This window comes from Phaenicophaeus curvirostris, chromosome 5, assembly GCF_032191515.1.
Source record: "Phaenicophaeus curvirostris isolate KB17595 chromosome 5, BPBGC_Pcur_1.0, whole genome shotgun sequence".
In the NCBI taxonomy this organism is placed as follows: domain Eukaryota; kingdom Metazoa; phylum Chordata; class Aves; order Cuculiformes; family Cuculidae; genus Phaenicophaeus; species Phaenicophaeus curvirostris.
In genome coordinates this window covers 10,159,486-10,281,381 of record NC_091396.1, presented here as the reverse complement: position 1 = coordinate 10,281,381, position 121,896 = coordinate 10,159,486, and the positions used below count along the sequence as shown (strand labels likewise).

Sequence of the window (121,896 nt, the reverse complement as noted above, 5' to 3'; positions counted from 1 at the left end):
TAGATGCTTTACTTTCTGATTCATTATTTGAAATTAAATTTTACTTTGTATGATGAAGAATCACAGGCATAATTTACATGATCTTTGCTTTCTTCAAATGCAGACATTTATACCAAATTGTGGGCAGAAGCCTCTGAGTAATGCCATTTAAGACTATCTGTTGAATCCCTGGAGTTTCAACAGAACATTCACTACTACTCTGATAATACTGTTCAAAGTTAAAAAGACTGTCAGTAATGCAGAAAAGAAGAGATAAGCGGAAAGACCTTTCTCAATAGGATGTAAGGAGAAAGCACACTGTAACAAAATAAAATCCCTTAATAGCAAAGTCTTGTAAAAATAAAAAAAAAAGCTTAAAGCTGGAGGGTGTATTTATAATGGCATGTGTTGCACAAGCTCAACAGTTAGATATTTTTACTTATGATCTCTTGAATGACTGGGAAATGAATACTGTTTATGTATAATATAGACAGAGAGATAGATAGATTTAAAATATCTTGAGCAGCAAGAGCTATTTCAGATCATGCCCCTGAATTTGTTGCACTTAGACAAGATTTTCAGGAGTGAGGAGTAACCTTCAGTGCCTACATCCTTGTGTCGCGAAAAGACTTACGCTAAGACCTTGCTGCAAATCGTATTTATCTCTTCCCCTAATGATATTTCCAGCTGGGCACACTGAAAATGGAAGCACACTGAATCAGCAAAAAACTAATAATTTTGATTTAAAAGGAATTCTGATAGAGAAAATTCTCGGCCTCCTCACCTGGAAGCTTTTGATGCAGGAGGGTCAAGAAGATAAGGGGTTTTATAATAAGAGAACAAGACTAGTAAGAAAAATCATTAGCAGTGTTAATTAATACTCCTTCAGTGGTGTCCATGGACTGGCTTAGCAGTATATGGGCAAAATGTTTGCATTGAATAGTAAGTTAGCAATGGATAAATGGACAAGAGGTTCTACGGTGTAGTCTTCATATGATTGCAGTGTAACTTGTCTGAAAATGCAAGTGAATTAATTGTTGAATGACTGCCTAATGATCACAGAGTTGCTTTCATTAGATTGCATTGTAAGTCACATTTGCTAACTCATCATTTATAAGCCCTTGGGAAAGTTATTAATTTGTTGTTGAACACTGTCATTCCTCTCTCTGATGGGCTGAGGCAACAGAATATAGATGTTGAATAGTTACAAATGTGAGGTGGCAGGGATTGCCTGTGATTCATGATAGATCTGACAGAGACTATTAGAACTTTCCTTTGCTACCATCCAGTCATTCTACTTCTATTCTGACATCCATGACTGAAACATATCCATCCAAAAAGGATGGCTTGCAAACTACCAAATTAATTATTGTCAAGTTAATAATTTCCTCAAACAAGGATTTAATGCTTTAAATACTTGTTCTGTTTTGAGCTAAAGCAGAATTAATTCTCTAAATTCTGAGCTAAGTCTTGTCTAAGTAACTTCATTTTCTGAAAGTTAACTAATTGTTTTTCAGACAGTGTCTGTCTCTAGAAGTGATAACACTTAAAAAATTATGATTATAACCCAAGTAAGGGGACACCGGCATGCAGAAAAGCCAGTATTTAGATTTTTTTCTATGGAAGCCAAGGACATACTGAGTTGATGAAATGCCATAAATGAAAGGGTTGAGAAAGGTTCACACCTGCAGGGAGGAATGGACAGGACAGGTGACCAACAGAGTATTCCATCCCACATACATCATACTCAGTATAAAACAAGGGATCAAGGGGGTCAAGCTCTCTTCTTTGGTGGCTGGCATCTAATATGTACCTCATCTTTCCTTTTGCCCTTGATCCTGGGTCCATATGTTCCTGAACCTAGTCCCTGAGCCAGGTTCCCATCTGCCAGTGATTCCAGCCTGTAACCTTGCCTCAACCCTGCTCTGTAGCGTCAGTGGTGACATAGTCATCGAGGGCTGTTAAATTTCATTTATTTGTGCATATTTTATTATTTTTGTATTAATAGTATTTTCATTATTATCACATTATTGTTCCATTAAAACTGTTGGAGTTTTTGGTTTGAGCCCACAATTCTCTTTCTTTCATTTCCTTTTCCTCTTTCCCTGGTGTGAGGCGGGGATTTGGATCCACAGCTGCTCACGTTTAGCTGCAAATCAAGATAGGAAGAGAGGCTGAACTGTGACAATACTAAACAAAAAGAAGCACTGTAGATTTTTATTAATGTCCTAGCTCTGTCTACCTTATGTGTTCAGGTTTTTGTATTTTATGTATAAAACAAATGAACAGCTATGCACCATGTTATGCAACTTGTTGATTTAGTATTTTATAAACTGAAGCATATATTAAAGTAGATATTCTTTTTCCCCACTGTAGTCAACGGCAACATTCCTGGTAGTGTTAGCGAATGCAAGAATAGGACAGAAAGCTGGTTTTGCTTGAATTATATGAGGGTACAATAGATTATTCTTTCCAGAAGTTGGAACCTCTTTAAAACATTTGTGGTTTGTTTGGTTTATGGGTTTTTGTGTTTTTTTTTTTTTGTTTTATTTTGGTTTAGTTTGTTGGGGTTTTTTTAGATAAGAGAGCAATGTGCAGTCATTGTTTGCATGAAAAATGCACTAAAACTTTAAAATTTGACTAAAATGTTTTAATGAATCACTGAGGGACTGTACTAATGCCTTCATCTGTTAGGTTATATGCAAAACGAAGGACTGTATCATTCAAGCAAATGCTCTGAAACAGAACATAAATCTCTAGGAGGGACTGTTCACTGCAATTAGGAAGCAGCAACAGCGTCTTGAAAGACAGAGACTCCATGTTAGTCTAGACTAAAGGCTTTCAAGAAAGATAATGGAAGCTAAAAGTAGCACTTTGTGGTTTTTCATTTTCTCAACAGATGGCCAGAAGGTCTCCAAAAGCTAAGCATGACAGAAGAGTTCTAATTCTGCCATTTTAAAGATTTCACTTTCCATTTTAAAGTTTTGACTGTGACAAGGTTACAGCACAGCTTGCGAGCACCACAGAATCCACTATGAGAGCTCCACAGCCAACAGATAATTAAAACTATGCAAACAGAAAAGCCAGAGTTTATTAAAGAGTCAGAAATTAGAAAATCAGAGATCACGTGAAGATCACATGAAAGTCACTTGAAGTCTAGAAGTAACTAATAGGGATGTGTTAATATACTCTCTGATTCCTGAACACTCAGATTTCTTTAAATACCCCAGAAATTAAGTGAAAGCTGAGATACTTACCTAGTGTCTTGGCTCTACCTGTGATTTTAAGGAAAAATGATGAACATGTAACACTGAAGAAAAAATTGTGATGTTTTGTGTCACTGATGATCAAAATGGATTTAAAGGAATGAAAAAGGCATTTTGATGGATTTTAGTACCTAAATTGGAAGCTTTGGTTTTGAATATTTTTGTTCTATTGCAATATTCATGTGAGGTTTGCAGAAGCATTACATCTGTGAGATACCAAGGTTTTAAGTGACTTGCCGAAATTATATGTGGAGAATAAATGGCTAAAGAAGACATGGCTATCCAGTTGTGTTTTGTATGAAGAAAATAATCAAACCACAGAAACAGCATTGGATCAGAATATGCGTTTGAGTCTCCCATTTCTTCCCTGAAAACTTCAGAAAAATGGGGAGTATCACCACACTCTCCTCACACAACCTGTTGCCACATTTTTGTTTAACCTATTACAACATAAGTTAGTGACTTCAAAATCTTTTGGGAAGTGGCAGCTGGTAGGTTTGAAACCCTCTGCAAACAAAGGATTTGTAAATCCCATATGCATGTTTTATTTCTCTACAAGCTACTACAGTTAAAAAAGAGTATGGTCATTGATTCAGACCAGAAGTTGACATTTTCATCATAGCATCTGCCTGTAGCTAGTAATATCTACCATTATTACAAAACTTACTTTATGCCTGGCTGTTTTGACTCATCTCCAGTTAGCATCCCATTGTGAAGTGTGCATCATCCTAACTCCAAAGAGACTGCTTTCAATCAACATCAAAAGTGATCATTCGTTACAGCATCCTCCGTAACTGTGAAATGTTTTTTGCCATTTGATCCCAAATAATTGTATGATGCTGAAAAGAGGTAAATAGCTATACAATGATATCTTAAAAGGTCTGAAGCAGAAGAAATTGTTGTTACTTCAGAAAAATCATAAGCTATGGTATATTTTATTGTTTCATTTTAACTGTAACTTAGCATGAATATTTTCACATTAATTACTGGAGTCGTATTTAATTGACTGTACACTGGTAGACCTTGTTCAAATCTTAAAAACTAATTTAGGAAATGATATTAAATGACAGAAAATCTGTAGAAAAACATTTGCATTCGTTTTATAGTTTACAAGTGTTTTTATGATTTCTATTATTATTGTCCTTTGATAGTGCCAGTAATTTGGATGATCATGCTTGTAAAAATTTTGAAGTTTATAGTTTCTTAATTAATGTTTATTATGTTTTGTAAATCCTTCCTTTTCAAATGTCTTTTGAAATTTAATGATGGCTTATTTACATTTGGGAATACCTGGTGGTAAGTCATTGCTGATCTATGTCCTTTTTCTCTGAATTAATTTCAGGGATAATTTAGATTAATAAAGCAAAAATATCGTTTATTTGATTAATTATAGAATAAACTCTCACTTAAATACTGTAGACCTTACTATATGCACAGCTTGATATATTTTACAGGTGAAAATACTTATCCCTGATTTACAGAGAGCAAAATTCAGGCATGGGTTGATGACTCAGACGTGTGGAGACCAACACCAGAAATGAAGGAATAAAAGCCTGTGTTCTTGTTCCATTACTGCTACCCTATCTAATTCATCATCCTGACAGAAATGAAACCATCTAATGGGACTCCAGCTGAAGCTGTGGATGGCAGCTTATACCTGTGAGGCAGGACTGGGTCTGACCTCAGTATAAATACCTAAGAACTTTTATGGTTAGGCTTGGATATGGAGCTAGACTTAGAGGCTTATGTCTAACATCCAGTTTCAGTGATAGGAAATAGTAGAAACAGACTCATGGCTGTGCTCTCTTGATCTCTTGATCTCTTCTTGATTTTCATTTTCATGGTTATCTTTAAGGCATAGAGCTTCAAACATATCACATGAATTTTTATGAATATTCACATTTGTATGAAAGCATCATGCAAAATTCATCCTATCTGGGTGTATTCTGGGGAACTTATTCTGATGCAGTAGGCAGCAACACAGGCAACATTACTTCTTGCTGAGAAGGTAAAGAAAAATAGCTGATCCTTTGAAACATATTTTGTTAGAGAAGACATGACTAGTGGGACAGATATTGAATAAATTCTGTGTGTCTAGGAGACACATAGAATACTCTTCTAGTGGAAAATGTATGCCGAGGAAGAACCTTCTAAGTATATACAACCAAAAGTGTTGCAGGGAAGCAGAGGAAGGAGGAAATTACTTATAAAAGGATGAATGAAGTATGATGATTTTTGAGATAAGAAATAGACCTACACAGCACTTTTCTTAGTATTTCCCAGGATATGTGACATGTTTTTCATTTTATTGTCTTAAAGGAAATGAATTTAGCTTTTATTTCCAGAATAGAAATTGTGGCACAGAAGAGGAATGACCAGAGTAGGTAGCACAAAAGAAAATATCAGGATCAAAGGCATAATACTCCTATCAGATCGCATTTATTTGTCTGATGTGATGCATTTATCCAGTTCAACAAAACTGCAGTCTGTGTCTTTCAGATCTGAAAGGTCAAAATTGTTACCACTATTATTGCTTTTGTCATTAACAGCTAATCCTAGAAAGATTCAACACTGTTTGGAAAAAAGATGAGTGGAGAGATCTGGTGATGTTGAGTACACAGCTTTGGACTCTCCACAATAGGTTCCTATTCAGTGACCTTTGTCTGAGCATACAGGAAATCCTGAAGTAAATAGAACAGTAACAATCTAAAACTTTCTATTTGTAGATCTAGAGGTAAAGTAAAAGAAAAAGAAAACAAAACACCCATGCACAGTACAATTGATGGATGTACCTATGAAAAATAAAAATCCATAACCCCCATCACATTATTGGCTTTTGGGTGAGTACCTCAGAGTGAGGACTAGGCATTTTGGATTTGTGTCATAAGCATTAATGGCCAATGATGGTGCAGGCTAATAAGCACATTCTTGTTCTCTGAAAAATGATCCACACTTGGATGGTTCTCAGGCATACTGTAAATATTAAAATGATAATCACATTTCAGTCAGTAGAATGACACTATGGGAAGCTGAATAACAGTTCCTGTTCTAGATATCTTCCTTTGATCACTTATAAAACAATGATGAATTATTTTTTATTGGAGAAAAAGAAGTCTGTGTCAGAGATGGCCTGTATTTAAGACATTGCAGCATAAGGGAAAAGTTGAAAAAAAAGGTCTCACACAGCCTTCCCAGCAGCTTTAAGGCACTGAGAGTGGTATGAAGTCTTTAAAGGCCCATCAGAGATGAATGAATGCTTCCTCAGCCTACTCTAGTCTGGTGGTTCTTTCCACAAGTTTCTCAAAAGAGAACACTGAGTTCTCTGCTGAGTCCCTGCAGAACATCCCTGGCATTATGCTGGTTTTGAACTGTCACAGTTGGCACAGAAATTATGTCAGTAGGTAGAGGAGGATCAAGAAGATACCAAGCATATTTTTTATGCTTTTCAGACATATACCAGTCCCTCGAGTTTTTCTGACACACAGCCCTGGGCAGCACAGAGGTGCTGCATGTTTATGCTACCTTTCCACTGTCCTGTTCCTTTACATCAGAATGAAGAATTGGGCTCAAAAGTTTTATAAAAATGTGAGATGTGTGTGACTAGTTGCAGTAAGTAAGTTTAATATCGTTGAAGGTAGGAACTGGAAAGTCTGGACAAAAGATCTGGTGTACAAAAGCTCTGCTGCCAGACTGAATTTGTGATGGCAGATGCAGCAGGGATTTGCATAGTACCCTACAAAAATGTAGCATTGCATACAGGTTCAGTTTGAACTGGTCTTTACCGCACCTACCTCAACTGGGTAAACAACACTTGATTTTACCCCTCAATTAACAACTTGGTAATTGTATGTCTTTTTATTGAGAAAAGAGGTAAATGGCTCTGCTTGCAGCCCTAATCTCCACAGAAAAGATAAGCTTTTCCTTAGTTATTCATTAAACATGGTCATTTTTCACTTGGAAACACATTTTTGTAGATTCAGGAATTTGAGAATCTGAAATTCCATTTATGAGCAGGATTAGATGGCAATGATTTAATTGATGTTTGAGCACGTGAGCAAACTATGCATATAAAATATTTTCATTAATTATATCTTTTAATGGAACAACATGTTTTTGTAACTTAAACAGTAATCAGAAACCAGATGCCATTTCAGGCACAGGCTGCAGCACATCTGTGGTGCTTACCTTGGAATTCAAAACAAACACAAAAACATCATTGGAGCACTTAGGGCAGAAAGATTAATTAAAATCACTTAAGGTGGCATCACACATAGATAGATGGATTGCTGTAAGGCATCCTCCATCACGAGGGCACTGACCTCATTCAGCAGCTGGGCAACATTTTCCCTAGTCTTCCTTTTGCTGCTGATGTACTTGAAATCCTTTCTCTTAAGGACAGTAACAGTAGAAGTCTGCTGGGCCTTTAGTTTAAATAAAACTTCCAGAAGGTATTCCTTAATTAATTGTAGTTATTTGGGCAATTGAGTACTGAAGTTTTATGTCAGTTCACCTGAATCCTTTTGTAACACCTTGTCTAAGCAGAGCTCTCGTCCCTGTCCATTTGCTCTGTGTTCCCAAACGTTACTCTAGACAAGTGTCAGAATGCTCTGACATTTCAGACTATGTTATTGCCTGAAACATTATATTAATGTACTTTTTTAAACTTCACATGTTTGATGTTTTGTATTTTGCAACATTCATCAAAAGTGATTCAGGACTGGGTCTTACTATTAACTCCTTTAATTTCAATCTGGCAATTTATTCTATCATGTTCTGACATTCTCTATCAGCCCTTATGTCCCTACACTTTTGGTCTGTTATGTGAATACAAAATACTCACCTTTCTAATGAGAATGTTATTGCTGCGAGGTAGCAGCAGATGAAATGTGAGTAAAGGCTGTAACGGCTCATTACCAGTCTTGTCTGATGGACCCGGTCTCACAGGAAAATTGCAGGAGAAATCAATGTGTTTGGGAAAGTTTTCTTATATATGAAAAATGAGAATGAATGAAGCTATTTGTCTAGTAAAAATCACTGAAGGAACGATCATGAGGGAATGGTTTTGAGGAAAGCATATGAAGAGAAGAAAAGGCAGATGTTAGAAGTGGAAAAAAAAAGTAAAACCAGTAGACATTAAAAATTAAAATCTATTAGGCAGATATCTAGAAGCAACTTCGATATTATTTCTACTTGCAATGGAATTTCCAAGATAAAGCATCCTGGATCTTTTCTGAAAAGCTGCAGATATTTTGAAGGTTTTGCTGAAGTGTGCTATTCTGCCTGAGGAGGGTGAAACTAGAAAGAGTAGTGGGGGAGATCAGCACCCCAGTTCTCAGCTTGGAGGAGATATAAAAGCAGTTCAGCAAAGCCCCACACTGAAACCTAAAGATGCTCATGATGAAAAGAAAGCAAGCTCAACATATTATTTGGCAGAGTTTGGAACAATTAATTTTAATTTAAAGTGGAATTAAATTAAGAATAGAAAGAAATTGCTTCCTGCCTTTTCTCACAGAGTAGAGATTCGGTTTCAGTGTCATTCTGAGAATTCCTCCCTTCATTTTGATACGTGTTAATTTTTTAAGTAGTTCAAGTGGTATGGAAAGGGAAGACATCTTAGGACATTTACAAACAAGTGGATAAAGATGGAAGAAATTAATTTATCTGGGAAAATAAGCATCACAGTTTAGCCCTGGCCTGGCTAATTTCAGCAGCTAAAACTGCAGTGGAACTCCAAAATCCCTCCCCCTGTAGCTCCCAGGGAAAGGCAAATGGGAAGAAAGGGACTTGTGGGCTAAAACTACAGCTTTAATGAAATGATAATGATAATAATGATGAAAACAATAAGAAAGAAATGAAACAGGTACAAATATATGAGATCGCGCCTCCACCCCACCCCTTGATGAGTGTATGTGACCACAAATCCTGTAGAGTAGACATGAGGGAATGGGTCCATGGCTAGGAGGGAGCTGGGCTCAGGAACCGGATTTTGGAATGCATGGATCTGGGATCAGGAGCAACCAGACAGATGAGGTCCTCACTGGACATCAGACATTGCAGAAGAAGGGATGAGACCCCTCATGCTCTCTCTTTTTCAAAATGAAACAGCATATCTTTTAAAAGTTATTTGAACTTTTCAGTTATGTATGTTGTTGGCCTGCCCAAGCTAGAAGCTAGTGAGATTCCTTGAGGGTAACTGAGAAGAGCGGACCAGGGCTAGATGTAATAAAGACTTTTTGAGTACTTAATGTTCTTTTCCTGAAACACGTATATATTAGAAAACTTTGAACTAAAAGTAAAAAGCCATTGTGTTTGGAGACCAGAGGTTTTGAGGTGAGGAAATATCAGTACTACAATCAAAAGACTGTTTTCTGGAAGAAGGAAGAAGTATTTCTACTAGAATAGTAAATATTTGGAATTGAATGTCACTAAGATACAAGAAGTGATTGATCATTTTGTCATTTTTTTTTAAGCTAAGTGATGAGATTATTCATCAAATATTTTTTTAGTAATTTATTTTTTGATTTTATGTAGTGTCCTATCACCTTTATTTTTTTAAAAAAAAAGATTCGAAACTCTTGTATTTTTGGTAGATTTTTAAAAAAATTATATTTAATTTCATCGCATCCTAATGTGGTTGACATCTATTAATCTATTCTTTAAGGAATGTTTTTGTATCAGCTACCAGAATTTAATTATATAGTTACAGTAACATTCTAGAAACAGGATTCTGCCTCCTCAACTGAAAATGACAAAACTCTTAGGCTCTTTAACTCCGACTGTCTGTTCAGGCACATCTTAAGTTATGGAGCATTTACAAGTTTTCCAGCTTGTGGTTGTATTGGAACATAAATTAATTGAATATTATTTGCAAGTTATTAAGTGGTTTAAGGTCATGACCTTTTGGATGGTGTGGTGGGCCAAAATTACATGTGTGGTTAATTAATTTGGAAATGATAAATGCATAAGTACAGACAGCCACTTACATGATGCTGTTTAAATGACAATACTGGAATACCAGTCAAAATGATAAAAAGAGTGGTTTGAAAAAGACGTTGTTCTTGTCACAAAGAACAGTACTGGGATCTTGACAATTTTGGTTCTCAGTTCTGAGTGTTGAAACTTCTGATTTGCACAAGCCATTCAGGGGAAGGATTCAGTCCCCACCAATCCACTGTTTTCTGTTTCAAGGCAGAGGTGTATTTTCATTCTGCTTAGAATTTGCATGTTGCTTATATTAGAAACCGCTGCTAGGGTCCACTGTGTCAAATTTCAGTGACAATAGTGTCAGATGTAAATGGAATTAGTTTGTGGTACAAAACAGTGCATGATTTCCTTCCCTGGAAATGTTGCTTTTGGAATCCCAAAGTGTTCCAACTTGATCGTGTCTCTAGGTGCAGAGGTTTGGTCCTGTTCTGCATGTCTGCTGCTTTCCGAGTTACTGATTTCTTACTGCAATGGCCAATACGTTCGGCTCTTCAGGGACATTGCTCTGCACTCGCAGTCCTGTTCTGTCACTTCAGGTGCTTTTTTATTATAGAATTTCTTGTATGTCCTCACTAGGCATTCCCCCTGCGGAAAGTCATAGTCAGTTGCTAGTAAACCTTATTAACAAGGTATCTCCCTTAATTTTCATTTCACTTGGTATTAGCTGTGCAGTATCACTAGGCTTCTCAGGTTCGACATTATGTGGGATGTCTTATTTGCTATTGATTAGGCTTTTTTCAGTGAAGATTCTCAACCTTTTCACTTTCAGTTTGTTAACAGGCTGTTGCAATCAGTCTTTCAGCTGTCCCAGTCTTAATGGAGTTGTGTTTTGAGTCTGTAGGCTACATATAAATGCTTAAAGGATGGTTCTGCTCAAAAAGTGTCTTGAAAAGAGAGATGTGTGGGCCTGTTTTGACAGAGGAAAAGGCTTATGCTTGTTTTTTAACAAAGAACTAGAAAGATGCAAAACAGTATTTTTGAAAGATGTTAAAAATAATCCTGAAGCTCCTACACCTCCTCTGCTGTAGTATAGTTTATAGTGGCTTATAGGATACAGAGGGGGATAATTAGCACTACATTCATTGCCAAGGACAAAATGCCTTTACATGTGTCCTTTATTAATCTTCCATCTCTGTTGTTATCCTAGCACACCAGCTGCTTGGAGCACCATTTCCTGTGAGCTGTAGGTGCCTGTATGTAATGCAGAAAAACAGAAGTCTATGTAGCAGAGGTGGTACCAGTATTAACGATAATATCAACTTCAAAGCCACAGGCATATTCTCATTTCTTTTCCATGAGCCTATGATACCAAGTAATTGTGAGAAGAGAATAGAACTATGTTGAATTCTTTTTTAGTTGCGTGAAATTATTGTTTTGTGCCACATTCTGTGTGTCAGTGGCCCTTTGTTGACGTGGTATATGCAACTAAGTTAGATCTTCCAAATAAGAAAAGTCTGAGGTTATCCCTAAAGAGAAAGAGAAATTCTTACTTAATTAGATGCCATGCACATGTAGAACCCTTTCTGATTGATATGTAATTTCAGTTGGTGTGAAAAAGACAAGGAAAAAGGCTTTTTAGGTGCAGCTTTTGTGGCAAGACCAGATATATCTGTGTTCTCTTGTCCATTTGTTTCTGGGCTCTACTGGGGACCCCTTGGAATCTCCCTGAGCTATGTTAGATGTTGACAGGAGGATTTCTAATTTTGCTAGCATGCCATGCGAAATACCAATTTTGGTAATTTAACACACTTTCACTTGATAGAATGCTTCTATAGTTCCTTATTTTCTTCTTAATATTAAGTATCTCATATACAAGATTCATGTTTGATGTCTCTAAAAATCTTTCTGTAATGATGGTTGTAGCCATGGGATGAAACGAGAGGAGCTTTAGGTATCCAAACCCCCAAATTGCGTTTGAATGCTGTAAAGTAACTGTCATGTTAATAGCTTTGTTTCTCTGACTTTATTTATTTTAACAAAACATATATGGCGAAGAATCGTGTTAAAACATTTCCAAAATGTTTGCTGTCTTTCTGAATGATGAATTGAAACTCAATATATTTAATACAAAATAGTAATAAATTACAATTGCACAATTTCTTACAGAGTTTTTATTAAGATCAAAACTTATTTATTCAGACTAGATTTATATAAATAAATCACAGTACATTTTTACTTGTGTTTAGAAGGTTGTAATACATATTATAAAATTAAGAAATCTTTTGTCCCTCAAACCATCACTGCAAAAGGAATCATGCATTACTTCTACTAAACGAACAAAATGCCCACCTAACTGAGAGAGCCTTGATACAGGTATGGCTCTACTCTCCAAAATTAGACATGAAACAGAGAGATACCAGGACTATTTATCGAACAAGAAATAATAAAGCATAGTACAATGTTTATGTGTCATTAAAAATAAAAGTATACCAAAACAACACACCTCTCTTCACGCACCTTTGCAATGGGTATTAAAGATGACAGCTGGCCAGCATGCAACCGAGTAAAACATTCCAGTTTTACAATGTCTACTTTTGAGCAAATAAGGAGGAACTAAAAACCCAGACAAAACAAACAAACAGACTGACAGCCCAGATGCTTACAAGTCCTCATGTCACCTTCCCCTCTGTGCCATGTGTGCTGTGTTCAGTCAGCAGTTGAGGTATGTCCTGATGATACCTTTCCTGAATAGTGTCCACCACTTCCATCTGGATTAGTGCACTTTACGGACCTTTAAGGAGTTGGAGGTCCTTTCAGATAACTGCAGGACCCTGGAGAACTTCCACCTGTAGTTCCTTCCCCAACCCACTGCATTAGAAATTAACTGGAAACACACATCTCAAAACTACTCAGCCCTGAATGTGCAGTGCCTTTACAAGATAATTCACACCTTGCACAACCTGTTTCACATGTAAGGCTCTCACTTCAGAACAGAACTGTGGTTGCAAGAAAGGCTTTGCACTAATCTTTTGCAAGATTCAAGGTGATGCTGTTATGAAACCTCTCCTGCTGCTATTTTTCCCAGCACAGAGGGCTTCTATAAAATTCTAGTGTTGTGGCTTACTTTCTCTACATGCTTTTTCCGTTATATATAGGAAAGACGTTGTTTTCTCACGATACTGAGATGGAACCATTTGACAATGCACTATACTAAAGGGAAGAAAGCATTTAGTTAATGTTACTTCAGATTGAGCTGCCTAGTTCTGTTATTTCACTTCTTTCTGTTCAAACAAAATGCACTAACAATAAAGTATTTTCAGATAGATTTCTAACTGAGTCAAACAGGATTTTCAACCAAATTTCCTGCCCTCTTTCTCTCTCCCTATTTGCTGTTTGTCACTTTTAATCTAAAAGAGAGTTTGCAGCTTCTTTTTCAATGGCAAATACATTCTCTCAGTGCTCTAATGTTGCCAAGTGATACACATGTAAATATGTCTCTTGTACCTCAGACTTTTGGTTTTTATATATATATATATACACACACGCAGCTACATATCATGTTTGATGTTTAAAAATGCACAAAGGAAACTAAACCAAACCAGAAAAACAATGAACAAAACCAACCAAAAAAGCCCCCAAACCCAACAACTATCCCCTCAAGCCAAGATGGGTAGACTAGAATAACCTCTTATTTTTCATTCTTTTGTGTGGCCCTTTGCTGTTATCTCACTTTGGATTGAACCAGCAGTTCCACTACTGGTAGTATAATTGGAACTCTATATAAAACATTTCTCATATCTACTGATTTGCTATTTCATGGATCTGTTGGCATAGAGAGCTGAAGTGGGCATTGACTGGTAGGAATGATTTGAGCATTGAGTCTTTTATACTATATATTTCCTTTCCATTTTGGTAATCTCTGCTTCCCCAGATTGAGATGCATGTGTGTTTGACCACTGCCAGAATCATTTACAGGGAAAAGTAAAACAGAAGAGAACAGAACACTTTTAATGTTATTTCGGTGGAAACAGATTAAAAGATTTTTCAAGACTTAACCACAGAAGGATTGTGCTGTGAGTATTTTGGCATGGGAATATCATACAATTGCCCATTATACTCTGTCTCAGTGTCAGTAGCTTGGAAATCTTTCCTATTGACACCCACTGGTTTTTCATAAAACAACATCTGAAATGGTGGCTTGTTACAGAAAATGAAAATAACAGTTTAATATCTGAATGACTGAAGCAGGATTAAATCTTGCTGAGATGCATTTCTAAGGGATTTCCTTTTCTACTTTAGAATCACGATACTTGTCATACAGCGTAATTTTGCATTCACAGGATGTAAGAAAACAAAAAAGGGTTTTGGGGTTGACTCTTGTGAGCCTTCTACTAATTTACCTCTGAGAATCATAGTTCTGAAAAAAAGTCTGAAGAGTAATGGAATCATAGTTTTCCCTGGTTTTCCAGGTGATCTTGCAGTACTAGATCTTCTGTTTCTTCCAATGTGCTGTTGTATTATTGTACTGCAGTTCAAAGACAGCAGGAGTGTACTGGCCCACCAGAACCATAACATGAAAATAATCAGGTCTATGGAATAGCGTTGTTTAAATGGAGTATAAAGGTGCAGTATCCAAATATAGAAAATAGCTATCATTCCACATATGTACTTCTATGATAAGGCAGATATTTGTAAAAAGCACATAGTAATGCCACAGCCTGAGTATGAGTTTGCAACTCATGAGTCAGCAGGAATTAAGAGAATTTAATAAAAAATTACATTTTATTCCTCACCCCCAAGCCATTGAAGTGTGCTAGATTCCACTTCAAGAGCTAACTGAACAGAGATTTTTCTTTTTTTTTTTTGTTTTATTTATTTAATAGAACTGTGTTAAAAAACATCCTCCATCCTCCTGGTGACAGTCTCTTAATCATTATATAAACTGAGCATGGTAATAAAATAAAATAAAAATACACTGGCAATTATAATGATACTACTTTTCAGTTGATGCCCCTTTATGTTCCTAGAAAGGCTTCTGCACTCTTCCACAGACACAAAATAAACCTGATTGCATAGGTGTTTTCCTTTTTACAGAAGTTACTGTTACAAATATTGCAGTGGGAAAGCATGCAGCTGCCTGCTCTGCTTTCCAGGCAGGGATGCATGTGAAATAACTGTGCTCAGGAAATCAAAGAACTCTAGTCCAAAGGAACAGATCCTCCTTCTTTGCTCATGCACATCTCCCCATGCTGACTCCTAGGAGATGGGCGTAGAGTAAAGGGCACAGGATTGTGCCTGAAGTGTGGATCATGCATGAACAGATACAAACATTGTGTTGTATTACTGGCCTGCTGATATAAATCTTCAGTAGAAAGTGCAGTGAAATAGTTTTGCCAGGGCAACTTCATATCTGTATTTTTCATTCTTCTGGAAATGCTCAGTTGCCCAACTGAAATTTTGCTTGGGCAGGTTTTGAAGAGTTGCTTAATTTGCCAAGGGTATCCTTGCATGTGGTAGATGTAGTTTACATAGCATTGCCTGAGATTTTTGAAAACCACTTCATTTACAGGACTTCTGCTTTATAGCTGTAGCACATATTTACAACAGATCCAACATTTCCAGCAAGTGCCAAGCTATGTTTTCCTCATTAGCAATCCCGATTTTCTGGAAGATCCTCAACTGATAGGTTATAAAACTAGTTTTTCAGATTTTGGATCAAAATTTCGAATATTTTCTTCAATATGTGCATACATATTTGCATCAGCAAAACTGCAACCCCAAAAATGCTTGGTGAGCATTTAACACATGCAAGATTATAGAGTCATAGAATCGCCATGTTGGAAAAGACCTCTTGGATCATTGAGTCCAGCCATTCCTATCTGCCACTAAACCATGTCCCTGAGCACTTCATCTACCCGTCCTTTAAACACCTCCAGGGATGGGGACTCAACTAACCCCCTGGTTAGCCTCTGCCAGTGCCCAATGACCCTTTCCATGAAAAATTTCTTTCTGATATCCACTCTGAATCTCCCCTGGTGCAACTTGAAGTCATTCCCCCTTGTCCTGTCCCCTGTCACTTGGGAGAAGAGGCCAGCTCCCTCCTCTCTACAACCTCCTTTCAGGTACTTGTAGAGAGCAATAAAGTAACCCCTCAGCCTCCTCTGCTCCAGGCTAAACAATCACAGTTTCCTCAGCTACTCCTCATAAGACTTGTTTTTCAGCCCTTTCACCATCTTCATTGCTCTTCAAGATAAGGAGTAACATGTGTGCACTTATCTGAACTATATATAAAGACAAGGGCTCCCTGTCTGTGGGCATGTAGCAGGCAACTAGATTATATGTAATACCCATAATTTGCATTTGGATTTTTGAAACAAAAATCCCTATATAAAAACTAGAGTCAAATTCTCCCTAGAAAAGCCTGAAGAAAGCGAGAACTTCATGTAGGTCTAAATAAGTGGCAAAAATTTATTACAGGAGCTCTTGTTCTGGGGCATAGATTTCATCAAGTGAGATTTCGGTGTTTTAATTACCTTTTTTAATGGTAAGAATTTGCCAGCATTTACAATATACCATCATGTAAGATAGCCCTGGTAATTCTGCTACAAATAATAAAGAAAGACTTCATAGGCACTAAATATTTGGAATAGCATTTTAAAATGACACTCTGTGTGTGTATGTGTGTGTGTGCACATGCCCACACCTGTGTGTGCTTGTGTGTATGACAGAGCACAGCTGCCTGTGATACGCTTCCAACTTTTTGCAGTCTTATGGACACAACTTTAGAAACTAGAAAGTCATCTACAAGGGTTGAGGACTAATAGCCTCCTTGTTATACAGATGGTTATCTTCTTTCTAAAAGAACATATTGTCATTATAAATACCATGTGTATCTTGTTCTCACTCAATAGAACCATTTTTCAGATTTGAATAATTTCTGCAAAGAACCATATTAATTTGGTTTTGTGCAAGGTGAAATGAGGCACGAATTGAGCTGAGGACACAACTTGTCATTGAAAAATAAATGTCTGATGACAATTATTCTTGAAGAAAAAAGATTTTAAAAGCCATCCATTCACAATACTGAACCTTTTTTTGCAAATACAAGAACCATACTTGCTGTTGCTTCCCATATCTGTTGGTTTTCATTGCTATCATGTTGCTTGTAAAACCTGGGTTATTCTAATGAACGGAAATTATGACTTGAATTTGGGTAATGCTTACAACTATACAAATAATCTATGAGTAGCAACAGTGTCAGCTGAAGAATTAATGCTACAAGAGGATAACATTGCGCTACTTGAAACCAATAGCTCTTCACACAGTAGAAGACTGAGGGTCCTATTCAGCAAATACTCAGGGTCCTACGGCTGTGGCCACAGAGGTTCCAGAAGCTTCGCTGAGTCTAATCCTGATTCAGGAACCAAAATGATATGCTGTGTATATATTTCTCTGCACAGCCTGGATGCGCTGGACACCCTCCCCCACTTGATTCCTGGGAAGGAAAAAAATACGTGTCTGTTTAGCTCAGTGACATGAAAAACAATCCACAATAATGAAATCTAAAGAAGTTAGCCAGGCATGTATGAAAAGAACAGGGTGCCTGTAAAGAGGGAAGAGCTGTCAAAACCTAATTGTGGGCTCTGGCTGCAATAAAATTTATCAAAGAGGGAAGACAGGTTCAACATACGGATGTAGACAACTTCTGCTAAGAGACACTTCTCATATTCTGGGAAATATAGCAATCATTATGCTACTTCTTACATGCTTTGTCAAGCTGTTCCTATCAATGCCTGGCTACAGCTGAGAGTTCGGTGATGTGTTATCTAAATCCAGTTCCCAAAGTCCCAGGCAGGCATCTCACATGTGGCACGTTAGCCAGTAGCTTGCCTGTCACTGAGGGCACAAACGTATAGGCAGAGCTCCCCTGCTTTGCTCGATCTTCTTTCACAGCGTACTTGCATGCTGGCAGCACCCATGCTCTGCAGAGGCACGGTGCATTCCTGCTGCAACAGAGCCTGTGGAGCACTCCAAGAGGTCTCCCTGCTGAAACTGTGCTGCTGTGGTCCCCAGGCACCAGGAAACCTAATTGCTCATGGAGACAGGGAATTTTTGCCATTTTGTAGCATCTTCCCACTGCCTGACAATTATGTATAAAACTGCCAAGCTTAGTGTTTACAACCAAGTAGGTAAAGTCTTCAGTTGCATTTTATTAACATGGCTGCACTCATGCATAAAATATAGGCAGAGAGGCAGCAAAATACTTGCCTCTGTACGTTAGGTGCTTATGGCATTGCTTGTGGCTTGATATGAATACAACAGTCTTTTATGTCTTTCAGCACTGGAGGTAACACTGTGGCTGTTCATAAACATAATGGTTTCTTTTGGCTGGATTTACTGCCTGACTTTAGCCAGTGATAGCAATGATAAAACTAAGTCATGGTAACTCTTAGGAAGCAATTTAGATCTCTGATGAATTTTTGTGTCTCATGAATCGGGATCAGCATTCCCTGTACTGGGGAGAGGATTAGACAGAGGGATTAAAAGGACATCTTTACCCCACTGGACTCTGTGGAATAGCCCCTGAGGATATGGCTAAGAAAGAGTTCAACAGGAATGCCAAATTTCTGCTGAATAGGTTAAAAGGGTGAGGAAGCCTCTTCGGCAGCCATCCAAGCGCAGAAGACCTGCATAACATTTCTGCTGAATAGGGCCCTAAAGACAAAAAACAAAACAAAACAAAACAAAAAAACATAGGAACCTTGAAAAGCTTTTCTGATTGTGTGGCTTCTTATCAACTCCTCAGATCTCCAGAGACACTTAAATAATTTTTTTCAGTGCAGATAGGCATCCCTTGAGATGTGCAAGTGGCATGGATGATATATTCTTACAAGAGAAGAAGTCAAATTAGGTTGTTATATATATTAAAAAAAATAGGTCTTGTTTTTTCTACAAACAAGGTCCATAACTTTATATCAATTATCAGTGAAAGTTACCCACGATCCTATTTGAAAAACACCCAAACCTTTAATCTAATGTATAATGTTCAGTGTTTTCACGTATATCAAAGACATGAATAACTTTCTATCCCCCTAAAATTGAAAGGAGCAGACTTAACTTCAGTGTTATATTTGACTTTTAATACTGGTTTTTCTGAGCCTTTTTCTATGATTTCTTGCATGCATGGGGATCTTGGTTTTGTTCATGAAATTTTATCTAAATTCTAATGCCATATGGAAGAATATTCACTATTATAGTAATGGGGAAACAAGAAACAAAAATCTTACCTCTGCAAGAGGATGCCAGTGAGCAATGGGTTTCCGAGGATATGAGAGCATTTCGTTCCAGTGGTCGCGACCTAGACTTTCTGCATCGTTGCCTACTTGACATACTCCAATGACCTCATTGTGACCTACACTGTGAAAATGTTCCATAATATTTTTTTTCTTAAAATTTTACCTCTAGAACCATAACATTTACATATTTCATTAAAAACAATAATCATGGATTTTAGAAAATACTTCTTCCTGAAAAATGTAATTTACTATAGTGTGGGTTTGCTCTTTGCATTTCCCACTATTCAGAATAATTTAATATTTTCTCCATTATAGCACATACTGTGTGTCTGTGTGCACTTGTTACTTTTGTTTGTACAACAAATGTAAAAGGTTCTTTGCCTGTGTTCCAAATACCCCACTGGACTTGCAAATACAAGTACAATAATTACTTGCAAATACAAGTACAATAATTACTTGCAAATACAAGTAAACCCTAAGCTGCAGTTTTAGAAATGGAGGCACGTGTCTAAGGCATTAGAGTAATTGTGCACAAACAAAACTTCAGTGTGTGGATTTTCTGATTATATGTTTGGTTATTTCAGTTCTGGTAAAAATATATGCAACTTAGTTATATCAGTTATGGATGCAAATCTACATTTCAAAATGTAGATAGGAAATTCTGCCTGGTAATACAACAAAGTTCAGTCTTCTACCAGAATCAACATGACATAGATTATGTTATTTACAGCTACGGGTATCTCACCGGTCATAATCCATAACAGCTATCGACAAGTTAATTTGGTCAATGTTTTCTGGAGGGACGTCAAAGACTATGGCTTCATTGTAAACAGGATTAAGGGTATTCCTCTTGGTGGAAGTTTTTCTTTTCTTTAGTCGCCTTCCTTCACACATTAAAGAAACCTTCACGTAGGGATCTGTGTGAATCATAAGAACAATGTTGGTTTTCTTTTGTTGTTTTTAAACAAACCTAAATGGAGAGTGAACGGAGCAGCCTTCTTGTATGCCCATAACCGCCTGCAGAGTTAGTCGCCTGGACCTGACTGGAATTTAAGCTTCTTTATTACCATGCCTGGGAGGCAGTGGAGCTTTGAAAATTCTACCTGGCTGACTGCTTACGATGAACAATATAGGTTCAAGAAGCTCCTTGTTGAGTACTGACTTCTCAAAGGGTATTGAAATATTCACTGAACCATGTTATACATGACTGTTTTATATAACAGATCATGTATCAGCCTATTTATAACAGCCTAATTACTTGTACGGATCTGTAGGACCGACAGAAGATGACAATATTTTACAGAGTGGGATTTACTGATGTATGGTTAAATAAAATACAATTGTAACAATTAGTGGCTTATATTTCTCAAGATATTTACAATTATTTTTAAACTCCTAAGAGTAATAAAAAAAAAGAGTGATTTCTTTGTCACTCCTCTCTGGGAGCTCTACAACCCTCTGCTAGTATTTTTAAATCATCTATGAACTCTTATTTAGAGTAATTTCCTGTCATCATCATCAGATTTTGAAAGGGTTGCTGAAAGGAGTCTGAGATCATCACTGTTTTGTCTATATACCAACAACAGCAAATTGGATCATTGGCTCTTGGAAACTGTCAGAGAGGGTCAGTCTGCCTCTGTTCCATAGCTATAAAAAAAAGTCTGCTGTACAAATGAATTCCCAGTGTTTTAAACACAGTTTGGCCAACTTGCGCTATTCTGAATCACAGTGATTTTAGAAATAATAATCTTGCAGATTTTTTAAGAACACATTATTTTAAACTGTTGGTTTCAACTTGAACAAACTAAGATATATTATTTAATTCTTGGAAATCTTGTACTCAGGTAACTTAAGAGTTTGTGGTATAATAATACACTTCTCAAAAACCATTCTGGGATTTGACAGTGATGAAAATTGTGTTTCAGGATGTAAATGGGACAGAAATCCACATTTAGCATTAAATTAATTCTTACCTGATGCTCCTGTGATATCCATTGCCTTTAAATTTCTTGCCTTTATTATTGTAATGGTTAGTCTACCAGCTGTAGGAAGGTAGCAGAGTGAAAACATCAGGTCACCAAGATCCACGTTATCCTGTTCCAAGGAAAGAGAGGTAATGTGAAGCAACAATAACACTTTTACCTGCCCATTAGAGGAGCTAAAGGAAAAAAAACCTTTAAGGTTCTAAAGGCATGCAAGCAAAAGCTGAATTCTTATTCTGAAACATATCTGAAAAAACAGACATCCATCTGCATACTAGGTTCAAGTTTGTTGTTAGACCATCATAGTTCTAAAGTTTAAATGTGGTTATAGCTCCTAGCACTCCATCCTTGGCCGTATAACAAGCTTGAGTTATGAGGTACAGTGTGAGGCATTGGAATATCTCTGTTCTATTTTATGTTTTGTAGTGATTGGCATGTATTGTTGACAAGTTGCAATAGATCTCTGTGCCTTTCCTTCTGGTCTGCAGAGGAGTCCCTTAAAGAAGTTCACAGAAACAATTCTGGTTGGGCTGGGCAAAGTTTTATGGAATTCTCAAGCTTGCACAAACTCAGGTGTGACAGAGGGGAAATCGCTATGGTAATAAGGCAGTCTCTACTGGAAGAAGAGTAAGCATGTTACTTCCTGTGTCTTGCACAGATGAACTCCCTCAGGTAAGTTTATGCACCTGCTTGTCTGAGGGAATGATTTGCATCCTTTCCTGTGTCAATGGCGTCAGGGTTTCAGAAAAGTAGTAGAAAATGAGCAAACCCTCTTTGCAGTTAAAAAGCATCTGTCTTTTTTTTTTTTAAAGGGAAATACAGCTCTTTTATTAAAAACACAGTGAATAAAGTATTGTATAAAATTATTTCTGGGATTTGATTTGCATTTTTTTGACTGAGTACTGAATTGGTACTTTCATAGACCTATCTCCTGTAACCTTATATTGCATTCCTGACTGAAACAGTTACTCTGACTGGCAAAGCTACGTTCTAGGTTTTATAGGGAAGGGAAACACAGCTGTTGTGGAATATCTGTCTTGCCCACTTAGCTCTGAGCAGTAGCTCTTCTCCCTTTCCAGTCACCTTCTGTATCAGTTTTTAAGAAATAAGGGGTGGTGGATGACATAGAAGTTGAGTGAAAATACCTGGAAACAGTGCCTAACAGTTTAATGTTTGTCTCTAAGCTAGCTGCTGTGTAGACCAATGCCTAGAGACTATGCAGTCACCCAATATAGCTTCCTGCATCAGAAGATGAGACGTGAAAAGGATTGCTGTCACAGAGTTGTAGAAAAAAAGTCATGTCAGAAGGTATTTCTGGAGGTCACTTGATCCAAACGCTTGCTCAAGAGAGGCATCTTTGCTTTAGCTCTTCTCAGCTCATGCAAGGAAAAAAAATCATGTACATTCACTCAGGTCCTTTCCTTGTGCTCTGGAGAGAGCTGCTGTTAAAGAAAAAAAAGCTGATATTATGAGCCCTTTGTTAGTAACAATAGCTTTTAACCCTGACTTGACTTCATCAACTATCATCTTTTTCATTCTAAAGATCAGTGTTTTGTGATAGCTGTAAAGTGAATAAAGGTTGTGACAATATCAGGATAGCTGATATGACTCACTCCGTTTAGTGTCTCTCAATGGCTTATACTTGGAAGCAGACCTGCTGCAACAAACCTTGTGTCACTGACTCACTTTAACTGTGGGAGGATCAAAGAGCTGTTTAGAAGGTGATTCTGTAAGAAGTCCTACAAGCTAAAGTGATGTCAGCACACCCATGAGAAATTTCTCTCGACTAACACCTGTACTTGACATTACAGAAGGAATAATTGATCTCTTAAATTTTGCCAGTGGTCAGCTGGAGCTTGATACCTATAACCTGGGGTATAGGAAGCAAAGATTTTAACTTATCCTGCCCCTTGTGAGGAAAAAAACTTCCAGAATTTAAATGCTTAACTTCCCCAGCTCTGAGGTGCTGAGATTTATGGTTGTAGAATTCTTGTCCTGCTAAACCTTTTATCAGTTCTTATCAAGACATTAATAGATAAATGCATTACTGTATACTTGGTTTAGATACAAATTCCAAGAAACATGTTATCCATCTGCACAAACAAACTCTTTAGGAAAGAAGTGATCGTGTTTTGAATGCAGTATTAGGAATTGTGCCATAATATATCTATCCACAAAATTTGCCTTGCATTTGAAAAGTAATCTTTACTTACACTGATACGTATTTTTATCAAATGCTACAATGACAAAAATACTTCGTTAAAGTTTTTCCAAAAATTGCACTGGGAATCAAATAGAAAAACACTGTTAAACTGGAAGAAGAGCCTGCAATTTCTTCAGTCTTTTCCAGTTCTAGAAGTTGTAGGTGTTGTAGCAATAGATCACAGATGATGGTGAGATTCAATCTGTCTATAAGCCAATGCAAGCAGTAATTGAAACACGGCAGTCTGAGAATGTAATTGAAGGAAAGCTTGCAGGCAGCAGCAGGAAAGAGGCATACTTTTTGGCATGCAAATCCTTCTTTTGCTTTCGTTTTAATTTGTAGGGAATTAACTACTACTCCATAATACTGGTTACTTGTAAATGCTTTCCTAATTTTGGCAAGATAGATTTTCTAACAGACCAAGCCTTTTCCAGTGCCCTGGCTATTCCACTCTGCTTAACCTTATTTTCTGTAATCACAGAGTATCATTTTTAACTGTTCCAAACAGTAAATTTTGCTGTTGGAGCTTCTAGGTTGAACTTAATGTTATTCAAAGAGTACCACAAACTGTGACTGCACCACAGAATTAGCATGTGTGTGTTCATCTGTCTGGGTAACTGCAGTAGAAGAGGCAGCATGCTCTGACTGGAGAAGAGTGGTGTCACAGGCATGATCATTACATCAAGCAAACACAGGTCCTTACTAAAATTCAGTTTATTAACAGAAACAGAGCACAGATGGGATTATTGCATATCTTCAGTAGTTTAAAATCACTGAGCCACATGGCTTAAGCTCTGCATTCTAAAGGTGTACTGTATTATTAAGAAATAGCTTTAAGGAGCAGAATTAACTAGCGTAGAGGGTAGGATCTTCTCCAAGGAGTATGCTTCTGTTTGAATGGAGTACTTATGTGTTACTACACACGCTTGACAAAATGTGGCAATATAAATATTACATTGGCAGAGACATTTTAAAATTCCTGCTTAGGAAAAGATTTCATAATATCGTAGGTCATCAAGTCATGCATTTTATATGTGCCAAATTTGTGTCTAAATTTATTTAGCACAGTAGTAATACCACAGTGGGCTATAGTGCAACCAGGACAGCCCTAATATACCCAGACCGAAATGCTGCATAGTAGTATTCATAACTTAAAAGAAAACATTCAGAAGATAATTGAACTACAATAATAATTTACTTATATAAATATGGCCTGTATAATTTTTCTTTTGGTGCTGATCAGCAGGAAGCATATTGTAAGAATAGAATAAAAATGCTGTGATGAACATATCTAATGTCCAAGTTCCTCTCCCATTTTCCTTAAAAACTCTCCACATTCGGAGGCAGAAAGCACTGCCTCCATTTGTAGCCTACAACCTGCCCATTCCTGTATTCTAGAAAAGGTAGGACAAGATTGGTGTCTGCTTTGCCTTTCCAGTGCCCCAGGTTTCAGCTTCAGGCTCGGGGTGATGGCTGAGCACCTTGATGTTGTTAGCTGTGCCTTACAGTGTGATGTTCAATCTGTCTGTTGCCGACAATCCTGCCTAGATTTGTCTCTGATCCCTTGTTCTGTTAACACAGCCCTTTATTCAACAAGGTAAAACCATGAAGTTCCTTCCATAAAAAATTACCAAGTGTTACCTAGGAGAGTTAGAAGTATTCAATACTGGGTAAGCAGTCAGCTGGAGAGTTCAAAACAGAGATGTAAATAACACAGTTTGCCTGAAAACTGTATCTTCATGAAGGTAACAAATCCCTTAGTGGAATCTCAAGAGAATTAAATCCCTCTCAGTGCTGTTAAGAGCATGGAGATATACTGTCCCTCACATTATGCTTCCTCTTTTTTTTTTCATTTCTGGTGGAAATACCTAATATATCATAAAAATCATATTATTTTTAGTGGCTTCTACCAAAAATTCCTACTTTTCCCAGAAAATATTTCTGTCCCTCTCTCTCCCCTAAAAATAAAAGGTAGCAATATATCTTTTAAAGGTCTGAATTCCAATGGTAACGTTAATAGCTTCTTAGTCTGTAGTCACACAGTATTTATAGATTTTAAAATTATTAATTTCATCAGAGATTAACCTGCAGGATAAATCACTCCCTAGCACTGTGTCCAACAGCCCCATGCTGGTGCTTAGGTGAGTATAACTCAGCACATTAAAAAGGGAGACAGGAAAAATTAGCCCTTCACCTTTGATTCTTTGGAGGCTGCATTAAGAAGCTCAGGATGATCTAGCCTTCTCAGTGAAACCTGGAAGTTACCTGGTAGAGAGATTCTGACAAATGGGGATTACATTTGGGATCAGATTTCTCTGGTGGATGGGTTATGCCTTCCCATAAATACATTTTGGTGCAGAGAATAGGTAAGTAAAACCATGAAAAACCGGCAGCAAGGGGTGGAAGGAAATTATAGGTTGTAGCTTCTTTTTTTGTTGGCTTTGATCTAGAAGAAAATATACTGCCCTTGACTTAGGTGCTCCTAAGTTCTGTGCCCATTTCTTTAGAAACTTGGGGTTTGTATTTCTGGAGCAGACAAACTGTGATAGGCTTGCTATCACACAGTGCCTGTGCCACTCTAATTAAAGCATATGTCTCAATTACACCAGGTTCCTCAGTTCCTCATCTACAAAAAGACAGGCACCACTTTTTTACTTATCTTGTGTGTTGCAAAAATAACACTCATTATGGATTGTGAGGTGTTCAGATGTATTTTTATGCATCTTGTCAACTTACTATTAATGGGAACACTTACAGGCAGCAAAGTCCTTGCTTACATCTTTTAAAGTTGCTAACTGATGAAAGAGGTTTTCAAGGTACTAGTGATTCTAGAGATTTTATAAATTCTTATTGCTATGTCAGAGCTTGACAGATCAGGCAATGATAACTTTGCATACTACTTCCTTTAGCATTTATACGTGTCTCTGCAAAAGTCACTGCAAAAGAGAAAAATAGGAGAGGTTTCATGAAATGAGATGATATCATCTGAGCTTCTGAAGCAGAGAAAGGATTGATTAACAGTATTTCATTAAATTATCTCTTTTTTTTTCCTAGCTGAGGAGCATTAGTTGTATTTTAAACAACAACAAAAAAAAATCTTATTGACTTCATAATCTTAGCTAGAATTAATGGAATTATACTTCTGTAATGCAAGATAAATTTTACTATATGTTATTCTAATTTTGATAATGTAGGGGGTTGAATTTTGCAGAGATGTATATTGAGGCTATATGTGTTAAGTCTAAATGAATCAAAAATACGTTTAGAAGTGCAATTTGCTTTTTGGGATATACATTTATTAAACTGCTCATCTGTGTTGAGAAGTTTGGATTCAAATTTGAGTAAGCTAAGATATAGATTCAGTTAAGGTACGTGTCCAGGAAACAAATATTATGCAAATATCATACTAAAAAAATTGAGATCCTAATCCGTTTGAGAAAGACTGTAAATCTAAAGTATCTAACATGATGAACTTGTGAAGTTAGCTTTGCATTTTTTCTTGTATTAGCACAGAATTATTTTGAGTTATATACATGAGAAATGTGTAACAAGAAAAACTGTTTAGAAATGTCTGATTTTAATTGAATTTTGCACGTGACTAGAAGAGTGCCAGCTGCCTTCTCATTACACATTTTAAGATGAATAAAGAAGATATGACTAGAAAATTCTATTTTCATGACATCTTAAATCAAAGAAATGAACTCCAGTAAAGTAGGCATTTATTAATGCCTCAATCAAACTATAGCTACAGAGATATGATTAAGTAAAGTTTGTGGAAAATGGGAATGGCCTACCTTTTTCAATTATTCTTTCAATACATCAATGTCAGGATATATTTCATGTTTTCAGTTAATTTACTGATTGTATTATTTTCTCAGCATGATTCCATTTTTTACATTTCATTGTCTTTATTTATTTTATTCATGGCTTTCTTAGAAAATGAAAGCAAACAAGTAAAGAAGCTTTTAAAGTTAGGTAAGTAAAAATGAGTGATTTCACTTACTAGGAAAGAAGATTAAAAAACAGTTCTGAAGCTTAGCTTCACTACTATGAAGGAATATAAGAAAGCTGAAGTGTTTCCTCATAAGTCACTCTGGATTTTATACTGCTTTGGGCACACAATATAATTTTCATGTCATGTCATAGCCTGACTATCAGCTTATATGCCTCTGCAACTGTAAGAAGTGTGTATATAGAAGCTAGCCTGATGGGATGGACAAAAAGGCAGGACAAGAAAGGGCACCTTTGAATCCCTGGTACTCGGTTCACGTGCTGGTCTGTGGCACAGCATTTGCTACTTAGCACACATTGATAAAAAATGCAGGACCAGAGAGATTCTTGCATGACTCGTAGAGTGAAAGGTATCACCAGCTGAAGAGTTTAAGCAAAAAAAGCCTTACAAGGTGGAAAGAAAGCACTTAGGCCACTCAGCCAAGAGGTGTTTCATGTTCTAATTTATTAAAAAAAAAAAAAAAAATCTCTGACATCTAAGTTCAACTTTGTTGTTTAACTAAGTGCATAGTTTGACTTTTCTCTGTTAGGATTTATATTAGTAATGCCAAGATTGTTACCACAACAGATTTTCCATCACCTTTTCTCTGACGTGTTCTGTAGCTCCTTATAGTCAGACAGACACCTTGTCCAACAGACCAATTCTGAATACCACAACTGTTCTGTACTTCGTAGGGACTGAAAACAGTAGGAATCATGTCTGCGGACTGTTTTGTAGAGAGCCACTACAATTATTGGCTCAGGGTGTGTATGTTCTTATTTTAACTTCGTTTTGCCTAAGATCTTGGCAACTTCTAAATAAAAACTGTATCAAAAGTAAAACATCCAGCAGACAGGATATCCTCCATCTCTGCTTCAGAGATTGGGGATTTTTTGATGTGGATTTTTGTTTTTCTTTTCCTCTCTTGTTTCCGTCATCCTAGCGTTACGACTACTATTCTTTAAGGCAGATCACTGCAGTCTATATAAAGAGCACCCTCCAGACATGACTTTGTATTGAGCCAGTCAGTCAAGGTATCTTATAATGCGGGTAGCTGGAATCAAAGGATAAGCCTTTCACCTTCATATATGTTTCAGAACAATTTCAGAACATAGCCAGTTAACATCTCTGAGAAAAACATACCTCGCCTTTGTCACACTGTTTTTAGTAAGTCAATGACAGAGGCCTTTCCCTGTAGGCCATCAAAATACTTATCTTTCTAAAGAGCCAACATCTCCATCATCATAATTTATATACCATAAATAGGATGGCAGTGATGAACTGAAACTACCTTTCCAACTGGTTAGCTGAATACTGTCCTCATACAGAATATATTTGTTCTTACTGAGTCATCTAAGACTTTATTGATAAATTATTTAGAAATAAGATCCTTATTTTAAACAAGTCTCCATTCAGTAAAGATAAACTTTATACACATACTTATTTTTTAACATATGCTCCAATCCTATACATTTTACTGCTTTGAATCCTTTACACAGATTTCCAGTTCCTAGCAACTGAATTGCCTTGCTGAATCCAGGCCTAACAGTGAATCTAATGAATTATCCTGTAGCTATTGAGACAGAGATAATGTCTTAATTTGTTCCAAACTAAATTGATGAACTGGGGAGATAGTCTGAATTGAGCTAATGATAATTAGTAGAGATGTGATTGGAAAAGCTGGAGTACATGTGCTGTTTATGTGTGTGTGGCTGCATCAGAAATTGATTTCACAGGAAAAAGAAAGAAATGAGGTATTCTGAAAATGAAACTTTTGTAGAAAGTTATTATAAATAATCTTTAACTTCCTCATAAGTTATTAAGAGGAGAAAAGGGCGAGTACACAGTTGTTTCTGAAGGCTTGCTAAATGGCATGGCTGGTCAGACAAAGAGCTTGTTAACCAAGTTTCTCCTTGCAAGTATAACTGTTCCTCTGAAAACTATTCTGTTTTCTTGAACTGTTACTGCTTTACATAATTCTTCTATGACTTGTTGTTTTCTGCAAAATACAAATTGCAGTTTAGATTTAATAATACAGTAACCTGTGCCCTGACTCTCCTTTTCCAGGCACTGCAGGCTGCCTTTTATCATTTTGATTGTTAGTGGGAGGCAGGGGTGGATGTGTATGTACGAGAAAGCTAGGGAAGGCATGAGAGCTGCAGAAGATAATGCCATCTTCCTGATCTAATATTTAAAAATGAAAATGTCGTTAACTCTAAGAGATGTGTTTGCAAGTGAGATTTGCTCCTCCCTTTCTTCCAGTATATCCTACTTCAGAGTATCCCACCTTGTCAGTGTTTACAGGTTGCTACGTTTGGCATTGTGTTTCAAAGTCTTCTGAAAGGGAAGCCCCTTGAAGATAGATTTGATTTCACAATGCAGAAGCTTTAAAGGACAGTACTCTAGCACGGTGTTGACTCAAATCTTTCTCTGCAGAGAAGGCAGCAGTGCTTTAGAAATGTTGACAATCTTGGGAACAGCAATGAAATGGAAATTGTTCTATATGGGAATAGATCTTTGAAGGGCAACTGTTTACTCAAAAGGAAATATAAGGGAGAGATTCATCTGGGAAACGTAAGAGTTTTGATGTTAGGTGAAAATGGTAAAAACGAAAGGAGAAGTAGATCAGACAGACAGGGGATGCCTCACAGAGGGCAGTTTCACAAAATGTTCTTAGCAGTGCAACCTGGAAAAATGCAGTTTCCTGAAGTTAGGACCAAAGGTTTAAATGAATGGCCATCAGTGTCTGTCACGTCAAACCCAATAATTTTTCAACAGGCTGTAATTAATTTGGATTAGACCTCAATTTTCTGTGAAACACTGAAATTGAAACAAAACCAAAGAAAAACAGAGGTTGATGACATTATAGTGTGCAATATCTTATAAGACAAGATAATCTGGGTCAGCCAACCTTGCTGACTTAAAATAAAACTCTTGATGAACATCATGCAGATGGAAAGAGATGAGAAAATAAACCCTCATGGTTTCAAGGCTAAATGTCGGCTTGTTGTTTGAAGCGGAGTCTAAATTACATGTTAAGTGTTCACTATATCTAGGTAAATGTGAGCCTAAAGAAAATGAAACAGCAAATCCATTGTAATGCATGACAGTATTTGTACCATAAATTATTTGCCTGTTATCTCTTGTTTCTGTTCTGACGTAAGTTGAAAGTAATTTTTAATTATCTCAATATCCTACTAATAATGAAAATCTCAAATACATCAAAGAAAAATTGCAAGGGAAGAAACTGGTTTTAAAAATAAATTAACTAATCAAAATATTTTAATCCAAAATGTCTTGCCTGTTAATATTTTTTTCCTAGTGTTAAAATGAAAATATAAATGTGTCTGCAAATTAGTGGACTGTCCTTTCACCCTACCTTGAGTTACAATGGATGCATATGAACTTACAGCTCCACTAATATCCTAGGATGCTCTCTCTACTAACCCTCATCCATTATCACTTCGTGAACAGGGACTGAAAGTGATCAGTAGGTCAGTGATCAGGGCCCGGAGGGCACTAATGCGCCTTACTGGCCCTGACCACTACTGGTCCCCCCACCCTGGCTATGGCCCAGGACCCCATTTCAGCCAGCTCTGCAGTAAACAACTCTCTGTAAATAATTGTCCGTGGGATAACTCACTGTGGGACAACCCTACAACGCCAACTTTCTGTGGTGGACAACTTTATGTGGGGAGGGTTAGAGTTAGTGTTAAGGTTACAGTTAGAGTTTGGGGCCCCCTGCATACAGCCATCCCCATGGAGGTTTGGCCACAAAGAATTTGTTATTTAAGTTTATCCTTGCAAGTATTACTGTTCCTCTGAAAACTATTTTGTTTTCTTGAACTGTTAATACTTTACACAATTCTTCTACGACTTGTTGTTTTCTGCCAAATACAAATTGCAGTTTAGATTTAATAATACAGTAACCTGTGCCCTGACTCTCCTTTTCCAGGCACTGCAGGCTGCCTTTTATCATTTTGATTGTTAGTGGGAGGCAGGGGTGGGTGTGTATGTACGAGAAAGCTAGGGAAGGCATGAGAGCTACAGAAGATAATGCCATCTTCCTGATCTAATATTTAAAAAGCATACAGCTATCCCCACGGAGGGTTGGCCACAGAGAGTTGGTTGTGTAGAGATGTACTGCAGAGAGTTAGCCACAGAGAAATGTCCTAGACCCTGCTCCTGGCATCCCAGCCCCAGGGAGCAGCCAACCCTTGTGCCTTGATGCAGTCTTAATTAAGGATAAAGTCTTGAGAGTGGTCATTCTGTGTAAAATAAAGCTAATATAGACATGCTGAAATGAGATTAAATTAAAGCTTTGAGCTCTACTAACAGTTCCTCACCTTTCCTTAGCACTGAATGTCATTCTCAGTGCTTTTTGTGTTGTGTAAAGCAGCTCTATTTTCTATTGTGAAATCTGAGCATACCATTCTGAAAAGGACAGAAACGAAGTATCTGGGTAGTGCTGAAATAAGATGGAGGGAGTCACAGAATCAGGAAAAGAAATTATGTTCTTTTCTATAGTGTTTGGTGGATGTAGTCATTATACTTACACCAGGTGTTCTCTACTGACTTACTTTGTACTCAAGCTTAGCAGAGATTGCAAGCAAAATGGGCAAAAAGGCCATTTTTATAACTCTGAATCTACTTCTAGTGAAAGAAAAAGTTTACTCCACAATTTGTTTTTTGAAGAAGTTGATATGAAAAAGAGAATGGTCCAAATAATATAGAGTGCTTCAGAACTAGAAAGCCAGACTTTGTTGCAGTAACATGTCTTTCCTGCCATTCCAGAGCTTTTCTCTGAGATATGTTTAATTTACTTATGTTTGGGTTGGTTTTTTTTTTAAATCAAATATCACTTGTTTTGTTTTAGCCACCTGCCATGTAATTCCAGCCCAGGTCTGATTTGATGGTCTTTCACACACATATCTGCGTACATGCCCTGGGAGGACCAGGAGGGTATCATTCCAGGCCCTAGTGTAATGAATGCAGTAGCTGGAGAAGCACATTGTCCATTGCAAACAGGCAGTGAAGAAGTACTTTGCCCCTAGATTTTGACCACTTGAATATAATAGGCTCCTTTCACAGTCCACTGAAATAACTGTTAGTAAAAGGTATTGTCATTATACCAAACTCTTTCTAATAATTTTAAATTCTTGTGATATTTGGAAACCAAATCCAAGCTCAATGAAATCTCTCGTGTGCCCTCTTTCTCTCCCTCTCTTTTTCTCTCTGATCCTTCTTGGCTTCTCATCCCACTAAAATGAATTATTACCTTCATTAATAATGTATACCTAAGGCAGATTTTTCAAAAGTCATAGTTTCTATGTGCATCCCCCCTTAAGTATGGTGCCCATTTCACAGGTGGGGAAGAAGCACAACTTTATGAATCTATTTCTCCTTTTTTTTTTTTTCTGTGAGATTTTCTGCATCATGATTTAAAGTAAAGTGATTTTTTTCTTTCAAATAGGTACCTTTCCTGGGTTACCTTATGATTTTAAAGCCAGGGATAAAGTATCTTTCTGATGAAGTATCTCCATGTGTTTTGATTCTCTACAGACAGTTCTGTGGTGTCATGTCATGCACTCACTCAGGTCGGGAGCTACTGAGAATAGCTCATGTTTCTTCCTTTCTAGAACTCTGCTGCTGAAACTCTGTTAGCTTTGAAATCAACTTGGTTACTACTATGTGGTGTAACTAAATAAGAAAAAATCACCTCATGATTGGTCCCCTGTATGAACAATAACACTGACTCAAATACACCATCCACAGAAAGTATATATTTAAGAGAAAGGGATCATTATGGCTTAAAAACATGTCTGAGTATTCCACATAACCTTCCATTAGGCTGAAAGCACAACTACATTTCACAACATGCCTTTTACCAGTAACAATTCTCTATACAATTACCCACTTTAACAACAGTAAAGCAATTTCCATTAAGTTTCATTTACTTCTTTGTAATTTAATTAATGGGTCAAATAGAAAAGAAAACCATTGAAAATTTCAAAGCAAAGTAGCCAAGGTAGATTACTTCACTGCTAGCAATATTCTATTAATGTATTGGGTAAAAAGGTGTGCAGTTGAACTGCTTTGATTGTCCTTGCATGGCAATTCTATTTTAATTGCAAGTTAAATGGAAGAAGAATATAATCATGGACACTAAGGTTAATCCTATAAAACATATTTATTAAATAAATCAAAATAGACAAACCCACTACCTCTTCAATACTGTAAAATTGTCTCATTTTTACTCTAGCATCTCGCTAATTTTCAGAAGGAATTAAATTAATAGAGGGAAGAAAGAAGAATGACAATAAAATTAGTGATAATGAAACAGTGTCATTCCAGAACTGTGAGAAAGGGGTTTGTTTTCATCTTTTATTTCTAAAACCATGCTACAAAACTACTTTCACATTTAAATAATGACAGAAGTTGGGGGTTTGGTGCTTCTTTTCTTGGGGAGGACAACATGGGAGAGAAGGAAGGCTTCTCTGTTTCTTCCCAGAGAAGCTACAGACAATTTCACAACAGATTGCTTTGCAAAATCTGCCAACTGCATAATATGCTAACATGCTGTTGGTGTATAACCCTTTTAGGGATATACACCTCCCTGACTGACCTTGTGAATCAGTGCTGTGGAATCTGTGATCTAGAACAAGAGGTTACTTTTACCATTTCTCTTAGGCAATGCCAGGAACTTTTCAGTGTTTCTCAGCATCTTAGCTACTGATGCTGCTCAAAAGCTCATGCAAATCTAGCTGTTGTCTTTTCTTCTGAGACAGTTCTGGACTATTGCCATTAAGACACTTAGGCTGCGAGGAAACAGGAAAGGAGATTTTATGCTGTTGCTGTGTATCATTCACCTACCTTGCAAAAAATTAGAATATTTTAATCTTGAAGCTGTTTGGCAGTTTACCAGTCCAGGCCTACATCTAATTTGGAGCTGTACAGAAAAAAAACCAGCTTTAAAATCAAACTGAAGACTATATGGAAGCTGAAGGAAGAGGAAGGAAGAAGACAGAAAACCGTTTTAGAAAGTGCAGAGTCTGAAATCAAGTGTATCATCCAGGTGTCTACATCATGAGAAGAGGAAAATGTGATTGTGTAGAGTGTGGTAACAGTTCTTTTTCTGTAATACTTGTTCTCCATCAGATATGATCAGGCCTCCATGTTATATTTAGACATGTACTGCAGGCAATTTTAGGACCATTTTATTGAGAATGTTTTCTCTCTCAAAGAATGCACAGAGGGTAATGTAAGATGTGAGATAAAGACGCACTAAAAATAGAAGTGCTTTAGTGCATTAAGTCCATAAAAGTGAGTCAACAGAACTTCCTCTTCTTAGAAGACTTTTCTTCTAACTTGTTTTGCATGTCCTATGTGATATTTTTCTGTGGATTGTTTTACTCTCTTCTTGATGTCATCATGTGCATTTGTGTGAGGTGCCTCCAGGTGAGCTGCACAGACTTTTACTCGATTATGTTTACATTCAGAATAACTAGTGTTATCTAGTGCATTCTATCCCAAGAGCATGAAAAAAGTTGCATGTTTAGAAAGCCTTTGAATGACTTAGGAAACAGTACTTCACAGTCACTTAGGTGCCTTCTCAAATTTTTAGTTTAGTTACTTATAATTTAAGTAATCTGATAGTTTTGAAATGAAAGAAAAGTTGTGAGCTGACTTGTCCTAACTGGTGAGTTCACTTTAGAACTCTTGGTTACTCTGAGAATCATCAATGATTAGGAGTACTCAGTTTGACACTTTAAAAGGCTCCGACTTCACATTTTTTTGTAAGGAAGTAAAATTTTGAAAGAATTTAAGGTACTTTTCTCTGATCATCTTGACTCATAACTTTTTGAGCAAGACTGTCTGAAAAGAATAATAGTATATTTTTTGTTTGTGTGTTTTGTTGCTGCTTTAACCCTGGAAGATTTTCTGAAATAAATGTTTTCTGAGAAGAGAGCGATGGGATGGGGGTGAAGAGAGTGAGCATCTACTGTTCTATGTACTTGTTTGTTTTTAAAAAGTATCTCTATTTTAGTAAAAAGAAGTGTTACAGTTATGGATAGCTTTAAAAGTTTCTATGTCTTGTTTTATAATAAAAGCTTTTGTTGGATGAAGTGTGTCTCATGGCTTTCTCAAGAATGCTGACAGTTTATACACCATATAAAGCGAAGAATTTGGAAAAGCAGGTTGTAAACGAGAAACTGCCAAGCTACTGAAAGGAATGGGTCATGGTTGCTCACTGAAGAAACCTTGAGGGAAAATAATCTATTCTGTTTTCATTCTACTAGGCCTGCTGCAGCCAGTCAGAACCTGAAAATGTGGATGTAAAACTCAGTAATTTCTGATGGAGAGATTTCTGTCTGTTTTTTTTCCAGGACCAAAACTGATAGCTCACTCATATTTTACCCCTCAAATTTTGGTGGAGGGAGAAGAGGAGAAGATTTAAATCTCTGTTGAGGAGGTGATCGTCATGTATTTTTTGTGCAGATAGGAATAAAAGGAGGGCAAATTAGCTTGTTCTGGTGTTCTAGCAAATTTTCTATGTACATCTCAGGTGATTTATTTACATTATTCCACGTGGCTTTTTGTACTGTTTCCAAGACACTATTCCCAAAATGTAGCAAGAGCATATGCATGAAATCTGAGTTGCAGTGGAAATTCTTTCCCCGACTTTACAGTAGAGTCAAGATTTCATCCTAAGTGCTACTCATTTGTACCTGCATAAAATGTTGTGGTCCCAACAGAGTGAAGTTTATTGTTAGATTAGCATTTGCTGTAAGATTCTGTGCCCAGTGGAGTACAGACATTGAAAGGTTTTCATTATTTGAAAGTGATTCTTTCCTTCCTGATGATCCTAAATAACTCTCTAGGGGGCTTGAAACCAAAGTCTAATGTTTTCTTCATGTCTTTTTTTGTATACACTTTTGTTTCCCATTACTGCATACATATTTATTTCATTGTTAGAGTTGTTCAGAAGAATTATCATAAAGTAGATCAGATGGTTGATTAAACAACAGTTGGCTTTTAAAAATATTTATAAAACCCCAGCATGCTTTTAAAAAGAAAGCACATAAAGAGTTCTATGAATTTTGAAAACAAATATATAAAATACAGTGTGGGAATTGTTCTTTTGCTCTTCTGTGTTAACTTTCATAGTGTTTGGGTAGCAGTTTCTACATGAAGAGAAAATTCTAGATATTGCATGATACTGTTGATCTCCAATTCATTGCTACTCTTAAAATAATTTTACTAGAGGAAACAGAGGAGGAAATGTTAGGTAGGAGGAGCAGTGGATTTCAGCCACTTGTACTGTGGCTGTTAGCAATTGGTTGCCTGACAAGCAAGGTTATGTTTTCTGATGTTGTGATAAACTGCTATGTTTAAGATGCCAGATTTGGCCCAAGAATCTGAGTGGGAAATTTTATCCCAATAGTTCATATCATCAACCATGAAACCTCCAGCTGTCAGTTGTTTTCTCCTTCCCTGCCCATCATAAGCAAGATGCCATCACTAGTCAGAAGTCATCTTCCAGATGGTGTGTGTAGCTTTAATTTTGAGTTTGTTTGATGAAAAGAGTAGCAAATGATTAAATACTCACTAAGGCTAGCTGTGACTTGTGACTACTGTTTTCTTGAGCAAACAGAGCAAGGGTTTAATTAAGCAACAAAGTCCCAGAAACATGTACCTATATAAATCTCAAATGTCATGATACCACAGATGTTGCCAATGCAGTCTTGTCATTTGAGCCTGTCACCTCACTAGGGTACATGGTGTAAAATACTCATTCTATTTTTCTGCTTGGGAGCCATAGGAGGGCTCAAACAGCAAATGACTGTACGTTTCATTTATCCGTGTCAATGCTTCCAGTAACTTCAGTTGAACAATCTACAGAAGCAGTTATAAACATAATTCTGTAATTTGAATGTGCGCTACAAATGACTTTTCAGTGTGTGCAAGGACCGGTGCAGAATTTGGAGGTTTGCATGTATTTGCCATTTAATCCTACCCAGGCAAGCACAAAGTGCTGTTCCAGAAGCCTGTTGCATTTTTTCAGGAGACACTATCAGTTATTCCTCATACACACATACCTTTCTGAATGTCTAGAGAAATGTATGTGCCTGAGAAGAAATTAAATAAAATACCGAGTTAAAATGAAGATCACTGCTGTAAAAAGGCAGTAAACTTGAGTCATAAATCTTGATAAAAGGGCTTTTAGTCAGGTTACAGGTCCCTCAGTTTTGCCATTGTTTCTTTAGGTCCGCTCTGAGAAAAACAGCTCAATTGCCATGAAAGAACGTCTTTTCTGTCTCTCTACCCCTGGAGAGTTTGGCTGTCCAGTACTCTGTTTTTACAAAGTAGAAGAATGGAAGAGTGTAGGTATGCATCTGTCTGCAATAATCCAAGCAAGGTTCTCTGCAGAGCCTCAGAAGTGGCCCTCATGCTCTGTAGGGCCAGGGATTGAAGAGAGAAAAGTTGTCATATACATCTCTGAGGCCTTCCAGGGACAATTAGGGCCTGTATAATATTTGGTATTATATTTGTTGACCCTATAAACAAATCTCAGCAAAATGTATTGTGCGTCTCATCTATGTCAGTTCAGTTGTTTTATTTTTTTCAAATTACATGATCAGCCGCTGAAAGGCTCCTAGACTTTTAGGAGAAAAGCTAGAAAAACTATAGATACATATATTGATCTTGTAATGTCATCTTCTCCAGCAGTCAGCTCAAACCTCAGCTGCAACTGCTAATCTTTTCTCACAAAGACAGTGGGGAGGTCTGAAGAGACCCCTTGCTTGGTTATGTAGGTATCATTGTATGATTAAAAGGTAACGCCTTTTCTTAATTTTGACAAACTCTATAATTTAGCCTGTAAGCATAAAATACATGCCTCTGAAGCACTACAGTTATGGTCTAGTAACTATTTCTTTCTGTACAGATGATGTTTTATCCTCTGTAACAGGACTCTGGAAAGATCCTGGAATCCTAAATGGTAAAACTTTGAGACAGGTTACATCCTCTAAAAAGTGTTGGAAAGTAAACAGGCAAATCTTTTGGTGAGAAGAGCCCACGAATGGTGGCACTTTCTTTTCTACCTGTTCACCTAGGACACAGGTGTACTAGAGAAGATGAAGTCAAGACTGTAGCTCAGCAAGCAAACGTGTTTTCAGCACAGGAAGGACATGGATCTGCTAGAGTGAGTCCAGAGGAAGGCCACGAAGATGATCAGAGGGCTGGAACTCCTCCCATATGAGGACAGGCTGAGAGAATTGGGCTTGCTAGCCTAGAAAAGAGAAGCCTCACAGGAGACTTCCAGTACTTAAAGAGGGTCTACCAGAAACCTGGGAAGTGGCTCTTTAACAGGGGCCACAGTGATACGATGAGGGGTAACAGTTTGAAGCTGAAGGAGGGTAGATTTAGATTAGATACTAGGAATAATTTTTTTACTGCAAGGGTGGTGAGGCACTGGAACAGGTTGTCCAGAGAAGTCATGAATGCCTCCTCCCCGGAGGCATTCAAGGTCAGGCTGGATGAGGCTTTGAGCAACCTGATCTAGTGGAAGGTGTCCCTGCCCATGGCAGAGGGGTTGGAACTGGTTGATCTTTAAGGTCCCTTCCAGCCCAAGCGATTCTATGATTAATTAGTGTTAGGATGCCAGCCTCTCAGGTATGGTGTGCAGGATGTGTTTCCCAAGTAGCTAGGCTATCTCTTGCACAAGTATCCAGTATGCCTTGGTAGGCATTTGAAGCACGGTTGTAGTTAATCCCCAAGTAAATAATACACATTAAGGAAACAGGCCACTTACTGCTTACATATGAGACTATGGGAAAATAACAGGAGAACTGGGTAAATGACTGTACATAGAGGAAAGCAGTAAAACTCTGAATTTTCCTGTTTGGTAGAGCAAGATGGCTGATGGCTGTGATATTTTCTGGGGATTAAAGACTAAAAGTGGCTTCAGGCTTTTCACATAAGCACGGTGTGTTCAGAGGGAAGAATACTTTCAAGTTTGGTTCCAAATATTGAAACTGCCTTTAAAGAGTAGGATTTTTCAGAAATTTTGATGAATCCATAAGATATTGAAATGTTTTCCGTGACCTCTACTAGAAAAAAAGACAAAGTAAGCATTCCCCAAACTGTTCAGTAATTAAGTGCAAGTTTGAAGTAATTTTTTCCCCTGCTTGACTAAATACATGTTTAAATTGAAAGTTACATAACCCTATAGGGAAAAAAAAGGCCTTAGCACAATCTAATCTCAAAGTATGTGCAGAATTGTTGAGGCCAAGATCACCTTTCTACAGGTATTTTAGCCTTAGTGCTTTGTGAGGGCACTTTGCTCATTCTGAAGAAGAGCTGCCCATGAACTGTAAAATACTAGAGCAATTTTTTTGTGTGTATGTTTGCAGCTCCCACTAACAATTTGGGATAGTACAATTGAAGGACAGGCTCAGCTGGCTGGGATGACATTTCACCTTTGCTTTACATGCATGTAAGTTACTGTGAGCTGTTTCACTGAAGACCATCTCTGAGAGTCTGGTTTAGAGAGAGAGGTTTCTGGAATAAAGAATTGGCAGAGGAGCTTGAGAGGAAAGGAGAAGGGGGATGCGTAGAACATGGGTAGTCACAGACTCTTCCACTATCCTATAAAAACAGGAACTTTGGCTTGGGTCTAATCTTTTTATGCATATGGGTAGTGTATGAAGGAAAATGTTCTTCATATAGTATTGCTGTTCTGGGGCTGTTGCACCAGAGAAACATGTATAATACAAAGACAAAAAAGAGAGCACAAGAATATGCAGCATTGATGGGCAGGAGAAGAAACAGTGTGGAAATGAGGATTTTAATTTTGTAAGGAATTTTTCTACTTTCAAAATATTTTAAATTATTGCAATAGAACAGCATTTCAAATGAGAAATGAAAACATCTTACTCTGAAATTTCAGTCTTCTCAAAGTACTGACTTTAAAAAAAATTACCCAACTTTAAAATTCTTTAACTGAAATTGTCCCATTTCTGCTCCATGGCTTTCTTTTTTGCCTGCTTTGATTTTAACTTTGCTTCTTTTATTTGTTTGTTTGTATGATGTATGGGGTTTTGTAGAGAAATATCCAGATTGAAAAAGCTCATTTGGCCATACTCGTTGGTTCTGTAAACCTGTTACATAGATATATACACAAATTTCTGAACTGTCATTTTCTTAAACTAGTCCCCAAACCCCAACAGAAGTTAGCTGACGCTTCAGTGATATTACAAGATTCATCCTTTTTCTGACCATGCCTGTGGAGCCTCAAGGCTGTTAGGTAATCACACGGACTCAATAGTCACTGTTATTTTTAGAGCCAAGCTTGGATGTCCTGTTCCACTGACCTGAGACCAGCCTCGCTGCTCCTCAAACAATTGCTCTTCAAGGCATCTCAATGTTTTCTTTAGTTCAGATTGTTCTTAAGTTTTACTGAATATTATTCTCACAGTTATCCAGTTGCTACAAACATAATAGGCATCTACTCCCCTTAGGTTTTCTGACAATGCATGTCAATATTTTATCTTTACCCCATACAATTTTATATAACTGTATCTGTCCTTCGTTTAGCCGTACTGATGAGTGCTGTCTCCAGATCATTTAAACATGGCATTTCTGATAAATCTTCTTCTACAAAGTATTTAACAAAATCATTAGATTAAAAAAGAAACACAAAAAGACAAAAGGAAGATCTCAGCTTTTAAAATTTACCCATTTAAATATGTGGTTATTAAAAAATGAAAAACCTTAGGAAAAACACTGCCTGCAGTCATTCTTCACTTGATGCACTGTATAACTACTATACCTATTGTGCTGATCCTGAAGGGTAGTTTATTTCTTTTTAATCTTTACTGTGGTGATTCTTAGGAATCTGAAGTATTAAAAATAGATGACTTTTCAGTGTTTATTTGCTATGAAATGATTCACTAGACACAGACTTCTTGATTTTTTCTATACATTTGATTAAGTAAGATAGTCAGAAAAAGTCCTGAAACCAAGAGTAACCTTTGTGACTTAAGAGAAGATAAATATCCACTGATATACTGATCGAAGGTAATTTTGTTGTCTGTATTCTTTTGAGTACCTCTGGATTTGCTTGGGTTTTTTAAAAAAATAAATATAAAATTTAAGTGAGATGAATCTTACCTCTTGTGTTTACTGCCTTAACTTGTCTAGCCATGAAATAATTGTTGTTGCTCCTTAAACTTTCAGCATACTAAAACGTGGTCATGATATAAGGGTATGCAAATCACTACTAGAGGGACTTGCCTTTGCAAGTCAATTAAATGGATACATGTCCACATAAACAACTGATTGCCTTCTGACACTAAAGCCTACCCCTTTTAAACAAATGGAATGTAGGATTAATACTAGATTTGTCTCTGTACTGCAAAAGAAGTTTACCATTTACAGCTATAGTCCTGAAAAGCAGGCACATCAGTGCTATTAGCATTGGTGGCTTGGATTTGTATTCATATGTAGAAACACAGATTTAGTTTGTTTTTGTTACTTCTCAAACTGTTGACTCAAAATTTTGTTATTAAGTGTAAACATTTTAAATGCTTTTCTGAGATCTTGTTCAATGCCATTGTTTTCCTAAACCCAGCAACGTGTCACGTTAGGAATTTTATATACTGGCTAAAACATCTTGACAAGCTAAACATTTTTCAAAAGTGGAGTAGGTGGACTTAGTTGACTTAGTGCCAGTTGCAGTTTCTGTACGCTGTCGAAGAAGATAAGCAGTGCTACATAGAATGGATTAAGGCTGGTGCCAGGAACCTGCAGATTCTGGACCTGGTCTCATTTCTGCTTTTAAGTAGTGTCACGTCTTGAGCTAGTCACATCTTTTTCATCTGAGTCTGTTCCACTATCCATGAAATAGGGACAGTATTTACCTACTTCTTTCAAAGAAGGAAGTTTATTCCTTCAAGTTTTGAGAGTGTAAGCCTTAAGTATTATGACTTGCACCTATGCATATGCATTTGACACACATTAAGTGGCTCACAGCCTCTTAGCAGGAGTAGTTCTGAGCAAGGCAACCTTTGGGGAAGTTTTTTTCAGTTTAAGGACAAAATAAAGTTTCGAACTGCAGAAAATCTGGTCGGTTTTGTCAGGTTTCAAAGTTTTAGACTTTTATTATGTATTCCATAAGCAATTGACTGAAATGATTTAGTTTGTCTCTCTTCTGCACATACTGTGGCTGGCCTTAGCAACTCTGAAACAGGGAACTTGAAACTTCCTTCAGGTGATGTTATGATTCCAGTTGCATTTCAGTTATATAACATAAAAACTCATGAAAACAGGTTAGTTTGGGATCTTCAGCCTTGTCATGAGATGAGAGAAAGGCACCAGCGGGATGTTATGAATACCATTTTTTTTTAAAGACATTCAGAAAAAGAAAAGTTGAAAAGTTTTCATTGTACCTTGCTTAGGTCTCAAGTATAACTATATTTGACAACTGAAAAAACAGCACCAATGTTAAAAGCAATACATACTATAAGACCAAAGTCACAAATTTATTTCCCACAATGAGTAGTCATCTTTGGAAAATGCTGGCCCAACTAGGAATGAAAATTTACATTGTTCTTTCTTACTCTGATTATCCTCCTATTCTAAGTGGAAGCTACTTTTAAATACTCTTCCTGTCTAGAAAGATCACCTGCTCAGCAAGTGAAAAAGGCTGAGCATTTTGAGAATCTAAATAGCTAGTATGAACCAGAGCTAGATTTCTAGTTCACAGAAATCCTTCCCCATACCCTATAGCTGCCTGATGATATTTAAAAAGAAATTCTTTAGAAAAGATTTTTCTTTCTGGGTTCACAGCAACTTATTCAACTGTATCCATAGCATCTTCTGAAAGACAACGTTCTCTACCGGAAATGGATTATCCAACAGCCTCCTGTCCTTCATAGTTGCTTATTTTATTTTGTGGCAAAGACATGTATTTTTGCCTGATCACATTTGAGTTTGAAGTTGGCATCCAAGCAGCTATTAAGAAGTCTTTTTCTCTTCAAAACATGCCATCAGTCTATGAACATTACAAAAAACTCCCATGCCCCATGCTACCCCTGAACCCTGAACACATTTCAGAGGCTACTAAACAAAATATATCAACTACAGAAATCTTGCCTAAAAATAGAGAGTATCCTTTTTTTCTTGATGAGCCAGAAACCACTGTAATCTGTCTGGTAGATATACAAAATGCTTATCTAGTTCATTTCATGTTCATCTAAAGTTGATCCACTTAATTATTTCTTCCATTAAACAGTTCACTGCTGCTTTTTTTCAGGATAGAAAAAGTGTCAGTGCTACAGGAAAGAGATTTTATGCTCAGAGGAGCTAGGATTAGAAGAACTATCATTCTGATATTGGAGATTTTGTGTTTGGAAGCAGATTGCTTTTGAGCACGTAGAAAATTTTATGCTGACACATGTCTGTGTTGAGAAATAAATTCAGACTCTGAGACAGCAGATGTTATACGCCAAAGAATCAAAACTGTTGGTTTTGGATAAAAAAAAAAAATCTTCCAGTGTTATTAGAAAACAGAAGAAAGCATATGGCATAATAGGTCAGTTTAATGGCATTGTTTGCAGTAAAGCTGACATTTTAGGCATAATCTGCAGTGCTCTCTTGAAGTAGGCCATTTTGCTAGGCAGAGAAAGATTTGATACATTTTTTTATACTACTGTGTCAAATTGGATTAGAACATAATAAAATGGAGAACCTAAAATAAAGGGCTTCAGGATAGCTGGTTATGCAGTGTAATAAGATGCACAAGGAATTAAAATGAATGTACTCCTCAGAAGTATGACAAACTTGTCATGTGTAGTTGTGTGGATGTTCCCTTTTTCTAGCACATTTCCTTGGTTTACCCCTCCTTTGCCACACTCTTTGTTCATCTGCAACCTGTGAATTTCCTTCAGTGTCTGCCCAGCATTTGTCTGGTTTGTAAGTAATATCTGAAAGCAACAATACGGTCAGAGATAAAATGATTGAAAACCTGCTACAGCTGACACAGTTTCTGTTCCTAACCATAAAGTGCCAGGTGGTGCTCAGAACTTTGCTAAGATTTATTTCACAGATTCGCTAATACTGCCTGCTGGCCTGGTTGGGAGGGCAGACACAGGAGTATTCCCTTCAGCAGCTTCACTAAGTAGCCTGTAGAATTCAGGTTCTGCTCAGTCTGTGAGATATCTAAGCTACACAGACAAGAAAAAGTGCTGCAGCTTGGTTTCTTAAATGATGCTTGGAGGGTTTCTCATAACTTTATGGAGTAAGTTCTAACCTTTGAAATTTTGGAAATGTTAATTAGTAAGCAGAGTACTCCACACTTTTATCTGATACTCTTATCTCAGAACTCTCATTAGCCAGAACTGGATTGTGTCTCCTATGTACTATGAGTCATTTGCTTTGAAAAGGTCTCTGTTAACTGAAAACCCAGTGACAAGTCTAGATGGTAGGTCATGTGTTCTGTTTGGGTAAACAGGACTACACTTCACGTAGGAATTAATATCAGTAGGAATTGATAAATGACTCATGTTTCAGACCTGAATTTAATTTCAGAGATTACAGAAAATCTGAATACAAACTATAAGCCGCATCACTTTTGAAATTTGGAAGGGGAAGTGATTAAAAGGAAAACACCAGAATCAAATTTTTGCATAAGTTAAAGCATGGGAAAAGGACTAGTACATATCAAAGTAACTCCAGTGTGCATGCGCATTCAACTTATAGTTGATTGCAAAACTGAAAAGTTGAGCTTAGGACATTTAATGCTGTATGAAGGGAAGCTTTCACTTGGAATGACTGTCATCTGCTTTGTCAGAGTCTTACTTTTGCCTTGCAGTTGAAGAGCAGTAACTTTTCATAGAAAAGCCAGGTGCATCCTTCTCTGACGCTGAGGGTCCATGCCTCTGCCTGAACCTTGAGTGAAGGAACGGCTAGTGCTGCTGCTGCAGTTCCATCCCAGTGTGGGAGAAGATTGTGCAGCAGATGCACAGCACATTCCATACACAAGTATGGAACACTGACTACGAAGACTAGGAAAACACCTTCGAAAAAGGACAGTATCAGTTTTCACAAAGACATTTCAAACAAAAATAAAAGGATTTAATCAATCTGGTCTGTATTATGGGCATGCTACCAGACCACACAGACGAAAGATGAAGGTATGAATTCAGGAAATGTATTTGTCTTGGAACATCCTATACTTTTCAATGGCTTCTTACACTCACTTAAGCATATGCTTAAATGCTTTCCTGAACTGAGGACTAACAAGCTTACACTTTGATCTTACTGTTAATGATGTTCAGCTCGAAAATGTCCAGTCCATTTGTGCATGATTTGACACAGCAAATGAAATATTTACTGTCTTTTTGCACTAGTACCGTCACCTCTGTGTATTTCTGTAATGTATCATTCTCATAGAAATTCTATTCGCCATAGGATGTGTGTGATTAGTTTCTAATACCATTACGAGGAGGTTGGCTCATGCTTTGAGAAGAAAGCTCTTTCTTTTCTAAAAGTAATTTTGGGGTTTTTTTGTACCTAATCACTAACTGTATTCCTACACAGAATTTGATACCAGAGACTTTGGGATAAGAGAAATATAGACTTATTTTGTAAGTTTCCCGTTTCCCTATGTAACAAAGTGATAAGAAACAAGGAGTTAAATCAGTGTGTTTCATTGTTTTCATGGAACAGCATTGTCTGAACTGTGTTTGCCTGGGTGATAGATGTGGTGTTATCTCACTTTATGCGAATACAGTCTTTTGAAGGGCCAAAGATCACTACATAAGAAATCTTGAATCTGCAGTTCTTGCTGAATAGTATGCCGCAATTTTTGCGGCAAATCATGCAAAACACAGTAAGACAGGTAAAATAAGAAAGGCAGTGATTTCCTTAAGTAAGTTTCAGATTAAGTAAGAATAAAAGAAAAACATTCTCCATCTTTTATACCTTATTAGCAGGGCAATGACTAAACCCACTGTATCCTACGTGGGACATCCTTTAATATATCCAAAGAAAGAGACATGAGGACAGAAAATGTACTGCAAATTTCCTTGGATTAAGATCAAAGTTTGAGAAAGAGAGAACAGCATATTTTCCTTTGTAAATTTAAGGAAATCTTTGACAATTTAGATTATAATCAGATAAAATCAGAAATAAAATAAAAAAATACTTACATTGGTGACATATTCAATATCCTTCCAGATATTACATTCCCTGGGAAAATCTGCCAAATCTAAAAAATTATCCACTACCACTTGGCCAATCAAGTCATGCCTGGAGAATCTGTCAAAGTCATACACAGAGAAATGGAGTTTCCTTGTGTTCAGATCATTGTATGGGACAGCAAATAAAAAAACTTCATCAAACACTGGATTCAGGGTCTTTCTGTGCACTTTAGTCTGGTGTTTTGTTTTCCTGTCAGGAAGCAGATATATCTTCACATATGGATCCGAAGTTCCAGAGAAGTCCTTTGCTGGCAGGTTGATGGCCTTGTGTATCTTCACTATCAGCTGCTCCAAATCACAATCATATTTCAGAATAAAGTTCAGTTTTCCACATGCCTTGCTATTACTCCTCCGACCATCATCTGTGTCCACTGATCTTTGTTTGTACAGCTCTGGCTTAATGCGGCCAATCCCCGTCAGTTGCTCCTGTTTCTGAACCTGCTGGATGTTGAAGTCAGGGTTGGAAAGGTTGAGCTGTCTTCGGATTGAATTATGCCTTAAGTGAAAATCAAAGAATTGAAACAGATTGTGTTGATGATGTTGAGATTCTGTGCACACACATTAAAGATCCTGTTCGCCTTTGACATATTTTTGTAATGTACGATAGGGACAGATTTTTACTTACTTCAAGCACGACAGCCAACAGTTGTGAGAGTTTACTTTCAGCATTAGACTGATAACATCACACAATTTTTTGTTCCTATGTCTCAAGCTAGTGGAATGCTCTCTCCAAACCTGTTTGAAGCAAGTGACTATTGCAAATTCATGGCCATTGGAAATCCGAAGTATATGAGTGACTGGCAAGTATAATGAGCTATGATAAGTTGCTGTTCTTATCATTTACCATTTTCAACTCAATACTTTGGATTAATGCCTATGAAATTAGTTACATTATGTAAATGGCAGCAGGATCCGCCCTATTATGCTGGCTGAGCTTGCTGATTTCTGGTTCTAAGATAAAGCTAGACAAAGGAGGATACTTCTTGACATCTCTGCATTTTAACTACTTGTTCATCACTATGACTACTTCATTTACAAGTCAGCTGTTTGGTCTGAAATGGTTTGCTGACCACGCTAACAATTGTTGTTTTTTTCCCTCTCATACCTCATGTCATAAACTCTGTGGTACTTTGGCTTAAAAGCTCCTTTAATTTCAATACTCTGAGGAGTGCAAGTTGCTTTTAGCTTCGGTCCAGTGAAATTTATTACCTGGAGTCAATCAGTTATTGTGATTGAAATTTCCACTTCATGAGATAGTAACAGAAATCAAATTTGCAAACCCTCTTGGGGTAGTGGGATGTGAAACTTGGATTAAGTAAATTCTAATCTTACATGAGTTGAATTCCACCTTTTTGTCCTATTCATATGCAGCAATCATTCAACGTATTGGAGTACTATGAGCTGTGGATGAATACAGAAGCAGCACATGGAAAAAGCTAGCACAGGATTAGTCCGAAGCTAGTTATGTTGAATGTAAGCAGCAATAGTTCCTCTGCTAGCATTGTTCATTCATTCCTTGCAAGTATGTGTTCACCTATGCTTAAAACAGGAGCAGTCTCCTATATACTATTTTTTTTTATCTTGTCTCATAATAACTTTATCACATAATTTTATGGCTATATATTAGTCATTTCCATGATAAAATATAATCATGTAACAAAGTACTTTTGTTGTTGAACCCTTAAGCTCTTCATTGCATTGGGAGGTGTAGAATACCCTGGGGAAGAATAAAAATGAGGGCACTGGAGAGACAGCTTATCAAGGTGGTCTCTGGCTACTGATTTATGCCAGTCAGCAGCAGAGACAAAGGTGAACTAATGAAGGATGCAGGATAAGGAAAATGAGCTCCTCCTGCTCAGTGAAAGAGTCTTTTGGAGAAGACCTGGCAAAAGTAAGGGGCAGTGAAAGAGAGGGGAAAAGAGAAAAGCCTATATAAGCATGTGGTATAAAGCAGGGGTCCAGGAGACCTGGACGAGTCTTGTCCTTGTGGACAGAGTGCCAGTGTAACATGTACTGCCGGGAGTGAGACTGGGAACTGTTGACAGAAGGAAGATCTGCAGAGATGCACAGGAGTGAAGACATTGTCCATGCACTCAGGATGCTGAGGCAAGTTCTTTTACAGACTGGGATTGCTGCTGCTTCTTGCGAGATGACTAGGCTGCGGTGATACTGCACATTTGTCGTTTGATTAAGTATCAAAATTGCTGCCATGTCGTAGCAGAGAAAGCTTGTATCTGACTCAATGCTTTCACAATATCAAAAGACACATGACACCTCTTTGTGTTAGATGTCAGATGTGAACCTTCTGCTGTTAATGCATCTCATTATATGCTTATTTCACAGCCGTCTGAAAACACAGCAGCACCAGCCCTGTACTGTACTTCTGGGCTATTAGTCCTTAGGTGGAATTCAACCTTAAGTGTGGCAGGGTGCAGGCTTCGATACCCATAATTACGGCTTTGACCTCCCCATAGATTCCTACAACACTATAAGCCAAACACATTCTTGGGCTAATTTAAGGAGAAAGGGCACCTGGATATTTTTCTGCATAGCATTAATAATGTTCTGGGGACGTCTCAAATCTGAAACATGTTTTGGACAACTAGCAATTACTGAACTGGCTACTAGCTGCTGTCACATTACCTATGATCAGGTGTGACCTGCAGGTAAGAGTCTTGGCTAAACTTCCTCTCCCAGATAGCCAGAAAGGAGGCTAGCAAAGAGCTCCAGAAGAAATGCATCTGCTTTGAATCAGAAATTTACTGGCTCTTCACATGATGATCCTTTTTCTTATCGTGTGAAATGTGATCCTTTTATCACCTGCCCGTGCACATGCTTTCACCCTCTCTCATTCCTCTTCCCTCCTGTACTGGTTCTCCAGTCCCCCTGCAGACTTTACTGACTCTTGCTCAGTCATTTTTTCCGCCATAGTCATGATTGTGGCTAAAATTTATCATTTTTAATCTTATTTCTAACTTCTGCAAGTGTTTCATTATCTTGCCCATTTTTCATTTCTGGCTTTTAAAAATCTTTGAGGAGAAATTACTGAGTGTTCAGTGTTAGTGCCAAGTGCAAGTGAATACGCTTTACAAGTTAAATCCAGGCTTTCTGGTGCTTCAAGGGGACACACAGTGCTTTGTTTTGTCCATCTTCTGAGGGAGAGGCACAAATGAGACAGTAGTTGATAGAAGAGTGGAATAGCATTGTGATCGTGTCCTTTTAACCAAAAAGGTTTGTGCACCTCAAAAAATAACTTTTGTGCAATTTTTTATAAACAAATGTAGTAAGTAAATTATGCATTTTTAATAGTGTAATGGATAATCACACTGTGCTCTTTTGACTGCATCTGTATTCATTAATATCAGAAAGAAATATGAGTTACTGACCGAGCAGAAGAGGTTGGTTCAGTGATTTGACGATGCATTCGCACATTATGCACACAGTTCTCCTTCGTTCCCGCCTGAGCATCTAATGGAATATCGGGGGAGGTATGGCTGATCTTCATGGAGGACTCTGGATAGGCTGTAGGCTGACCCAGATAATCCTCACTGTAGTCATGGTCGTTGGTCTCTGTATCTGTGTAGTTCAGTGATTCTTGTTTGTTGTCTTTGTTCCCAAATGGCAGACCACGCTCTCGCCAAGGGATCCAACAAAGCTTCCAGGACACGAACAGAGAGACACCAAACAGAGCAAGACCACAGGCCGTGACAACTAAGGATAGCAAGCTTATTGAAATATCTGCAAACAAGAAAAACACATGCCTGTCACATCTTTGTGCTCTTCAGAGCTCTAAATCTTCAAGGCATACAATATGGGAAGTAAAGATCTCTGGACTGCAGATCAACAAAAATTAAATTCTGGTCCCTGCAACAGTCATATAACAGAATTAAATTTTCTATTCTTCTCCCCCCTTCCCTCCCACACCGGCTCTCCCAAGAGAAATAATTAACTGCATTTGCAATTCAGTATAAGGCTTATCTTGACAGAACTTAATTTTGATTTTCCCTCCAAAAGCTGTATGGGATGGAGGGTCATTCTAAATATGAAAAAGGCTGTTCACTTGTTCACTCAGCTTTCTATCGATGAAAGAGTAGTGCCTGCAATACACTTTGTTCTTTCTTTATTTTCTTTTTAAGCAGTGCTGTCTCCTGCACCTTGTTTAACAGACTATCTTCTCTTCCAGAGACTATATTATACTCACACAATTGTGAACATATGCACACATGCACATATGTGGCATTAATATTTATAGGTAATCAACTGAAGTATGTTATTTCATTGTTTTAATTCCCTTCCTTGTAATCTTGGATTCATTCTTATGGTTGCAAATGTTTTTGACTACCAATATATGTCTTGCTGCTCATCATTTAGTTTCAGTACCAACATCTCTCCAAAACAGATACTTTTCTGTTTTTTAACACCAAAGGCTCTTTTTTGTGTTTCCAAACTTCTGGTATAAAAGGAATTTGGAGATGAGTTTGCTGTTGGTTTTCTCTGCATTCCTAGCATTATTCTACTCCATAATCATATCAACGCAAGTAAGTTAAAGCAGGAGAGGCTTTTTCTCTGTTGTGCTTTGTTTTAAGTTGCACATTGGGAAAATGACTCAGTGGAACAGCTGTTTTTATGGTTACACTGTTTTTTAAATGACTTTCTCTGCGGATTATGCAATACATCATGCCTTAAACAAAATTAGTAAGAACTCTATTTAACTGCCTCAAATGATAAACACAACCTGATCAAAGCAATTTTTCACACTGCATTTAGGTTCAGAATGTTAGGCTGCATCTCTCTACCTAACAGCTAGCCTAAATTTTCAAAGGATGGCGTGAGGTTGAAATGTACTGCTCCTACTAGGATGAGTGTTAAGGAATGAGAATTCAGAAGAAACAGCTTCGGTCAATTTGAAAAAAAAAAAAGAATAATATTTTTCAAGCAAGTGGAAAAGTCTGTCCCTTCTGCTCCTGCTATGAGTCTCATTCTCACTAGCCAGACAGATTAAATTTCTACAGAGAGGGGAGTGACACCACAATTCATTTCATGCAGGAGCTGTCCAGTTTATTTTGCACGTTGAAAACCAATTTTAAACAATTTTAGCCAGCATGGCCCTTTCTGTCCTTTCCTCTGTCATATAAAGACAAAGCTCATTAACAGTGGGCACAGCACTGCAGCTGTTTGGAATTATAGCAAAGAGTTTCAGAGCTGAAATTAATTAAAGAAGTTCCTCCTGTGCATAAAAGGCAATTTGGGAGAAAGTAGAATGGTGGTTCTTGATGTTTTTGGCATATTTACTGGTAAACAAGTCTGGCAGAGGAGGCAGAGCACAACCTCCCTGTTTGATTAAAAAGCAAAGGAACCGGGATGCATTAGAGAAAGGAGACCTTCAAAATAAAGCAATTTGTCTTGGATCCCCTGGAGGAGAAGGAAGAAATACATCAGAGGTCTGCAAAAAGGTCACTTTTTCAGATAACTGATTCAAGTAAATGTTCCACCATTGAAAGAAATGAGAAATTGGGAGTTGTCAGAACCAGGCAGTAGATTACAAGGTGAGAACTGGAGACTGCCCAATGCCAAGGATGTTTGAAGGTGAGGAACAATTTGAAAGGTAGACCAATAATCCCCTACCTTGAGGATGACTTTAGCAGAGGACATCTCATCATCTAGAGAACTGATATAATGAGAAAAAAATACATCAGAGCAATGTTAACTACTTTTCATTTGGAGAGTTTGAAGGGCTTTAATAATATACCTCTGCATTTAATAACATATCACTGAGAACCCTTATCTCACAGCTTATTTTCAGAAAGGCTGCGTAAAAAACAGCTCAGTTAACTTGGGGAGGCGAAGAATAAGAAGGGATTATTTTTCCATCATATCGGTTTTGTTTCTTTCTGACTCCTTAGGAACCATTTTTGTTTCCGTGGGTGGAAAAGGGACAATAATGTATCTGTCTTGCTTCTATAAAAGGTATTAGTGCTAAAGGGCAGTACTCTAAGCTGTTAACTTTTATTAGGCAGTAATCGTCATGTACTGTACAACTGGCAAGCAATTTTCAGCAACTGGGCATATCCAGTGTGAATAGCTGGGGTGAGTGAAATCTCAGGTGAAGAGAGTCTTGGCTGCATGCTGGAGCTCCTTTCACGTTAGCCATTTGTACTGTCACACACTGTATTTTCTGTAAAATTTTTACTCCATTTTTCCAGATGTCTCAGTTTTTCTAAGCCTGTTTATCTGTACTCCCATGTGGTAGCAAGTACTCATCTGATGCCAGTGATTTCCTCTGCTTTGTAATGAACGCAGGATCTTCACTTGTTTGTCCTTACAAAAATCAGAGATCTGCAGCACAGAAAGCGCTACTCAAAGATCCAGCTGCTTTTCAATTCACTCTGCTTTCACCAGAATTAGAGCAATGTGTTTTCCAGAGCACTAACTGACATAAGTCTAAACTTCAAATGTGTATTACAGTGCAGGCAACCGCTGTAGGCAAGGCTGAGCAGTTTACAGGTGGGCATGGAGCAGTGAGGAACAGTGCTGACTATTTCAGAAGGAAGAGTTTTTTTCAGCAGCAATACAACATATACATTCAGTGTGCACATTTTGCCATGTTTACGATGATCACCTGTGCTCACTTTTAACATTTGGCCAGTTCCATTAGTGGCTAACAAATATATCCACTCTCTGTACCTACTTGGCATTGATAATGAGCTCTTGATGCTCTGCAAAGGAGAACCTCAACACAAGGCAGGCCTCAGTGATGCAGGTACTTGCACTGATGTCTCTGATGCCTGACAAGTGTCCATAGGGGTTGATATGAATCCAAGTCAAAACTGTACAACTACAGGTTCCTGAGCACGGCTGTAGCATTACCTGAGCTCCCACATTGTAACATGTCAGAATAACTGGACAGCATTATACCGTGTTGATAATGGGTAATGTGTTCCAAAGAATATAAGTCCAAATTTTCTATTAAAAACATGTACTTTTAAAGCTGGTTAAAGCCACCAATCAATGCAATTTTATATACATACAGTTGCATTTTATAAGCATATCCTCTGCTATGTGCTTTCACACAACAGTAAAGGAGGCCTTTTGATAGACAGGAATCTGGTCGCCCCAGATTGGACATTCTCGACTAGGGCATGTCATCTATTTTTTTGTCTATTAAGACTTTAACTTCACTTGGAAGTCACTGCCATTACTGGTATGCAGTTATAACAACTCAGGTACTCAGCTGTGGTTTGCAGTAAGCCCATGGACACACAGGCTCTCTGAATATCTTGCTCGTGGCATGTACTAATCAGTTTTTGACTAGGTTTTCACGTCTGAATCCATTTTAATCTACTGACTTTCAATTTCTTATGAATCTCCTATGCTTATCTGTATAATTAGTGCATTTGTTTCCTTTGTGGTAGCAATTACAAGGTTAAAACTAACGCAGAAATAGCAAGTGAAACAGAATTTTCTACGTATGGATCACATCATCAGTTATTAGCACAGACTGGAGAGATAAGTATGGCCTTTCTCTCTGTGACACATTTTCTTACAACCAGTTCTTTGACAGCTTTATCAAAAATACTAGGTTTGGTTATGAAGTCATTGCTGGATCTTTTTAAACTTTCTTACTTGCATTTTAAAGTAGATGCTTTTCATGCAAATAGCACCTATGGAGGGTTGGCCATAATTTAGCTCAGTAACCCTACTGCAAGAGCAAGTTGTTTGTTTATTTTTTTAAACCTAGATGTCTCAGACGCTAACTTTTCCAGAGAGGAAGTGTTGTTAGGATGAAGTACCTGAAGTACTTACTGAAGTAGTTTTAACCTAATATTGCAGTGTCGTTTCATTTGTGCTTCACAAGTTTTTCTTAATTAACATAGCTGGCACTTGTTCAAGATGAAAGGTGTCTCTTTGCAAAGACTCCTGAGACAAAGAAATAATTCTCAGCTAGTATATTCTTCTCTGAAATACTCCTGAATAAAGTTAATTACCATTAATACTGTGTTTAGAAACTTTCTGGGAAATTCTTTAAAGTAAGGCAGCTGGAAACCAAGGGAGTGAATCTCAGATTATGTTAATTTTATTACAGATACATACTCCAACTCTTATCTAAAGCCGAAATTTATAAATGTGGACCAACAAAACAGGCTTAAGTGAGATCAGTGTCTGGTTTTCATATAGTAGTAATATGTTCCATGATCTAAAAATGTATTTATAACTGAGCCTCACTGGTATTTGAGGCTACTATTATCTTTTAGTGACTATTTTTTTTCATGTGTTCTACATCTTATTAGTAGGCCTAGGTAAAACTCCTGTGTTGGTTAAGACACTGTTATAATCCTCTGAGTGACTTGATTATGGTTTTATTCCTAAATAGTGTTACAAAATCCACTTTATCAGCATGCATCTTCTCTTCATCTGATTTGCTTGGATTACAAATTTGTGTAATTTTTTTTTCTAGGTATTGCTTAAAATTAATTAAGTTTCATAAATGAACTACAACATTGAAATGCAATCCAAAGTAATAATGAATTGGTTTAAATGCAGATAATATCCCAATTTCAATATAAATTCAGAATTACTAAATGGCCATACAAAATCCTCGCAACAAGTGCCTGAGGAACAGAGATTTGTCTGCTTAGAATATTTTTCCAGCAGCAGTTTCTGTGATATATTCAAAACTAACACAAGATTGACATAAAATTTTCTTGGCAAGATCACGAAATTAGAGATTTAAGCTAAAAAAAAATTAAAGCAAATTATTCATGGACATTCATAAACAGAAAAAAATGGACTCAAAACATAGCAAAATATTAGGTTTTTATTTTGTAGCAGCAGAAATTTTAGTTTTGCTTATTAAGAAGGAAAGTTCAGTAAACAGAAAGTTTTGTTTGTGATTCAGGTAAGGTGACATCATATTGAGATAGTTTATTACTTACAATCAAAAATGTATGTGAGCACAACACTTAAGCATAATTGCTGAAGAAAACTTATCAATCTTTATAATAAAGCGTAACATCTTTAATCAAATAAATTAAACTTGTTTTAAGAATTTCTCGCTTGCTTATCTATTTCCTCTTAATATATTTAGGCTGCATTAATGCAGATTTCATTGACAACTTAGCTGACATGATTCTGCTAGAGTTTGTAAGTGACAAAAAATGTCTTTACTAATCAGACAGCTGGCTGAATGAGCAGGGATTCTTACAGTTGAGAGGAGTCATATGTTCAAGGGCTTCCATTTTTCTTTCTGACATCTTGCAGCAGTATCTACTGACAAAGAATTATGGTATTCATCTCGTGAAAACTAAAGCTTCACAAGAAACATGAATACAAAGAAAGCATAGTAGAAAATAAAATTCATCACAACTGCATATAACAGCTATAATAAGTTTTATCCAGGTTCCTGTGTCTCAGACTTGGTTGTTCTTGGTTGTTACCATACTCTCTTTGAATACATAATTTCCAGAACTTATTAAATATGCAAAATTACTGTATACATTTGCTTTTCTACTCTCAAGCACAAAATGTTATATAATCTGGAAAAAAATGCATAAATAATAACAACAGAAGAGAGGATACTAGTCCAGATTGTCAGGTATGCTATCTGTAACATGACATGGCTTGAACAGCTCTACTGCATCCTATTAGGCAGAGTCAGTTAAGGTGCTGCATTTGTAGGACAGGCAATGTAGCTGGAGTGAACAAACATGACATTTTCTAAAAGCCATTTGGCATTTGAGGAACACTTATAACTTGTTAGCTAAAAGCAGAAGCTGGTGATATTCTGAGAAGGAAAGAAATTTTTGGGGTATTCATCTATACCAGAAATTCATATGACCACATTAGGTCCTTCACAGTGCAAAAACTGAACAGCTGTGCTTTGTAAGAGTTAGGGTTCCCATGACTGCAGCCAAGAGCTGTAGTGCGTATTTCCACCCACCCTCTTGCTCTGCTACTTCTTGGGATATGTTAAATACAATCAGGCTAATTATTTGCTTGGAATAAATAATGTGATATACTTAGAGTTTTTTTTTTTCTCGTAGGATCATTCATAAAGTGAACTGAGTTGCTAATTCTTAACTTGAAAATGTTAACCCTTTTTATTTTAGGGGATGGGCAATAGTAATTCATATGGTAATTGAAGAATTTAACTTCTCATCTAGTGATAGAAAGTGACTAGTCACTTTTGGCAAATACTGTTTATGCTCCCTTATTGGCAGAATAAAAGGTTTTAACAGAGAAATGAGTGATGAAGAATGAATAAAGAAAAAACAAAATTTCTAGTTGAAATTTTTGGACAAATTTTATGTGTCTTAAGAAGTATGAGATTTTCAAGTTTGTCAACATTTTCATGAATAAGCCATCAGAGCACACATTAATCTTGAATGTTATGATCCTGTGAATAATAATGAAGAGAATTTGCCATTTATTTCTGCAATATGTAGCCAGCAGCAAGAAGTCCCTAGGTCACAGAAGGACAGCAAACAGCTTATTTGAACCATGCCAATAAACTTTAAATTCAATTGCAGTCCTTGAAAGAACAACCCAAACTAGAGCTTAATCTGGCTACTGAAATAAAGGACAATAAAAAAAATGTGTCTCTGAATATAATAGCAGTATGAGGAGGGCTAAGGAGAATCTGCAGCCTTTATTCGATGCAGGCAGAAACACAGTGATAGAGGCTGAGGAAAAGGCCAAGGTACTTAATGTCTTCTTTGTCTCAGCCTTTAATGGTAAGACCAGTTGTTCTCTGCGTACCCAGCCCCTGGAGCTGGAAGGTGGGGACAGGGAGCAAAATGGAGCCCCTGTAATCCAAGAGGAAATGGTTAGTGACCTGCTATACCACCAAGACACACACAAGTCTATGGAGCTTAAAGAAGTTCAATGTACCCTCAGTAAGGCTGCAGATGACACTGAGCTGTGTCGGAGTGTTGATCTGCTTGAAAGAAGGAATAGTCTAAAGAGGGATCTGGAGAGGCTGGATCAATGGGCCAAGGCCAACTGTCTAAGTTTCAACAAGGCTGAGCGTTGGGTCCCATGCTTGGGCCACATCAACCCTGTGCAGTGCTACAGCCTTGGGGATGAGTGGCTGGAAAGCTGCCTGGCAGAAAAGGGACTGAGGGTGTTGGTCAACAGCTGGCTGAACATGGGCCAGCAGTGTGGCCGGGTGGACACAAAGGCTAACAACATCCTGGCTTGTATCAGAAATAGCGTGGCCAGCAGGACCAGGGAAGTGATCGTCCCTGGGTACTCAGCACTGGTGAGGCTGCATCTCAAACACTGTGCTCAGTTTTGCACCTCTCATGAGAAGAAGGACATTGCAGTGCTGGAGCGTGTCCAAAGAAAGGCAACAAAGCTAGTGGAGGGTCTGGAGCACAAGTCTTATGAAAAGCAGCTGAGGGAACTGGGGTTATTCACTCTAGAGAAAAGGAGGTTGAGGGGAGACCTTATCGCTCTGTGCAACTAACTATAAGGAGGTTGTAGTGAGGTGGGTGTTGAGTCTCTTCTCCCAAGCAAAAAGTAGAACGAGAGGAATTGGCCTCAAGTTGTGCCAGGGGAGATTTAAACTAGATATTAGAAAGAATTACTTCACAGAAAGGATTGTCAAGCTTTGGAACAGCCTGCCAAGGGACGTGGTTGAGTCACCATCCCTGGAGGTATTTAAAAGATGTGTAGATGTGGTGCTTAGGGACATGGTTTAGTGGTGGACCTTGCAGTGTTAGGTTCACAATTGGACTCAATGATCTTAAAGTTCTTTTCCAACCTGAACGATTCTATGATTTTGTGAGTTGCAATAAACAGTAAAGAAGCATTTGAGAGTACTAAAAGAAGTTACAGAGAAGCAATTCATTTCCCACTTCTATAAAATTGTACTGCAATATTGTACCAAATTGCTCAAAGCAATAGTTACAGATATCTGCTATAAAAAATAATAACGAATTAGCAATACTTTCTGCAATTTTTTAACAAATTCCTTTTAATTTTGATCCCCTTTAGGGCTCAATTCTTCCAGGAGAAAAAAAAAAGGCAAAAAGAAAAAAAGTACTTACTGAAATGTTTCATTTAATGACTTCCTTCTGGTGGGAAAATTTCTGCAATTAAATTACTTCAAAGGCCCATATGAGAAGTGGACAGACCACTAAAGGTTTTAAGAGGCTGTTGAACCTTTAGCAAAATTTAAGTTCACACACACATCTATAGAAAGGCATATGTAAATATATGTATACACACACACATCTATAATGTGATGAACATGATGTAAGATGATGCAAAAATATTTTCACAGGACTAGCCATAAAGATCAAGTACTTTTGTTGCTCATACAGCTCTAGAGTAAATCTATAGAACATGTTTTTCTTTCAAACTTCCATTTTCTTTTCTATTGGAAGCACTGAATTTCATCTACCAGTTGGCTACTCCCTTTAATTTTCTTAAGCCCAGTGGAAACAATTAGCTTTTCTAATATAGAACTATTTTTGAACCTTACTTCCTTAATTTTGGGTTTTTTGGAAGTAAATATGTAAGAAATAAGAAGATAGTAGTGTTCTTCTGGGCAACTTACATAGAATAAAAGTGCAAGTTTCTCTTTAAAGTCAGATTACTTCAAAAGGAAACGAGGTCAATTATTTCATTTGCTTCCTTTTCAGAATAAACCACTCTAAACCTGTATTATGGGAGTCTGGCATACTATACTGGTTCAATATTTACAATTGTTGCTTTACATTGAAGGAAGAGACAAAATTCTTTTGCCTTCTGTACACTGGCAGATCATAAAAAGGTTGCACAAGTGTTGAAACCTCACAAGGAACTTCAGGAAAGTTGCCTGCATAGAGTGATATGGATAAAGAGGAAATGTATTACTTATCTTGACCTTCAGGAATGTAATGAGATGTTTACATTTGTTTTCCAGTATGGCTGGTCTTTTTGTTTTTTCTTTCTCCTGAATGACTGCAGTCTCATCCCTACATAATATCTTGACTAGAAAAAGAGCTTACAAAACTACAAACTTCTCTTGTTAGTACATCTTCATGTTAACTGATTATCCTATCCTAGACTTGTTACACATTACTCTTCCTGAAAAGTACACTATCACAAACCACTAGCATATTAAACTGATTAAATAGCCTATTTTTTTGGTTGGATTTTTTTTTTCTTTTAGGACGGAGATATTGACATAAAGGGAAATAAAGAGAGCTTTGAAAGCATCTACCCTTCTCGGATGAAGAGGCAGATGCACTGTAATTCTCAAATCGACATTTTTCAGAAAAGTATTTCAGAAAATGAGCTATGGTGAATGTATTATGTATTTGTTGTTCTTTGTGAACTTAAGGTTCCCATTTTATAAAATGAAGCTTTTTGGCCTGATCCATATGTATTAGGGTATGATGGAAGTCTTACTGACAGGGATATTTACTTCTAGGAAAGATAATTAATTAGTAATTTATAATCAGATCAATTTTACTATGAATTTACTGTGAGAAAAAAAATACACTTTTTCCCCATTCACACTCCTCTGCATCTCCAGAGAACATAAGAAACAAGTTCAAGGTTTCTACAGACTCTTACTAGTGGGTAATTCTGTAAATCTTGTCTGTCTAAAATATTGTCTAAGAGAAAAGTGTAGAACAGATAGGAAAATAGGGGAAATAAGAGCGGAAAATAGCTTAAGAATGGAATTGAGAAACAGATTTGATAAAATATTATCATTCAGACTGTTCTGCTTTTTCATTCCTAGAAAGCGATTATTTTGAAGCTCAGATGCTCTTGAAAGCCTGCCTAATTTTGGCACATCCAAACGCAAAGGAGAACTTCAACTTGCTTATTTTTGCAAAGCATATACTAAATAATGTATGCTTTGTCTAAGAACTGATATCTGGATTTCTGCTTCCCTAAGTGTAGTTGTACAGTACAGTGCAAGACATTCCTTATATTAAAAGGAATCTGTAAAAAGAACTAGAAGCAACAACTCTTTGAAGTTTTCTTATGAACTACGCAATTTCGTGTTGTACTTCGTTGGGAATGTAATATTGAAACTGGACAGATTGAGGGTTTTTTCTTCTTGTATTTAACCAGTTCTATGGAGACAAAAGCTGATATACTGTAATTATGACCAACAAAGCACATGTTAAATGCCATGCAGTGGTAACAAATGCCCCACTGTCCCAGATTAATGGACCCATCCTGCTCAGTATTTGGTATGGAGAAGAAAGCAATAGAGTCTAATCCCATTGTTCCAGTGAGCACATCCAAACTGTGCACTGGGTTACAGGAATGAATGCCATGAAGTTGTGATGTTGAGAAGGATGTTAATAATCTTCGTGCCCAACAGTTACTTTCTGAGTCTTGTCAGTATTCTTACTCCATGTCATGCAAGAAGCATTCAAATATGTGGCTCTGTCACTAACTACTGCATCAGTACAGCCTGCCAGTTTACTATAGTCAACTGTAGGGCTAAAGCCAGGGCTTTACTCTCTACAGTTGCTGATCTAAGCACTTTATTGAACTATCATAGATTTAAAAAAAGGGAAAAAAATCAAGAAGATAATAAATTGGAACAGTGCATTTTAGCATCAGTAAAGTAACCATGGGATTGCTCCTTTCCAAAATCTAGATGTCAGAGTTTGCATATGTGATGAGAACTGTTGTCAGTGACTGGTGAACACTAGTATTTTAACATGCCCTTAAGCTCCTTGAGTAAAATCAGGCAGAGTTACATCTGCAGAAACCTGGCCCTACCACATGTTCAAAGGGGCACGCTCAATAAACCAGTTACTGGCAAAAGTCAGGAGTTTCTGAGAATCTGTTGAATTCACAGGGAAAATAAATCTTTAGGAGACAGATGAGGGACAAGGGACAAATAAAATGATTCATTTAACCCTATGGGCTGTTAACTTCTAAACTTGCCAATCCCTCCTGTCGACCTTCACGTCAACAGTAGCTGTGTGCTATAGAAACAATCAGAAAATAACATACAAATGCCAAAGAACAGTATTAATAACTAGTTCATTAAAGCTAGAAATTCTGGCAACTGTTGAGTTTAAATTTTTCAGCTTTTTTTTGAACATGGCTTATTTTTGCCCTTATACCTGAATGTGAAAACAGGGACATTTTCTAAGAAACACAATCCTTCAGAAAGGCCTGCTGAGTCACAAGTTAATTTGTTTTTCATTCATCTTGACATAAAGGTCAAGATACTAACGCTTCAGCATTTCGAGGTTTTAAGGCTGATAGTAACTTAACGGAATACATTAGCTTTGCATCTGTCTGGGGATTACCAAAGCTGCAAGGGGCCTCATGGTGCACTTTGCAGCTAAGAAAAGCAGGAAGTGCTTTTTTATTTTATATATTTAAGAAACACTGTGAGCCTTTTTGCACAAATAAGGAGACATCCACTTGTGAGCACCAGAGGTCAATGAAAGTATCAGAAGCTCTTCCATTTTATACAAGAAGTCATTTATAGCAATGACTGCCTGTTTAACCCTATTTACCAGTATCAGCTCCTGTGAAGTGTTACTTCAATATATCTAAAAATGCTCAGTAACTAAAAAAATTAACAATATTTTAAAAGTGTCCCAAAGATTTTGATCTGCTTCGTCAATGTTAATGAACATGTCAGTTCATACACTCCATTTTTCAAACACTGCAGACTTAGCAGATGGCTCCATACCAATTTACAATGGTTTGCATAGTCAGAGGTTTCTTTGTTTTCTGTTCTTCTCCTTCACTCCGTCCTTCCTCTCCAATACAAACACTCACACGTGTACATCCCAAGTCTAAGATATATCAACATGGGTGGAAAGCCAAGATTCTGAACTATATACTAAATTCATAGAAAGCAACCACCACACCATGAATACTGTGTTCACTTTTGGGCTCCTCACTACAAGAAGGTTATTGAGCTGCTGGAGCATGTCCAAAGAAGGGCAGTGAAACTGGTAAAGGGTCTGGAACACAAGTCTTATGAGGAATGGCTGAGGAAACTGGGATTGTTTCATCTGGAGAAAACGAGGTTGAAGGGAGATCTTACTGCTCTGCACAACTACCTGAAAGGAGGTTGTAGTGAGTAGGGTATCAGTCTCTTCTCCCAAATAACAAGTGTTACGCTGAGACGAAATGGCCCCAAGTTGTACCAGGGGATATTTAAACTAGATATTAGAAAGAATTACTTCACAGAAAGGATTGTCAAGCTTTGGAACAGCCTGCCCAGGGACATGGTTGAGTCACCATCCCTGGAGGTATTTAAAAGATGTGTAGATGTGGTGCTTAGGGACATGGTTTAGTGGTGGACTTGGCAGTGTTAGGTTCATAGCTGGACTTGATGATCTTGATGGTCTTTTCCATCCTAAATTATTTATTCTACAAAAAAGTCATTGGCTAATGACTCATCACAGTGACCTCACAAAAAGAAATCCTCTGTGCACCTAGGATACTCTGATTTTCACTAGCAGCTAGATGCAGGCTTAGTGTATGGCCACCAGGGTAACTATTTGGGAAAGATTAAGATAAGGGGTTGTCTGACACCTTTCTTGCCAATGTTGTCAGGTCACCTCTCCGATGCAGGATGCAGACATCATTTCTGTCCATCAGCTAACAGGAGGCCTCCCACCCTCTTGGCTGATGACAACAAGGCCCATTCAAAATAAATATTTTCCTTCAGTAGTTTCAAATATCTTATGAGTGGAAAATTAAATGTAAATCCAGATGTTTAAGAGAAACATGTCATTTAAAAGATTTTTAAAGAGAAAACTGCAAGCTATAATGTTTCAGATTTTGTCATTATTTAACAGCTTAATGACCTCTGCTATGTTAAACACCAGCCTTCTGTCCTTATTCAACTAATTAGTATGTTTCCATTGCTGATAGGGTGAGTTAATTACTTTTTTTAAAAATCAAGGATTATTCATTAAATTTTTGCATATATTCTCTCTGAGTGTCTGGACACACACAGTTAAAACAATTGGGAGTAAATCTGAATCTGACAAACGTTATTGGCATGTAAACAGTGCAACTTATGTTCTTAGAAACCCTAATGGATATTTAAAGAATCATTTGTAGTGTTTTTCTAAACACATTACCAAGCAGTTTGTAGCACTAAGCTGTTAAATTATCACAATGATGAAACTTTATCACTGAGTAGCTTTTTCCCTTCTTCTATATAAATGTCTTTTTAGTTATATAAATGTCTTTTTACAAATGGACAACAGATACCAAGATGAAGCACAGTTGCTCAAGGTGAAATAAGGTAAAACAGTTGAAAAGTAAGTGGAACCTAGCTCTTCTCCCTTCTAATTTTGAGTCTAGCAGCTTTTCAGTTGCTTCTAGTGAAACAGCATGCAACTAAACAGAAAGGGATGCAGAGTGTTTAATAATCACTGCTGAGCACACAAGCATAATTTTGACCACCCTGCAGATGGTATGACTTTTTCATATAATCTAGTTACAAATGAGTTAATTAAATAATTGAGATCTGAGGAAGCTCCCATCTCTCCAAATGCACCTGCCTGCAGTGAGACAGTAGGCATATTGCCACCCCACGTAAAGCACCAACTGACACAATGAACAGACTTCTATGGAAAGAAGGTGGTACAGAAAACTGAAAAGCTGTGTCACCATACACTGCAGCATAAATGGATTGCTACACATCAGTTCTTAGGTTGTAAAACAAAAGAATTTTTTTCAGGGTAGACCCCAGGAAGCCTGAAATACAACAAAAATCAATTCTGATCAACATCTCACAAATAAAAAAAACCAACAACCAGGTTTGTTAGCTGCAACGATGCTGGAAGATCTAAGCAGAAAATCCAAGCAATGGTATTTATGTACAGTTCTAAATGATTCCTACAGTAAAGAATTGTCATGGTCTTCCATCCCCCATGTACAACAGCCTATCTTCTTGTGGTATATACATGCACATGTAATTGCTGTCCAAGTTAATGGGCTTCTTTTAACTTGCAGTTCTTCAGATCTAAATCTTGTTATGCTTTCTTCTAAAGCAAACTCTGCAGTATTACTTTTATAATCCTTTATTGGCAAAACACCGTTTTACATATTGTATAAGAACTTAAATCTGATAATTAATTGAATGGAGAATAGAGAAATAATTAACTGGATTAACAGTAAGCTCTAAAATAGTTTGAATGTGCTGGAAATCATTCCATGACATTTAAACTTGTCTTCCCACTTGCAGTAGGTAAGACAAATACAACCCAAATGGTCTCTGTTTTCATTCTGTATTCTGATATATCTCTAATAATTTAGCTGTATAAGTATTGTCATCATTTGTCATACACAGACTCTTAAAGGAGATTTTGTGCTTGCAGCAAGTAGAATTTACCCTCTTATTCTACTGGATTTGCATTTTCTTTAATTAAGTAAATTTAGCTAGATCTGGATCTTATCTCCCGAAGTTATTTTCTCCAGAAAAATCAGAAGAGTTAGTTTCCTAATACAAGGAATTAAAGAGTATCCTCTGCTTTAAAAGGAACAGCAAGAAAAGTTACGCTTAGCTGTTCCGCTGTTCCTTGAACAATCCATTATGAAGTGAAAAGTACAGGTGATGTCAGTCTTAACTTCAAGAACAAATCTGTGCTCCTACATCCAAACCTTGGGCGATGTCAGGAGACAGTGTAGTTCTACATTCCCGTGAAGGAAAATTTTGCAGATTACTCTCCTTTATCTATTGAAATTGCTTAACTTTTTGCTGCCCTACAATGCTTCTTGGCAAATCTCTTTTACTGAGGTTTCTAAACAGTCCATGCTAATTTTGGAGCTTTGGCTGCTTAAACAGAGAACACTGCCAGGCTAAACTGGCAGATGAATTGATGTGAGCAATTCAGTGCTTTTTCCACCTTGTGACCTAGAATATCTGAAGGAAATACATTCCTTTCAAGAATAGGTGTAGAGAAATGCAGAAAGCAACTGCCCTATCTTACAGATAGCATAAGAATTTATTTCCGAATCTGTAGCCTGAGTCTTCCTTAGTAACACAGAATGCTTCCACATCAGGGTTATAGCGTCAGAGGAGGAGGGGAGGATTCTTTTTGCTGCAGGTTTGCCTTATATCTACACATGGAGCCTAGTGGTACTCAGGTAGAGTGAGGGACACTGGTGGGTGTGTTTGAAGTAGTTTTCCTCCTGATGAAACCAAGGCTGAAGCCAAACTCTAGAGTTCTGCAATGTGGACACAGGTCCTGCAGTTAGTGCCTTGCTGGCAGCAGCACAATGGGGACATTTGGTCCTAAAACCAGACTAGTGTGCATCAAATCATACTCCTCTTGTAGTGCCACACAAGCTGGTTATGTAGATTTACCCGCTGTGTCTTCCTGCACAAGTAGATCTCCTTGAAGTTAGCGAGATTTCAAGTACAGGAAGACTATGAGTTTGGAACATGAATTATTTTTAAATCTCATATTTTTGTACCCTGAAAAAAAAACCCCAAAAAACCTCACCGCAAAGGTCTTTTATTTTAAATTGTATTTTTGTCAGCAATTAACTCCCCATTTTAGAGATCCAAACAATAAAATAGTAACATATTGTGCATTTTAGAATAAATACAATACAGCAATTATAGTTAATTGCTATGAGAATCCAAGTGAGACCTAGGATGCAACAAGGGTGACAACCAATTTAACAGACTGCACTTTCATTGCCAAAATCAATTAGGGCATTCCAAATCCTGTAAACATTAATAGTAATTAGTAAGCTATGTGTCACTGTCTGTCTTTGACGGATGTCCAGCATGTACTGTCTTAATGTGTTTAGCTACAGGGAAGACTTACTAACAAATCTTTTAAGAGACAGCACGCATTTATAGAGAGAACAAAATATCCATGTGTATATATACAACTGCTGCCAGAGGCTTGCATGTGTTTAGGCCAGCCTCTGGATGTCACTGATAGCATAAATGTATAATAATAATTAATTACTAGGCAATGCTAACTAAAACAGAGTGAGGCTGAATATGAAGCTGTGTTCATAGCACTGAGCTTATTATTCAATTTAGCTCACTATTAGATGATGTTAGTACCAGGGGATTACAAATCCCTCAAGGGGTTATTCTGCAGTAAAATACCACCAGTTGCACAGTATCTTACTTCTTCTGAAACATAATTTCAAATGCATTAGTTTCACGCAAGCAATAACTAAGAAAAAGAGGATAAACAACCTTACCAGAGAGAGAAATTATAACCACAATATATGGCAAAGCTTTTTTTTTTTAAGACTAGTTCAATTATAATCACGGATTCACACTCTACATTATACAACTGGCCCTCCAGCTGAGTGTACATAAATGGGATGTGCAGAAAGGACCATAAACTTTGCAACGTTCTTCTCACAGACTCATGGCTGCTTTTCCTCAGGCCTGTTCCACAGGAAGAACAACTTCTCTCCTTACCAACCTCTCTGAATTACAGGGAGTATAAAGAGGAACATGTTGGCAGCAGACCCGCTTGTTCATAGAATCACAGAATGTCTTGGCAACATTGGAAGGAACCTTAAAGATCATCCAGCTCCAGTCCCCCTGCCATAGGCAGGAATGCCTCCCATTAGATCAGGTTGCTCAAAGTCTCATCCAACCTGGCCTTGAACACCTCCAGGGATTGGGCATCCATGACTTCTCTGGGAAACCTGTGCCAGTGCCTCAGCACCATCCCAGGAAAACACTTCTTCCCAATATCTAATCTAAATCTACCCTCCAGAAACTGTAATACTATAGCAGTGGGATACTTAAGAAAACAGTGTGGGAACACTGACCCACAGCTTTCATGTCTTCTCTCCTCCTTCAAGAATTGCCCAGCAGGGTCGCTCTCAGATATGGAGAATTTCTTGGGTTTTGAAGAACTCCAAGAATTCTGCTATTTCTAAGGGAAACACAAACATACACAACAGAATAAACTGAAGGTAAATTTCTAGCGACTGCTTGGCTGTCTTCTGGCCTCTACATTTTTCATTCTTGCTCGGAAAAAAAATAAACCTAAAAATAGTAATGTGGGTTTCTTCTCAGCTCCCTAGAGACCACTACAACCCACTTTCCTTGCTGACTGGAATGCACTGAAGGGATTTGCTGATTTTTCAGCTACTTCAGCTGAATGATTTTGGATAATTTTTTTGAACACTTGGTACTTTTTTGTCATCCAACATTGTTAGGTAAATAACGCACCCACCAATTTCCAACACCTATCTAGCCCCACATAGCTGCCCCCCCCAAAAAAAATAAAATGAGATATAAAAAAACCCAAAACAACAAACCACCACGCTTCTGAGAGTTTTGCTACATCACAAAAAATACACACAGAACTATATTACATGAACATTATTATAAATCTTCTCTTTCTAATCAGGTGCTTGTATACATCCTTGTCTCAAGAAGTTACTGTTATCCTATGTCCTTTAAATTAACACAATTCCCACCCTTGGGCTGATGGTTAACCACCTATTCTTGCCTCACTAAGGTAGCGAAGATTACTTTCCATACTGTAAATTCCTAACTTTTGCTGACAGTACATAGCCATGAGGGGAAAAAAACCAATCACATTATTAGATTTTTAAGGAAGAATTTGTTAATTTCTTGCTATAGCATGCATTTATTATTCAAGTAAGATAAAATTGAATAAATGAGACCATTCAAAATGGAATACTGTAACACTGGATAAGGATTTTGAACAGAAGCAGTAATTTCTTATTTTATGCAACCACAAACGATAAGGCTTGGATTTTCAAAAATACATGAAGGGCTTTGTCACAGTTTAGTCCCAGCCCAGCTTTACTGGCAGATAAACGTGAGCAGTTGTTGCAGTCCTGATTCTCTTTCCCCTCCAGGGAAAGGAAAATTAGAGGGGCTTGAGAGTTGGAAACTAAAAAAAGTTTGCATGAAACAAAAAAGGAAAATACTATTAATTGTAAAAAAATAAAAATATACAAATATACAAAATTGTCCTCCTTCAATGACCACATCACCACAGATGCTGCAGAGCAGGCATAGGGGAAAGGTCCTAGGGTGGACTCAGCAACTGGATTCAGGAATGCACAGATCTAAATCAGGGGCAAAAAAGACAGATGAGGTTCTTATTGGACACTGGCCATCAAAGAAGAGAGCTTCACGCTCATGATCCTTCAGTTTTATACTGAATATGATGTATATGGGACGTATACTCTGTTAAGTAAGTTTTGGGTCACCTGTCCTGTCCACTCCTCTCTGCTGGTGGGACAGCAGGATTAAGTTTTGTCCCAAAATTATATAAACTCAGTTGAATATAGGAAAAAGGAATAATTTTTTGAATGACTAAATTGTGAATGTTAAGAAAACAGAAAACAATTAACTTCTAAGGAGAGGATTACATTCACTTAAAAAAAAAACTGACAGAAAGGAAGGAAAAGGGAAGGGGGAAAGGAAGAAGAATAGAGAAGGACCATGTACTTCAAAGAGGAGTATGTTCCAAACTTCCAGACTTGTGAAGTCAGGCTGTTAGCAGCTTAAGTAGTTACCTCACAGTTAAACAAGCTCTCTAGGGGACTTTCATGTAAAGGGTGGGTGACTTGTTTTGTAAATTTCTTAAACATGAGTGAAACATGCATGTTGAGGTATACGACTGAAATTAATAAAGAAATATATATCCTTAATACCAAATAAATTCAGCCAGTAAAAATACACTGTTTAATCCCAAGCATGTGTGTGAGGAGAGCAAATGATGGGGGAAAATCAGGACACTGCAAAAAGCTTTCTTCCTCTGAGAAACATACTTTATATTGTGTGTTTCTGCTACAATAATGCAAACAGGATTACCTTTGTAGTAGTCCTTTCAGTTTCAGTCTCTAATGGTATCATGCCAAGATATGCATTTGCACTCCAACACAGGATATTAGAGTAATTGTTTGAAACTCTTATGCTGAAAGAGGGGCAGTAAATGGCAAAATGATGGGATATGCAAAAGATAACTAAAAGCTACCCTGTTAGTAGTGTTGCACAGTCAGAAACAGGCTAGAATGTGGGGTGGGATTTAGGTCTGAAAATATAAATCCAAGCTTGCTACAGATATCAGGAATAAATCCACAGCTAAATGTTCAGATCAAGCTCAGCACAGGAATAGAGGGTTTGAAATTCTCCTTATGCTTTTATTTCTTCCCATTTGAATGTGTATCCCATCAAATCTCTGCCTCTCAATTATGGCTTCCTTGCTGGTAACACAGGCGCATATCTATTTGCTAACCTTCACAGGAGGAAAACATATTCTCTTTATAATTTATAAGAGTAAAGTGCTGAGAGGCCCTGACAAAGCACAGGCTCTTGGAAAAAGAGGCACACATTCAGAAAGACTACTTTCCACATAAGTTCCTGGGCCTAATGCTTTCTCTTGGCTGCTTTTTAGGCAGCTTTCTGCTTGGTGCTTTACTGACATCACACTTGAGACATGCCCTGCTTTCTCTGTTGATTACAGACAAGGGATTAACTGGAATTTTATAATAACTGCATGTCAGTACTGAAAAGGCAACTGAAAAGGCAAGGGAAAAGCAGCACTGAGAAATACTCCAAGATCACACCCCAAGTGACGGGCACAGTAAAAGAAGAGCCTTACTTTGCACAGTCCCCAACTAGTAATCTATTCCAGTCAGCCGAACCACCCTACTGTCTCTAAACAACATTACTGAATCAAACAAGGCAAGGCTTGCCTTCTTCCTGTTCTTTTTCACAAAGACTAATAGGTAAAAGAATAACCAACACCTAAGGTTTTAAACTGCACAATATTAATATTTATTTCAGAAGTACTTAGGGACTTAGAATCTATTTACTGTCACTTATTGGGAACAGTACTGCTTGAAACATTGTAAAAGGGCCATTCCTTCTTAATCAAGGGCTAGCTATGCAAGATTTCTGTTATCAGTTTTCTACTCCTGTCCTAAGAAAACAACCTTATTTATTAGAAAAATTTCCAGATTTAATAACCCTGGGCACATGCTATACTATTTACAATGAATCCAAGATCTCATGTGAATACCCACTTTGAGGTGATATTTCTTTTAACATCAATGATGTTATGATTGCAATAAATACAGGGGAATGGCTGCCAACCATGTTTCAAACTGCTGGGATTGACACAGAAAAGCAAAAATTGCTCCTCTTCTAGAGCTTTGGACATTTTATACTGTTGGGTCTGAGGATTTGTGTATTTCCCAGATGCAGCTGGCTGTTCTTACTATCATGCATTCCACTACACTCCTTTACTGATTGCTTTATCACATCTAGTTTGCTCACACATCTTTGATATAGCATTTTAAGGCACTAATTTTACAGCTTTCTGATTTGCTCTGCTTACTGAGAACATAAAAGAGGATTTTTACATGGTAAACACATTAGGTCTTGATGCAGCAGTGATGACTCGAGAGAGGAAAATAGCAAAGGATGGAGAGATTGCATAGCTTCTTTGCTCCTCCATCTCCTGTACAGCATACGTCATACCAGATACTGTAAACAGGGCTGGGGAGAAGCAATGGCGAATAGAAAGTAAAAAGTGAAGGGAAGAGGGAGGGCTGAACTCCTCTTGGAACACTGTTAATTTTAACCTTGGCAAAAACATCTCACAAAGTCAGTAAGACGGTCCTGAGAGGAAATCCAGTGTGGGAGACAATTAGGGATGCTGCTCAAGAGAAAAGGACCTGGTGAAATAAAAGGCAGTACTGATTTGGGGTTTTGAATTCCCCAATTCCCCTCCCCTCCTCCCTGGCTCTCATGATTTTGAATGAAACATTAATACTGCTTCAGATGCTTCTTCCCTCCAAGGCCAATCAGCTGCTCGGCAGGGCGTGAAGCGGTTGTTCATTTGAACAGCTAACGACAGAGTGGAAGGACGGAACTAATTCTAAGGCTTTTCCAGCATTGCTGAAGCTCACATTTGCTTTGACATGCTGGGAATGACCTGAAGAGCCTCTCTCTACTTCGGAATAAGAGAAGAGGTGCTATATTAATTCTGTGTAAACAAGCCTGACTTGTCAGAAGAGATAATTTTTCAGTATACAGCCATAAACGTAGTTTTAAGATTGGAGTAGACACCTTGTCCTGCTTAGTACCATGGCAACAACTACCACTGGAAATCTTCCTCATAAAAAGGGGTACAGAAAAAAAGGAGGTAAACCAGCCAAACCACTGACACTGTCAAATCCCACAAACTCCATTTTAACAAAATTCCTGTTCTTTCTGCCTTTAGGATGAGCTGTGAATGCCAAGACTGACTTTTAGATGTTCCTGAAAGTGAAAAATTGCTTCTCCCCCTTCCCCAGTTTGGGAAAGAAAAAAAGTTGAGGTGGCTGAAGGTGTTGCTGGCTCTATTGCTATTGAGGTCTGTTCTGGTTACCAGCTCCCAAGAAAAAACAAAAGAAGGAAGAAAAATAACATCAAGGGAAGAAAGAGCAGGTTTTCTTCACAGTGCTGGGTCTTATTTGTAACACTACACCACAGGACAGCTACAGGAATTACTATCAAATCGTTCTGGCAAACCTATACCTGTGCACTGCTATTTTGGGCACTGCTTTTAGCTATTTTATCATCTCTGGCTCAGTATGAAAGAAATCATCTTGACTAGTCAAATCACTCTCTATAACATAATAACAACAGAACAAGAGACAGGTAGAGAATGAATAAGGTAGGCAGGAACAAGACATTAACTTAAGGATGAGAGAAGATATAAAAATGTTACACCTTCTGCAGTTAACAGAAGCTGGCAGGAACAGCGATGCCGCTGCATAGGAAAGAGCTGAGGTGACATGTTTTCCTTATTAGGTGAAGATACAATGCCCAAGCTTTCCCTTTCCTGCTTAGCCTCAGCCCTACTCTCAGTGTATAACTGTGCTTTCTCAGGCAGACTTACCAAACTATGAACCCTCAAACAAACAAACAAAACCAACGAGCCCCTGATGAGACCCCCCAAGAAAGCCAAAGCATTTGGATAGATCTGCTCTTATGTTTTTCTATAGTGAACTCCCCAAAGCAGCTCATGTGACTTTTAAATTCAGGTAAAGAAAAAGACACATTTTAGTGTAATATAAAACCGAAAAACAACTTCTTACAGCAGAGCTATAACAAAGTATATGCACAACTTTTCCTGTCTACTGTGTCTCTGTAGGGAGGTCCTCAAAATCCGAGGCTTCAACTCAGTATTTGCAAGTGACAACAAAACTTGCTTGATGCTCTTTGGTCCTTTAGGAACATGAATAATGTTTCCCTCTTTAGAGGTATGGTCACCTGTTCTGCTCCTCACATCCATCTCCTGGAGCAGCACAAGCAATAGACTTCATGCTTGTGCCTGCTTCACCACTCTTTCTTTGTGAAGCAGCTATAAATTTAGAACAAACTAAATAAACAAACAAAACACATGCCCTCTCACCTTTCTGTTTACCAGCTAAGCCTAATTTCTGATTTCTCTTTTTTTTTTGAGGGGGTGGTGGTGGTCACTAATCATCATTAATATCTGGTGATGGAAAGAAAACAGAGGGAAAGATAAAGTTAGACTTTTGTACCTCACATGCCTCAGTGGCATCTGCAGAAATAGGAGCCTTTTCTGATGGCATGATCTACTGCAGAAGAGAGGACAATCAAAGAATTAAACAAAATTGGAGCTACTAGTTTGGATTTGTGTCTTATATTGCCCCAAACAAACTGGTAAATCTTAAAATAAAATACTACTGATAAGAGAATTTTCTGTTCAGAGTTTTTCATATTTTTTTAAGCAATACAAGATCTGTTTTCACTTGTATTTGGTTGCAAATGGATCTAGAAGCTCTTTTCAGCAGGTAAGAATTGCCATAATGCTAGTACTACATATCCTACAAGAGTCTTACTACGGGGAATAGAATAGCACTCAGTGAGAACCAACTCAATATCTGCTTTATTTCCCTGTAGCCAGCCTGAGGAAACACTCCCTTCCTTTATGCTGTGCAGAGAGACCTTGGCACAATGAAGACTTAAGATCACCCTGTTTATGGCAGGTTTTATCCAAAACGACAGAACAGCTAGGCATTAATTTTATCCATTAAAATTATCTAGGAGGAAAAAAAAACCAAAAAACTTCTCTTGTAAATGGATAAAACATCTGCTACACATAGAAACAGAAGATCATAAGACTATTGATCTCATTGATCTTTTTCTAATTAGCATTGTACATGTCTTTCTGTATATTATAGCAGGATAATTCCTACTGAATAACAAGTTGTAATTATTTATATAATTTGATAGATTTGAGAAGCACCTTTTGTAATATCTTAATATTATTAGAGAATCTTAATATTATTAGAGAAACCATTAACTCCACAGGCATGAGACTCTTGAAAATTTCAAAATAAACAAAAAGTTTTAAAAGGAACTCTAAAGAGAGCTTTATATAGCTATGGCTAGATGCCCAATGAGATAACCTGTGTGCAAGATGGGTCAAACATTATATATTGATTGATTAAACTGCAATACAATTACATTCTGAAATTATACTAAACCATACTGTTGAGGTCAGAGAATTAAAACACAAATGAATTAAAAATATTAGAAATATGGGCAGTAAATTAAGTGACATGCTACTTGAGAAACGGAGTTGGGACATCCAGATGAAAAAATATCAGATCCACAGGCATATGCACTCACAATCTATGTGGGAGAATAGGAGAACCCAGACACAGAGTAACCTGTGGATTGGAACAATGAAGAATGGTTTACAAGCAAATTTAAAATATAAGTATTTAATGTTTTGTATATGCACAAAAAAGGTCCGTCATATGGGGAAAGGATATGTGTGGAGAGACTCATAGACAAGAAGACATAAATAAGAAATTTTGAACAAATTTCCTGATGAAAACATAGAAAACAAAGGTAATTTATATCCAAGGGAAGTCAGGAAGGCTTTCTTTTTGTGTACATGTAAAACTAACCTGGAAAAATAAAAGATGTGAGAAAGTACACTGAAGGAATTATACTATTTCAAATTCTAATTCTTATTATTTTACATGTCCTTTGAAAGTTTTAACTCTAAAATCATTAGTGCTTGACCTTTTTTGTTAGTAAGCTGAATTTACATCAATAATCTAAAAGTTTTTTTCTGATAAATTATGTACTCTTGGACTCTTCCAATATTTGTCACTGGTAGACACACAAATGTAAACTGGCTCAAGACACACAGGTGTACATATCAGTTTTGACTGCATCCACTGTATTTCTGAATTCCAACTAACCATAGGAAGTACACAAGATAAAGTTCTGCAGCATCCATGTGTGGCAAAGGAAGCCTAACTGATTTTACTTGGCTAATGAATGTCTAAAAGAAAAAAAAATGCAGCTGAACATATTGAGCAACTTAAACCCCACAAGATTCAGTGTGATTACAATAGCTAATGTAACAAATGTGCAAACCACCAGCTGCTAGAGATGACATCTTTTTTATGTGACAGAATTTTTTCTGTACTTTCCAAATAAATGGATCAAGTACTCATTACTTAACAGTACTACAGAACATGTAAGAAAAATTTATCTTGTAAGATGATGAACTTCAGGAATTAGAGATTTTGTAAGTTACAATCGACAGCATTTTAATGAAAAGTCCTTACACCTGCAATTAATTATTCTAAATTCTTATTCCTTAAACTAACATTTTGTTAGCAATATGAAAGAGACATAATGCTTAAGACCACAATGATCTCTCTTTATCTCTTTGGTCTAAATAAAGCCAGAGAAGAGCTTAAATGAATGACAAAATATAGCAAATGATGCACAATACAATGTTCTTAAGTACAGCTTTGCACTAAACCAACACTGATCATTATTTTCAGTGGAGGAAGAACTAAAACCTAGAAATTTGGTTTTAAATAAATACATAAAAGGCAGTTTATGTTCAACCTTTACTTATTGCACACTGAAGATGCTATTGTGCTGCACAGCCTCAAGACTGAATTTAACAGGTCCTGCTGGTATAATAATACAATAATTTTGGGCTTATATTCCTAGGTCTGTGAATTGTGAGTGTAATTAAGCTCTCACAAATTAGTTTGGAAAGGAAATTTCCAGAAAGCTATGGGGGAAACATGTGGCCAATCGTTTATACTTGAGTCAATAAACATATGGATCACACAAAACCATAACAATTCAGAATTCTACCAGTACCAAAAAATGGTGCATTGTAACACAGGTTCATGCTTTTTTAAGGAATTAATGACCCATAAATCCATTACACTAACACCTCTACTTAAGTGATCAGAGCTTTGTGTCTCCAAATGTAAACTGTTGCCTGTGAACACTTATGGATATTTCTTTGGAAACTGTAATTATCACACTCTTTTCCCCCTCCTCCCTATCTAGGAGGAATGTGCAAATCCCATTGAAATAAGAGTTATGACAAATGCAGTGATAAAGTTTTAGTGGCAAGTACAGTCGTACGTACAAGGGCTAAATTTACTGTTTTTCATCAGCAAAACTAGCACTTGAGAATCCAGGTCTAAGACAGGCTGTGTGCTCTTCAGCCCTCCTAATTTTTAAAAGGTTGATTTTTTTTTCATTACTCTTTAGCTTATTTTCAATTACATACATTTTTGTTACTCACAGTTCAAAATAACCATTTTTTTTTGTAACAATCCTGCACATTTGGCAGAGACTCGCATAAACTGTCGGATGACTAGAGATACCTGACTTCTGATTCAATTGGTATGTTATTCTAACTGTTAGGATTACTTCACAAATCTGCTTGCTATGACTTCAGTAAATAAATACTATTTATATATAACGAATATAGCATACAAGTAAATATACTTTTTTCACTAAATACAAAGGGGTGTAGTTGGCACCAGTCTGTTTATCACAAGCACAACACAATGTTTTGCTATCAATTCAGTGCATAAGTGCAGACTGTAAACAACAGACACTTGGTATAGTTCCCGTAGAAGTGAGAGGTAAAACTGAAATGGAAATGGAAGCCCCAGAAAGCTCTTGCTTTCCACACCTATGCTGGATATGGATGCAGAGGCCAAAAAGGGCTGCAAGCCACTTTCCTCTGGCCTTTTTCTTGTACAATTAAACTTGTTCCCCTCACCTCAATATCCAAGAGAAGTCACAGGACAGCAGTGGCACCAGTCTTGGTCACAGGGACTAGAGAAAAATCTACTCATGCTTGTCTTCTCAATTTAGAAGAAAGTACTGATACATTGAAACTGCTTTGCACCACTGAAAAATTTAAAGTAATTTCAGCAGTGCAGGGATCTTTCCTTTCATGTTTGAACAGTGTTTAATATGACTGTGCTCCAACCTGATCAAAGCTCAACATCAGTTTTATAGTAAGAATGATCTTTGCAGTCTTCCTCTTCTCTGGTTCTGAAGTGTAAATTATAACTTAAACATCTATACATCTTTAGGTTTCCTATCTATTCTGGGAAAAAAGCTGTACACAGTTACATTAAAGTAAAATATTTACTGTACTTTTATTTAAATTAATCTAATTACAGCTTCAAGCCATCATTAAGCACACGGGTAGTCCCTTTTCTTTCAACATAATTTGCACTTTTTCTATACTTTGCTTCAAAGTTTAGAATTATCTCTTTAAAATACTCTTCCCAGGAAAAAAAACAATACTAAAGTCTTTCAGGATGACAAGAAAATCTCTGAGAGTCTATTTGTTTACAGGGAGTTAAACTAGCAGAGCATCTTAGAATACAGGCAACACGAAATAATTCTTCTTACCTTCTGCAAACCTGTTCCTGACTTCTAAAAAGAGAAAAAGATTAGATATTTTTTGTCTAAAGTATGGAATAGCACTGTACTTGTAAAGACTCTTGAAACAGTTCTTTGGTTTGTGAAACCCCCAAAACTTGGGCCTCATACTTCTTAATTCATACTTGTCCTCTGTCTGGTTGAAAAGCTTTGCACTAACACACCACAGAATACTATTAATTGTCAGTGGCAGCATTTTACATCCATTTGGCAGGAGAAAAATAACATTAAGAATACAGAAAGGAATGGCTCATAGTAAGTAAAATAAAAATAAAAGATATGCTGAAAGTTATTTCACCCACTCTAATCTTCTTTATGTCTTTAAAACTCTGTAAATTCTTTTTGCATTTATCTAGATAAATATAGACATACTCTGCAGTTTGTTATGTTCCTGGAGGTTGGGGAGGGATAAATTAGTAAGTAATCTGAGTTACAAAAAATTGAAAAAAGCCCTCTTAATAAATTAAACTACATTCTGAATACAGGTTTTATTTTAAACTCAGTTCTGAATTAAAGGGAAGCTTGCTGGGATACTATTCAATTACAAGTATTAACCTCCTAGGGAGCGACCATTCTATTGGAATTATACTCTGCACAGAAAATCTTGGTCTCACACTCTGCTGGTTGGCTGGGAGGCCACATTGATGCCTGTTAGGCATTTTTGTTTCTTTGTGCTTATTACTGAGGTTGAAAGTACCCACTAAAAAATGAAGTACTGATTAATAATTTCTCAAATTCTACTGCAAGACCATAACTGCACCATCTCATACGTTATTCCTTCAATATCCATCACTTTCCACGCCCCCTTGCCCTCAGCCAGATCACAGATGACACTAAGCTGAGTGGTGAGGTTGATGCCTCTGAGGAAAGGGGAGCCATCCATGGGGACCTTGACAAGCTGGAGAAATGAGCTGGTCAAAACCTCATGAGGTTCAACCGTGCAAAGTGTAAGGTCCTGCACCTGGGTCAGGGCAACCCTCAGTTTTGATACAGGCTGGGAGATGAAGATACTGAGAGGAGCCCTGTCGGGGAGGACCTGGAGGTCCAGGTGGATGAGAAGCTAACCATGAGCTAGCAATGCGCATTTGCAACCCAAAAGGCCAATCGCATCCTGGGCTGCATCAAAAGCCAGCAGGTCAAGGGAGGTGATTCTGCCCCCCTACTCTGCTCTGGTAAGACCACACCTGAATATTGCATCCAGCTCTGGAGCACTCATCACAGGAAAGACATGGACCTGCTGGAGTGGGTCCAAAGGAGGCCCAATGAAACGATCAAAGGCCTGGAACACCTTCCCTAGGAAGAGAAGCTGAGAGAGTCGGGGTTGTTCAGCATGGAGAAGATTCCAAGAAAACCTTACGGCAGCCTTTCAGTACTTAAAGGGGACTTATAAGAAAGATGGGTAAAAAAGTTTAGCAGCGACAGGACAAGGGGTAATGGTTTTAAAGTAAAGGAGAAGTTTAGACTAGATATTAGGAAGAAATTTTTAATACTGAGGGTGGTGAAACACTGGAACAAGTAGCCTAAAGAGGTGGTAGATACCCCTCCCTGGAAACCTAACCCTTCCAGGTTACGTTGCATGGAGCTCCGAGTAACCTGATCTAGTTGAAGATCTCACTGAAGGGGGGTTGGATTAGATGGCCTTCATGGTCCCCTCCATTTTTTTTATTTTCTTGATTGTCAAATATCTGTACATCCATCAAATACTAAAATCTGTCTTTCTGTCACTGTACGATATTAATCTCTTACTTAAAACCTCTAGCATACCTTCTGCTTAGCGGCCATCACTATACTCAAAATATTCACTATGCATTCTTATTTAACATCCATTAGCCAATTTTAAAGCACATAATTAAGAATATTGTGAGACTTCAGTGGATTATCCTCAAGATGTGCAATCCACTACAAAAGAAAAAAATAGGAAACTTTACTTTTTGTTTCTATTCATTTTCCCACTATGACATTAATGAAAATTCATTATGATTAATGGCCCAGACTATTTTTATATCCCTTATTTTCGTAAGCATCTTTTTTATCGAGTCCTCATGTTCATAACAGCTTCCTCTGACATTTTTAGATTTTTTATTCCAAGTTTTCAAGGTTGCATACTTATTAACAAAAGGAAGAAAAAATCAGTCTGTAGAATGCGCTAAGGAGATGAAATTTTCTGTAAGGCAGTCTCGGTGTGCAACTCCTTTACACTTCTCCTTTATATAACTTAATTTTACTGATATTCAGCAAATGCCAGTGAACATAGCCTTGTGTTACACACTCTGTTGCTATACCTAGCAGTCACTGCAAGGTATGCAGACAGCACAAGTTGCTGAAAAGTTGGCAAAACACTACAACAAAAGGCAATGCAGAAATCTATCAAGTCTACAAAGAGCAATGGCAGCCTACTCTGTCCTCTCTGGGAGGCTGGGTTTTAAAAACAAAGGTTCACTACAGAACAAGAACAAAAATCCACAAAGACCCAGAATCACCTACACCCAAAAACTAGTAGAGGTGAAAGCTTTAAGGTTGGTTTCTGAAATGTAATTCTAAAGCAGTAAAATCAGCTACAATGGAAGTGTAATTCACGGTCACATACCAGGTAGACCAAGAACAGGGCACTAGCTCCAGCCACCAAAAAGACTTTCTTCCTCCATTCTATGCCAAAGGTTAAACTATTCTAAATAAAAATCATGTAACTCATCTTGGCAGCTCCCCCACCTCAAAGTGTCCATCTTCTAAAAGGTCCAAAGTCACATGGACAAAACATGTACACCTTTTCTGGCAGGCTTGGTTGATGCCACACAATTTTTTTCAGTTGAGAAGTTCCAAGGAAAATCTATTAGAGATGGTCCACAAAGAATTGCAACTTTTTTTGATCTCAATTCCTCTTTTAATGTTCTGTCTCTCTATAGAGGTTTTCTGCCTTCATGGCTTGCTTTGTTTGTTTGGGGTTGGTTTGTTGTTAGGTTTTTTGAGTCTGATTTGGTATGGGGTTTTTTGCACATTAGTATCCTACTTCTAATCAAGCAACTTCTCTCTGCATCAACCATATTTGCTTTATCTGGTGTCATGGGGCAATATTACATGATTCTGGGTGATTGTTTTCAAATGCCTGGATGACTAACACAGTTTTTACTTGAATATCTCTAGGAGGTCCCTATGACTCTCCCTTATGAATATTTTACATACTTGGTGTGATCACGCTTGGCAATTTACCTTCATAAAATCCTTCTATGATACAGAAATGTTATGAACGTTTTACAGATAGGGAGTGGGGGAACGGAGCAGAAAAAGATCCAGCTTATTAAGGTATTTAGATGCTTAAAGACGCCTACTGGGATTTTCAAGGGTCCTCTAACATGTAACTCTTTTTGAACTAACTGAAGATTTTCACTAAATGCCTAATTTGTATTTTTAGTTATCTGAAAACCTTTAAAATCTGACTCACCCATGTCAACCTTTAAATTCAGTGGACCAGCGCATTTAACCTGCAACTCATTAGCCCTTAAACTTATGCTCTAAGTACTGTGCAGTATTTCCCATAATAGGGCAAATTAAGTGAAAAATAAAGATGCAATGCATACCACGGGCATCCAGTCACCTCCTATCCCCCTCCTTCTTGCCCTCCCAGTCTGAGTCCCCTCTGACAGCAGGGAGCCTCACAGATAGCCACATCAGATGTCAGGCAAGAACAGGTGGATTCCCAGGGATCTGGCTACTCGGTGCTGGGACTGAGGGGGGCTAGGAGTTTGAGCTCGCAGGCAAACCCTGATATCAGGCTCAGCAAACCCTCAGCTCACTTGATCCCTCAACTAAGGTTTGATTTTTCCAATATTCCATAGATTTTATTAATTCCATTGCTTTTCCACTTATTTTTTTTCAGTAACTACTGCAGCTTTACAGCCCCCCTACCATTCACGTAACAGAGCCAACATATGTAAATAGCTCAAACCAACGTGTTGTAAAATCACCTGCCCATGGCAGAGAGGTTGGGACTGAATGATCTTTAAGGACCCTTCCGACTCAAACCATTCTATGATTCTATGGAGAAATACTCTAATTTTTGTACAAAAGCTAATCATGTATGTTTTCTAGCTACAACTTTTCTCAACACACACAAAGTTGTACCCATGCCTACGAGAAACTTACTCAGTCTGGCTAAGGCACATCACATTTCCACCACAAGGCAAGACGGGCAATTGGGAAGGGAGTTATGAGAGGACAGTTTCATCTTTTGCCTAATTCTGCCAAGAAGATGCTGGTTGTCAGTACAGAGTTTCTTCCCACCCCCACATTTAGACCACCAGTGGCCAGAAAGCGAGGGGATCAGTTGTCAGGGCTTTTTAATGCCATTTCCCCATGGTTAAGTCAATGAAACGCACTATGTAAATGAAGCTGGATTTGGTTAATGTACTGTCCTTTGATTGTGAATCATATTACTCAGTTTTTGAAGTCCTGTACATTGTCTTCCTAAAGCCTGTACCATCAAATCCAAGGACCACCTAAACAAAACACATGGGTAGCCCATTTACTGGGGCAATATACATATTTTAATCAAAGAAATATGACAAGGTAAATTAATAAATTCCTGACATTGCTACTCTACAGAGGTGTTTTCCATGACTGGGTTTATGGATAACATGTTGCCTACGAGACCCTCTGAGACTGACTGCAGCTGCAAAAAATAAAAATGTTAAAATCGAGGCCAATAGGAAGATGCTGCCTGCAGCATAATTGCTCACTGTTGCTGCACATTGACTGGCGGAGGTTAGGGACCGTTGCTCTGTGTAATTGAGCAGGTTTGCAACAATACCAGAAGGCTGTTGTATAATGATGGTTTAAGCAAAACAGGTAGAAATAAACAGAGATTTTATTTTTTTTTTATCTTTAGGTAGAGGTGATAAATTTTTACTGAGCACATCATGTTTTAAAAACGCTCCCAAACAGATGATGGGTAGTGCTTTTGCCTGAGGCTGGTGGGAAAAAAAAAAAAAAAAAAGCAGGTAGCTTCTGAAAGAAATCTAAAAAGCTGCTATCCAGGTAGCTGAGGTTAAAGTCTCCATATGCATTTCAAGTAATTTAGTATTCAAAGCACGCACTGATTTAAGTAGACATTTTTGCAATCATCACCTGATACAGAAATATGTGATTGATCCCTTGGTAAATGATAATTACAGAAAATCACAGGTGTCTGTCACAAAAATTACTGCTTATATGAACAAAGTAATTAAATCTGCCTATATGAACAAAACAATTAAATTGCGTAATTTTAAAGAATCCTTATGAAACCTTGCATGAATCTTTTTAATTTGAGTATTTTTCAGGGAGCGAAAAGCCAGAATGGCAGCAAGTAGCTTTGGACACAAGCAAATTGAATGTCAGAAAATTCCTTATAAATTTATTGTGATAGCACATTTTTTCCCCTATTTTTTTCCTCTTAGTTTTACTTATTTCCTCCAGGGCTTTTCACATATCCAGGTATTTGTCAGTAAATTGTAGTCCAAGTGTTACTTCAGACCCACCAAATTACAGAAAAGTATTTGAGAGTGTCATTAGACTGCTCTATGCTAAATTAAATAATTTTTTCAGAGAATATTAAAGAAGTTGGTACTGAGCTGTGATGATCAGCTGATCTAACAGCAAGGCTTTCCAGTACTGCAAATGTTCATCAACTCCTCTTTTAACTCACTAATGCTCTCCACATACTGAGCAAACTCATCTTAATGGTGTAAAAATAAATATAATAAACTACTTCAAATTGCAATTTGTCTTTCCCCTATGGCCAGAGATGTACAGAACATGATCAATCTTTCAGCATTTTTGCGCAGCTGGAGCTCAGCTGCCTTATTAAAAACCTTCCTGAAGTTAAAGTTTTTAAGTCAGAGTGTTACACCAACACATGAAAAGGAACCATAACGCAAAAACACACACACAAACCCACTCAGTGCACACCCTCTCAGACCTACAACCCCCACATCTTCTACAGAAATGCAAGAAATAGTCTTTCTAGCTTGTGAAACACAGAACTGAAAAGTTAGGTGAAATTGTGCCGCATTTAAACTGAGCTACAACCCCCCCACCCCAAAGACACACACACAGACCTCCCCTCCGCCTTTACAATTAAACCCAAAGCTTCGGGGAGGGCCACGGGAGCCCAGGAGAAGCCCCCTCGCCTTGTGACACTGCAGCAAAGCCACGGGGGCGGCAGCGCCGGGCAGGGATGCTCCGACCCGCTCCAGGGCCGGGATGAGCCCAGGCGAGCGGCTGGGGGGGTTGCAGGGAGAGGGGGGCACGATGGAGAAAGTTGCCTGACATCCCGAGCAGTTCACACCCGGCTCCAGCGGAGAGAGCCGCAGGACGAGGGGGATGCAGCTCCGCCGAGAGCTGGAGCCGGAGACCCGGCAGCACCGGCCGCGCATCCCAACCGGGACAAGCATCCTCCCGCGGGCGCGCATCCCAGTCTGGACAAGCATCCTCCCGCGGGCGCGCATCCCAGTCTGGACAAGCATCCTCCCGCGGGCGCGCATCCCAGTCTGGACAAGCATCCTCCCGCGGCCGCGCATCCCAGCCCGCACAAGCATCCTCGCAGAGGGCGGCTCGCCCCATCCCCGCGCTCGCCGTCCTCCCCACGTCCCCTGGAGCAGCCCCCGCTGTACCGGCAGGAGCCGGCAGCCGGAGACCCGGCATCACCGGGCGCGGCGACGCGCATCCCAGCCCGGACGAGCATCCTCCGGCGGGCGGCTCGCCCCAGCCCCGCGCTCCCCGGGGCAGCCCCCGCCGCACCCGCAGGCCTCGCCCCGCGGCGACCCGGCCTCCGAGGGACGGGGACGGCCGCCGGTCCCCGCGCCCATCCCGCATCCCCTCCGGCCGTACCCGAGTCGGTGAGGCGGGGCCGGGCTCTGTCCCGCAGGTAGTAGATGAAATCGCGGCAGTTCTCGTTCTCCACCGCCCCGACGGAGCACAGCTCGGCCAGCAGCTGCAGCGCTTTCTGGCAAATCTCGTCCTCCCTGTCGCCGGGCATCGCCCCCCGAGCATCCTCGGGAGCGCCGCGGAGCCCTGCGGTCAGCGCCCCCGCCCGCGCCGCCGCGCCGCCACCCGCATCCTCCAGCAGCGCCGCGCCCCCTCCCCGCCGCCGGCTCCCGCTGCCCAGGAGGAGGAGGAGGAGGAGGAAGAGGAGAAGAACGCGGGGGGGTCCCACCAGTTGAATGCGACCGCCCAGCCGCGCCGCCCTCCCCTCCGCGCCCCCGCGCTGGGATGCGGAGGGAAGTTCGGGAGGGTCTGGTGAAGGACGGTCCCGCGCGCAGGGCGGCTCCTCCTCCTCCTCCTCCTCCTCCCCGCCGCCGGCCAGGCCCAAACCTCCGCGGCTGCCGCTCCGCGTTTGATGTTAACGAGCGGTTTGTTAAGAACCGCCGGCTCTTTGGGGCTCGCTGCCTACTCCTGCTGGGAAATGATCCCGTTTATTCAGCTAATTGTCTTGAAACGACTCTGTAGATAACGCGTGTTCTCACCGTTGGGAACCTAGCGGAGGGGAAAATGTTAAGAAATTCATTCTGGACGGAAGGGCGTTCTGCAGCGGGTTCGTGTTTTGACCTTTGCGGTGGGTTAGAGAGGGTTAAAAGCACCGATGGGAAATCGCAGGCACCTGAGAAGGGGCTACAGCTCCCGGGAAGCAGAAGAGCCTCTGCTGGAGGAGGTGGAGGCTGAGAAGCCGTCTGCCATTAAGCATGTTTATCCTGACAAGTAGGAGATCTGTAAGGTGCTGCCTCGCTTCTCTGGGTTTGTAGGCAGGGAGGCTGGTGGGTGTCACAAGGGGAGAAGCTGAGAACTGGCTGCTCCATTTAACTTAATTTTTTTCTTTCTCTCTCTCTTTTATAATACTTAGAGCAAATATCAGAGGCCACGATGAGCTTGGAAAGTTCAGACTGGTGCGGATGTTCAGCCTACAGTTTAAAGACTCGTGGTGAGGTTCTAGAAATAGCGTACACAACATCTTCTAGTAGATTTTTTTCTTAAGGAAAAAAGAATATTGTTGAAATAAGTTAAAAAGTATTCTGTGAATGGAGTGGATGTTAACAACAAAAGTTGTTTACTAGTATGACTTGATGTCTCCGAATGCTGTGCCAGCATTGCTTATGTCTCCGACGCATGACTTTTTTTTTCCCTCTTTTCTAGTAAAAAAATCATGTCTGTAAAATAAAACCAGGTGTAATTCCATCAGGAACCAGGCAACTCTGACAGTAGCTTGTTCTTATTGGGAATTAATAATAGATAATAACATGGTATGTAGCTGTTATAGTCGTTGTTATAGATCTTTGAAACACAAAGATTTTTGTCACATGAGTATGTGTTTTCACATCTAAGCTTAGGGAAACTTCCTACCAGTTTCACTCAGGGTTGCCCAAATATTTATCTTGGTGCTGAAAACATGAACACGATTGGCTTGTTTCTCCAAGCACGCAGGAAGAGAGGGAAGAGAGACAATTCTGAACAGGTACTGACAATCACAGCTCTTCCTCTGAAACTAAGGGCCAGGCTTTCGCAGCAGTGCTACTCTTCCTACTTCAGTGAAGAAGGGGTAAAATTTCAAGAACTTAGTAGAATCAGAGGTACCAGAGACCCTTTTTGGGAAAAACAACTTCAAGAAGGCTAGTGAATTATTCATACGTATATAAGCTCTCTAGGAGTAGAAGCTTTATTATCTGTAGCACCAAGTCAAGTCCTGGCCAATGCTGGTGATATGTGATAAAGAGGAGTAAAGACAGAGAAGCTGTCCGGGGCCTCTGACAGAGACAGTGAAATACACTCCAAGTAGTCCAGTGATCATACGCGATCCAATTTTGAATTACTGTACAATTTGTGAATTGTGACTCATTTAGGCAGATTATTTGGCTGTGTTTTGGTAGTTTGGCTCCGACCTAGATGGCTGTGCTGTTGTATAGCTTGTACTCCGTCCAGGATAGTCAAATATATCAACTGCAAAGTGATATTAATTGCATTTACTAGAGTGTGGGTTTTACCCTGTAGGACCACAAGGCCATCGCTAGCCTAGGCTTGCTGCAGAGTGAACTCTGGACAGCCTGCTCATGAAGTGGTAATTTCTTTATCTTTCTCCTATTACTAAAATGTCTTGCTTCACTTTTTAAATAGCAGGAATTTGAAGGTGCCAAGATATTTATAATGCAGATGGTGAGGGTTGGAAATTTTTCAGTCTGGTGGAGGAAAGACCATGAAATTGTTTGGCCATCACTGCTAGTAAACAAAAGCATCTATTCTCAAAACCTCTGAGCAGGTACTTAGTGCACTGCGTAAACAAACACCTGTGTCACTTTCTGGAGATAACAGCAGTAAATGTAGTCTGCTGTGTCTAAAAACAAATGCAACTTTTCCTTCATTTTTGTGAAAGCTGGATTATATCTGCCATTTTGTTGCCACTGACTGCATGTTTCTGTTTTTGCAGGCACCCCTAGCTGGGATGCGTTTACTCTTGTGTTAGCTGCAGAATATGCCCATCCAGGGGATGGTGTTGTGTTTGAGATCTCTAGCGAATGCTCTACTAATTAACTTTGGTCCTAGAAGGATGTTGCATGATGCAGTGGGATGTTCCCGTTAGCCTTATCTCGAGAATTACAACTTGTACTGACCATAAGTCTATTTTTTTTCTGTTTAGCTCAGAGCTGCCCTCACACAAAACAGTTCATTCATAGGTTGAAAAAAAATCCCCCAAGCATGCTACACATGGAGTCAGAATAAATTTAACTGTTTGACCTACAACAGTTCTGTCATCATCAATTGACATGTTCTTCTTTCTTTCCTTGAAATAAAGCTTTTCCCTAGTGTTCTGGCAGTAACACAAGGGTTGCTTGGCAATGAAATAATCTTCAAAGCTAAGGCGTTCATGAAACAAATTCCTTTCTGGAAGAAAGTCAAGCAACTTGCATCAGAATTTTTATTATGGCTATGCTGCAAACAAAGCTTATCAAGTATTTAAATAAAGTATTTATAATTGTTTGAACAACATTTGGCCTCAAATAGGTGGGTGTATCTCATCATATTAATACTTGTTTTGTTTAACAAGGGGAAGAAATAGGCCAGATGTGTTTCAGGAGCTCAAGGAATCATGTAGAGTGGTAAACTTACTGAATAGAACATGACAAAAAAGGTTTTGTTGTTTTTATTTTTCTAAAAGTCAGAGTGATAAACTTTAAAGAGTAGGAAGGAAAGGCAGAGATTAAGGAGAACATTTCTGTGGTTAGATGATGCCATTGCATCAAAGGCAGTTACCCGAAGTCCAGACTAGAAAAAGGAAATTCCACTGTAGGATCAAAGATTGGATACATCTATCACATCTTTCTGTTACTGGCTGTGCCAGACTTTCCACCTCACTCTCCCTTATATATGTATGTGCTCTTTATCTTCTATTCTGTATGGATGTAACTTGTTATGCTACTGAAATGTAGAAAACACTTAAATGAACACGTGAGAGGTAGGAACATGGGTAACTGCTACTGAGTTTTTGTAAGGTGGTGCTTCTCTGTGCAGCTTGACGTGCATTAGCTATTCTTCACAGAGGGTTTTAGGAATGCTTTTAAGGGGTGGCAAGTTAGAAAACATACAACCTCATTTGAGCTTTTTACTCATTGTTGACTGCTAGAGGTCACGTGGAAATAGTTTAGTGTTAACTAAAGGAAAGGCGATATACTTTTGAGAATGTCTTATAAAACTTTGATCGCTGTTCTTGGGTGCAGATAATAATATAAGGACTTCTAAAGATTTTGAGATTGGCATTAAATACTGTGACAAAGGAACATGAGGAGGGTTGGTGCTCTATTTTCACTGTGGAATTTATAAAATCTTAAAGCTTTTTACGTGGAATCACAAGTGATTTATATACATCTGCTCAGATTTTTTAAGTGTTAAACACTAGGTAGTGCAAAGCTTTGTTTTTTCCTCTGCAGGAGACCTGTAAGCTGTTTGTACATCAGAATTATTAAAATGTCATTACAGAGTTTTTTGAATAATGGTAGATAGGTTGCTTTCTCACAGCAGGTCCTGAAGGCAGAGCAAAATGTCTATTCTGTATTGAATAGAAAAAAGCATGTCAAAATCTCTTAGATATCATCAAGCATCACTAGAAGCTGTGCTGTATTAGAGGATTAGGAATATACATTTGACAGCCAAAGTCCTGATACAACTGAGGCTCAGCTACATTTTATGAAGTGAGTTGAAGGGTTGTAGATAATGTATGAGTTGTTTGAAAAAGCAAGACAGCTACTTTAAGTTTACTACAGCTCATCAGTGGGAATTTTTGGGAGGTTTTGGTTGGTTGGTTTATTTCCCGTATTGCCCTTGGTCAAAACTCTACTGCCCAGGGAAGCAGAGATGTGTGCTCAAAGCAGAAGATACTGCCTAGAAGATCGTAAACAGTGTAACATGCATACAAACTATTTCAGATGATGGATCATTTTCATGACTTCTTTATAGCAGTTTTTCATACCCCTCACATTGTTAATGGAGAGTGCTCTGGATGCCACTGCTTATCATCTGCTATTTTCATCTGTCTTAAGAAAGCTTCCTCAAAAGTTGAGTAAGAAAGGAAAACGTCTTCTCTTCTGATTTTACTTTAATTCTATTTTGACAATCTCTTCCTTGACAGCTTTTGCAAACACTACTGGGAAAAAAAAAAATAATTTTTGCATAATTCAGTCTTTAGAGTGAGTTGAGCTTGAGGAAAATTGTTGAATTCCCCAGTCTGTGGTCTGTGGTTTTTGTTATTGACTGCTCACATGGATTTAAAGTCCTGTCTCTGCAGTCAGTGATTTTTATCTCCCCCTTGGATCCTGCAATTCTGTCTGGCTTTCCATCCCTTAATGCCAGCTCTCTGATCTTGCGAATAAACACATAAGGAACTGTCAAAGGACCTTCCTGCTACCAAAGCTAGTCATAACTGTCATGCTACACCAAGCTCCTTTTTAGCTGCTCTTCTACGTATATCTATGCAACTGTAAACCAGAGTTTGACCCTGGGCCTGGGTGTTGAAGAGACTCCAATGCAAGCTGATGGAGTCAGCACACTGAAGTCATCTTACCTGACTTCTAAGGTTTGGTGGGATTTTTTCCCCATTCTTTGGGATGCTACTTATGACACTTTGCCTTGATGATTACCTGCTGATGCTGCTTTTATAATGGGAATGTTAATCTTGCATAAAGAGCAAAAGTGGGACTTCACATTGTACTATTGTTTAGAAAAATGGAATATGCTGAAAAGGGTGTTCCTATGTTAACCTGGTCAACCACCACACTGTTATTTTCTGAGGCACTGTTCCTTATATCCTCCCCTCAACTGGATTTCATCCAAGTGAAAATTCGATGTCAGAAAAGAATCCCCTGAAAATTGAGTGATAACAAGATAGGAGTTGGTCCTGTACTTTATGTATCTACAGTCAGGAAGTAACAAAAAAAAAAAATTATATCATTTGTGTATTTGTAAATGCATAAAAAATAGCACTCATTTTCTGCAGGGTGGAATGTTAATGAGATAAATGTCACTGAAAATAGATTGTTCAGGAAAAAAACGTGATAGAAGTCTAGCTAATATTCAGGACTGTATATAAAACCTGAACTAGGCTTAGCAAACTTTAAAACCACTGAATAAAGTAAATGTTATTATCTCTAAAGCACTTTTTTTTCTAGTTCAAGAAGCAGAATCATCTGGAACAAAAATGAGTCCCAAAACTGGTATCATACTGTATAGTAGAACCTTTATATAATTAACTCTTATTGGTGTTTTCACTCAGTGGTACAGTTAAGATGAGTAAATATATATGAGTTCAATCATAATGTGGACTGCAGGAAATCTCTGCTAATGTATTTCCACTCAGTTGCTTACAGCTACATGTTACTATTACCCAACCAAAAGAAGGAATAAAATTGTTTTGTGGTTTTATGGGTTATAGCTTGATGAATTTGTAAGAGAATGCTAAGAAAGTAGCTTTCAGTGAAGTGGGTGTTGTCCATTGTCTTTGAACCTTAAAAGGTTACAGAACCTTCAGCTAAACAAGAAAAAAAAATTGCCCTAAAGAAAACCTTTTTTGATTTCTAGTACTTCAATGCTTTGCAAATTATAGTTGTCACTAGCGTTTCTGTAGTCATGGCCATTTTTGAAAGGTAGTTAAATTTAGAAGATTCTTTTAATTAAGTGATAGATCAGATGGGATTTGCTTGCAAGTAAGACAAATCCAGAAGTTCCTTTGTGGATTGATGAAAAGGTTTATTCCTTTTAGATCTACCTTTAGTTCTGGTTATGTGCTAATCAGATAAGCTAGAGTCCATCCAGAAGGCATTAGTGGTTAAAATAGTTGATTAGTTGCATCAAAAGTATGATTTCCACTAGGTATTCTTGAAGTAAGAAGTTTAGAAACAATAGCAGAATAAATGAATTAATATCGTAGAATCATAGAATAGTTTGAGTTGGAAGGGACATTAAAGATCATCCAGTTCCAACCCTCTGCTATAAGCAGGGACACCTCCCACCCGATTAGGCTGCTGAAGGTCTCATCCAACCTGGACTAGAACACCTGCAGGGATGGGGCAGCAACAACTTCTCCGGGCAACCTGTTCCAGTTCCTCACCACCCTCAATATTGGTGTGGTTCAGCTTTTGTATTTCAAGAATCTGAAAAGTCCAGGTGGCCTTATGGAGCACATTCTGTTTGAGATCCACAGTCTCTAGCTAATACGTTCATGAGCAGACATGGGCTGAGGTGATTTCTGGTAAAGAAAGTGTATGGATAGAGAGGGCAAGAGTTGATCCCTTCCTTTTCAGGTCTGTTGCAGACCAGTATTTTCTTGCTCAAAGTTGTTCCTTTATTTTAAACAGGAAAACTTTAAGATGATTTATTTTAGTCTCATTGGAGTTCTTAATTTTTTAAAACACATTTGCTCCTTTACTTCTATATTTTATTGGACATACCTAAAAGAAGAAAGATCTTGAAGAAGAAGGGGAGAGGAAGTTATCAGTTTGGATTGTAGCAGTAAATATCTGTACCTGTACCTATTATTTTTTCTATGCTAACTAGATTTTGGAGAAAATGTGATCATAGTAATGTTGTTTCAAGTATGGTGGCCCAACAGGTATATTGGACCTTTGGGATCAGGCCTCTGTGTTTGAAGTGAGAGATAATTAAAAGATATCTTGAAAGGTTTGCTCAATATTCTTCTTTCATAATAAAAGAACAGTAGCAGAACAGTAACAGGGCTTTAGGCCGCAATTTGTATAGTATTTAGTGCAAGCAGGTACCTTATCTCCTTGAGAACCACTCTTAACTATTCTAAGGGTAATGATGTTGGCCACAGCTCCGACAACGCTGAGAGCAGAAATTGGTTTTTATATGTGTTTCAGAAAGGGAGGAGGGAATGAGATGGTGCAGAGCTCTTTCTGGATCTCATTAGAAATGACTAACAACAAAAGGCTTAATAAGATAACCACTTTAATAAGAGAACAAGAAGAGGGATATAGACAGTAAGTCTTGCATCCCTTTGTTCTGCAGTGAGTAAGAGCCTGGATGGATTTTTGTGTGGTGCACTGTGTAGAGCAGGGCAGCTCCTATCCACAGAGAGAAGCTCTCCCTTGTCATCATCGAAGCTATTATAGACTTTCCTTACAAGGAAGCTGCTATTTTTCCTAAAGGACGCTCACATGAGAGTCTGTTGCTGTGTTTCTAGATACAAGCAGGGCCAGGTGGATGGAACGGCTGCTGGGAGCTGCCCACGGCTCCTCTGTGGTGACCTGTCCGAGCCTGTCCTGCAGCCGAGGATCTGCGAGCATCCCATAGCCCGACAAATACACTGTCTGTACCGCATTGTGCTGCACAGCACTGGCCTGGACATGCTCCTGTTAAATGTTAGGTGGATCGCTGAACTTGCAACAGTTGCTTGGTCTGGATTGGGAACATACTACTGCTGTCCCCGAGTGTATAACTTAATCACGTGGGTTATTAAATTGTGACCATCTCTAGTAAAGGAGAATATTTTGTTAAAATTTCCCTTTCTCTTGGCTATTCAGCTGATGTTTTCAAAGTAGTTTTGGCCTATGAGCTGACAGTGTGTGTGCAAATGTAGAGACTTAAAAAACTCTTTTTGCTTTTGATGTGACATGATACTGATTTTTAGGAAAAGTTTTGTCTTATTTGTCCAGTTTTCTTCTTTCTGGAAGCGTCCTTGTCTTGATTCTTTTTGTGATACTTTTGGAGCATGTCTCATGTCCATCACTTTTCTGGGCTCAAAGTAGAGTTCGGGTGTATAATCCCTTTTCCTTCAAGTGTGAATTCAAATCAGTATTTGATAAAAGCATGAGAATACTTCTGTTTTTAATTAAAGGGGACAATCCATGTCCCTCAAGTTAGATGCTTCCCAAATATCCCTCAGTCTATATTGCCTGCAGTTATGGTCCTGGACTGCTTGTTTCAGTAAAGATGGCAGGGTCCTTTTCTCAAATCTTTGGCTGGAGATGAAAAATTTTATCCTGAAACAGCTTTTGTAAGAGCTAAGTTGGTCAAAGCCTAGTTAGAAAGTAAACAAATGACAGAAATATTTTTGTTCCATTTCTTCATGCTCTTCTCGTTTGCTTAATTCATTGGAAGAAGAAGATTAAAGAATCCCAGCTGAACATGATATCTTGGCCGCAGTGTAAGTTATGGTACCTCAGTGCAATGGCTGCTGGCCTCCTGTTCCTGTGCAATCACAGGACCCAGTGCTTGGCATAAATCTGCATAAGACAGCAAGAATTTTATAGGTAGCTTGGATATCTCTCTTCCCAACAGACTAACAAACAACTACTTTTTCTATTGCAGTTGAAACATCGGGTGAATAAATGAGCTGTGCTGCTGAATGAGATACTTTTGAGGGGAAAACAGGTAAGCTATTTCTTTGGCATAGGCATAACTTAAACTTACTACTGAGGCCCCATGTGTAAATTATTTTCTTCAAGAGTTACTGGCAACATAGTGATACACACTTTGATGAGAAGAGCAGTGGGTTGTTTTTTTTTAATATATCTCTTTGTGATGCTGAGGCAATAGACTGCAGTTTGCTTTATTGTTTGTAATAGTCACAACCTGTATCTTAGAACTGTTTTTGTTCCATAGTCTGATCATCTCTCCAAACACTTCAGAGCTATTTTTTCTTCTCTGAGGATGTTCTGATGAAGTTGATGCTATGTGGTAGGTCCTGGCCACCTGCTTTACTTGCTCATGTGAATGCTTTCTTGAGTCATACTCCCAAAATATATTGTTGCCTAAATCCAGGGAAGACTGGCAATTGGTAGCAGTTGAACTTTCATATTATACCAGAGTTTATGTTAAAAATAAACTCCTACAAAAGACCAGTGTCTGGAAAACATATGTGGTATTTGCTAAGAAACAAAGAGTGGTACACACCTGGGTTTGCTGTGTGAAAAGGCTTTTCTCTTACTATTAATGACTCCAGGAAGAAAAATCCACAGTAGACCACTACACAGGGAATAATTTGAGATTCATTGCTTAGTACTTTTCTTATTAAATATTGAATTTGTCACAGAAACATTGCCCATCCTATATCACCTACTGTTAGCTTTGAGAGCCATGTTAATTCTTCTTTAGGCACTGTGAATTTTCAGTTCTTTTCAATGGAGTAATATACTTTTAGCCAAAATGGTTAAGGTTACTTTAGCAAGGTAGGGGGCACATGGTGTCTGTAGGCAGGCTGTTAAATTGTTTTATGACACAGAACCTCTGGCAAAAAATATTTTTCTGCAAATAATTGACTCCTGCTCTTGGCTCTGTGGAACGTGATCTAAGCAGGATTCTGTTATATTGAGGTCTTGTCATTTTGTCTACCATGTCTTTTGATTTTGATCTCCTGGAAGAGTGTCTGTCTTTAGGAGAGGATTCTAAATGGTATTGCAGGAGGATAAATGAGTCCACCTTTCAGTCTGGAGGAAATGGGGTAAATAAAATACTGTGCTGATCCCAGCACTCTCCTAGGCTGTCTCTGCAATGCTACTTGGAGTGGGCTGACTCTAGCAAACTCTTCAGTCAGTAACCCTATTTTGAATTATTTTGAGGTATGTGCCTGTCCCCATGGATTATGGGTGAAGGTGGATGGGCCTTTTCCCCCGTATGAGAAGGTGGAAGTTGAAGAATGTATTATCTACACTGTACTTGTGCTGTTTGGAATAACTGACTAGAGCAGGACTTGGAAAAACAACTTAGGGTCATAGGGAAAAACAAACTGAATAGACAATGTAATTCTTCTGCAAAAAGATATAAATGTGATTCTGCAGTTTAGGATCAGAAGTATTATGTAGAAAACAAGGGGCGTAATTATCCTGATTCGAAATTGCGGAGGCTTAATCTAATACTAGTTTTGATTACTGCAAATTCAGATATAGACCAGAAAGAGTCTCCAGAAAAGAGAAACAAAAAGAAGTCTTAGAAAACAATGTTTTGTAAGCATGACCTGTGAGCAAATGCTAAAAGAAATAGGATATTTTAAGCTTTTCTAAAGAAAGTGAATCATCTTTTCATTGTTGAAAAGTTTGTTTGATTTTCTGGCTATGTTAATTAGAAAATGAGCATGATTACACAGAAATGTGGAACGAAATATAATCAACTCAACAAATAGTAAAGAAAATGCAGTTTTCTATGCAACAGAAGGCTATAAAACTGGATAAGGAAGAAATTCAAGTGAGCAATGCATTTTTGTCTTTAATGCAAATGATACAAAAGCACTTTGTCTTGATGTCTTAGAAGCAGTTTAGTTTAGCAAAAATTTATTTTGATATAAAATATTTTTTTCTTGAGTAAATATGCATGCCGTGGCAGTTCCTGTTGAATACGTATTAAGCTTAGACAAAACATAAAGCTTGTCTTAATTGTTTCAAAACTAGCCCATCTCAGACCATTTAACATTCAGTGCAATTCCCAATGAATTCATTATGGTGACTATCTTTACCCTGCATAACAGCCTTTAGTCATAAATTTGGGTAGAAGCAAAGCAATCTGTTTAAGTACCTGTACTTGATATTACTTGGTGCAGTAAGAACATTTCAGTAGATTGCAGCAGTCAGTTCTGAAATTTGTCTATGTGTGGTTTGGGGATTTTAGTTCCAGATAGATCTCATCTAGTCCCCTGGACCATAGGTTTCTATTTGTAAATGCAGTTCGGACCAGACCAATGAACCACTCATGGCTACAAAGTCCCAGTGGGGTTGGAGAGCATTTCAGTAGATAGATGGAGCATAATTCACTTCCCTCAGAAACAAATTTATCTCATTCACATTAACTTTGAACTGCCTTAGTGTACTGTAAGCATGGATAATTACGGATTCACTTCAGTACTACACTGCTGGATTGAACCAAAGGATTAGGAGTTGAAACCTTTACAGTTCCTCCTTTTAATTCACACAGTGGACATTCTTAACTTATCACACTTTCTCTTTTGGTTAAAAAATGCATAATTATTAAACCAGACAAGTACACCTACTTTTCAGTATATACTTTATCACACTACAAATGTGAGCAAACTATGGAATATGTGATATGATTATTTTTTTTTATTATTATTGGTAGTTCTCGGTATTTGTAAAACAAGGAGAAATTCTGATAACATATAAGCACGTTTTTCCAAGTGCACGTCTTTCTGTCACAGGAGTTCTTTAACATTTGATGAATGTGTGTAAAATATATGGTAAAGACCTCAGTAATTAACAGGTCAAGATTCCCATTCAGTTATATCTCACAACATAGAACGGTATTTGTTTGAATGTAGAAACTGAGTCTTCTGACTTGACTTGCTGCTTCTCACGTTGGGAACTAGAATTGCTTAACAAATGTTAATTAACTTACTATAGCCTTACATAATCAGAGTGTAACTTCTTAAGCTGGCAGTTTCTGAACTTAATGTTGTATTCATAGTTTGTGTCTGAATCCAGATTTCCCCTCTGTTCATTATGGTACAACCAGAGTTGGATGAGAAATGTCTTTGCAATTTTCTGAAGTTTTGAGGAATTTAATGATAACTGCTGTTTGATTGTGGGCAGAAAACATGACTTTTTTCAGACTGTGTTGAGGGGTTTTGTTTTTGCTAACAAAAATGGGTCTGTCTTCATTTAGCCAAAGATGTTGGCAGTTGGAACATATCTTGGGAGGACAGAACCTTGAATCAAATGGCTTATACCTCCTTCTGAGTGAGTATCCTCACATATAGTTTTGCTATATGCAGCCAAAAGGAAAGAATAAAGACCTACTTTTTAATTTTTTTCTTTCCTGGTCTCCAGAAAGTTTATTTTTCTTACTAACATTACTAAACCAGACAACCAGACTGGCATTGCCTTACAGGAACTTGTTCAGTTAAAGCATTCCTGGCAATTCGCATTTCACTCTCTCAAAGGCTTTGGCAGAGCAGGAGGTGAGCAGGACTTTTCTATTCTAGCCCCAGCTGGTGAACTTGGGTTAGCTATCAAGATTCCTCTTCTTCCATTGAGACCCAGATGACCATTTCTCTGTCATTGTATTTTTGTGATGGTTTGTTTTTTTCTTTTTTTTTTTTTTAATCTTGTGCCGCTCATAAAATCTTTGCTTAAAGACATGAAGGGTTGATCATCTGCTTTCCCCAGGAGTCTGAACACTTCAGTCCTAGACTCCTTTATGCCATTAGGGCAGAAGGGCTGATATGGGTTTGCTTGCTGCAGATGGGCTTCACCCAGTGCATCCAGCTATTTTTCCCTCCAACCATGTAAAGTAGCAGAAATGATCCATAACCAGCTATAGTCTTTGGTTTTCCCCTGCTGTTATGTTTCTGTTCATATGCAGGCTTTTCAATTTCACAAAGCCAGCTTTACATGAAAGCTGAAATGTAATTGCATCCTCCAGAGGAAAATGGACAATTTCTGTGCCAAATACATTTTTAAAGGAAAAGATTACAGCATTCACTCTGCTGTCTGCTTTTTTACCGATGAATCTCTTTGCTGATGTAAAGGGATTAAATATTCTGAAACACTAGGCAGACCAATTCTTTATAATTCATAAGTGCACAGAATAACACCTTCATTATTTTTGTCAGGGAAAGAAGTAAAACATAATAGATAGGCTTCTACCAATGCACCTTGTTTTAGTTTAGCGAATACTAGTGAGGATTCAGTTAAATATACATCATGCTTACTTTTCCTCTCAGCTCTCCATGTTAACTTGAACTTCAATTGCCTTGTGGAGTTTGTGGCTTTTTGATATATCTTGCAGATCTGAGGCAACATGACAAATGTTGTATGGTTTGCAGTTTTTTTGTTTGTTTGTTTTAAACTGAAGACCTAAAGTGTGATGATATTAATTTATGTCATGGAAAAAAAAAATAAGGGTGCATGGTTGGCCATAAAGCAGTTTCAAGTAACTTTTTCCTCCCTTTTATATAGTTTCTAACATTCTTTTTATTGTTCATAATACATTTACACGGCCTCAGGGGAAGGGTGGCTTTTACAGAGTTGAATTTAGGTACAGTATTTTTCATTCATCACAGATTTCCAGGCTTAATAATGCATTTTATGCTTGCTTAAGGACAGTCATAAGGTAATTTACCAGTGGTTATGTTGTGAGCTTAACAAAGCCAATGTGTCTCACTTTCTTTGAATGGTGTGCAGACTTCTCTTCTCCCAGCCAGATAATGTTGCAGACTTACCTGAAAGAATACTTGATAGTAAGATTATGCAATGTAGTTCTTGTTCTCAAAAATGTACTTTTCCTTCTCCAGTCTATATAGTCCTTCCCCAATTATTGGAATTTATCCTTTGAAAATCATCTCTGATATCCCCCAGAGCAGTCCAAAACAGCTTAATGAATACAGGTTAGGAAAAATTGTACTCTAGTTGTTTTGAAAAAGGTTGTATTTGCAAAAGTGGAAGAGGTTCCTAAACTCTGGACAGCCTGAACTCGAGAGGCTGGGCTGCCTGTTGTAAACCAGTTCTTCTTTAGTCATATCTAAGATTGCTGGAAGTATAGTTAATCTGTAAGACTTGTCTCCTTCAGAAAGTGCTAAAGGGCTATATCCCATTTATGTCCAGTTCAGCAGATTGAGCAGATGTTTTGTATCACAGGATGAAGGGGGTGACAAGCTGCTTCTCCTTCAATTATTGTCACGGCTATATCCATCCTAGCATTGATTACAGCAATTGCAGTAGAGACTCAGTGGTGCCACATCATTGACTTTTTGAGCACTGTGTGTGCAGAACTGTGATGATAGCCATAATCAGACTGTGGCTATGAGACCTAATACTGAAGGAAGTACGTTCATCTCAACCAAGGAGTCCTCGGAGACAGAGCAATACCCAGACAGGCCCTAAGGAAGTATTCAAGTCTATGTCTATAAAATAAGATTGTGTTCTGAAAGACTCTGAGGATCAACTCTGAATAAAATCAGTAAGAAAAGAGAGTGTGCAGGGCAACAAAAAGCAAAGCAGAGGAAGTACTGTAAGTCTAAGAGCATTGGAAGTATGAAAAAAACTGCTACGAAATTTAAAACCGAGAAGCATATGAGGTCCAACACAAAATAACCCCACCTGAGACTTTGACTATAACTCTTTTTATTTAACAAATTAAGAAAATCGCTTATCATAGAATCACCATGTTGGAAAAGACCTCTTGGATCATCGAGTCCGACCTTTCCTATCTGCCACTAAATCATGTCCCTGAGCACCTCATCTGCCTGTCTTTTAAACACCTCCATGGATGGCGACTCAACTACCTCCCTGGGCAGCCTGTTCCAGTGCCCAATGACCCTTTCTGTGAAAAATTTCTTTCTGATATCCAGTCTGAACCTCCCCTGGTGCAGCTTGAGGCCATTCCCCCTTGTCCTGTCCCCTGTCACTTGGGAGAAGAGGCCAGCACCCACCTCTCTACAACATTCTTTCAGGTAGTTGTAGAGAGCAATAAGGTCTCCCCTCAGCCTCGTCTTCTCCAGGCTAAACAACCCCAGCTCCCTCAGCCGCTCCTCGTAATACTTGTTCTCCAGCCCCCTCACCAGCTTCACTGCTCTTCTCTGGACACACTCCAGAGCCTCAACATCCTTCTTGTGCTGAGGGGCCCAGAACTGAACACAGGATTCGAGGTGTGGTCTCACCAGTGCCGAGTACAGGGGCAGATTGGTCACCTTCAAAGTAGTTCCCTTCTGAATTGACATGTAGCTGCATGTGATGCTGCCAACATTTAAAGGAGATTGTTTTCTGAAAGGCTGTTGAGGATCTCATTTGTTTTTGCTTTCACATCTTCTACTGACAAAAAAAATGAGTTCCCTTGAGCACCAACTTGATCTGTGGGAAGAGGAAGCCGGGTCTGGTAAATAGGGTGGGTGCTCAAGCACAGTGATGTTGTTATTAGCTAAAAACTGCTTCACAAATAAAGTGATGTTGGTTGGCTGGTGCACACCAGCATTTTCCAGTCAAGGATAAGAAAACGTCTATATTTGAACAAGTGTCTGCTCATACTGAGTAAAGTGATCAGGCTAAGCCTTGTCTCATTGTGACAGGCTAGAATATATTCTATAACCATCTCTTTGTCTCTCCCTTCCCGCTCTTGCTTCCCAAGCTATAGGGTTAGTCTTTTTTTTCTGTGATGGGCCTTGTATAACTACACTATAGTAAACTGGATTAGAAAGCAATGCAAATGCTGGTTTTGGAGGCTTGAGGGAAGATAAGAGGGGTAGATCATCATCAGAACTGTAAATGATGAGTGGAAAGATTAAAATGTCATAATATGGTAACATCCTCATGTGGGGTCAGATAAACTAATGAAACTTCAGAATGGGAATTGTCATCTGTGTATCTGTTTCTGTCTGTGGAAATCTAATGGACTTCTTAATGTGCACTTTTTAAGGAGATTTTTTAACTCCTATTTTTTCCCACTAATAATAATATAAATTTTATTCCTGGGTGGTAAGGTGGTACTAATGCTGTGATTTTTACTTTTCTCATTAGGAAGCACAAAAAAAGTCTATAGTATGTTTTCAGGGAACAGCTAGGTCTTCATAGTATGTTCTCTTACTGTTAACTTGACTAAATCAGGAGGGATGTAAACATAACCACTAACCTGATTTCAGACAAATTAAAGCTATCTTACTTTTCAATCCCTACCTGACTAAAGGCATTCATCAGTCATCAGTTAACAGAATCCAAAGATTCCAGGCAATTCTCATGTATTGTATAACCATCTGCAGATCTTAATGCCAAACATCATTTGGCAGTGCCCTCTGCTTAAAAGGAAAAATGGTTCAAAGCTGTTGGAGAAGATGGAGTTCTTTCTTTCTTTCTTCTATGAAATACTTGCCCTTCTTCCTTCTTAGCACAAGTCTGTAACTATTTCAGCCTCAAAAAGTCTGCCTTTCAAGAGATGCTTACAAATTACAGGGAGTGCTTGAAATCTGAAGCCAATGCTTTTACTACCATCTATGCTACTTAAGATGTTTAAGATCACTTTACTGAAGACTATTAATGATTGCTTGCTTTTTGAAGCACTGGGGTTTTTTGGGTTTTTTTATGGTATTTGTGTACAGCATTACTTGAGTCTAAAGTTTCAGTCCTTTATAGCATATGTTTCTGCGAGGCTTGTAGACCTTTTCTAGTCCAGCTGATCTTTGAGAAGGCAGACCCTATGCTGTCGGACAAATACAAACTGAACCAGCCCTGTGCCTTCCTTAGCTCTGAAGGAGCAGTATCAGCTGCCTGTGGGCTCTTATTTCCCAAGATTTAATCCTACTCTAAATCCAGTTTTATCCCTAGCTGTTATCTGTCTTAAAAAGAGTGGCAGCTTCCTTCTGGTTCCTCCAGCCCTCATTTTATACCTGTGAGCTTTTAAAGAGTCACCATTAATTTCAGCTTTCTGGCTACCTATTCCCAACTTTAAACCAGCCTAACCTCTCCTCTGAATTATTGCCAGAGGCTCTGTACCTGGTATAGCAGTAGTAACTCCTTTATGGTTTCTTCCACATGTCTTTATTCTAAATCATTCACAATCTATGACTAGTTTCACTCTAGACTTTTTCTTATCCTGACTGGCCACAGACTAAGCTGTACCCGTGAGTCTCATACCTGTTTTAGAAGGAGTGGCATTACATTTCTTCCTGTTTCTTCAAGCTCTTATTTTAGCCACATAAGCATGTCAAAACCTATCACTCAGCTGCATATGCTCTCCTTTTTCAGGCTTTACCTGTAACCTAAATCCCATCTTTCAGCAACGTAGTGGGACTTCACGTACCTTACAGCCAGTGGCAGCACGTTTACACCTGTCCCACAGTCCTCACATCACCCTGAAGCATCTCAGCCTTCAGCGTACGTCTCACTCCTGCTTCTCTGCTTTCCTGAAAGCTAACTCTAAATGTAGCCATAGGATTAGTTAGTGCTTGCCTTAACTGGAGTGACAGCTTATTTGGCCCTGCTGCCTCCAACTCTCATTTTGGGAGCATCTGCAGAACCAAAGGTAGTGCTTAACCTTGAAGAGCTCCTACATTTAGAGTGAGTGCTATAAACAGGAGAGAATCACAATCTTAACTACAGTCTAAGCCACAACCATTGGGCTGTTATTTGTCTTCCCATGCTAGAAACTCTTTTGAAGATCTAGTGCTAAAGATTTTTTTTCCCCTCATTGCTGGATATATCCATATCCGTCTGACTTGTACTTCCCATTTAAATTATAAATAATTAACTTGTTCTTTCACCGTAAATATGTTGGATGGAAGAAAGCTGTATCTCTTACTCAGGGTGGAACTGGAAATACAGTTACATTTGGGCATGTTGTTCTCTGGAAGATGTCCAGCTGCAGCAATGAGTCTAGATTAAACATACTGCAAATTCCTATACAAAGACATCTTTTTTTGTCATTTATCATTGCTAGCATCAATCATCATCTTAGGTCTTTCACTCTTGCTTTCCTGATCTCTGTTTATGGTGTGGTCTAAGCCGTATCCCAAGTAATAAACCTAGCCCGGTGATACCAACCTAATTCTCTAGGTAGCCAGCCAAGTAATTTTTGTCCAAAATAGATGACATACAATAATAATTCTAGGTTTACAGGCCCTTCTATGCTGATCCATTACCTTAGTACTTATTAACCCAACCACTCTTGTCCTCTTCTTAATCTCGAGGCAGTAATGTATGGAGCACTGAGTTTAGTTCTTTATTATATTTTCTGGAACTCAAACCTTATCCCTGACTACCTAGCCTGATGTAATATATAACTGTTAATTTATACACTGTGTTTATTTTGGTAAGTAAGTAAATAAATAAATAGAGTTTATAAATAAGCAGTACAAATCATAACTAAAATTTTAATTTAAAGGCATGCAGAAATAATGTATTTACATAAACAACTCCATACACATACACACATTTTTATGCTTAGGGATTACTGTGTCTTTTACAGAAAGCTATCTTATATACTAATAGGACTAATAAAAATAAATATCTTTTTGTGTGTAGCCTATCCCTGTGCAATTACATTACATTTTCAGAGCATAAAGAAAGAGGCTCAAACCCTCCACTCCCTCCATTCCCTTAGGGCTAGATTTTTCCAAGAAGCCTCTCTCCTAAGGAGGAGCACAGGGAGTACTTTGTCTGCTGTGCTCTCTTGAAAAATATGTCAACCTGCTATGATCTCTACATGGCAGCTGATCTCTCTGAAAGTCTGGCTTTCATCCAAGTGAACCAGCGTATGTGCATGTAGTACAGCCTTCCTCAGTGGACACATGATGAGCTTGTTAAAAAAGCTGTATACACACCATGATTTTTCGTATAGATTGAACTCAGTCTAAGCACACTTTCACTGATGCATTCAAAAATACTTCTCAAGAAGGCATGTCTCTAGGCAGCTGCACAAATATGTTTCTTCAACCATTTGAACAGTAGTATTTTTAAAATAGTTAACCCTTTTGATGATTGAGTGTATTTATAAAATATACTCCATCTTGCAGAAAATAAGATTACCAGTGTTTCAAAGGACCCACTGTGAGTAAGTGCAATAAGCTATGTGTAAATAGTAAAATTTAGCTGGGAAGTTTAATGTTCTCAGAGTAGATTTGGAGCAGAAATAAACCCAGATTTGAATTATTCTATAAACACAGTTTGTTAATACAACTTCTATAATGGAAAAAGAGGTTTTCAGATTTTGGATTTGCAGACTGAACAAGATCTTAGCACACTTAGATGACCTGTCGTTAAAGAGATTTCAGTAAATGCTCTGATTCAAGTGGGCGTACCCTAGGCTAACTGAATAAATGTGGTCATTGAAAACTGTTAACTTTTTTCTAAAGGGCATGGTGAGAAGCATGAAAGAGGACTGGCAACATTTAACTTCCGTGGAGTGCTACAGATGTTCTGAGTGCTAAGTCTTTCTAGAAACCTGTTGCCTTAAAAGATTCCCAGGTTGGTGTCCGAAGACGATGTTCAGTGATGCTAAGCTAAGGAGTTGCATATAGATGCTGTGGATCCCTGGAAGACTTTCTGCAGCAGGGATTCTGTGCTATCCTCGGATGAATTAGAGATTACGTAACAAATTCCATAATACAGTTTACTGTTTAATACAGTAAATTCCATAATAGAGGTTACAGTAAAGAAGGTGTTTTACTTCCTTTGGATTGAGATTGATATGCAACCGCAAATCTCTCTCTCCTGTTTATTAGTAAATCATAAAGGGCACAGACCTAAAGAGCTTTGATTATAGTCAAGAAAAAACTCTCAGCCAAATTATACTGCAGCTTTTTGATTTGTAGCTTTATGGCATACTTGTGGTTTTAAATCTGTTACTGTTAGTTTGAGGACTTTTGAACACAGACAGACATTTTGTTTCTTGCCAGTAGGAAAGAAAAAGCCTTTTGTAAAAGTAGCAGCTTTAGTGTGTATTCCATGGCTAAGGTTCATACTAGTCTGGCCTTTCTTTAAAGTGTACACAGCAGTCTTTTTTCATTTTTCTTCTGAGATGAAAAGGATTGATAACTGTGCTTAGCCTTGGTCCTTGCTATGTGATTTACCTTAACAAAATACCTTTTTGCCTTGGGCTTTCTGCTGACTGTACTGTTAAACCCCAAAATGTGTTTGTCAGTATGTGTCACATCTCTTCTTATTCAGCTTGGTCTATCTGCCTGTTTATGTAACCTTCTGTATCATCAAATACTTATCAGCACAGCAATTCTGGAAAATGCCCTGTCACAGAGATACCAGTGCAAGTGTTCTGTGTTTCTCATCTTGTTTCTGTAATGGTGCTGCACACCTGTGTCACATTGCACCATACTGCTGTGAGTGCTAACGATCTTGTAATTAGGTGAGTCTGTGCTTCCAAGGGAAATTAGGAGTGAGCACAGGACTGCGATCAGTCAAGATATGGTTTCTGATTTGCTTCGTTTTCCTTTCTATCTGTGTAGTGAGAGAGTTTGCAGTAGCAGGGAGATGTTACGTGAATGGGCTACATAAATTCCTCTGAGAACCTTGAGGATAGGGAAACACGGAAATGGTAATTTCAGCACTTTTTCCTGTAAAAATAAATTTCTGTGAGTAGTGATTCTATTTATATGTCCCATACAAAGTGGAATACTATTCTTTATGCAAACGTTGGTAAAGGAGAGAATTACAATCCAAGTAAGAGTGTAAGGCATGCTCGAGTGGTCAAGAGGTAGAATAGGGTACAGAAGTACATAAATGACAACAAAAGGATGGAAAACCATGAGTTCTGTAGTGGAAAGAAGTCCGATTAGAGCTTGCTGTCCACAAAACTCGTCAGGAATAGTGGGGTTTATATACTCTCCAAGTAGATGGTAAGTAAAACAACCTGAGTGACAATTCTGCTGTTGAATTTGTAGTGGATCAGAGCCCTACTTGATGGTAAAGGTACTGTGTTTGCTAGGCCACTTCAATGTGGATTTGTTTCTGTTTCTTTCTCTTTTGTATGTTTTGTCAGCTGTGAGATCAAGGGGAACAGAATAATTAGATATCTTTTTCAGTAAGATATCTTTATGATTATATATGTTGGGGTTTTTTTGGTTTTTTGGTGGCGTTAGGTACTGGGGGAATTTTTAAAACTCTTGTCTTTATTCTGTTTTCTTGTAGTATCAGTTGTGCTTAATATCTGATCGCTCGGTCTTCATTGAAGATTACGCAAAAAAGATATTGAATGTGTTAGGGTTTTCTGCATTTGTTATTTGCCTTATTGCAGAAGTCCTGGACTTGGATTTTTCTAGGTCTTATTTTTCTCTTTGTTGCTGTTTGTCTTTTTGCTAATCCATTTTACTCTGCAACCCCAGATTCTGGCATAAAATGTTGATGTTTTTCTCCTGTGTTTGTCAGTGTTGCATTTAATTTAATGTGTCTGTGAGTTTGACCTATAGCTCTCTCATTGCTGTTCAGATTCTCTCACTTCTTATTTTCCTCAGGATCATGGGCTCTATCTCTCATAATCTCATTCAAAACACCTTCACACATTTATAGTCTCAGATGCTTTATTAGTCAGATCCAAAATAACTGTCTCTTCCAGGTTGTTTTTTTCTATCTGTCTCCTGAAACAGAACTTTTTCTTGGCACATTTCATGGTTTTTTTTCCTTAGCCTGTGCCCAGATAGATGCTTAGGATGCTGGGGCTCATCATCAACAGCTGTTAATCTCTGAAAGCCCCTTTCCCACTCCTGCCACGCAAGCAGCACAGGACTCTACAGCTAATCTTGGAAAAAACACAAAGAACCTGTTCATCTATTACACAGTTACAAATTAGCACTGGTATTTGGCCTTTCATATATTTTGATGATTTCTTAGTTTCCTTATAGTACTGTCAGCTGTGATAGATTAGGAAAGCTGAAATTAGTCTTAACTTACCCCAGGCTTGCTATTTGCATGCTATTTGCTCACAGCAGCACAGCAGAGTCTTGCAGCTCGCCATCTCCATCTCTATATTACTGCAGCATTTTACCTGTAATTGAATATGTGGAAGGAAGAAGAAAAAAGGAGGATAAGAGACAAAAGGAAGTCAAAATGTGTGCAGATGTCTGGGAATGGATGGTAAGCTTTAGCTGCAAGAAAAAGCTAGTTCAGTTTTTACCTAGTTTGTTGTAAATGTCTTATGCTTGAAGTGGGGGAAGACAGAGGATTGTTTTAACTGTAGGCTTTGCCAAAATAAATCTGCTTTTTGTAGATTAGGAGGGCACTGCAAACGTGATTATATGTCCTGTGGACTCCAGTAGGTTTTCTGAGATTGGCTGAGGAAGAAAGCAGAATCCTCCTGAGATTCTGAAAGACTAGGACAGAGAATTGCTGATACAACATAAACACTTGCTTTAAAAAGTTGCTGATGGACTGTGAAAGGATAGATTTCAGATCACAGGAAGTTTTGCCCCCATGCTTGCTAAAGTTAGATTGCTGCCCTGATTGTTTGCTAGTTGTAGTATACTATCTATGCTTTGGTATTGGAGCAGCCTTTCTTGCCCATATTTTCCCTCCTTTAAAATAAAGATTGGTTATATCTATTACAGGGAATGCTCTTTTAAAAGGAAGCTTGTGAACTGATGCCAGTATTGAAGCTATATTAGTAAACAAACTAACTTGTTATGCTTCAGACTAACTTTGGTTTTGAGGAGCTGCTTGTCTGTACAGCGTTGAGCTACTCTCTTATGATTTTTGTGGGTTTACTTGCTACAATGTGACTTTGATGCACTTGTTAGGAGAAGCATATACAGGTCGCTTGTCTCCTTGGAAACCAGAAGATAAAATTACTCTATTTTTTCTGTTGCCTGTATTTTGATATAAATAATTTTTTTGTTTTCCAAAGGATGCTACCTAGATGCTGAGGCGTTAACCATTTTGTAATGATTTTCTGTCTTCTGCTAAGGCAGGGGGGCCTTACAGTGGAAGAACAATAACAGCCCTCTTAATTGACCAGCTCAGATATACTATTTGCTTCAAGCGTCTTGCATTCTAATTAGAAATCAAAGCATTGCAAGGTGTTCCATTCCCCTCATACTCCTGATAGTTCAGGGAGTTTCTCTGCCTTTTGTCCAGTCTTCAGTGCAAGGTTGTTTCTATCCAAATATTTTAAATAAAACCTGTGTATAATGTGTTCTATCTATAAAACTTAGACCTCATTTTTAATGTATGTCATTGAGTTAGCTGTTATGCTCATGGTGATGCTGCACTGTAATGAGAATGAACATGGGAAGGTGCTGAAAGGACACTAACCATAGGTCAGAAACATTTAGCAGACTTTAAGAAAAGAGCTGTGTTCTCTTTAGAAGTCAGATATAGTGTGACAGTTCACTTTTATTAATAGTGTTGTGGTAGCAAATGGCAACTAAACAGATGTGGTCATGGGAGTTTTTTTGTCTCCAGGTGTCTTTATTTACTGGGATATTTCTTGTGTTTAACACAGGAAAAAATTGCCACCTACAGTAAACCAACTCAGCTTTGATCTGTATCAAAACTGTTGACCTTATGACTTGTTTTTAGGCATTAGAAAGCTGGTAGTGCAATAGGAACATTCTCCAGTATAATAACTATGCGTCTATACAGTGTAATGCAAGTACTTTTAAGGTAATACAATTATTCTTGCAATGCAGAAAAATTCATTATTTCATCCTCTGATCTGCCTTTGATTCCTCTCCAGGTGCTACCTATAATGTGTTAAATATGTAACAGCAAAGACATAAGCTGAATAACTTCTGATGTCCCTTATACCATTATTTGCTCATAGAGGGCAACCACAACATTTGCTTCAGTGGTAGACTTTTAAGAGAACAAATCCATTTACAAGGCTGAACAGATCACTCTGTTAGTATGGGTTTGTGAAAATTTCTGGTGAAAAAAATCTAATATCAGTTTACTTGAATCAGAGGAATGGCATGTTAAGACAGCCTGAAAATGCTCTGGTTGAACAAACTAGCACTGAATGTATATATCTCTGTTGAAGGGAATGTGTTTTGGTGGGTTTTTTGTTTGTTTGTGGGGATTTTTGTTTGGGTTTTTTTTGGTTTTTTTGTTTGTTTTGGTTTTGGGTGTTTTAGTGTTTTGTTTTTTTTCAAACAAATTGCTGAACGTTTTCTATAGAAATAGATAGTTTCATTGCCAGGGGTGTGTTACACCATTCTAGAACACCAGCTATGTTTATGCTGTCCTGTGTGCCTCCAGACCTGATTTATTTCACAAATTGTATTTTACTGTTGGCTAAGACTGTCCAAATGGTAGATCTTTCCTCTAGTACTATTAACAATCTTGTAATTAGTACAGCATGACAATCCACATTGTCTCCTGTGGAAAATTCAGTCTCCAAGGCTGCTATATTGTTAAGTTTCTGAGCTAGTAGAAATTCAGGAAGAATTGCCTTGCTGGTAGAATGTGCATTTCCTTTCCACTCCTTGTTGTGTCCTAGTTTTATTTGGCCCTTGGAAGCCATTGGCAATGATCAAGTTGAAGCACTCCATTTTCAGCAGTGTTCTGACTCCCATTTTTTTCCTGATCAGTAGACTTTCTCCTATCACCATGCCAACAGGATGCAGTTTGTCATCAAAGATCCTGTGACTGTGTCCACTGAATGATCATAGAATCATAGAATAACCAGGTTGGAAGAGACCCACCGGATCATCGAGTTCAAACATTCCTATCAAACACTAAACCATGCCCCTTAGCACCTCATCCACCCGTGCCTTAAACACCTCCAGGGAAGGTGAATCAACCACCTCCCTGGGCAGCCTGTTCCAGTGCCCAATGACCCTTTCTGTGAAAATTCTTTTCCTAATGTCCAGCCTAAATCTCCCCTGGTGGAGCTTGAGGCCATTCCCTCTTGTCCTGTCCCCCGTCACTTGGGAGAAAAGGCCAGCACCCTCCTCTCTACAACCTCCTTTCAGGTAGTTGTAGAAAGCTATGAGGTCTCCCCTCAGCCTCCTCTTCTCCAGGCTAAACAACCCCAGCTCTCTCAGCCACTCCTCATAAGGCCTGTTCTCCAGCCCCCTCACCAGCTTTGTTGCTCTTCTCTGGACTCGCTCCAGAGCCTCAACATCCTTCTTGTGGTGAGGGGCCCAGAACTGAACACAGGATTCGAGGAGCGGTCTCACCAGTGCTGAGTACAGAGGGAGAATAACCTCCCTGGACCTGCTGGTCACACCGTTTCTGATACAAGCCAAGATGCCATTGGCCTTCTTGGCCACCTGGGCACACTGCTGGCTCATATTCAGTCGCTGTCAACCAACACCCCCAGGTTCCTCTCCTCCAGGCAGCTTTCTAGACAGACTTCTCCTAGTCTGTAGCACTGCACAGGATTGTTGTGCCCCAAGTGCAGGACCCGGCATTTGGCCTTGTTAAACCTCATGCCATTGGACTCTGCCCAGCGGTCCAGCCTGTTCAGATCCCTTTGCAGAGCCTCCCTACCCTCCAGCAGATCGACACTTCCACCCAGCTTAGTGTCGTCTGCAAACTTGGAAGGTCAGATTTTTCATTGTTGGGTTCTGCTTTGAGCAGGTTGCTGGGTATTGTACTAGGCATTTTAAAGTCTTGCCTGGGTATCTTGGATTTATTTATTTATTTTTTTAAATTGAAACAAGGCTGCTGGAAACGCAAACACAGTGGGAACTTGGGTATAATGTAGCACTCCTGGTAATAATGTCAGTGTTTAGCTTAATATCTAGCTAAAATAAACCAAACCCTACAAATCTAAGGGAGTCTGGATGTACTGAGTGTTTGGGGTAATGCAGCAGATTTAACAGTTTTAGTATGATGGAGAACATTCTGCAGAAAGTAAAATGATTCTGCATTATGAATAATTGCAGAAGATGCCTACAAATAATACTCACTGTCCACATTGCACTTCCCATTCATTTAAAGTTTTTCTGACTTTATATCACGAGCTTGTTACACTCACCAAAGCAAGAATTACAGTTTAATATGAAAAGCAGTTAATCTCTGTTCAAGGGCAAACACAAGGGCTAACGTTTGTAATATAAATTGTAAACTTTATATTGTAACTCAGCTAGCAGTAAGTAAAAAATGCAAAACATAATTCACCATTTCATAGAATTATGTTCTGTTAAATGTAAGGTTGATACAGCTGTTGTGATACAAAGACAATCTCAAATACATCACCATTTAAATCTCAGTTTGAAACACGTGGGTAAGACTTGCAGTGAATTAATGACACGTATAGGAGTATATTAGAGAAGCAAAACTGAAATTATGTACAGAATTATCCAGATCAGAATTCTTTCATTGCAGGATAACTAATTATTTTGTCCATTTCTGATGAGGCTTTGATAAGCATTTTCCATTGGCTAATTTGTTTAACATAAAGCCTAATTATGTATGGGTAAACATGGATAAAAATTAATAGGTAGACTGTCATTAGACCTTATTAATACCACCTCTGAGCTATACTTTTTATTATTATTCCATAAGCTGGTCTATAATTAGTTACTGTAAATATTTTTTAGGAAAAATCCACTAAAACTTTTGCATACAGCACAATGGTCTAAAAAGCGAATGAAACTGTCTAGAAGCAGAAAAGTAGGACATACATTTGGAAGTCAAAATTACATTCCAAAAGGCATCTGAATTCTTACCAGAAAAGATATTATTATGTGTATGGATGAAAACTAACAAAATTTGAGAAGCTTAATTTTATTAACTAAATGAGTCATCAGTAAATGAAAAAAGGAGAAAGTGCCATAATTGCCTAGGCATGTTTACTTTTATGTCCTTGTAGCCAATGCACTGCTAAGGGTCTGTATAGATTGGTGAATGACATTGAGGGTTAACCGCTATGGGTTTTTGTGGGTCTCATAAACTAGCCCTTGATTTTGATAGAGTGGCTTACTGGGCAGATATGTCCATATTGCCTGCACATGACAAAACTTAAAAGAGTCTCTTGCTGCTTATTTTATTCCCAAGAGAGTAATAGAGTGGAAACCCTTAATTTGGAAATAGTGGCAGTGGCAATGATATGGAAACATAGCAAAAATGCTTTGTAGCAGGAACTGTTTAGATTTTATCTTCTAGCTGTTATGAAACCATTAGTATTTGTAAAATGTATTTTGGTGCTCATCTCTGAGGAAGTGCCATGGGAATATTTGCAAAAGGAATAGATCGAAAGGCAGCTAGTTGTACAGCTGAAGAAAAAGTTTGGGGAAGCTCATGAAGACAATGCAATAAGCAAAAGTTTGCATGTAAATAATGTAAAGTCCAAATAAAGCTGAAGTTGTCATAGATGAGGTCTTCTGTGCAGGATTTACAGGCTTCAGGGTAGTCTTTATCTTTTTAGGGCTTTTTGGAATTAAATATCAAAAGCCCAAACCACTTTTTTTTTTGCGGGGGGGGGGGGCAAGTATTTTGTGAAAAATAGGAGTTTCTCTACAAATTACTATAAAGGCACTTACACGCTTCATCCATTAGATTTGTCTATCTAGAAATTGGCGATGACTACTGTAGGGAGTGCAGATGAGATAAATTTATTTTTTTTTCCTTTCAAAAGCACTCAGCATTGACTTGTTTTTACCCTTTCTGAATCAGATATGTAACTCCATATAATTTAATTCAGCTTCCAGAGAAATCAATTGTGAATTGTCTCACCCTTTCCCAGTTACTACTAAAGCATTTTAATGGTTCAGGATTGATCTAACGAGCCCTTCCTGGAATAACTAATATCAAAGTTGTTTGGTAAAGGCTAATTTAATTTTTCTGACTAATACTCTCAGGCTTTTAGGCCTATTAGGAATAATCATCAAAGCCAATAGGGTGTACTAGGAGTAGCTGTGGTTGTGTAATAAAGCCTTGCTGGCTATGGGTGCTCTGATGTTCCTTCATTACCAGATAAAAACCTACTTTACCTGTCTGCATCTAAGACTTTTTTACCCATTTTCAGTTTGTTAATGGCACTGGTGAGTATTTAACAGAAGAAAGGAAGGAGAATTAATAATATAATTTAACAAGTCACGTAATAGAAATGTATTTAAATGATAGTTGGAATTTCAATTGAACATAAATCTTGCGTAATGTAGCTGTACTTTCATTAAGGTGATTATTTGAAGTTAACATTGTGTTACTCACGATAGATCTCTGCTTCATAGGGAATGTCTGCAGCTAGATGTTTTTTAATGAATGTGTTTTTCTTTGGTATGCATAGTTTTATTAGTAACTAACTGCAGCTTGGCTCAAAATATTTTTATCCCACCCAGAGGGAACTGGGGAAAAAAAGCTGCGAAATAAAAGCAAATGTTTTGTTCTAGTAACAGTGCTTAGTTTTCTTAAGAGTTTGTAAGATCCCTGGAACTTTTAAACTCTTTACTGAATAATACTGTGAATTATTTATGTGAGTGAGGTGGCATTTTCAATGTGAAACTTATTTTTAATTGAGGCAGTTTGGTTGTATTTTTTTTAGATGAGCCTAACACTTTAGGTTTTGAGGGCTTTTGCAAAAACTATCTCAAAAAAGCTTTTCCAAGAGACTGCAGGGGAGCTTGCTTTCCAAAATGCTCAAGGTGAATACAGTTGAAGTTAATTAAAATGTAAAATTTGATGCAGAACTTCCTGTGTTAGATATAAGCATGTAGGAAGGGCAGATTGGGAAGACCTTGTTCTGTGGAAAGACTTTTACTCTGTATGAAAGTTGTTGACTTTGATATACTGTTCACAGATTCCTGAGTATATGGGTATTTTTAATATGGTCCTAAGGGATAGTATGAAGTTCTAATAGTGTGAAGTTTAGTGATGTTTAATAGAGATACATTTGTATTATTTCAGCCATCACCTGTTATCTATTTGGTGTCACTTGGTGCAGTAATATCTGTTAAATTCTAAGCTTACCAGTTCTGAAACGTCTATTTTTTTAAAATGATGTGTTTATATAAATAACATAGTGTTAGGTCATTGGGAAGGCAAAACTTTATTAGGGTTCTTCTTGAAAGAAAGCAACTAATTTCATAATTATTGCAGTTTATATGTTGTTGCTGCTGTAATGCCAAGAGAATTTACCAACTGTTATGAATCCTATTGGCCCTGTTCTGTGTTTACAGAAACTGAAGAAGTGGCCCTGCACTAAAGCTAAAGCAGAATGCTGAAGTTTTGCAGTTTCTTAGAAGCATTGTTTTGACCTGGCTTGTTGATTTAAAAAGACAAGTAAGGTTGGTATATTTGCTGTGTTAGGATATTGAGGGTGTTTGATAGAATCTCATTTTGGACAATAACAAAAGTGCTAGACTAAGCTGCAATGTAAGAAACAGTAGAAGTGCTATTTCTACTTATAAAAGTATTTTTGCAGGGACGAGATACGACAGGTGTGTTCAAGGGGGTGTTGAGAAACAGCCAGTGCATTATATATCATCCAGCTTCTTTTGCCATGCCACATGGAAATAAATATGGTCACAATTGCTATTATTTTTGCCACGTAACTCCAGTTTCCTGGAGTAAGTATGCTTGTGACTTCCTATAATTTATTGTGACTAGTCAGAAATTATTACATAAGAAACGTTATTTGGATGTTACTTAGACCAAATCTAAGTAGTACATCCCTGGAATGTGATAGAATACGTCTCATAGCTCTCTTTATGTGCATACAAACCAAATCCAATAAATGTAAATATGAAAAGTAATCAAATATTATAGCCTTTGCTGAAGAGTCAGGGAGAAGATCTTTAAAGAGTTGGATAATTTCCTTGCTTGTTTGGGTTTTTTTATGAACAAAAAAGAGTCTTCATTACTTTAAGGTACACAATATCAAAATTAAACCTTCCTATGTATGCAGTCGGATGCAATATGCAGTAAATTGATAGTAAGAGCTGAGAGTTATCAGATTGAAGTGCTGCTCTCTATTAAAAGGAAATTGGTATCTTTTTTCTTTTTTTTTCCCTCCCTTAAGGCAATTTCTGAGCCAAACAGAAATGGCTGCTCTCAGACATTTGGAAAGCAGGATTTAAAAAGTAATATGATAGATTTATTGGCTTCAAAGTGCAGGAAGTCATTGGGAAAAAACTCTTCTTACCTAATTCCCTTTGGAGCTGTTGGCAGTAGCTGTGTGGGCTACAAGTGGTAAAAACTGGGAGATAAGTACTCAGATGCTACAGTCTGGGTTTTTTTACTTTTCTTTTTTTTCATATTGCTATGAGTTCTATCCTTTGCAAGTAGTATTGCAACATATTGAATCACAGAATGAGAACAAAGGTGAGAGTCTGTAACAATTTCCAAATGTGTCAGGGTTTTTTGAATAAAGCAGTGCTGTGCTGGACGCCACTGTTATATATTTTAAGACCGTACATAGTTAGGGCGCATGTGAGAAAAACTGTATTGACATTAAAATTAAAAAAAGGGCGGAACTTTTGGGGCCCAGCAAAAAACTTATCTCTCTATAAAGAAATTTAGTAAGGGCTGGATGGAGACTTTTGGCTTTTGACAAGGCTATGCTAAAATTTAACTTTATAGATGTGTAGTGTTAGTGTGGAACATGACCAAGCCTGTCAGAGTTCAAGGAGTGTCTGGACAATGCTCTTAGTCTCATGGTTTAAGCTTAGGTAGTCCTGTGAGGACCAGGTTATTGAACTTGATGAATCTTATTGGGCCCTTCCAATTTGAGATATTCTATGAAAACTTCCATTAGTAGTCTTTTTTCTGTTTGTCAATGCTGCTTCCCAGTTTCTAGGCAGTACTGTTACAAAAAAAGTTTGGAGCTTTTGAGGTTGGGTTGGTTTAGTTTTCCTTTAAAAATGTTAATTAAATTGTGGGATTTACTGTTGCAGAATGTAATAAGAGTTCAGAAAAGAATTTGATATGTTTATGGAGGAAAAAGAACAGAGCCTGAGTGCCTAGTAGCCTGGTTGTCTGAGATTCAAGAGGCTTCCAAAGAGCAGATATCCAGAAGCAAGTAGGATACACACAGACCTACTTTGTTTCTTGTACTTCTTTCTCCCAAAAGATGCTCTTGATCGTTATCATTTGGTAGCTAATGAAAATAGCTATACCTCTGTGCTGAGGAATTTATCTGTCCCTATGTCCAGTCTTAGCTGGGCCATCAGGGTAGGTCTGAATATCCTATTTCCAGCAGTGAATTTAATAGCTGAATCTCACTGGGTTTGGATGTGGAAGGTATGACCAGAAAAGGATGGCAGAGGGGAAGAAATAATGGTCATCAACATCCTTTGTGCCACGCCTTCCAAGGCCGTCCCTTCTAGATGAAGCCATCTATCTGGCAGACTCCAGACATTCTGCATCCTGCCATCTGCCACAACTAGTAAAGTTAGAACAGTTTGTGCATTGATATGTCTTATTTTGAAACATACTGATGTGTTTATGAGAAAATTTGCATAAAATTGCATTTGTGTTCAAAATTTGGTAGCTCCAAGCCAGATGCTTTTCAAAAAATTGATATAATATTTTCTGAATAATTTTGCAAGGGAAATTCTGTATGATCTGCTAGCAAATAACTTATGGCAGTACTTCTCATTGAAAATTTGAACTATCTGGATTAAAAAGAAGTAAAATGTAAAATCCGTGATAGGATAATGCATAACTCTTAACAATTGCAGATATGAGATACTGTTACTCGGTTGCTACCATTTTAAGACTGTTGCTTGCAAACATGCACAGCATTTCTTTATTGTTGAGGGTGAATTCATGATTCTGCACCCTTTGCCTTCAAAAATGCAGTAATACTAATGACACTAATTCATCTTATGAAAGAACACTGAAATAGCTATGGAAACACTTTTTGCACTGTGTACTGCCTTTGTAATTTTATTATCACCCTGAATATGAATACCTACATTATTTCTGAGGAAATATAATTAGAAGTATGTAATGGAGTCTTGTTAGGAAAAAAACCCTGCTGCTTTTCTTCTCCTGTTCTACATTGTCAGCTTCTTTCTCTTCTTATCCTCTACTTCTGAAAATATTTTCTCTTTCTGTGCTGCAAGAAGCATTTAGTAAAACTTCGCCTCTGAGGCTGAATTACACAGGAATCTTCAGTGTTTGTCTGTTGAGTTCAGAGATGACTGCCTGCTGGACCATCAGAAGCCATCAAAACATGCCTACAGGTGAGCAATTCTTTGTCACATGGCTAGGAATAATTTAGTAATCCATATGTTCTGTAATTCTTTGCTTTGTATGTAGTTTCCTTTTAGCGCTGGAGCTGGTAAAGACCACGTGTCTCTAAAATGTCAGTTTGTGGGGAGGAAAAAAAAACAGTTACGGTCACAAAATAGTAAGTGGTGCTAAAAACTGTGTTCTAAGCTGCTTCTTTCTTAAGGCACCAAGGCATCCATTGAGGTATGTGTGAATTGCCACTTAGGTGGGATAACTATTGTGTAAACTATAATTGTATTTCAAACCACTTTGAATCAGTGATGTTAGTAAAAATGTCAAAGCTGCTACCAACATTAATACAGGCAGGAATTTCAGCAAGGCAGATGAGAAAATAGTGCATAGAGCATCTTGTTACAATCCTCAATTCTGCTTCTCTCAAAACTTAAAGGCACCTGTTAAATGCTGGATAGAGAGATGGATGCTTTGAAAATGTTATTTTCTGTGATTTTGAGACATCATCATCCTAAATTTCTTGGATGCATATTCTGTTTTTCCTGATGGCAGAATTTCAGAGAATGACTGAAAGAATATGTTACGAACAACTGTGCCCAAGGGGAAAATGTTGCTCAGTCTTTTGTCTGTTGCAACGTGTTTATTTCCTTCCATATAATTTTGTTAATAGTAATTGCTAATGTTAATTTCAACCTTTAGCTGTACTTCCAATAATGCATTATTAAAGGTTTAGCAGCAGTTTCACAGAGTTGCTTAGGTTGAAAAGACCTTTAAGATTAACAAGTCCAACTGTAAACCTAACACTGTAAACCATATCCCTAAGCAGCTCATCTACATATCCTTTAAATACCTCCAAGGATGGTGACTCTACTATTTCCCTTGGCAGCCTGTCCCAATGCTTGACAACCTTTTAAGTGAAGTAATTCCTAATATCTACTTTAAGTCTCCTCTGGTGCAACTTGAGGCCATTTCCTCTTGCCCTATCACTTGTTACTTGGGAGAAGACACCAACACCCACCTCAGAACAACCTCCTTTCAGGTAGTTGTAGAGAGCAATAATGTCTCTCCTCAGCCTCTTTATACAGAGTGAACACAGTATTCAAGGTGCAGCTTCACCAGTGCTGAGTACAGGGGGATAATCACTTCTCTGTTCCTGCTTGCCACACTACTTCTGATACAGACCAGGATGCTGTTGGCCTTCTTGGTCACCTGGGCACTCTACTGCCTATTGACCAACACCCGCAGATCCTTTTCTGCTGGGCAACTTTCCAGCCATTTGTCCCCAAGCGTGTAGAGTTGCATGGCGTTGTTGTGACCCAAGTGTAGGACCCAATGCTTAGGTTTGTCGAGCCCCATACAGTTGGTCTTGGCCCGTTGATCCTTCTGTAGAGCCTTTCTTCCCTCAAACAGATCAACGTTCCTGCACAACTCACTGTCATCTGCAAACTGACTGAACGTGCACTCACTCCCCTGATCCAGATCGCTGATAGAGATATTAAACAGAACTGGACCCAGCACTGAGCCCTGGGGAACACCACTTGTGACCAGCCACCAACTACATTTAGCTCCATTCATCACAACTGTCCGTGTCTGGCCATCCAGCTAGTTTTTTGCTGAGGAAAGAGTATGCTCATCCAAGCCACAAGCAGCCAGTTTTACCAGGAGAGTGCCGTGAGAAACTGTGTCAATGGCTTTACTAAAATCTGTCTAGACAACATCCACAGGCTTTCCCTCATCAACTAAGTGGGTCACTTCGTCGTAGGAGGAGATCAGGTTAGTTAAGCAGGACCTGCCTTTCCTAAACCCATGCTGACTGGGCCATGGCTTCCCTTAACAATGCCATCAACACAGTGTCACAGCAGTGCCTGCCCAGTACCCTACTGTCAGCCCAGCCTCCATGCCTGACATTAGCTGGAAGGCCCGGCCTCCATGCCTGGCCATCCTGCAGCCTCACCCATTCCATCTCCTGGCATCAACAATTATTTTGATTGTCCTGGGGGGTGTAACCCTTTGTTCAGACCAGCTATAATGAAGAATATTTTTACAATGAGGGTGGTAGAACACTGGAAGAGGCTGCCCAAAGAGGTCGTAGATTTCCCATTCCTGGAAACATTCAAGATCAGATCGAATGAGGCTCTGAGCAACCTGATGTCCCTCCTCATTGCAGGGTTGTTGGAGTAGATAACCTTTAAAGGTCCCTTCCAACCAAACCATTCTATGAGTCTATGATAAATGATGGTTCTGTGAGTCTATGAACCTAAAAGCATGCCAGAAAGGTCTTTGCTCTAATGCTTAAATACAACCCAGAACTCTGCTAGCAAGGGTAGTTGGATTTGCTGCCATTCTTTCTTGGATGGCATGAAGCAGGACAGCTGATAGTGGTTTCCAGCTGAGTGTTATTTTGAAGTTGGGACATCTTGGAGTCATAGGAGAATGATCAGGATTATGTTAAGTCTGCACTGTAGTATGGTAAAGTTAAGTTGGCTGAGCTGGGCCAGACAAGGTCTCATGGCTGCTCCAAACGATTTGGAGGAAATCAGAATCCTGTTGCAAATCTTTCTTGTGTTTTTTTTTTGTTTGTTTTGTTTTATTTTTTACCCTTCTCTTCCATTTATCCTGTTCACTGAGGTTACTACTTTGAAAGCAGATTTCTTTTATTAGAATGAATTAATAATACAATTGCTTGTTGTTATGTTAAAGGAGTCTGATTTATAGTAACAGAAAGATCATCCTATTCTAAATGTGGATGGCTTAAAAATAGATGTGGATGACTGATTTTATTGTAGTAATGTAATGTCAGAATATATTGGCTGAAGAAAGGACAAATACCTAAAACCTAAAAGACTGCATTCTGTAAAAATGTCTTGGTGAAAATCTGATGACTTTCTCAGTGCAAGCTTAGCTTAGCTTAATGTTCTGTGCTCTAAAAGGCAAAGATGTTCAAAATGACAAACATACTTAATAATATGTATTGTCGTGCCAGCTCTGCCAGGGAAGAGTAAAATGTGGCTAAAATATTTACAAGCAGTCTTGCAAAAGAAGTTTTTCAAACTAGATGTCAACATCTAAAGTCTCTCAGAAAGATTATCCACAATAAAACTAATATCACTAAGTTGTTAACTGCAACTATTAGAAGGTTCGCTTTGGAAATTTGAAGAGGTTCTGTTGTATTTTGATAGGCAGCTTAAAAAGCAAACCAAAATAAATCATAATGAGACTGAAATTCTATATCAAAGTTTAATAAAGCAAAATGAGGATATAAAGGAGAGTTTTGAGATATCTTAATTCCTTCAAACCTTCAAGTGCCAGCTTATTTGAAAAATCTGGAGTTAGCAAAGGAGACATGGCCACTAAGCTATGAACAAAGCTATGTTATTTCAAGTCATGTTTCTATAAGTGGCAAATACACACCACAGAATACTAAAAGGGTTAGTACTGAAATGACTCACAAAATATTAGCAAGTTTATCTTGAGTTGTACTTTTTCAAGACTCATATATAATATTAATTATGCAGATACAACAGTAATGGTTTATAAGACAATATATATTTGCTGATTAGTTATTAAAAAAACTGAAGAGTTCTGAGGAAAATACTCTCTGATATTGAGACAGAACTTATAGAATGTAAGTATTAATTTCTTACTGTTGTGTTCTTGGGTTTTTTTAACTCAAGACGCTGTTCCACATGGCATTCTTGTCTCTAGACTGGAGAGACATGGATTTGATAAATGGACCACTCAGTGGAAAAGGAATTGGCTGGATAGTAGCACTTAAAGAGATGTGGTCAACAACTCAATGTCTATGTAGAGACTAGTGACAAGTTGTATTCCTCAGGGGTTGGTATTGGGACTGGTGTTGTTTAACAGCTTTGTTGCAGACATGGACAGTGGGATTGAATGTACCCTCAGTAACTTGCCGATGACACCAAGCTGCATGGAGCAGTTGACACACTGGAAGGCAAGGGGTGCCAACTAGGGGAACCTTGACTGACATGTGAGGTGGGCCTGTGTGAACCTCACGAAGTTCAACAAGGTCAAGTGCAAGGTTCTGTACCTGGGCTGGGGCAATCCCAAGCACGCTTACAAGCTTGGCAGAGAATGCATAGAGAGTAGCCTCAGATAGAAGGACTTGGGGGTGTTGGTGGATGGGAAGCTTGACTTCAGCTGACAATGAACGCTTGCAGCCCAGCAGACCGACCATATCCTGGGCTGTAACCAGTAGGGCAAGGGAGGTGATTCTGCCCCCTACTTGCTCTGATAACACCTCTCCTAAGGTTCTCCATTCAGTGCTGGAGTCCTCAGCACAGGAAGGACATGGTTCTGTTAAGAGTGAGTCCAGAGGAGGACCATGAAGATGGTCAGAGGGCTGGAGTACCTTCCCTACAAGGACAGTCTGAGAGAGCTGAGCTTTTTCAGGCTAGAGAAAAGAAGGCTCCACGGAGACATTATAGCAGCCTTCCAGTACTTGAAGGGTGCCTACAGGAAAGCTGTGGGTTTTCACTTGAAAGAAAGTAGATTTAGATTAGATATTAGGTATGACTTTTTTTCCTGTGAGGGTGACGAGGCACTGGAACAGGTTGCCCAGAGAAGTACTGGATGCCCCATCCCTGGACGTGTTTAAAGCCAATTTGGATGAGGCTTTGGGCAACCTGATCTAGTGGAAGGTGTCCCTGCCCATGGCAGGGGGGGAGGAACTGAATGATATTTAAGGTCCTTTCCAACCCAAAATACTATGTGATTGTATGACTTTGTCTACTAAATGCACAATATCTGTAAGAAGCTCAAAGGAAAGTTAAAACACTTTGAGAACTACCCAACTGATGTAAGGTAAATTAAAACAACGTTTTGGAAAATGGGCTATGTTTGTAGAGAGAACTAACCTGGGAGAGACTGGAAATTACCATGGTTTAAAATTTCCTGGACATAGTATCTGCTTAAGCTCAAAAATTTTCCTTTGCTTAATTTTGCAAGATTTTCTTTAGCTACCCCAGCTCCCGCTCTTAATAGCCAGCATTGTTATGCTATCAGAGCTTGGGACTGTTGCATTAGTAACCTGTGACAGTATGTATATTGCAAAGATGGAGTATGCTGTTAATTGGAAATGTTACTTAGCAGTTTCTCTCAAAGGACAGATTTTGCTTCAAGTTCTGGTACAATTGTAAGAAAGTTAACTGAAAGTTAAGAAGTTGCAAGGAGAGTAAATTTTCTACCTACACTCTAGCAGCTTT

General features: G+C 38.2%; 1 protein-coding gene across 3 annotated transcripts; it reads right to left on the bottom strand.

The window, feature by feature from the left end:
* Positions 1–16,855: 16,855 nt before the first annotated feature.
* Positions 16,856–84,667, bottom strand: SYT9 (synaptotagmin 9). Of its 3 annotated transcripts, XM_069857517.1 has the most exons (8): positions 84,495–84,667; positions 50,293–50,644; positions 46,856–47,402; positions 21,439–21,559; positions 20,211–20,382; positions 19,457–19,586; positions 18,728–18,884; positions 16,856–17,664 (listed from the first exon to the last, which is right to left on the bottom strand). In XM_069857517.1, the coding sequence occupies exons 1-7, from the start codon at positions 84,640–84,642 to the stop codon at positions 18,777–18,779; spliced, it is 1,578 nt and encodes a 525-aa protein (XP_069713618.1). In that variant the 5' UTR covers positions 84,643–84,667; the 3' UTR covers positions 16,856–17,664; positions 18,728–18,776. The 3 variants fall into 3 exon arrangements, 2 of the variants coding, with proteins under 2 accessions (XP_069713618.1, XP_069713619.1); XM_069857518.1 differs by lacking the exon at positions 18,728–18,884; XR_011337494.1 differs by lacking the exon at positions 16,856–17,664 and having other exon boundaries at positions 18,869–18,884; positions 19,457–19,581.
* Between the last annotated feature and the right edge of the window lie 37,229 nt (positions 84,668–121,896).

What these genes read in the sequence shown, in the direction of transcription:
- SYT9 (XM_069857517.1), bottom strand. Translation starts at nt 84,642, where the DNA reads ATGCCCGGCGACAGGGAGGACGAGATTTGCCAGAAAGCGCTGCAGCTG. An exon ending in GGATATCACAGGAGCATCAG is followed by an intron (nt 20,383 to 21,438) that starts GTAAGAATTAAT and finishes TGATTCACACAG; the next exon opens with ATCCCTACGTGAAGGTTTCT. An exon ending in ACTGGCATCCTCTTGCAGAG is followed by an intron (nt 18,885 to 19,456) that starts GTAAGATTTTTG and finishes TTTTGTCTTTAG; the next exon opens with GGCCCTATTCAGCAGAAATG.